Source organism: Melospiza georgiana, chromosome 21 (assembly GCF_028018845.1).
Source record: "Melospiza georgiana isolate bMelGeo1 chromosome 21, bMelGeo1.pri, whole genome shotgun sequence".
In the NCBI taxonomy this organism is placed as follows: Eukaryota; Metazoa; Chordata; class Aves; order Passeriformes; family Passerellidae; genus Melospiza; species Melospiza georgiana.
In genome coordinates this window covers 10,161,436-10,295,360 of record NC_080450.1, presented here as the reverse complement: position 1 = coordinate 10,295,360, position 133,925 = coordinate 10,161,436, and the positions used below count along the sequence as shown (strand labels likewise).

Here is a 133,925-nt window from a genome sequence, read left to right as displayed (position 1 = left end):
AACCCTGTGTTCTCTCGCTCTCGCCTAGGGAGAACAAGGAATGAGGAAGCAAATGAGACAATGAGGCTGTGAAGAAAATCCTGTCCCTGCCATCTGTTGTCACAGAGCCAGAGTGCCATCCCTCATTTGAGCTGTCAGAGACACAACTGGCATCAAAGGAAACATGAATAATTTGACCCTGTTTTCGTTACATGCACTAACAATTTCTTTAAGACCCAGATTGCTCCTGAAATATCAACAATCCCATACTCAGCAGCAATCCTGACACAAGCCAACTTGCAGACAAAGTGGTAAACAAGAATTCACCTTCTGGCTGTCAACCATAACAAAGCACTTTTAGATGTCATTTTTAATGACAGCTCATCTCTTGTCATGGCTGACATGAAAATCCAGCAGCTGCTGTGACAGGAATGCCAGGATTGCATGAGACTGTGCAAGATGGCTTTCTTAGCTATCACTGTGCAACAAGCTGCTGTCCTCCCTCATCAATGGAAAGAATCAAATGGTTCATTCTCAGGCATGTCTCTTCATTACACACTGAAGAAGAAAAGCTGGCACTCTAAGAGCTAACCCTACTCGCATTCCCTTTCCACTCCAAAAATCTGACTCAGAACAAGAGCTCTACTTGATGTCAAGGCTCCAGTGTGAGAGCTGAAGGTAGTGAGGCACCAGAATAAATTGCCCAAAGAAGCTGCAGATACTCCAGGAAGTTGTGGATGCCATCCCTGGAAGCATTCAATGTCAGGTTAGATGGAGCACTAAGCAGCCCTGTGGAATGGAAGATGTGCCTGCCCATGGCAGGGGGTTGGGTTAGATGATCTTTAAGGTCCCTTCCAACCCAAACCAGCCTGGGACTATGAAATCAGGGTTTGTCCTGACCCCTCTGTGGGCAGGACATCAATTTCAAGAACAAGTCCTTTGTTGGAGGAGCTGCAAGAGCAGATGCTCTGTCACCTGCACCTTTAGGAACCATTGTACCCTGTGTTGTACCTGCTATTCCTTCCCAGTAGCTCAAAGTGCAGCCTCTCCAAATCTCCTCTGCTTACTCACTTGTATGGTGCTTCAGCCACAGCTTTGGTGAACATAGTGGCATATTCCCCAAGCTCCTCACTGCTCTCAAAAATGCTGATTTGGACTTGTGTGCTCAGCTGCAGATCCACCAGGGCCTGTATCACCAATGGGAACAACAAATGGCACAATCAGTCTTGCTGCATCAAATTCCATATTTGTCTGAAGCAGAAAAGGGTCACAAACGTCCTGCTGTAGGACAAGAACCTGCACTCTCCATTTTGGGAACAGTTAAGACACTGAAATATTTAGAGGCAGTCTGTCTCCTGACAGTTAATATCACCTCAGTGTCCTCTAAGCTGCCTCACTCCCCTGTGGCCCTTGTTATGAACAAGCCACCACCAGTGGCATTGGCCAATGGGCCCTGAAGGGCAAGAGGTGTTGTGGCTGACATCAGTATCCAGGAGAATGAGACACATCAGCCTCTGTGGGAGCAGGCACATGACTGAGCAGTGGGGAGCTGAACCCAAAGAGCTCTGCCCATAGACTGATGGACAAATGAACAAGGAAAGCCACGTACTCCCATGTACAAAATTGTGTGACTGGGTCAAATGTTCAAATACTGGGAGACAACAGATGATGGCTGCATGTGTTTTAAAAGCACTCACTTCTTTCACATCCATTCTGGATAAGTCCAAGCTAGAATCCTTAGCTTCCTTTTTTCTCCTTTCTCCCCGTTTCTCTTGATTCCCACTTGCTGCTGTCTGTCGCAGCCTTTGTTTTGGCTGAACTTGAAGAGACCTAAAAAGAGTCAGGTAAGACTGGGGTGGCAGTCTGGATGGACCTTTGCTTCTGTTTCTGTACAAAAAGTGCTGGAGCCGTTCTGGGAATACCTCTTGTACTCCAGGCTTTGCTAGAAAGAATTAACATGAACACCTACGGCATTTTTCAAGACCAGAGCAAACACAGAAACATTTGGAGGGAAGAAGTCTGACCTGAAATAATTTTCTACTCCAACTACTGCCAGAGCCAGAATTCTCCCAGGCATTCTCTCCATCATGTGAGCCACATAGCTCTGCAGGGTCTCCTTCTGCCTTTCTGCACAGCCATCAGCATTCTACAAAGATGAATGGGAAACACAAGGAGTTAAACAATGTTGAGGTATACAGAGAAGCACAGCAAATTATTGCTCTGGTTGTAGGTCTGCAGAAAGAAGGAAAAAAAAATAAACTCACTTGATGTAACAATGTAACTCTTCAGAGGAATGTGTGAAAAATTTTAACTAGTGAAGAAAGCTTGTCAGAACTTTGCATTATACAGCCCATTAATGGCTTCTACGCCCAGATTTCTGTTTCAGTGAAACCCTGCATTCCACCCACACCAAAACCTTCCTGCCACTAAGAGGGATGGCAAAACACTGGTTTGACATCAAGGCATGTTCAGGAACACAAAAGTCATAAGCATTCTCACTTGCTTGTAGCTGTGAGCCATGGACAAAAACTCCTCCAAGCCAAGCAGAACCAGAACATTTGGTTCTTCTGTCCATTCATCTCCTCCTCCCATCTGTTCAGATATGAAAACAAACAGGCCACAGTCTGTTTAGAATTCACTCAGACTCCCACTCAGATCTCTGAGCAGGGAAATTAGAGGGTGTTCACTTGGGTTGCTAAATACAATTACTAATGACCACAAATAACACATGAGGAAAAGGAGGAGATTATAAAAATTTTGCTCACATACCTGTGATGTCACTGTCTTTCTCCTCCAGGTGATGCTGCAGGGAACAGCGTGGTTCTCAAACACACAGGAATAATTGGCAGCCTGCAAAGCACTAAGGATCTGCTCGCCACCTTCCACCTGTAAGATGACTGAAATCGATTCATGGGTCAGGCCTCCAGAGAGAGGAGACAACAGTCAGTACAAGGCAGCAGCAGGCTGTGAGGACAACTACCTGGATCCAGCACCACTGTTATGTATTTCTGGCACTCTCCTGGCCGCTGAGCTTTCAGCATCTTGGCAACGGCTCTCTTCCTCTCTTTCTCCTCCTCCTGCTTCCTCCTCTTTGCTTCTTGCTCTTTCCTTCTCTGCCATACATTCTGGCAGATTGCCTCCCGTTCCTTCTGACTATATTGTCGCTTCTTGAGAGGGAGCGATGTTTCTGGCCTTTCTCTGCTTACCGGGGGGCTGCCAGGCCCGTCAGAGTCGACTGGCAAGGAGCACAAGGGGGATCTCTCAACACTGCGTGTACCAGTCTCACTACCACAAGCTACTTCTCCAGACGGCGTCAGGTCTTGCCGAAGCCCTTCGCTCCCAGGAGCCATCAGGTCACCGCTAGCACAAATCCCAGACGCCTCTCCTTCATCATCAGCGCCCAGGCTGAAGGGCTCAGGCTCCGCTCCCACCCTCATCTTGACCCTCTCGTGCAAAGGGACGACGTCCATCCCCTCTTCGCTCCCGCTGCTCACCATCTTGACAACCTCTGCCACTTCAGGCTTAGGAGATGGCGACCGCGGGCGGCTCGGCTCGCCGAGGCATGGGGACGGCTGCAGCAGGTAGGCGAAGGAGGGCAGGTTCTCCTCCTCGCTGCTCTCAGAGCCCAAGTCGCTCTCCGCCATCTCCCCCGTCCCCTCAGGGGCACCCGAGCCCGCCTGAGGGGAAAGCCCGCGCCGGCCGCTGGTTGGCCCGGAGGCGCGTGCAGTGGGCGGCGATTGGTCCGAGAGCGCGCTCTCGCTGGCGTTCGGACCAATCGCCGCCCAGCGAGCGCGCGTGCGCGTCGCCTTGCCAGCGGGCGGAGGCGGGGAGAGCGGCGCCAGCAAGATGGCGGCGCTGGGACGGCTGTGTGAGTGCGGGCAGTGCGGGCAGTGAGGGCAGTGAGTGCGGGCCTGTGGCGGCTCGTTACCCTCTGAGGGCGGGAGCGGGAGGGATGAGCTCGGGACAAGGTGCCCCAGGGAGGTCACCCCGCGCGCCGTCGCGCCCCTGGTGGGATGTCACCACCGATAGCGTGAGGCCGAGGCTTTCGCTTTTGCTTGGAGCTGAGGCGGAGCTGTGGTGATGGCGATGGGCGGGCTTGTGTATGTGAAACTGTAGCTATGCTTCGTCTTGTCTGATTTCCTACAAATCGTCAAGTCCCGAAGGCTTTACTTAGTGGGTCATGTCCTGAAATTAATGGGGGTTTGTACCCTTTCCTCAACAGTATTTATTAGAATTATGGACAAGTTTGGGTTGGAAGGAACCTTAAAAGTCATCTTTCCCGACTCCCTGCATGGGCAGAGATGCCTTCCATTAGAGCAGGTGCCCTATCCAGCCTGTGCTTGAACACTTGCAGTGGTGGGACATTTCCAGCTCACTGAGTATCCGTGATGAATTAGTCAGGATAAACCAGTGGTTTTGATCAGGTTAAGGAAACAAGATAACCTCTGTTCTGCACTAACCTGCTGCTTAACGGGCTAAATAGAGGGATTCAGAAAAATCAGGTTTGTCTCCTACCTGCATAAGAGGTGGTACTGAAGAGATTTTGGGTTGGGGGGAAACTTAAAGATCACCGAGTTCCTACCCCCTGCCATGGGAAGGGACACCTTTCACTAGACCAGGTTGCTCCAAGCCCTGTTCAATCTTAAACACTTCCCTGAAACTGGGAGGATTAATGAAAAACACTGTGCTTCAGACTCCCTTTTAGCCACTCCCAGGGCTCTGTATTCCTTCTTAGAGCCTTTAATCATAGAATTACAGAATCATTTTGTTGGAAAAGACCTCCAACAAGTCCAACCTTTATACTCCTTCTGGGTAGTCCTCAGACTGTTTCTAGCTGGTCATAGATGTTTATATATTTTCCTCATTTGTAAGATTTCAGGGTGTAACTGTGTGAGTGAGTGCCATTTGGTCAAAGGGGAAACTGAAACAAATCACAACCCATCTTTCCTCAAAGCACTGTAGGAGCAATCCACAGCAAGCAACGACACCTGTGCTGCATTTTACAAGAATGAAACTCAATTTGTGCACATGAAATTTGTGCACATGATTTAACATGCTTGCTGAGAGTTTGATTCTTACCTGGGCAGCAGCAGCAGCATTTGAGATGTGGCCTTTTTTCAAGGAACTTAGGCCATTTTGGTCTAATTTATCTTGGAAGTACTTTTTGTTTCTCCCAGGGCTTTCCTTTGCCTTTAATTTTAAAGCCTGTCTTCCTTTACATCTGACAGAAGGAATGATGTGTGATAGTTTTTTCAGCTGACGTTCTTTCTCCTAACCTAGTTCTGACCACTCACCAGCCAAGCCTGGTTGCTGTCAGATGGGCTTCTAAGAAAAGTGGGGGCAGCTCGAAAAACCTGGGTGGCCGCAGCCCGGGGAAACGCTATGGCTTCAAAAAAGCCGAAGGTAGGTCTCAGTATCTTATTTGCATTTCACTGGGTTGTTCGCAGCTTCTCTCCCCGATATGTGTCAGTAGTTGAGTGTGTCAGGAAGAGGTGGGCAGGGCGCTTTTCCAGGAGAGAGAAGGGGAGGATCAGTGAAAGCTCCCGATCAAGGGTTGGTGGTGGGAGGGCAGGGTGAGTCAGCTCCCCCCACCACCAGCCCGCCGGCTGCCAGCCAAAATTGCCTACAGAAAATGTACTTTGGTTCTAATTGGCCTCTCCAGAGAGCCCGGGAGGAGGGAACACTGTGAGACACCTCCTAACTGCACTGCACTTTCCCCCCACACCGAGTGGAAAAACTGAGCATTTCCAGTGTTTACAAAGGAGAGAATTACAAAGCTTAGCAGAAGCCAAAGTGCAGATTCTTGCAGTTGAGTGCTTAATAATTACTAGCTTTGCTGATGGAAACATTTCAATGTAAATGTAGTAAAACAAATGCCTTCAGCAGCCAGAAAATGCCCTGTACCCTAGGAGCAATCTGTTCAGAGATTTCACTTTTTGCCACGGTCTGTCCATCGCCCTTTTATTTCCTGCTAACATCATTTTTGTTCAGATGCTTTTAACATTTCAAGTAAATTTTTCCTTAGAAAATGCCTACAAAAGGTGGGATTTGTCAGTCCCAGAATCGTTTGTGTTCTGCCAGGGCTCTGGGAGCTCTCTCTCTGCAGCCTGGCTGTGTCCCTGTGTTGCAGGTGCCTTTGTCCACGCAGGGAACATTTTGGCCACGCAGCGCTTGATCCGCTGGCACCCCGGCGCCCACGTAAGGCCTTTCTGTCTCTGTGTCTCAGGGAACAGCAGCTACCCCTGAGCCCCACACTCACTGCTCCTCTCTTTCAGTCCCATTCTCAATGCTCATCCCTGTGTTGTGTGGGGTTGGTCACAGAGCCTGCTCAGAGCCTCAGCTGTGTTGGTGGGACTCAGGGAAGGTGTGCAGTGATTGCTGTCCCAGAACACTTCTGTGACCTGACTGGGCACTTGTGCTTCAGGCTGCAATGGGTGTCTCGTGTCTCATGCTGAGCACCATTGCAAACTGGTTGCTGGAAGCAAGTTGTGTTGTGGTGTGCTGTAATGTCCCATTTTGGCCTTCCAGGTCATTCCCCCAAGTGTGCCTATACCTCTCTCCCTTCCCCCTTGCCCCCATGCTGAGTCAGTCCTGTCAATCAGGCTGAACATTCCAGCAAGGCCTCGTGTGGTTGGTCAAGTTCAAAGGATGCCCCTATGCCCAGAGGTCATTGGCCTGTCTGGGTGTCATCTTCCCCTGAGACCCTGCCCCTCTCACCTGGTTGGTGGCTCACCTGTGCCTCCCCTCCCCCTGTCCCTGAGCTTAAAAAGGTGATCAGACCATGCAGCCGGGATTCTGTTGGAGCAGGTGCTCACGTTCAGACCTCTGTAACCATGGAATAAACCTCTGGACATTAAACCCTCCAGCAGAATCCTCTCCTTTTTCTCTTCACCATCGCCTGAAGCCATTCCTCCTGAGGTAAACGGGGTTCCTAACAAGCCTGGACTTGTTCAGTGCCCAGCTGCAACCACCAGCAAGCCAAGGTATCTCTGGGGTGATACACCACAGTTGCTGCCTTTGGCCCAGCAGCGAGGGTCAGACTGGCCCAGGCACAATCCAACTGGGAATATTGGGAGCCTTTTTCCAATAAAGTTGTGTGGTTTTATTTTAAAAAATAAAGCAACAGATGCTGTTGAAGCCAGGATATCAAACAAGGCAGACCAATGATCAGATCTGCTTTAGTTGTGGATGTCCAGCCTCTCCTTTCTAATGCTCCTCATCCTCTCCCAGGTGGGGATGGGCCGGAACAAGACCCTCTATGCCCTGGAGGATGGCATTGTGAGATACACCAAGGAGGTCTACGTGCCCCCACCCCGCAGCAGCGAGAGCAGGGATGTGATCTGCCAGCTGCCCAAAGGAGCAGTCCTTTATAAAACTTTCATCAGTGTTGTCCCTACCACAGAGGTAGGAAGCTTCAAACTCGTCAACATGCTGTGAACCTGCTGTGTCACCTGGGCATGGATGGGAAGGACAGACCACTGCAGCTATACTGGCATCTGAGGACAAGAGTGGCTCTGAAGATACCAGTCTAGGACTTGGTTTTGTTCCTGAAGTGCCTGTGATCTGTGTTCAGGCACTGAGATCACCTGCTGGCATTTTTATGAGTGTTTAATAAATGCTGTGGGGCAGCTGAAGGTCTTGGCTGCTCATGGAATGTGTTACCATGGTCATGTAGTACCTGGAGAGCCTGGTCTGTTGTGCCATTGGATGAATTCCCTGTACAATCACTCTTGTCTCAGTACTTGTCCTGCTAATAATTCCCTCTATTTTTGCTCATTTTTAGTCATTACTGTTCTGTTTGTTCCTTAATTCACAATACTACAGAACAGATTTCCACATGCACCTATGCTGTGTACCTGGGAGCTGGATTTTTTTGCTCTAGCTCACTCACCTCAATGCTTACCTTTAATATCTGAGTGTGCCATTCACTGGCCATGTGAGGCAAGTTCTCAGGCCTAATTCTAACTCATTGCTGAGTTCAGGGGGCCTGGCAAGATGCCCAAATCTGGACTAGTATTTGAAGCCTCAGCAGCTGGAGGTGTATGATAAAGCATTATCCAGGATACTCATCCTTTTGAGTCATTATGTGACATTTTTGTATTGCTCAAAATAAAGGAGCCCCAATGTGTTGTGCCCAAACTGATCTCATTTTATCTACAGGTTTGTAAACAATTTTAAACATTGACTCTGCAGTAGAAAACAAGTTATCAAAATCAGTAATGTAAGGACACTGGTGTTGACATTAGACAATTCCTCTGCTCTGCAGAAGACCAGGTGAACTGGGTCAGCCACGTGTCCACCTGTGCTTCACATCTTCATGTAGATCCAGCTGTTCAGTCTGTGCATCTGTCCTTTCCCTGTCTGCAGATCCAGTCCCATGGTTCACCTTGGTGGTCTGTATTTGGGTATAACCCAGGGAACCTCTCCAGATCCACGTGTGGGCTCTGTACAGAGCTGTTGCCAGCCACAGAGGCTGCTGGTGCCAGAGCATGCAGCAGTGCTCCAAAGCACATCCCTTGTGCCATTCACAGGTGAAGATTTCCACCTGGCACGTAATCCAGACACAGTAAAGCACTTGATAACCTAAGAAACAGGTGAAGCAGCACAACACCACCAGTGCCTGAGGTCTGATCCCTTGTACAGCCAGCAGTGCTGCCTCACAGAGGTGTGAAATGCTGCTCCTGAGGAGCTCTGGCCCAGCAGACATTCCCCTTGGCTTTGCCCTGTGCAGCTCCAGCAGCTTTGCCTTTGGTGTTTGCCAGAGTGAGCAGATGTCCCTGGTTCCTCTGCTCAGTGCAGTGCCCAGCAATGGCTCTGTGGTTGTTCTTGTGCTGCAAGGAGGGTGGCTGGCTTGGTCTTGCCTGTGTTTCAGGTGGTTGTGGATCTGGGTGAAGGTTTGGCCGTTCACTGTGGAGGAAAATGGAATCCCAGGCACTTCAGCTGCTGCCAGCACGGGGAGCAGCAGGACACTGAGGCCAAGGCTTACACCGCGGTGTTCCGCTGGGTTTGGTAGCTCAGGGGGGCGTGGAAAGGCTCTGGAACACCATGTCTGTCCAAGGTCTCTGAGCTCATTCCTGTTCCTGAGAAAGCTGGAGGATGCCTCAGAGCATGCTCATAAGGAGGTGGCATCTATTGAGGAGAGAGGAAAAGAGCATTACAGCAGATCAGAAATAACCAGATTATCCCACCTCTTCTTACAGAGGAGATGAAAATGCTCACAACTGCCAGCAGCCTGAAATGAAACCCCCACAGGCCCCCAGCACAGCCAGCTGTAGGCTGGGGAACACCTGGGGATGAGAGCATCAGTCTGGAACATGGCACAAACTGCTGAGAGACACATTCTCACCTCACACTCTGCCAGGTTCCTGCTCTTCCCTGTTCCCTTTCAAGGACTTGGCAGAAAGCCAGAACAAACTTGACTTTTGTTGGGAGAGAGCTGCATTTGTTTTCCCTTGACTTAATAAAAATGACTAGGATTTACACAAGTACCTACAAACCAGGTGTTGTACCCAGGTTTGGCAGCAAGTCTCACTGCACAGAGAGAGGAACCTCCAGGCCTTGTCACATTTCTTTTGGCAGAGCTGTGCTAACTTTCTCCCCACAGGTGACAGGAAGTGGCATGATGATGATGTGGGAAGAGCTTTCAGTGCTGTTCCTAAACTACTTGTCTTTGGAGCTTTACTCTCCTGTGCCCTCAATGCCCAGGTTTCATAGAATTACAGGATGGTTTGGGGTTGCAAGGGACCTTAAAGACCATCCAGTTCCAACCCCTGCATGGGCAGGGACACCTTCCACTATATCAAGCTGGAACTTTTCAGGCATTAGAAATAGCTCCAAACACTGAGTGGCAAGGGCTACCTATGCCAGGCTTTATGGTACAGCTTTAAGAGCTCAAAATCCAGGTAAATCAGTGAACTTTTAATGCTTTACTCAGGGTTTCAAAAGTTTTTGTCCTGCTTCAGACAATGAAGTCTCTGAATGGGAGCATATCAGGATGCTGCCACAGGACCTACTTGGCAGGATGCACTCACTTTTCCCTCTTATATTGTGGGAGTGCAAATCTTAAATATCATACCAAGCAAAGCCTCCTGCTCATAAATAAGCCATAAACATTTGAAGGTAATACCAAGGCACGTCCCCAGGAGTGTCCTGCAGGGAGAAGGAAGCAAGAACCCATTAAAGCCTTAGAGATCCAAAAATAACACTCCCAGCCTGGACTTGTATGGAGCAGGTGATCTGAAGAGCCTGCCATTTCTCCGTGGGGCTCTGCCCTGCCTCCTGGCGCAGGCATTTCTGCAAATGCACTGGGGGAGGAGAGATGGATCATTAACCAGCACAGATGTACACCAAAGGAGCCTCCCGATACACTTTGTGCTCTCCCAGAGATAAAAGCTATCGGGAAGGCAATCACAGAGCACAGAGTCCTCAGCTACCACCAACTGTGAGGCGAGACACAGAAATGAACCACAGTGGTGACTGCCACGGGCTCCTGCCAGCCCCCCAGTGCAGGGAGGGGAGCTCACCTCCTGGGATGGCTCTGCCCACAGCCCAAACCTGTTGGCAATCATCTGATGGATTTCCTGCTGGCGATCTTTCTTGCGCACGCTCTCGTAGCTGGGCAGGCGGGGCTGCTCCCAGGACGGCAGCTGGTACGTGCTGGGGGCTCCCACACAGAACAGCTCGTCTCCCTAGAAATGTCCATGCCCAGAAAAGGGTCAGTGTGATGGTGCCTCTCATCACTAGAAGTTTATGTCCTGGTGCAGCCTTGAGTTAAGGGTTCAGGGTTCAAAGCTGTAGGTACTTGTCGGCTCCTCTGAACACCCAGAGAGGATATCCACCCTCCAAGGGGGCAATTACACCACAACCTGTGCTGCAGGATCCCAAGCCCCCAGGATCTACCACTGGCACTTCACGCCCAAACCCTTCAGGGCACTGTGCTATCCTCTGCAACATTCCTTCCCTCGACATGCTGCCTTACCCTGGGGTTTTTACATACTGGCAGCACTTCCCAACGTTGAGGGACAGCACCAGAAGATGCTGCCCAGCACCTTTTGTCCCAGGCAAACTCAATAAGCAGAGTCTGTCTCCAAGCCCGTGAGCAGCGTTCCCGCCCAGCTCCCAGCAGGGCCCCTGCCATCACCTGCATGCCCGGGTTCTCAGCAGGGCTCTCCAGCCGTGAGGCTCCACGCTGGGGTCCCACCAGCTGCTGGCTGCTGCTGAAGTAGGGCGGGGGGCGGTCCTGGAATGAGGAGGACGTGAGCATAGCCAGAATCCTTCCCAGCAGAGAGCAGAGCTCAACCACATCTCATGGGACAGCAAGACCCTGGCAGAGGAACAGTGGCTGCCTCCTGCAGCTCTCAGTGCTGGCAGCAGCCCCTGCCTGTTGAGTGACACCAAGAGCTCCAGGACATCTTCCCTGGCAGCACAGGGCTGGAGCCAGCTGGAGCAGGGCACAGCCCGAGGGACAGTCTGGGCCCCAGGGCACGGTTTCATTGGAAATCAGCGGAACCATCTCTTTTTGGGGTACAACATAAAACAACCCAACTGTTCCGCTGGTGTAGATAAGAGCTCCATCACATGCTCAGGGTTACTGAATTTGTTATCTCTTATCTACTGAGATTGTCATTTCAGGATAATGCAGCAAGCAAATCTACAGGGCAATAGTTGTGCTGTTCCCAAGCTGTCTTGCTCCAGTTAAACTGGATTCCCTGTCAAGGTATTGAGCAACAGTGAGCAGAAATCCTGTTCACAGAGAACAGCCCCTCGAGCCAGAGCCTGGACTTGAGCCATTGCTTTACCTTGTTCTCAGAGAACCCCATTTCTGCCAGCAGAAACCAGCCCAAAGACTCTCAGGGCAACCAGGGATGCACAGGGAGGACGATGAGGATTTACTGTTGCTCTTAACAAGCAAGGAGCTGTTTGTCTTGGCCCTACAGCACAACTACAGAAGCTGCAGGAAAACAGCACCCAACTGTGGGTTCAATAACTCATGAGCAAAACCAGTGCAACTATTCCAGCACAAAATCTGCCTCACACTACAACTGCTTCTCTTTTTCTGAAGGAAATACATTTTATGTTCCCTTTCCTTCCATAATTCTTTGCATCCATCCTTCTGCACAGTCCTTTGCTAAAGGCAAGATGTCTGCTTAAAGTTTCCACCTCAGAGCCCAGGGAGATCCCACACTGCCTCAGAGAGCAGCTCCACAGGGCCAGGGAGCAGAGCAGCAGGGCCCGCTCCCAAAGTGTGCCATGGGCAGGCAACAGGAGGGAACAGAGGGAAAGGAGCTGAGACATCGTGCAGCCTATTTCCACTGTGATTTCTGGTGGGGCTTCTCGCCTGTGCTGGACTATTAGATTTGCCCTTCATAGCACTAGTCTCTCAATCCCTTGCTAGCGAGGCTGAATGCCCACTCTTCTCCCAGGGACTGCAAAGTGGTACCTGCAGCCCTTCCCTCAAAAGCAGCTCTGGAGGCTGAGCTTTCCCCAGGCAGTCACTGCCACAAAAGCAACACTGGCTACACACGCTGCTCTTTTTCCATCAGCTTCCCTAGTTGAAAGCAGCCCTAGGAAATTACAGATGTGAGCGAAAGGGCTTTGTGTCCCACTGCTCCTTCCCCAGGAGCTGTGCACAAGAGAGCCAGTTGTCAGGGATGCGGGTGGCTTTGTCTGCCTTGGCCCTCAGCTTCCAGCTCCCTTCCTGCTGGGCCCCTTCCTATAAAGCACAGCCCGACCCCACACACGACTATGCAGGGGGAGGAGAACCTCCCTCCCGAGCTGTGTGGAGAGCAGGGAAGCCTTTTAGTGTTGGGCCCTGGAGAGAGAACCACAATGGCACAGCCGGGCAGGACTGGGTGGGTGAATGGATGGATGGATGGATGGAGTGGGAGCAAGGAGAAGGCAGAGCCCAGCTCTGCCTGGAGGACCCACACCCATCAACAATCCCAGCCAGGCTGCAGGACAGTAACCTGGCGGTGCAGCCCCACAGACTCAGCACAAGGCAACAGGAGCTTGGGGGACAGAGGGGGACTTGTGGGCAGGAGGAAGAGAGGAAGGACTCGGAGGACACTCACATACTGGCTGGGGGTCTGGAAAAGGCGGCAGGAGCAGAGGAATTGGCAGCACATGGGGTCCCGGTGGTACAAGAGCAGCAGCAGGATGAGGATCGCCACAATGAAGACGGAGGTGGACACCGCTGCCGAGAGACGGGAGAGGCGAGAGAGCCGGTGTTTCGACGGGCCCGCGGGCCTCCCGCTGCCGCCCGCTCTCGCCCCGCGGCTGACGCTCGGAGCAGCCCGAGAAGCCGATTCCACCTGCTGCCCGTCTCAAGAGCGCTAAAGCCCCTTTCTGCCCAGCATCTCTCTCCCTACCAGACGGTGAACGACCTGCAGAGCCAGGAGGGGCTCACCCCATCCTGGACCGCGGCGGCAGAGACCGCTCCGCGGGGACCCGCGCCGGCACCCACCGCCTCTGGCCCGGCGCTCTCGGCTCCCTCAGCAGCACGGCCGGTTCGCCGGTGTTGCGGTCTCCCGGGAGCCCGCGGCTCCCCCCCGGCCCAGCCGCGGATCCGCGGAGCCCACCCGCCCCGCCAGAGAGCGGGAACCCCCGGGTTAGGAGCGGCTGCTGCAGCGACCTCTCCCCCGTCCGTCCGCAGGTATCGCCTTATCGGCACAGCCCGGGAGGCACCGGCAGAGGCCGATCCCGCCCGGCGGCCGCCCCCGCCTCGCTCCCGGCACCGCCGGAGCCCCCGCCCGCCACTCACTGGCGGCGATGACGATGGCCAGGACGTTGTTGTCCATGCTGGCGCTGGCGGTCGCGGCGTGGCCCGAGGCCTCCGCGGGCTGCGCCATCCCGACCCCGCCGCCAGCCCCTGCCCGCCGCCCGCGCTCCGCAGCCCGCGAGGGGCGGGCCGGGGCGGGGCCCGAGACAGCGCGCTCGGCGCGGCGCGCCCGGGGCTCCCCCTCGGACTCGCGGCGGGGCCAGCCCGGCTCGGCCGCCGTGCCCCGGCCTCGTGGCGCGGCTCGCAGAGTGCCGGCCGAGCGGCAGCCAGGCCGCGGGTCACTGCCGGCATCGGCGCGGCCCCGCTCCTGCAGAGGGACGGCTGGCCTGTGCCGCGGGAGGCTCCTGGCCCCGCAGGCGGCAGGACGTGCCCGCTCATTAGCCGATTAACACCTTAATTAAGCGCCATGTAAACGCTAAGGATCTGGTACCTTCAGGGCAGCCGCTGCCAGGATGTAACCGGACTCAGCCCGTGGCTCCGGGCCACTCCCGAGCTCTCACTCTCCAACCACGGGTTTTGAAAATCCCAAGCTTGATTTTGGGTTACTCATCACCCATCTGAGGAAGGCGACCCTGCCCCAACACCGTCACAGCCCCTGTCCTGGTGCCTAGGGGGGATTTACACTCTCACCGGGCACGGCCGACCTTCCCCCACCCATTCCATAACACCACAAAAACCCGACACACCAAACTGTAGAGATAGAGATGTATTTGTGGTGAGGTTGCATATTTAAGACAACTTTATATAATGGTTCTGACACAGAGTTTTGGCATCTTCCAGTGTGTGGCCCTTCTCCCCCCACATTCCTCCACTGCCCCAAAGCACCCCAGGCAGAAGTGGGTGCAGGACAGGGGGGCTCAGTGCCAGCAGGTACCTGCCCTCACACACAGAGGTCTCAGTCCCCTCTGTTTTACAGTACACATCTTGCAACACCCATATCCTTAAAATTGTAGACTGGGAGCATCAGACCTGCTGGGCGGAGAGAGCTGGGACATGGGAGAAAAGTTAGGATGGCACAGATCCATGGAGACAAAAAAACCCCACCAGCTCCTGAGACCCTGCTTTGAGCAGAGTTGGGCCAGATGGGCTCCAAATTGTCCCCAGCTGTGAAGGGTCTTCGAAGATGAAACCAAACCAAGACTTCTCCAGGCAGCATCAGTCTTGGAGAGAAGAATGTTAGAGCCAGCTCCCAAGGACATCCTGGGGGCACTGCAGGGAAGGGGGATGCTTCACTGCAACCCTTCCCAAGAGGAGGTGGCGCCTATTCCCTCTGGAGCAATGGGAAGCAGAAACAGCAGAGGGAGGATGGGGCTGGCCAGATCTCCTCTCGCCACTTTGCATTTTGCCCAGGGAAGCACAGCAGGTCCCAAAAGCTTCTGCCGACATGGGAGAAAAGAAAATGTTGGGTCAAGGAGCTGTGGCACAGGGCAGCCCTCCAGGCACGGCCCATCTGCAGCAGGACATGGGCCCTGTGGATGCTATTGTGGCAGGGGGTCAGGGCGTCCTTCTGCTGAAGTGGAGACAGAAGTGGCAGGGTCTACAGCGCAGCTTGTTGGGCCTGACCCACACACTGAGCACTCCTCACTCACTGCTGCACAACGTATCAGGGCTCCAGACGTTTGGCATAGTTGGGCAGCTGCCCCACAATCTGGGGGCAACCCTGCCCCAAGGCCAACAGGTTACAGGTCCCAGCAGCCCTCGGCAGGAAATGGGCAAACAGCAAAACAACAACAATAATAATAAAATAATAAAAAAGGATGTAAACGACCCAGCACCCTGTCCTGTAGCACCAGGACACCCAAGGGAACAAGGTATGTTACAGTCTCGGGGGAAATGGAGACACAGGGACTTCCCGGCCAATGCGGGGTCTCGTCTCTATTGCACTTTTGCATCATATATATTTCTATATATATATTTATAAAAATACAAACTAAAGGGCTGGGGTGGAAAGGATGAGATGTAAACCCTAAGCCAGCAGCAGCTCCGTGCACATGGCAGGTTTTGACTCATTCTGCTTCTGCCTATCCCCAGTCCCTCATCAGCCCACCAGGGCAGCAGTCAGCAACAAGGGCCCATCCTGCCAAGTTCTAGTCTGGGGTGGGCAGGATGCTGAGCTGGTCAAGAGCCTGCCCACTCACCAGCCATCCCTCCCTCCCTCCCACATCACCCTTTCCTGAAGCTCCAAGGTCTGGAGAAACACACAGCTTTTCCCAGGTGCCTGCCATGCCCCCACAGGGATGGGCACTCCAGCACGCTCTCCCTGGCCAGCAAAGGCTCATTCCCACAGAGATGGGCAAGACGCACCTCATGCCTCTCTGCCCAAAATATCCCACAGGAGAAGGTTTTCCCCTGCCTGGATGTTCCCGTTTTCTCTTCCTTGAGTGACTACGGTGCAAATGGCACAGGGTGATGTGGTCCAGAGACACCCCCCAGATCAGAAACGGAGGATGCTCCCTGCTCCCAAGGCTGCCCTCCGGCTGCTCCTGCTACCTCAGCCGCCCGTCAGGTTTGACAGGCCCCAGTTCTGATTTGGGGTCTGGGGAGAGGGAGCTCCAGGAGGTTTTGCTGCAGGTCTCCAGGGGAGCGCAGGCAGAGGGGCTGCTGACACAGACGTTCGCTGCAGACCAGAAGGTGCCGATGGCAGCGTCCGCCCAGTCCTGCAGCTCCCTGCCCGTCAGCCGCGCCTTCTGCGCCGCATCCTCCTGCGCTGCCTCGGAGCGCGGCAGGCTGAGGATCCCGCCCAGGCCCTGGAAGTTCTGGTCCATGTACTCGTTGCGGGGGGGGCCACCATGCAGCCAGCTGCTGTCGTCTGGGAAGGAAAGGGAGAGAAAAGAGAGGGGATGAGCAGTGCAGCAACATTCTGGCACCCTGCAGGTCCCACCCCCAACTCCAGCTGGGGCACGGCACCCCATTCCTTTGCAACCCCAGCTCCCGTCCAGCACAAGGAAAAGGATGCTGCTGCAGGAAGGATCTCACTGACACGGGCCAATGGGTTTTCCACAGCTGCCAAGAGGACATCTCAGTCTAAGGATTCACATGGGCAAGGGGCACCAGTGCAAAACTGGCTCCAGCCTGGTCATCAGCTGCAGCCCAGGGGGGCCAATACAGGGGGGAAGCACTTTGGACTGCCCACAGGGACACCCTCTCATCCAGCCCCAAACTCCAGAGCATCCTCACCTTTCCTGAGAGGCTGCTTGCTGTTGAAGGTCTGAGGCACCACCAGGAACTGGTTCTCCCCCAGAGGCTCCCAGAACTGGAGGAGGCGGATGGTCCAGACACCAGGGCGCAGGGGATGGTTGAGGGGGGGCTTGTACTGGGTGAACTCTGCCTCAGCATCCACCGTGATGTCGTAGGAGGCGGCAATGACGTAGGTGGGGTCAATCCACACCACCGTGGCCGTCAAGTTGGGGCCCCGTGACCACTTCTGCATGGCCACCGGCTCATCAAAAGGCCCCATCAAGCCTCCAAAATTGCGGAAGAGTCTTTCCTTGGGGTCCCACTCTGTGCCCACCTGGAGGGACAGGAAGCACAAGCAGTGGGACACTGGGCAAGGAGACACTATCAGCTGAGGTTCTGTGTTTGACCTCCCCAAAACAGAGAACATATGAACATTGGCGTCCAAAGCAATGGACACTCCACAGATCATGCGCCAGCACTAATTCAGCTGTGCAAGGCCTCCTGCAGCTGCAGGCACTGGATCTTACCTGCCTCTGAAAGATCCCCTGAAGGCCTACTCACCAACAATCAGCTCCTCACAAATAAACCAAACTCCCAGATAAAGGTTTCTTTTCAGAAACAATAGCAGCTCAGTGTCCTTCTGTCCCCATTGCATGCAGGTGGGGCAGAGGAGGAATGGCAGCACAGTGTGGGAGAGCCAGGGAGAAAAGTGCCACATTTACCTCTAGGTTTTGCAAGCGGTTTGCCTGCCCTCCATGACCGGACAGCTTCAGAGCTCCTTGGGGCATCATCCACATCTCCAAGGATTCAGTCTGCCCAGTTGCCAAATTTTGCACTTCCTGCATCACCAGGTAACCCTGGAAACGGTCGTCATAGAAATATAAGTGCACACTGGAGGGGAATCCTTGAGGCTCAAATCTGGAGAGACAGACAGAGAGGTTGCATATCTGAGCATAAGCATACTTCCAGCACAAGATAAAGGTCTCCATTTGGAGCCTGGGTTGAGACCACAGAAAATCCCCTACCTGCAGAGCTCATCAGCCTTGGCTGCCGGCGTGGAAGAGGCTTTGCGGAGCCCCAGCCTGGAGAAGGCTGTATAGAAGGTGAGGGTGACATCGGTGAGGCCGCCCAGCCCATCCACACGGTCGTAGACGTTTTCCCAGTAGGCCTTGATGGCCGGGGTGTTGGCGGGGTAGCTGCCGTAGAGGTGCGTGTCCAGGATCTCCAGCACCTCCTGATTCACCGTCGACTCAAACTTGCGGGCAAAGAAGGTGGGTCTGGAGAGTTGCTGGAAGAGCACGGGCATTTCTAACAATGTTGGGGGCACCCACTCTGCCCTCCCACTCCAGCAGGATCCATCCTACCCACTTTGAAGGCACAGGCAAAGGAGCAGCACGGCACAGCCAGCCTGAATGTGGGATCCTCTCTGACACCAACAGTTACTGGGAATGCAGATGGGTTCCCATCTCTCCCACCACCTTCCCCTTTCTGTGCCCAGAACTAGCCATGTGTCATCCAGCTCCTTTGCTGCAATCTTTACTCTGATAAGCCCCCACCCACCAGAGCCCTGCTGAGCCCTGCATTAGCTCTGGCCAAGTGGCACAGCCTGCAGGAACAGTGTCTTGGGCTCTGCAAGCCTGGAACTGCTGGAAAATCTTGCCACAACTGCTCTCTTCAGGGCTTGCTCTATCTCCCCCAAGCCTCCCGTGTTCAGTCCACATCCCCACACACTGAGAGCATGGGAGACATTTCATCACAAGGCATTTTGACCTGCCAAAGAAACAGCACTCTGAATGGGTTTTACTATAAAGGCATTTCCCTCAAGTGATACATTTGCAGGGAAAGAGCAGGAAAACAGGAGAGAAAGTCTAGGAATAGGAGCAATGCTGCAAGCAGAACCCTGGCTGCAGGGCAGGACAAGTCAGGATAATCAGGATACCTACTGCCTGTTCACAGACACATCTACACTGAGCCCCACTGGGGAACCTGATCATGCTCCAGTCTCTTGCAGGGACATGCACAGCAGCCGGCACTGCAGCCAGGGTGCCCACAGGACAGCTCAGAGAGAAGAGGACAGGGCAGGGAAAAAGCAGGAAGAGAAAGGAGGATCTTTTTCACCTGTAGCCGAAGGAAGTCCTGGGGTTTGAAGTCATTTGGGGAGCACCCGCACCAGTCGACTATGTGTTTATATTGGCACTTACAGCCCAGCTTCCGGTTCCAGTTGGTCACTCGGAGGTTGTTATCGACCAGCGTCTCGCAGGCGTGGCTGTTCTCCAGGACCGTGTGGAAGAAGGACTGTGCAAGGCAGAAAAGGGGCAGGACACCAGGTGGGATGAAGGACAGGTGGTTAATGGAGAACCCCACTCATACAGAAGGGCAGACCTCAACTGCTACTGAACAGAAATTTCCCCGTTCCCAGTAGAGGGCAATATTTGAGGGACCAGGCTTGCACCAGTCCTCATCTGGGCCAGAGGGTGACTGGACCTAAAGCTGGCTTGTGTGTAAGCATTGACCCCTGACCTATCTGCTCCTCTCTTCCCTCTTTCATACCTAAGTCTGGAAAAGGGGAGGCACAAAACTGCCTGAACAGAACCAGCAACACCCTTTGCAGGTACCCAGAGCAGGGATGAAGTGGGAAAGATATGTGTGGGAAGAACGTGGGAAGAAAATCTGCCCTGTGGCCCACAGGCAGCACCCACCTCAGCTGGCAGGAGTGTGTAGGTGTAGAACTGGCGCAGCTGGGACACCAGCTGGTCCTCAGCATAGACCACATACTCCACAAAGCTGCGTGTCAGCGAGAACCAGTCAGAGCCCCCGTCCACCACGATGCCCTCGGGGATGCGGCGCTCGCCCAGGCGCCACATGTGGGAGTCACACTCGTGGAACAAGCGGTCCAGGCCCTGCTTCTTGATAAACCTGGGCATGGGGATGAGGAGTTAGGAGTGTCAACCACCTTGCAAAGTGCAGATGCAGAACATCCCCTCCCTGCCACAGCTGTTTCAGTTATTTTCTGAAACCCCTCATTTTCTGTTCCTCCAGTTCAGCTCTGCCTCTAGCTGAGATTACCTGGCGTTGTCTCGGCCATGTGACTTCAGGAAGTTCTTATCTCGGTATTTGGACAGGAACATCACCAGTTCATCATTGGTCCTGAGGTGGAAATCAGGAATCATTAATACTGCTGGGGTGAAGCAGCCCAGTAAACACCCATTCTGCAAGAGCCAAGGAACACAAAGCTGCTGACTCAAAACCTTGTTCCACCACTGGGCAGACACAGACACAGCCTCTCTGCTGTCTCATGCTTCACATACACGTTCTCCTACAAAACCCAGACCACAGGAAAAAAGAGCTTCGGAGGTACTTGTTGGGCTCCTCTGCCTACATGGGTCCAGCCTGGCCCCAGAGCACCATCACCAGCATGTGGGTGCAATCTCCAACCCCCTCAGCTCCCTTCTCCTTCCTGCCCCTCCCAAAACTTCTGCACCCCCAAACAGCCCCAACACTCCAGCCCCCTCCCCTGCCCCAGTAAGGCACTCACCTTGTGGGGTAATCAGTGGCACTCAGGTTGATGAAGAAGTCCCAGGGCCACTCAGACAGTTCCAGCAGGTCCTTCATGCTCCGCAGGTACATCTTCAGCAAGCTGGCACCTCCCCAGATGGTCACCATGCGCCAGGGGGTCACACGGATGTTGGGGTAGTGCCGGGCCAGCTCCACAGCCTCGCGATGGAGGTAGTTGGAGCGCTGCCAGGGAACAGGGCTCACCCTCAGCAAGGAGCACATCCTCCCTGCCACCAGCCCAGAGTCAGCCCTTGCAGCAGCCTCCACAAGGAGAGAAGCATCAAACAGGGCAGGGGGGATAGATCTTGCTTCCGTGGGGTTGCAGAAGTAGCGGCAGAGGGTTACAGCTCCACAGCAGCGAGGACTAACCCTACCCAGCCACTTTCCTCACTCACCACCACCCATGCCTCAGCTCTGCTCCCTCTCCCAGGGACCCACGGAGCACTGTTAGCACCCACTCCCTCACCCCTGCACACACCTTGTCAACGTGGATGTAGAAGAAGTGCTGCTGGTGGTACACGGCCTTGATGAGCCGCTTCAGCTGGCGGATGGCCCTGCCATGCACCACCAGCATGTAGGCAATGCGCACAGGCTTGCTGGGGGGCCCCTGCTGCAGCCGGCTTTCGTCCCACTGGATCACAGGGCTGACCTTGCCTGCATGGGGAGGGAGAGGGCTGTCAGCCACCCCCATCCTTGGTGTCTACTACCTGGAGCTCCTGAGCAAGGCAGGGGACAGCAGGGAAGCACTCAGCCTTGGGCAAACCCCAAACTGGCTGCAGTCCCAGGGCATGGTGGCACATGCAGCCCCTTGTGTTACACTGATGGGGGATTTTGGAAAAGGGGATGGCTTCCCCTGGTGCCTCAAAACAGAAAATGCAGCTGAGCCTGGCTCTGACCCCTGCAGAACTGCAGAGTAGGATGAACAATTTAAGGCAGCTGGCACAACTTTGACTGGATTACAGAGGCAGAGGTAATCTGGGAATCAGTGACAGATTGAGGCTGCTGTTTGCCAGGTGGGACAGCTTGGTGACATACAGAAGGTGGCCTACCAGCCTCACAGGGATATTCTCAATGCCCAGGGTAACCAGGAGAACTCCAGTAGGACTCACCTGAGAGCTGGCAGTGGCGAGGCACGGACTGGGGCATGAGGCTGCCAGCCCGGTGCAGACACACCACGTTGGCAATCTCCTGTTGGCACTGTTTGCTGCTGGCCCGGGCCAGCGCCGACAGGGCGTCCTTGCCCGTGATTTCGCACTTGGGGGTGAAGCTGTTGTCAGTGGGCTGAGGAGCCCCCTCCACGCTGCCCGTGTCCCCCTGCTGGAAGATGGCCAGCTGGGCCTCCCCACGCAGCTCCGACAGGTTCCTGTGGCTGGAGGAATCCAGCATGGCCGGCAGGCGCCAGCCCGGTTTGTGCCTGGCCGTGACGGCTCTCACCACCTTGGACACGGCGGCCCCGGCGCTGTCCGGCCGGCCCCGCCAGCGGCCGTGCTTGCGGCCGGCGCTGCTGCGGCGCCCGGCAGAGCTGTCCGAGTCCTTGGAGCCGTCGCTGCTCTCGGGAAAGCCAGCCTTCTTCTGCCGCTCCTGGGGTGTTCATGTGCATGCACAAGAGAGGACAGACAGCATTAACTTGGGCCTGCTGCTCCCTAGATCTGTCAGCATCCTCCTCAGAGCATCCGCTCCCAGTCCCCACAGAGCTCAATGCTGCAGCATGACAGGCTCCAGGAGCAACTGCTGAGCAGCACAGGACATTACACAGCCCCTTCATCACCCAAAACCCCAGGCTAAGACCCAACAGCAGCCCCCTGCCCACATCCCCATCATGAGGGTAGCCAGTCTCACTCTCTGGGGCTGGGCTGCAGACTAAATGGACACAGTGGGTTGTGTCTGCACCAGCCACCCTCTGAGGTGTGCCCACCTGCAGAGACATCGCTAATGCTGGAGATAAGCACTGGACTGTACTTGCTGGTGATGGTCATTTCACTGTGAGATTATTGGACCAACTCTTCCCTGCCATGACCATGCTGTGAACCCAAGCCCAGCACAGCCAGAGTCACAGGCAGCCACAGCTGTGCTCTCTGGGCTGAAAGCACTGGACAGGAATAGACCAAGGCCCTGCCCATGCACCCCTCCCTGGATCCTGGCTCCTCATGCTGGGCTGGGGCAGGCACTGCCATCACCACCTTCCCTAGAAATCCAGTCACAAACCTCCTGTGGACCCCAGCAGATGTGCAAAGGGAGCACTCAATTACGCTTTGTTACCTCTGCCAGGCTGGCTGAGCAGCAGAGACAGCCAGCCTTGGGGAGAGCAGGGAGCTGGGAGGTTTGGGTGCTGCTCTCGTGGGAAGGAACTTTCCCAGAGAGTGCACCCGTGATGGCAGGGCCATGTGCTCCAGCTCTGCAGGCACTCCTGGATGACAGACAGGCAGCTGCCTGCTCCAGCCCAGCCTCCCAGGGCTGTTCCACACAACCCCCAAACTCTGCCCAGCAGCTGTGCCAGGCACCACGGGCAGCTGTAAGGAACAACCACGGGTGTTCCTGAGCAGCAGCAGCTCACAAGGATGGACAGATGCCTCACAAGGACAGCAGAACTGAACCAGCCCCTGGCACAAGACTCCCCTGAGGGTGCAGCTGCTGGGAACGTCACAGCCAGGAGAAAGCACAGAGTGAAAAGGCTGGAAAGCATCTGGCGTGATCTGCCCATTTCAGAGTCCTCACACTACCCATGGTGTGCTGGCACAGCCATGGCCAAACCACTGCTTAAATCCCAAAGGGTTGGTTCAGCAGGGATCAGCCAAGCCTGCCTCCACCCAGACAGGTGTCACAGGCAGTGACCCTTCATTAGTCACCATGCAGGACCATCTGCTCCAGAGCTATAAACCTGTTTTCCCCACAGAGCATCACAGGAAAGGGCAGCTGGAAGGCCACAAGTGAGGAGACAGCATCTTCCATGCTCCTACAGGAAGAGACTTGCTGATCCCACTCACATCCTGCACTCCCCAACACACCTGACTGTGGGGACACCCCCTGTTCAACTCCCACCTGTGGTTACAGTCCTGCTCATCCCCCTGGAAGGAGCCCTGTTCCCAGCTCAGGACCATGCCTGGCTGCCTCTCCCAGCAGGGAAGTTGTTAGAAGCATTGCCAGCCCTTCCAGAGCTGCCAGCCAAGGAATTCCAGGGTTTCTAATTATTGCACCACAGCACTGATCCCTCCAGCCCAGCCTGGCAGGGAATGGCTCTGGCCACATTGTTCTGCTGTACTGGAGACCTGTGTGGGACAGCCAGTGAGGGTCCCCATCCCCTCCTCCTGACACACAGATGACTCCAGGTGCCAGCCAGAGCTCACTTAGAATCACAGAATCATTTAGGTTACAAAGACTCACTAAGATCACCCAACTATTAAACCCCGGTCAAAGCCACCACTAAAACATGCCCCCAGGTGCCACATCTACCCATCTTTTAGATACCTCCAGAGTCTGTGACTCCACCACTTCCTCACCCAGCCTGTGCAAGAACTTCACAGCCCTTCTGGTGACAGTTTTCACTAATATCCAACCTAAACCGCCCCGCTATAACTCGAGACCATTTCCTCTTGTCCTGCTGCCTGTTACTGGAGAGACTTGTCCTGTTCTGCTCCCTCCAATGTGACACTGCTGCCCCAGAGTGAAACAGAGCCATGGGGCATGTGTGCACCTGCACCCCATCCCCTGCACTGTGCCATGGGGCCCAGTACAGCTAACAGCCCCTGGTTTCTGCAGGATTCCCTCTCTGCGTGGCTGACAGGTTTCTGCACACACCAGCACTCATCAGACAAAAGCAGCACCAAAATGTTCCAAAGTCATCGGAGGAATCCCGAGTTAAAATGGCTGGAGTAAGTCCCCTAAAAAAAACTCTGTCAGGACAAGTAACTATCAAGGAATCTCTTCTCAAGAAGAAAAGACACTTCATAGGAAGCTTCTCCTGTGGCCACAGCACACAGAGGACACCAACACACCAGCCCCAGAGAGGTGCCACCTCCTGCCTGGACAGACAGGAGACCAAGTTGGTAAAACACTGCAGTGACAGATCCTCTTCTCCACCCACAAGGAAACTCTGTGGTTTGAGTTTTACTGCTGCCAACCCCACCACGGACTAAGAGCTTCAGGAAGCTTCTGTGCTCATCCAGGAGCTGTGGGTGTCACAATGACAGAGGCAGGATCGCTCTGGTCTCTCAGGCTGCCACTTGTGTGGGGAGACACTCATGCTGACCACAGCAGGAGTGGGAATTTCCTCTCTCATCCATCAGTTTGGATAGGAATTGTGTTGTTTGATCCTGGTGGAACAAGATTGATTTGGTTTCCAGGGGGAAACACAGTGCTGATAGGCAGATGGACACAGACCCAAATACTCCTGGTCTGCACTCCATAAAGAATCTGCTTGGTAAGCAGAGGGTGCCTTGCAGGACCCCAAAATAGGGCTTGGGAAGAGAACTGATGGATCCAAGAGGCACAGCCAGCTCCACAGCACTCCCAGGACTCAGTGTCCCTGACTGTCTCCACAGCCCATTCATGCTGGGCATGAGCTGTGCCCATTAGTGGGAAGGAGCCATTTACTGTGGCAATTAAGAAATCCCAAACTGCCATGAATCCTCTCAGGCCTGCAAGGTCAGACTCTCCTGGGACTGCTCCTCTGGCTTTACCAGAAATGCCCTTAGGGAAATGGTGTCTCCTCTAGGTCTGGCCAAAATCAGACAGCAGGCACAGAGACCAAGAGCTTTGCATTTTGTAAGAATTGAGGTTAATTGGACTTTTCCCAGCTTGCTAATGGGTTCAGGCTGTCTGTGAAGTTAAGGATGGTTCTTGTCTTCTCCAAAGAGGCTTTCAACTGCCAGGACTGCTGGTGGTGAACCAACTCCTCTCCAGGAAAGGGGACCCATGGCCAAAGCTGTTCAGCTGCCCAGCTCAGGGATGAGACATGGGGAAACCAAGCAAGGCAGAATGAGGCAGCCCAGGAGGCTGTGAAGGGCAGGAGCAGAGAACAGCAGACAAACAGTGCAGGATGGGACAGAGGGAAGGAGAAGCCAGGATGGGTGAAGTAATTTGATCAAGGTTACAGAAGAGGCAAAGGAGCAGTTGGGCACTCCTTGGTGCCAGATCAGTCTGCTCTCATGCTTCCAGTGCCTCCAGATCACGATCCTCTCCTCGGAGCCACATTCACTCCCTGGTTCTGTGCTGGTGATGGGCATATGGCAGCACATGAGGGTGCTCATGGCCATTTCCTGAGGGCCAGGAGGAGCCCTGAGCTGGGAATTCACCTGCTGAATGAGAGGTGTCACTCCAGAGACCTTCCCCACAGCACGGGGCTGCCTGCTCCCCTTCTCACCTCTGTGCTCTCAAGGAAAGCCTCCTAGACCTGCTGGCCATGGGATCACCCTCCACACGAGGGAGGCAACAGGAGGCTTCAGCCACCGGTGCACACAGACATAGCAGACCTGGACACAGTCTGGGCAGTTCCCAACAAATAAACAAAACCAAATTAACAACCCAGGGGTGGGAGCTTTGTTTGAAGGTGGCAGCAATGGTTCATCAGCCTGGGTTCTCTTTGATACCTTCTCTGTGTCTGACCTTGGGCAAACTCCTTGACCAGACCATGCCTCAGTTTCCCCACACTCACAAGAAAGAAGTGATGCATTTGGCCTTAGCAGGGTGCTCTGGTATAGAGACATCAGCAGCTCCAAAAGGTCCTTGTACTCTGCCACTTCACAGGAACACCTCTCACCAGAACAGCTACACAGGCACTGACACAAACCTGCCAGCTCTCTGAACTCCATGGTTTTTGATTTGGGTGTCCCTGACCCCAGTTCCCCACAACATCCCCCAAACCACAAGTGCAAGATCTCCATCAAGTCCCTCATACTCCTCACTTTATGCCAGACCCAAAACAAACCCCCTGGGCCACCAGCTCCCCTTCTCAGGTGCTGTGACCCTGCACCGCTGCAGCCAGAAGTGCCCAGGCAACCTCCCACTGCCCACCCCACCCCCAGCACCTTCAGCAGCCTGAGGCTGCAGGACCCCCATCCCAGGAACCCCATCCTGGCTCTGGGCATTGCCAACCCCACCCTGGGAACCCCATCCTGGCTCTGGGCATTGCCATCCCCACAGAGCCCATCCCAGGAACCCCATCCTGGCTCTGGGCCTTGCCAACCCCACAGAGCCCATCCCAGGAACCCCACAGAGCCCATCCCAGGAATCCCATCCCGGCTCTGGGCATTGCCACCCCCACAGAGCCCACCCCGGGAACCCCATCCCGGCTCTGGGCCTTGCCATCCCCACAGAGCCACCCCGGGAACCCCATCCTGGCTCTGGGCATTGCCAACCCCACAGAGCCCACCCCAGGAGCCCCATCCCGGCTCTGGGCCTTGCCAACCCCACCGAGCCCACTCTCTTTGTCCCCGCCCCAGCCCCCGAGCAAGGGCACACTCGCTATCCCCAGGGCACTGTCCCTCCCCAGGGCTCCCCCACGAAACCCCGTCACAGCACCCATCGCCCTCCCAAGATCCCCAGGCCCTCAGCCCACCTCCAGCCCCTCGGGCCTCCTCGGTCCCCGCGTGGTCCTCAGCCCCCTCACGGCCCCCCAGCCCTTTCATCGCCCTCCTTCAGCACGGCCCACACCCCCTCCACCGTGCCCCCGGCAGGCCCCGGCCGCCCCCCTCCCTCCCTCCCTCCCGCGGCACACCTCGGCCAGGCCCTCCTCATCGAGGCCGGCGGAGCTCCAGAGCACGAGTCCCTGGAGCAGGAGGATGGCGAGAGCCGTGGCGGCCGCCAGCCGGTAGCGCCGCACCAGCTTCCGCGCCCGCCCGCCGGCCACCATCGCCCCGCCGGCCACCATGGCCCGCCGCGCCGCCAACACAGCTGCGCATGCGCGGGCACGGAGGGGCGGGGCTGGGGCTGCCTGGGGCGGGGCGGGCGGAGGGGGCGGGGCCTGTGAGGGAATGTGGGCGTGTAAATGAGAGTGAATGAGTGTGAGGTAATTAGTGTGTGAACCGCTAATTAATGAGTAAATGTGAGAGTGAATGAATGTGAGTGTGAGCTAATTAGTGTGTGAGCACCTAATTAATGTGAGCAAATGTGAGAGTGAATGAATGTGAGGTAATTAGTGTGTGAACAGCTAATTAATGTGAATAAATGTGAGAGTGAATGAGTGTGAGTGTGAGCTAATTAGTGTGTGAACCACTAATTAATGTGAGTAAATGTGAGGGTGAATGAATGTGAGCTAATTAGTGTGCGAACCACTAATTAATGTGAGTAAATGTGAGAGTGAATGAATGTGAGCTAATTAGTGTGTGAGCAGCTAATTAATGAGTAAATGTGAGAGTGAATGAGTGTGAGTGAGAGCTAATTAGTGTGTGAACAGCTAATTAATGTGAGTAAATGTGAGAGTGAATGAGTGTGAGTGTGAGCTAATTAGTGTGTGACCAGCTAATTAATGTGAGTAAATGTGAGAGTGAATGAATGTGAGGTAATTAGTGTGTGAACTGCTAATTAATGTGAGTAAATGTGAGAGTGAATGAGTGTGAGTGTGAGCTAATTAGTGTGTGAACCGCTAATTAATGTGAGTAAATGTGAGGGTGAATGAATGTGAGTGTGAGCTAATTAATGTGAGTGTGAGCTAATTAATGTGAGCATGTAAGTAAATGTGAGAGTGAATGAATGTGAGTGTGAGGTAATTAGTGTGTGAACAGCTAATTAATGTGAGTAAATGTGAGAGTGAATGAATGTGTGATCTAAATAATGTGTGAGCTAATTAATGTGAATAAATGTGAGAGCTGATTAATGTGAGTGTGAGCTAATTAATGTAAGCATGTAAGTAAATGTGAGAGTGAATGAATGTGAGCTAATTAGTGTGTGAACCGCTAATTAATGTGAGTAAATGTGAGAGTGAATGAATGCGAGTGTGAGCTAAATATCGTGAGTGTGAGCTAATTCATGTGAGAGCTAATTCATGTGAGTAAATGTGAGCTAATTAGTGAGAGAGTGAGCTAATTAATGTGAGTAAAAGTGAGAGTGAATGAATGTGTTTGAGCTAATTAATGTGAGCATGTAAGCATGTAATGTGAGAGTGAATGAATGTGAGTGTGAGCTAATTAATGTGAGTAAATGTGAGAGTGAATGAATGTGAGGTAATTAGTGTGTGAGCAGCTAATTAATGTGAGTAAATGTGAGAGTGAATGAATCTGAGCTAACTAGCGTGAAAGTGAGCTAATTAATGTTAATGTGAGTGTGAGCTAATTAATGTGAGTGTGAGCTAATTAATGTAAGCATGTGAGTAAATGTGAGAGTGAATGAATGTGAGCTAATTAGTGTGTGAGCTAATTAATGTGAGTAAAAGTGAGAGTGAATGAATGCGAGTGTGAGCTAAATATCGTGAGTGTGAGCTAATTAATGTGAGAGCTAACTCATGTGAGTAAATGTGAGCTAATTAGTGTGAGAGTGAGCTAATTAATGTGAGTAAAAGTGACAGTGAATGAATGTGAGTTTGAGCTAATTAATGTGAGCATGTAAGTAAATGTGAGAGTGAATGAATGTGAGCTAGTTAGTGTGTGAGCTAATTAATGTCAGTAAAAGTGAGAGTGAATGAATGCGAGTGTGAGCTAATTTGTGTGAGTGTGAGCTAATTTGTGTGAGTGTGAGCTAATTCATGTAAATGTGAGTTAATTAGTGTGAGAGTGAGTTAATTAATGTAAATGTGTGAATGAATTAGCAAGTGTGAGCTAATTCATGTGTGATCTAATTAATGTGAGTGTGAGCTAATTAATGTGAGAGGGAATGAATGTGAGTGTGAGCTAATTTGTGTGAGTGTGAGCTAATTCATGTGAGAGCTAACTCATGTGAGTAAATGGGAGCTAACTAGTGTGAGTGAGCTAATTAATGTAAATGTGAGAATGAATGAATGCAAGTGTGAGCTAATTAATGTGAGAGTGAGCTAATTAATGCGAGAGTGAATGAATGTGAGTGTGAGCTAATTAATGTGAGGCGAATGAATGTGAGTGTGTTAGTAAATGAGTGAATCAATGTGAGTGAATGTGCGAATGTGAGTGTGCAAATGAATGTGTGAGTGTGTGAATGAACTTGAGTGTGAGCATGTAAGTGACTGTGTGACTGTGAGGGAGTGTGTGTGTGAGTGAATGGGAGGCAGTGTGAGTGTGAGTGAGTGTGAGTGAGTGTGAGCGATGTGAGTGTGCCCTGGGGTGCACACGTGGTTGTGCGTGGCCACCTGTGCCCTGCTGTGTGTGCCTGTGCCACTGGTGTCACCCCCCTGCCACGGCAGGGACACCTTCCCCACCCCAGGTTCCTCCCAGCCCTGTCCAACCTGCCCTTGGGCACTGCCAGGGATCCAGGGGCAGCCACAGATTTTCTGGGCACCGTGTGCCAGGGCCTGCCCACCCTCCCAGGGCACAATTCCTTCTCAATGGCCCATCTAACCCTGCCTCTGACACTGTGAAGCCATTGCCCTTGTCCTGGCACTCTGGGCCCTTGTTCTCAGTCACCCTCCAGCTCTCCTGGGCCCCTTGAGGCACTGAGGGGCCTTCAGGGGCTCTGAGGTCTCCTTGGAGCCCCCTCTTCCCCAGGCTGGGCACCCCCAGCTCCCTCACCTTTCCCCCGTGAAAGCCCCCGGGGGTGGAAGTGTTTCAGCAGCAGAAATAGGAAGCAGTGGCTGGGTGGCAATAGCAGCTCCTGGGAGCTCCATGACCTCCTGGGAGCTTTGTGGGCAGATTCTGCTGATAAAGGCCAGGGAACACGGCGGCCTCGGTGCCCCTGAGGGCTTTAGGAGGAAGAACTTTCGATAACAGGGGCCTGCCCAGGCTGAGGAAGGGCTCTGAGCAGCCTGCTGAGCTCTAGCAGGACTTCCCCTTTGACAGGAGCGATTTAGTCAGTGCCTCAAGAGCTGACAGCAACAAGATTGCATCAGCACCTGCACACCAGCAGGAAAAGGCTCCCTGCCTAGAATTCTTTAGGCTGCAAAGGACCCCTAAGAACATCAAGATCTTCCACTGACCCAGCACCACCAAGGCCACCAGTAAACCATGTCCCCAAATGCTACATCCACATGTCTTTTAGACTCCTCCAGGGATTGTGACTCCACCATTTCCTTCACAGCCCTGGAAGAAATTTTCACTAATACCCAATCTAAACCTCCACTGGCACAACTTGTGGAGGTGTTTCCCCTTGTGGTGTCCTGTTTCCTCTTGTCCTGTTGCTTGTTACCTGAGTGAAGAGACCAACCCACACCTGACTACCACCTCCTTTCAAGTATTTGTAGAGAGTGAGAAGCTCCCCCTTCAGCCTCCTCCTGGCTGTGGTATAAATCAGCATCCCTACCCTGAAACCAGATGGGTTGCAAAAAGCTACAGTGCCCAAATTCTCATGGCAAGGGAGAATTCACCTCTGTGCAAAACCACTTGCATGGAACCATGTGTGTGTAAGAGCTCAGGTTTTCTGCTCCCAGCCCACCACAAAGGGACACCCATCCCTATGGCCTGTTTTTTGTGGGAGTGGATGGATAAATTGCCTGGCACTGGGCTGGAGAAGAGTGAGCACTCATGGGGGAGGGCACCAGCATGCCAGGGGCAGGACTACATGGACTGTTCCAGTGGGGAGTGATGCTGCAGCAGCTGCTGGTGGGTTTGTGCTGGAGGAGCCCTTGTCCTTAAAGATGTGAGTTCTCACACTGCTGGGCACCAGGTTCCCTGCTTTCAGGGTGACACTCTGCAACAAAGCCTTTAGCAGGTGGGAACCTGCTGTACAAACACAGCCACACACCACAGGCCAACGCTATCAGATTCTTGGTGTCACTGATAAAGCAGCAACAATTCACACACAGAAAGTATTTAGTGGGTGCCAGAGAAGAGGTTATCAGCAAAGCAGAGAAGGGCAAGGTGATGGTTACAGCCCATCTGTGTGCTCCCAGGCTGGGGGTCCTCAGCGGTGCTGGGAGAGAAGGACCAGGAGCAAATTACCTGGGGGCCTGTGGCACCAGGGGGTGGGGGAGATGCCATTTCTGCACCAAGAGCCTGAAACACCTCACCCTCCACGTGAGCACCCCACCAAATGCACCTGGATATAACATTTCCCACCGTCCTGGTTCCCAGGAGCTGCCAGCTGGCATCAGCATGAAAAATGTCAGAGGTGAGCAGTGGGTTTGGGAGCCTCAGCCCCCATGAGCAACACAGCCAAAGGAGCAAGTGGGCTGAGTGGTGACAGAGGGAGCAGCTCACCCACCAGCCCAGCCCTACCTCCCCTGCCCACCTCTCCCACCCTGCCCGGTGGGTCTCTGGCCTGGCCTGCCCCACTGCAAGGGGGAGAGCTTTATTCCCAGCACCACTGCTGTATGGATGAGGACTCCAAATTGCATTTGCAAAGGCGTGACTTTATCTTCAACCCTCTCTGTGCCTCACACAACCTCATCCTCTCTGATGTTGCCTCAAAGAAACATCCAAACCTCAGAGAGCAGCAGCTCTGCTATCGAGCTGGCTCCTACCTGAGCAGAACATCAACCCCATGTCCTCTGTGCAAGTCTCACAGGTGCTGCCAGCAGCAGGAGCAGCCCATGGGGCTGGGTGCTTGCTCATCTACCCCACACTGTGCCGTAGGGCTCTTCACTGGGCCGTGGAGCTGATGGCATGTTGGCGTAGATCTGCTCCTGCTGCGGCTTGGGCTTCTGCACTCTGGCATATAATGCCTCTTTTTCCTCTTCTGAAAGCTGGGAAAGAAGGGAGATAAACAAAAACATCCTTTGTGGGGCTGCTCCAGGCAAACCCTGTCTGCTGGAACCTCTCTGTGCTGTTTTAAGCACCCAGGAGCAGCCACAGGGACCAGAGAGAGAACCCACATCAGCCAGGGTCACTTGGACCCCGGTTTGGCATTTCCCTTTGCAATCCCCTCCCTCCCCACCCAGCCCATCCTGCTGCTCATTCTGCCACCCACCCACTCCAGCTTTCCTCCCACCGCCTCCAGCTTGGCAGTGCCTGGCATTCTCCTACCTGAGCACTCTGCCTGACCTCTGTGTACTCCACTGGGAGCGTTTCCAGGCGGTGCAAATCCTCAGCATTGCTGTACGGGCTCTCAGCCGGGCCGTGGGTAAGATCTGCATAGTTCAAGGCTTCTGCTCCCTGCTGGAGAAGGATGAGCTCTCACCCTGCTGCCACTCCCTGCCTGCATCCACAGGGGTGGGAACACCTCCCATCCTGCTGCCTGTCCTGAGTGCTGGGTGCTGAGATGGCTGCAGGGGCACTGGGTGGAAATGAAAATTGAAGCAAGGGCTGGCCCAGGGGAATTCTTGTGACACCAGCCCCTCTTCAAGAGCTGGCAGCAAAATATCAGAAAATACTTTCCAAGCAGTAAGCAAGGATCAGCTACCCTGCAGCACTTCAGGTGTGATTTGCTGCAGGTTCCCAAGGCTGTTTGCCCCAGAGAAGTAGCTCCCATGCTTGGAGAGGCTTGGAGAGAAACCTCTCAGATCAATCCTAAATTTCCTTTCCCAGGAATACTCTGTGATGGTCACAGAAAGTCCCTGGTTGTGTCTTTCTGTTGGCAAGCAGAGCCCAAAGGATCTCTCCCAGCCTCCAGTGCCATGAACCTGGCTGAAGGCAGCAGCTCTGGCAGCTCGGGGTGCAAGGTTTCCCCTCTTCATGGGAACTTGGGGCACAGAATCCCAACAACTCATGAGGTTTTCCTTACTGTAGGTGACATGCTGCAAGTCCTGTCCATCTCTATGGCTGCTCCAGAAGGGGCTGGATGAAGCATGGATGTGGCTGGACATGTGTGAAAACAGAGGAAAAGAAACGTGTTGAGAAAATGCAAATATTGCCATAAAGCAGGACAGGAACCCGACACTCCATGAGCCATCTAAACTGGAGCCCCTCTTCAAATAAAGCCAGACCCCACCTGCCAGCTGGCAATGTCCTCTCCTGTCCCTCCCCAGCCCTCACACTGGCCTTAAACTTTGAATCAAGCCTAGTGTAAGCCTGGCCCATGCAAGTGATGGTGCCCAGAGAAAGTCAAGCAGATTCTGTGCCCAGCAGCACCCACCCCAAGGGCTGTCATCCCCTGCTCCCAGGGGACAACACCCATGGGACAGCACCCATGGCATGGACCCACTGCTCCCTTGAGGGAAGGAAACCTCCTGGTGGAGGTCTCAACGATGCACTGAGGAACTGGATGGATCAGGAAGGCAATGGGGGAGGAAAAAGAAACAGAGGGGAAAAATAAAGGAAGCAGAGCAGGCTCTGTTACAGAAACAGGATGTGAGTGGCACTGATAATTTCACTCACCCTTCTTCTTTCTGGAGAGTATTACTAGAACACCAGCAGCCACTGCAAGCAAAAAAAGGACCACAATGATGGCTGGAGTGAGGATGTGCTCAACCACGCTCAAGCTGCAAGAAAAAAAGAATCAAGAAGACAATTTATGTTGTCATGCTTCTCAGGATGAACCAGCACGGAGCAGGGTTGTGGGAAGCAGCTGTGGGGGACACAGAAAGGGGCTGTGGCAGTGGAGTGGCAGGGCCTGCCCATCACAGCAGGCACGGGATGGTCAGGCTGCCAGCTGGGCATGGAGCAGAGCAAACCAAAAACTGCAGAAGCAAAAGGATGCTTGGGTCTGAGAGCCACTGTGTCCTCAGGGATTTAAGGATGGGTTCCTGCATTTGCTCTGGTTTAACTCCACTCTGTGTTAACTTTGTTTGTAATGGGCAAGCAGGAAGTTGGTGAGCCGGCACACCCTTGAGTGTGCTGGTGGAGAGCCTCAGCTTTGTCTGCTGCTGACATCACCTCCCACAGGCAGGAGAGAAGAGGGGAAGATCTAACCCACTGGTTTCATGCTTTTTCAACTATCTCTACCAGGCTGTGTGTAACTACAAAGAACAGGACACTGGGCAGCGCTTGGCTTCCCACGAACAGTCTCACTGAGTTTTGGGGAAGGAAATGGGGTCGGTATTGCAGGCAGAAACCACTTCTCCCATGTGACTAGAGGCACTACAATTACTGTCATAGAATTAGAGAATTATTTGGGTCAGAGGGGGCCTTAAAGATGATCCAGTTCCAACCCTCTGTCACTGGAAGGGACGCCTTCCACTAGGCCAGGCTGCTCTGAGCCCCATCCAGCCTGGCCCTGAACAGGGATGGGGCATCCACAATGTCTCTGGGCAACCTCTGCCAGGACCTCACCACCCTCACAGAGAAGAATTTTCCCATGTGAAGTGGTCTCTGAAGGCAAAACCAGGAGGTCTGGATCCTTAAGGGAGGTGTGAAGTCTCCTGTGTTTGCAGGGCTCCAGCTGCACCAGAGAGCTCATGGAGGAAAGTGGCTGCTGTAGGCAGGAGCTGCTACTCACGGTTCAGGGGTGGAGGGGTTTGATGTTGATTGCAAAATTTCCTCCTGGGAAATTGTCTGTGTGTGGCCTGGTACAGACAGAATGAGATCAGAGGACGTGGTGGTCACGTAGTTCGATGATGGGGGGATGGAAGAAGCTGTAACAAAAAGAGGAGAGGCATGGTTGATCTCTGTGGAGAAAGATGCCGTGGGTTTTGCAGTGAGTCAGAAGTGCCATACGTGCTGTCACAGGAGGAGAAGCTGGGTCCCCTCTGCCACATCCAGGGGGCACATCTCGAGGTCAGAGTGCTGTAAGACCCTTCCTCTGCCCATGAAGCTTTTCAGAGTCTCAGTCCCCCCCAAAACATGCACAAAACAGATTGAGACTGCAGAAAGGGGTCTGGGCACCCCATGCCCAGTTTAGTACTAGCACAGACACAGCACATATATATTGTCCTGCTGTGCAGGCTGATCCCTGGCAAGGCAATGGAGAAGGATGTTTCCCAAGCCCAGGGCCTGGTGTCCAGAGGTGCTGCAGGTCCCAGGTGGCAAACGGAGCAGCACAATGCAATGAGGAACACCCAGTGTTATACAGGAAGGCAAGGACGGCACAGAAAAGGCCAGCAAGAGCAAATGAGGAAGAAAAGTGGTCACAGAGAGCTCAGTACACCTCAGTAATGGAGATGGCTGAACCGGGGGGGGGCAAAGAAGGGGGTCTGGATAGAACAAAGAAGAGGGAATGAGTGATGGTGGCACCTACAGCACTCTGGTGTCATACCCTGGGGCGGTCCCACCTGCAGGGCATCCATCAGCTCTAGGCCGCCCACACTGCAGCCCCTGCTCCAAGCAGCTGGAGGAGGACACATCCATGATAGATCTGGGGGCCCTGCAGCCCACAAGCACTGACCTGGGAGCACGATCACCTTCACATCAGCACTCTCGTCAGGCAAAAATGTTCCCCTTCGCACCCCACAGCGGAAGGTGCCCGCGTCCTCCTTGGACAGACCATCCACGGTCACCGTGAATGCCCGTCGTTCGCGGTTGTCCCGGATGGAGAACCGGCCCCGCACCACCTCGGGCTGCGACTCCGAGGTGATGACGATGTCCTCAGCACATGTATAAACCGTCCATGTACGTGTTGTGCACCAGAACTTCGGCAACTTCTCCAAGCCCCGCCGGTACGTGCAGGTGACGGACAGGGAACCGCCCATGAACCCCCTCACGGTGCCGGACCCCGTCAGTGCCCCGCAGCCTGTGGAGACACACGGAGCCGCGGCAGTGCAGCCGCCGCAGCGGCACCTCCCGCCCGACGGCGCGGGCCCGGCAGGCGGGGCTCGGGCGCGGCCTTACCTGGCAGCAGCGCCCAGGCGAGCAGAGGCAGGAGCTGCATGGCCGCTGCGGGTCCCGGGGCTCGGCCCCTGCCGCTGCCGGCTGCTCTCGGCGGAGCTCGGCCCGCCCCCGGGGCCGCCCCTGCGGCGCCATCGCCCCGTTGGGGCGGGGAAGGGGAACCGGGACTGCGGGGCGGCGGGGCCGCCGGGGATGCGAGGGTCGGGGCCGCGGGAGCGTTTGTTGGAGCCGGCGGGGGAAGCGGGGAGGGCCCGGCGGGGCCCCGGTGCGGCCTCCCCCTGCCCGCGCCGTCGGCACCGGGGCTCTCGGGGCTCGAGCGGCGCCGGCCGGGCCGTGGGGTCCCTGCGGGGCTTCAGCGGCCCCGCACGCTGACCCAGAGCACGGCCGCGCTCATGGCCAGCAGCGCCAGCAGCTGCAGCCCGGCCAGCGCTGGGAAATAGCGGAAAGAGCCGCGGGTCCCCTGAGGAGCGCCCGGAGAGAGCGTCGGGGCTGCAGACGCGGGGGAAGGATGGATGGAGCGGGTTCCGGACGGGCCCCGTGTTCCTGTCGCGCTCAGGGTGGAACCTCCTCCCGCAGTGGGGTCCCGGGCGCCGACGTGGGGGTCACTGCTGCCGTGGGGCGAAAACGAGCAAGGAGCCAGCAGGCAGAGGTGGCAGGGCTGAGGCTGCTGGGGCTGAGGGCTCCTCTCCCCATGAGGAAGCTCAGCTGGGCCATGGTGGAGCCTGCACGGCCCCTGTCACCCCATGTCCCTCCCCCAGGCACGATGCAGCATGTCCCCACACAGGTGTGTGCATCAGCTTTGGCTGCCATGGGCATCCCGGGCAGTGCTGGCAGCTGAAGGAACGAGCACACAGACAGACAAGCAGACACGGCCCTGCATGATACCCAGCCTTTATTGCATAATTGTCCTCCGTTGGCAGCTGCAGCTCACCAGCCAGCCACTCCCTGCAGCCCAAACCCTTCCCTGCGCAGCGCAGGGGCTGCCAGGAGGGGCCGAGGCTCCCCAGGGCCAGCAGTGGCCGGAGCCGAGCAGCTCCCGGCACGGGGCGGCCGTGAGGGGAGGCGCGGCCCCGGCAGGGCGGGGGCCGGGGGGGCAGGAGGGCGTCGCTGGGGCTCGGAGGGGCTCGGGCCGGGGGCGCAGCCCCGTGTGCTGGTGCTGCTGGATGCCCCCGAGAGCTGCGGCATCTCCTGCTCTCGGCTCCCGCCCCGGCTCCTCACCCGCGCTGCCCCACTGCAGCCAGCGCTGCCGGCCCTCGGTACAGGACACACCCGGGCTGCACCCGGGCGGCACAAGGGCTGACCTGGCACCGTGACCATCCTCACAGCAGCGCTGCCGTCAAACGAGGACATTCCCAAACGAGGACATTCCCAAACGAGGACATTCCCAAACGAGGACATTCCCGTTCAGAACCCCAGACGAAGGTGCAAGTGTCGTCCTGGGACAGACGCTCCACGGTCACCGTGAACGCCACGGTGTTCGCGGTTGTCCCGGATGGAGAACCGGCCCTTCTCCACCTCGAGCTCCGATCCCGCACTGTCGATGGTGTCAGCGGTACAACAGAAAGCGTTGCCGCCTTCTCCACGGTTTCGCCTTTTTTTCCCGGCCCGGGGGGCCGAGCAGGCGATGGAGAGGGACCCGGCCCGGGCTCGGCCGGCGCCGCTCCCGGCTGCTCTCGGCGGAGCTCGGCCGCCCCCGGGGCCGCCCCTGCGGCGCCATGGCCCCGTTGGGGCGGAGAAGGGGAACCGGGACTGCGGGGCAGCGGGGCCGCCGGGCAGCCGAGGCAGGGATAGGAGCGGGGTCAGGAAGGCTTGATTGGAGCGGGCGGGGGAAGCGGGGCGGGCCCGGCGGGGCCCCGGTGCCGCGGCCGCTGCCAGTCCGGGGCTCGAGCGGCGCCGGCCGGGCCGTGGGGTCCCTGCGGGGCTTCAGCGGCCCCGCACGCTGACCCAGAGCACGGCCGCAATCATGGCCAGCAGCGCCAGCAGCTGCAGCCCGGCCAGCGCTGGGAAATAGCGGAAAGAGCCGCGGGTCCCCTGCGGGGCGTCCGGGCCCCGTGTTCCTGTCACGCTCGGCGTGAAACCTCCTCCCGCAGTCTGTGCCCAGTCCCGCGACGTGGCGGTCACTGCTGCTGTGGGGGGAACGTGCAGAGTCTGACACACGAACGCGATCCCCTTCGCAGCAGCAATCTCATCAGGCAGCTCCATTCCCATTCACACCCCGCACCTGAAGGTGCCCTTGTCCTCCTCGCCCAGACCCTCCACAGTCACTGTGAGCCAGCGGTGTGTGCGCTTGGTCCGGCTGGAGGGGCTGGTTGGCACATGGGAAGGAGGGAGGGATGCAACGAGAGCCAGATGGGCACCGCCTCCCTCTCCATCTTCCCCTCTCGGAGTGGCACCTCCACCCTGGGTCTGGCCTCAGTGCCACAAACCGATTGTCGCTGTTGCCGTGGGGGATACGTGCAGGGACTGACCTGGGAGCACGATCACCTTCACATCAGCGCTATCATCCCGCAAAAATGTTCCCCTTCGCACCCCACAGCGGAAGGTGCCCGCGTCCTCCTTGGCCAGATCATCCACGGTCACCGTGAATGCCCGGTGTGCGCGGTTGTCCCGGATGGAGAAGCGGCCCTGCAGCACCTCGGGCTGCGACTCCGAGGTGATGACGATGTCCTCAGCACAGGTATAAACAATCCCTGTACTTGGTATGCACCAGAACTTCGGGTACTCCTCCCAGCCCGGCTGGTAGGTGCAGGTGACGGACAGGGAATCCCCCAGAAACCCCCACACGGTTTCGGGCCCGGTCAGTGCCCCGCAGCCTGTGGAGACACACGGAGCCGCGGCAGTGCAGCCGCCGCAGCGGCACCTCCCGCCCGACGGCGCGGGCCCGGCAGGCGGGGCTCGGGCGCGGCCTTACCTGGCAGCAGCGCCCAGGCGAGCAGAGGCAGGAGCTGCATGGCCGCTGCGGGTCCCGGGGCTCGGCCCCTGCCGCTCCCGGCTGCTCTCGGCGGAGCTCGGCCCGCCCCCGGGGCCGCCCCTGCGGCGCCATCGCCCCGTTGGGGCGGGGAAGGGGAACCGGGACTGCGGGGCGGCGGGGCCGCCGGGGATGCGAGGGTCGGGGCCGCGGGAGCGTTTGTTGGAGCGGGCGGGGGAAGCGAGGAGGGCCCGGCGGGGCCCCGGTGCGGCCTCCCCCTGCCCGCGCCGTCGGCACCGGGGCTCTCGGGGCTCGAGCGGCGCCGGCCGGGCCGTGGGGTCCCTGCACGGCTCCAGCGGCCCCGCACGCTGACCCAGAGCACGGCCGCGCTCATGGCCAGCAGCGCCAGCAGCTGCAGCCCGGCCAGCGCTGGGAAGGAGCGGAAAGAGCCGCAGGTCCCATGAGGGGCGTCCGGAGAGAGCGTCGGGGCTGCAGATGCCGGGGAAGGATGGATGGAGCGGGTTCCGGACGGGCCCCGTGTTCCTGTCGCGCTAAAGGGTGGAACCTCCTCCCGCAGTGTGTTCCTAACTTGGGGGTCACTGTTGCTGTGGGGGGGGGACACGTGCAAGGACCCACTGGGGTTATGATAACCTCCACATCAGCGCTCTCATGGAAAGGGATGAATCCCTTTGGCATTTCCCAGCGGAGCGAGCCCGCATCCTCCTTGGCCAGAGCTCCGCAGTGCCCCGGCATGCCCGGAGCTGTTCGGGATGGAGAAGCCGCCCTGCCGCACCTCGGGCTGCACTTTCGCGGTGCTGCCGGTGCCCGCGGCACAGGGAACAGCAGTTCCGTGTACTCGCTTTGCTCCGCAATTTCGGCAGCGTCTCCCGGCCAGGCTGGGGCGTGCCGGGACCGGCAGGGTTTCCCTCAGGAGTCCCCGCACGGTGCCGGCCCTGTCGGTGCCCCGGAGCCTGTGCAGACCCACGGCAGCGCTGCCGCTGCCCGGACACCTCCCGCTTCCCCTGCTGGGCGCAGCGTGGGGCTCCAGCCCCGGCGGGCGCTCAGCCCGGCCCGGCAGCAGCGCCGAGGCCAGCGCCAGCAGCAGCCACATGGACACGTCGGGGCAGCCCTGCTGCTCCTCTTCATTGTGTCCCTGGGGCTTCGCTTCCTCTTCTGCCTCTGGTACCGCCTCCGTTGCTGTCACAGGTCCAGCAAGACCATGGCGTTTCCTGTTTCCTAGAGTTTCAGCTTCTCCTGATCACTGAGATTGCTTGCTGTGCACTGCCCCTGTGCCATCCCCCGGGGTCTCTGCTTTCTTCCTCCAGCCTGGCCCCCATGTCGGGACACAGCCTGCCTCTCAGAGCCACACTGCCCAGCCCCTCTGGCCAGGCAGGGCACCCAGGGGCAGAGGTAGCCGTCGCGGTCCGTCCTAGTGGATGGGTGACATGATGACTTTTGGTGCAAAAATATCCAGCAAGGCACAGGGGATTTGCAGTAACAAATTGCAGTTTTATTGAAGTAACCACAACTGATATGCGTTGGTGAGGAGATCTGGGGAAGAAAAGGATAAGATAAGGGAAGTGGGAGGAAAGCAGGACGGGGCGGGTATAGCTACCAAGATATGGCGCTGCTTTCATCCTTCGGGGTCCAGCCGTCGAAGCTCACTGGGGCACATCCAGGGAGATCTGAAAGGCACGGCTGAATTGCACCCCTAATTATACTCTATTTCGTTGGGGAGAAGGGGAGCCGAAACAAAGGTCTCCTAGGAGGGGAAAGAACAGAAAAGGGGGGGTATACACAGAGTCGTTGTTTTTATGGCCCCATTCTCGCAGGTGCGTTTATTCTGGGCAGACTTTTCCCCCTTCGTGCACACCTTCCCCCGAGCTGGGGGGATGTTCTGTCCCAGTCTCTGGAATAAGGTGCGAGGGGGGTTTTCTTGCATTGGAATTTCTTGTCTTGGTTCCTTGATGAAGAGGCTCACATCTCTGTTTGTCTGTCACGGTGGTTGAAGGCAGGCAAGAGGGGTCTTCTCTTAAAGGGGGGGAACCACCCCAGAGCTCACACCAGCCAGGCCAGGAGGTAGGGAGAAAGTCCAGATCCATTGTTCAGAGAGGGCAGAATGCCCCCTTCGAGTTCAGCATGGCATGTTCTGCAAACACCACCTGTGAACACACTGAGCTAACAGGCATATGACTTTCCCTCCCCACTACATCAACAGATTTTAACTTTTCGGTGGTCTTCATGACAATTGTGAGGCAAAAATGAAAGATATTTTGGACAGACTCTCACAGTAGCTCAGCACAGCACAGGGACCACCTGAAGGCCAGACAACCCCCCAGGCTGGGCAGTGCTCCTGCACGGCCACCCTGTCCTTCCCAGGGCAATGAAATGGGTAACCCCAGGACCTAATGGAAGTGCAGCTGGACAGGAGCACCCACTTGTCCTGCCAGCACAGCCCCTCTGTGCCTCAGGAGCCCCATGCCCTGATCAGGTCCCTCCAGGCCTCCCCCTGTGTCCCCTGCAGCTGCTGAATGGAGGCAGAGTTGTGGAAGGACAGCCTTGCCTGGCTATTGCTAAGCTGGAGATGGGAATTGGTGCACTGGGCAGAGGTGGCAGGGCTGAGGCTGCTGGGGCTGAGGGCTCCTCTCCCCTTGAGGAAGCTCAGCTGGGCCATGGTGGAGCCTGCACGGCCCCTGTCACCCCATGTCCCTCCCCCAGGCACGATGCAGCATGTCCCCACACAGGTGTGTGCATCAGCTTTGGCTGCCATGGGCATCCTGGGCAGTGCTGGCAGCTGAAGGAACGAGCAGACATAGACAGACAGCCAGACAAGCAGAGAGGTAGACACGGCCCTGCAGGATACCCAGCCTTTATTGCAAAATTGTCTTCGGTTTGCAGCTGCAGCTCACCAGCCAGCCACTCCCTGCAGCCCAAACCCTTCCCTGCGCAGCGCAGGGGCTGCCAGGAGGGGCCGAGGCTCCCCAGGGCCAGCAGCGGCCGGAGCCGAGCAGCTCCCGGCACGGGGCGGCCGTGAGGGGAGGCGCGGCCCCGGCAGGGCGGGGGCCGGGGGGGCAGGAGGGCGTCGCTGGGGCTCGGAGGGGCTCGGGCCGGGGGCGCAGCCCCGTGTGCTGGTGCTGCTGGATGCCCCCGAGAGCTGCGGCATCTCCTGCTCTCGGCTCCCGCCCCGGCTCCTCACCCACGCTGCCCCTCCAATCACAGCCAGTGCCACGGGCACCTTGATGCTGAGCAGAAGCAGCAAGTGGATGACAGTGCGCTGGGACCTGTGTTGGGAAAAGGGGGTTTTGCTAGAGCTTTATTAGGCTCTGGGGAATGAGGATGGGGACTGGGGCACTCTCGTGCCTGCCAGCTGCCCTGCTTGCCCCCAGGATGCTCCTTGGGAACTCAAAGCTGGGTGATACACGCATGGGAAAGGAACGTTTTGCCCAGGGGATGCTTTTTTGGGTTGCTTTCCTGGATCCCCAACCCTGACTCACAGCACTGGAGGCTCCCCACAGCCCCTGGGACACAGAGGATTGGTGGTCAATGGGCTCAGGTTGCTGTTCTCAGTTGTGTTTGAAGCAGCTGCTAGAGAAAACAGAGTCAGAGCAAAGGCGATCCCCCACACCCTGTGCCCAGCACCCTGCACAGGAGCCTCTGTCCCTGAGACTTCAGCAATGCAGGTGCAGGGGGTGGGTATGGAGGTATCCGGGCAGTGCCCTGAGCACTGCAGAGGAGGAAGAGGAGCAAGGGGGGAGTTTCATGGCAGCTTTGCTTGCAGCCCTGTTTTACCTGCAGACACCATCACCTCGGTGCTGTGCCCTCGGCTGATCCCCACTCTCTTCACCCCACAGGAGTACCGGCCTGCATCCCCGGCTGTGACACGGCTCAGGGTCACCGTGAATGAATTGGCTGTGTGGTTGTCCCTGATGGACACCCTGTCCCGTGTCACCGTCACCTCTGAGCCGTCGGTTTGGATCACGGAGGTCACGAGGGAGCTTTTGCGGCTCCAGTACTTGAAGCTGAGCTTGTAGCGTGGATTGTAGCTGCAGGACAGGGCCAGTGAGCTGCCCTGCTCTACTGTCACCTGCCTGGGGCCTGTCACTGCCCAGCCACCTGCAGGGGACAGAGAGAGGAGCTGTAAACCCATTCTGGCAATGCCTGGGAGCCGTGGAGGGTCTGAGCCCCGGGGCTGCAGCCCGAGGGAGGCTGTGCCTGTGCACCCACTGTGAGCAGTGCTGAGCTGAGATGTCACCAGTCATTAATAAAACAGCCCCTATTACCGCGCCTGAGAGGGCGCTGGTGGTGAGAGAGAGACGGTGAATCTTGTTTCTTGAATCAGAAGGCTTGATTTATTAAGATATTATATATAATACATTATTACTATATGAATAGAATATAGAGAGAGGTTTGCAGAGCAGCTAGGTTAGCTAAGAATAGAAAGAAAAGAATATATAACAAAGTTGTGGCTAAGGACTCAGTCTCTTAGCTTGCACTGGTGATTGGCCCTTAATTATAAACATAGGAAATGAGCCAATCAAGGTGTCCCTGTTGCATTCCCCAGCAGCTGATAATAATTTTTTACCTTCTCTTCGGAGGCCTCTGGCCTCCAGAAGACGCAGAAATCCGAAAGAAAGGATTTCTGTGGAGAAATGTCTGCGACAAGCCCCCATCAAGAGTGTGTGTTAGTGAGAGAATGAAAAGCCTTATTCCCAGGGTTCACATGGCAGGGAACAAGAAAATCTCAGAGATCACACCCTGCAACTACCAGAGGAAAGCTTTGGGATCAGCCGGTCTTTTGCCATGACCACAGTGAGCCTCCTGGTCTGCCTCAGCCCCAGCCTCTCCACAGCTCTGCCAGAGCCCCTGACACAGATTTACTGACCTGTGCTCGTGGCTCTCATGAGGAAAAGGGTCCAAACCAAGAAAATCCTCATTTTCCAGCTTCTTGCTCCTGAGGGGGAATTTTCTCGGTGGTTTTTCACAAAAAATCCTTCAGGATGAAGCCAGGCCCACTCACACGTGGATGTCCTAACAGTTTTCCAAGCTGTGCTCTCCTGCCACTTCTTTGGGCAGTGATTACCCACAGACCCTGGATGTCTTCTTTTCAAGACAGCCACCTCCTCCCCTTTACCCACCACTCATGACTCACCCTGGGGTGTTCCATGACAGAGACTCTGCTTTTTCTCTGAAATAGTCACTGAGTTCCCAGGAAAATGCCAAAATGCAGCAGGTTCCTCCATGGTGATGCCCATCCCAGCAGGGACCAAAAACCCTTTCCCTGCACAGAGCCCACAGGATTTTGGGGAGTTTTGAGAGGGCCTGGGCAGAGCAGGATGCAGGGGCTGGGGCAGAGTGCAGGTCAAGCCCTGCTGATGGGCTGGTGGGGATGCTGGGTTTCTCCCCCAGCTCTGATGGACTGGGAGGATGGACTGGGAGGATGAGCAGCCATCCAACCCCCTGCACCGCTGCTCTCTGGCTCTGCAGTGGGCTGCCAGCTTGAGCTGGGCTGGTTTTTTTTTTGTTTTGTTTTCTTAGGCAAAAGAGTCTTCTTTTCCTCCCCAAATCACCTTTTTTTTTTTTTGGTACAGCTGTGGGATTTTGAGTGACAACACTGTTTTTCTCCAGAATTAAATTGAAAGTTTCAGAAACCCAAATACACAAAGCAAAGCTACTTCCCTGGCTTTCTTCCAATATGCCCTTTGGAAAGAGCAGAAAGCACAAACCTCAGAATCCCCTTCCCTCTCAATGCCTTGCCATGGCAAGAGGAAGCTCTGGGTGTCCCTTTGGGTCACCAAGTAACTCCTTCCTTCCCAGCTGGCTGGTTGTGAGCCAAAACGCTGCAGGTAACACCAAGATCTGAATTCAAAAAGTGCCTGGAGATGGCAAATCTGCTGTGTGCTGAAACACTTCCCACTCCAGCCACCTCATCTTCCTTGGGGATGCATCCCTGCCACTCCTGGAAAATCACAGAGCATCCTTCCCACCCTTCCCTTGGAGTGAGAGGAGGACTGGGAGAAGTGGCTCGGAGGTGGAGACTCTGGATGGAATGGGACAGGGAAGGTCCTACCAAGGTATTTGCTGCATGAGGATTTTGGGGGCAGCTCAGTTACCCGAAAGCAGACAGAAGCACTTCTTCCAAGAGCCACTTTGGTTGAGTTGCTGGGGAATTTCTCAAGCCACATCCGTGCTGTGTCATTACTATCACATCACCATCAGATGGGACGTGTCATTTCCCTATTTTCCAGGTTTGGGTCCTGGGCAGGATGAGAAGCTGCCCAGTCCAGTGCAGGGGCTGGGACCCCCAGAACAGAGTGAGGCCACTTTGTCCCCATCATGGCGGTCCCCAGGACTGTGTCATAGCCCAGAGAGCTCCTGACTGTGTCAGTGGAAGATCTCCTTCCATCCCCTGAGGACACAGCAGTCATTTACAGCAGCCCAACATCAGCACTGCGACTCCCACATGGAGTTTTGTTCTGACACTTCTCCTCTCACCTGCTGTGTGAAGGGGTCCTGGCTGAGTGGGACTCTGTCAGTGAGGGGTTTGCAAAGGGGATGGCTCCAGCTCAGAGCCTCAGCCCCCAACAAACAGCAATGTGTGAACATCCTCCAGGAGCGGAAGGTCAGGATGACAGCGGGCGGGAATGAGGAACCCCAGAGTGCTGACACAGAAATCTGTCACAGGAGGATCTGCCCAGCTAAAGTCAGTGTCAGTTGGAAGGGGAAACCAGGAAGGGAGTAGAGCAGTTCAGGGACGAATCTGTACAACAGAGTGTGGCGAGGAATCACTCTGTCCAAAGCGGGGAGAGCCCTGCAGAGCCCCCCTGACGCCCTCCAGCCATGGCACGGGTGCTGAGGTGCTCCAGAGGTGCGGGGGAATGGATGAACAGGGCAGGGCACGGCACTCTGCTCTGAACCAGCATCTCTGGGGGGCTGCGGCAGGATCCTGCCAGCCAAGACCTCTCTCCTTAGGCAGAGAGAGGCCCGGGAAGCACAAGGGAAGGCTGCTGTGTGAGAGAAGGAGCATTGCAGGAATGCTGCTCAGGAGCCTGCTAACGCCCCCTGACAGGAGCACATCCCTTTGCCGTTTGCTGTGCGCTGACGCGGGGCCGGAGCGAGAACCTTGGTGTGGCTCGGAGGCTGCAGCACGAGCAAAGTGTGCCAGAGCCCTGGCAGCGCCGTCGCCGGGCACTGTGGGCACAGGGCTGAGGAAAGCTGGTATCTGCAGTGTGCAGCCCCTGCAGCACCATCGAGATGCACTGTGGGCACAGGGGCTGAGGAGAGCTGGCACCTGCAGCCCTGCCTGCCCCATCGAGATGCACTGTGGGCACAGGGCTGGGGAGAGCTGGCACCTGCAGTGTGCATCCCTGCAGCCCCATCGAGATGCACTGTGGGCACAGGGGATGGGGTGAGCTGGCACCTGCAGTGTGCATCCCTGCAGCCCCATCGAGATGCACTGTGGGCACAGGGCTGGGGTGAGCTGGCACCTGCAGCCCTGCCTGCCCCATTGAGATGCACTGTGGGCACAGGGGATGGGGCGAGCTGGCACCTGCAGTGTGCATCCCTGCACCCCCATCGAGATGCACTGTGGGCACAGGGGATGGGGCGAGCTGGCACCTGCAGTGTGCAGCCCCTGCAGCCCCATCGAGATGCACTGTGGGCACAGGGGCTGAGGTGAGCTGGCACCTGCAGCGCTCCCAGCCCTGCCCTGCAGCTCCCAACACTGCCCCACACCACCCGACGCTGCTTTCGCTCTGGTTCTGCAGGATTTTGAATCTGGGTTTACTCTCTGGTGCTGGTCCTAAGAAAAAGCCTCAAGGCCTTTCTGGGACAGGCAGTAATTGAATCAATCAGAGCGTGCATCTCCTTGGTTCAGGGCCCTGCAAGAACAGATCTTCCCCAGTTCTCATCTCGCTGTATCACCCACACCACAGCCGAGTCTTTCCAGGGTCCTGTCTTCCCCGGACTTCAATGATATTTCCAATCCCTGATTCTGTTATTTAAGCTAGGTCCTTTGAAAAATAATCAGGTCGTTTCAGTCTGTTCTTCACGGGCAGATTTAGCAAGTTTGGGGAAATTGTCCTTAGGAGAAAAGGCTGAGTATAATACTGTAGCTCCTTAGTGCTGGCTGACTTAGCAGGCGCTGTCTGATCTCTCTTTCCGCTGCCATCTCAGATGCCCAAGATGAGTCTGGATCATTCCCAGATCCCCCGACTCAGCAAAGCCAGTAAAGGTGGCAAAACTTACTCACTGAATTTGTGGTGCTGGAGGATTTGCTCTGGGCTCCACCCGAGGCTGGACCTAGCCAGAAAGGGCCAAGGCAGGGGTTATTTAATGCCAAGAAATTAAGAATGCATACTCAGTGGGTTCAGAGGATGAAATTCTGGTTTCTGCCTAGCTCGTGGGGAAGGAATGACTTCAGCAAGGCTCCAGCTTCCTCCAGATGTGTTGTACAGGCAATCCAGGGAGATACTACAGCAGTTAATAGGGTTGGGCAGCAGAGAACAAGCAGGAGCAGGCCAGGAGGACAGTGAAGCAGAAACTCCTGAGCTGGATTTAAGTGTTCCACTGTTAGAGCTGTACTTCTCAAGGCAAACACACAAGTAATTAAGCTACCAGAGATACAGTCTGTGAGCAGACACTCTAAACAATGGATCTAAATTGCAGGTTTATTTGGAATCACTGCAATTTACAGGTCATTTCCTCTGATTTCATTGCTCTGCGTTGATTCCAGCTGGTCAGCACTTGCTTGAGGCTGTAAACTGCTCACTGGCTGCCAGAAACCTCTGCCGGGCCTGGGGGAGGCTGGTAGAGCAAGTGGTTTGCTCTGGGTGCAGGGGAAATGCATTGCCCAGTGTGTGAAGGGAGGCAGTGATGCAGCTGTTGGGCTGCTGGGCTCTGATAAAGCTGCTGTTATCACTTACCTACCATGGGTCAGCTCCTCCAGCACGACAGAGTGGGATGAAGCCCTTGGAGCAGGGCCAGGGCACGCTGGTGCCTGTGTTTTGCCAGCAATCTGTGTTGTGTCATTAGGCTGCATTATTGGAAAAAAAAGGCTCCCAATATTCCCAGTTAGATTGTGCCTGGGCCAGTCTGACCCTCGCTGCTGGGCCAAAGGCAGCAACTGCGGTGTATCACCCCAGAGATACCTTGGCTTGCTGGTGGTTGCAGCTGGGCACTGAACAAGTCCAGGCTTGTTAGGAACCCCGTTTACCTCAGGAGGAATGGCTTCAGGCGATGGTGAAGAGAAAAAGGAGAGGATTCTGCTGGAGGGTTTAATGTCCAGAGGTTTATTCCATGGTTACAGAGGTCTGAACGTGAGCAACTGCTCCAACAGAATCCAACTGCATGGTCTGATCACCTTTTCAGCTCAGGGACAGGGGGAGGGGAGGTACAGGTGAGCCACCAACCAGGTGAGAGGGGCAGGGTCTCAGGGGAAGATGACACCCAGACAGGCCAATGACCCCTGGGCATAGGGGCATCCTTTGAACTTGACCAACCACACGAGGCCTTGCTGGAATGTTCGGCCTGATTGACAGGACTCACTCAGCATGGGGGCAAGGGGGAAGGGAGAGAGGCATAGGCACACCCTGGGGGAATGACCTGGAAGGCCAAAATGGGACATTATAGCACACCACAACACTGCATTACCTTTGGAGACACCATGACAGTCAGGAGAATTGTTAACAGGAGTGAGGTTAAACCTGCAGGGCCGAGGGTGCCTCTGGAGCAGCAGCAGGGCCTGCAGAGGGAATGGACACCTCGGCCCCTGGGGCTCTTCAGTCCCTCCCTAAACGAGCCTTGCTTGGTCTCATCCTTGGGCAGGTTATTACAGCTCCAGAGCTCAGCCCCCAAGGGACTGGGTGCCAGAGGCCAGCTCGCTCAGACCAAGGCCACAGGACAGCCCTAGCAAGCAGGGAATATTCAGCTCTCAGTGATTAGGCAGCTCTTGTGATTTCAGCTTTGCTTGCTAGGTAGCTTTTCCCTTGGCCTAAGGCTCCAGCAGACGGTAGAGAGAGGAGAAGCAGAAGACACCGGCTGTTCCACGAGTATGGCTTTATTGGAGGGGTCGTGAAGAGTCTCAGCTCTTCTTCTTCCCAGTTAGTAGGGGTACAGTATGCTACTTTTATACCCTTGGCCTGGTTCCAATCCTGACCAATGGCAAAGGTGTTAGAGGGACCATTGTCGCAGACATTTTTTCACAGAAATCCTTTCTTTGGGATCTGTGCATCTTCTGGGAAGCAAGGGCCCCAGAAGAAGAATGAAAACAGTTGTTATCAGCTGCTGTGAGATGCAATAGGATGCACCTGTGATTGGTTCATGTTCCATGTGTTTATAATTGAGGGCCAATCACAGGAGCAAACTGGGCACAGAGTCCCTGGACACAGAACTTTGTTGTAGATTCTTTCTATTCTATTCCTAGCTTAGCATCTCTGCAACTTCTCTCCTTATTCCTATTAGTATAGTAATAATGTATTATATATCATATATCAATAAATCCAGCCTTCTGATCAAGAAACAAGATTCTCATCCTTCTCTCACCATGGAGACCTCCTGAGGTGGCTGTAATAGACCATAAGTGACCAACAGTAGGGTTAACAAGATATTGCCTTACATGGCTATGGGGATAAGTTATAGGGCAAATGTCCCTGGAGTCAGGAAGCTTCTTTGCTGCTGTGTCAGCATTCAGATTCTCCACGGGGCCCTGGCTAAAGCTGATGGTTTCACTACACCTCCCTGCTCTCCTTTGTCATTCAGGGTAGTTCACAAATGCTGCTTGAGCTAAAAAGTCAGAGAATGCTCTCGGAGCCCCAGAGCTTCTCCTGCAGCAGGGACCTGCCAGAAATTGCAATCCAGGGAGAAGCAGACCTGGAGCCTCAGACCTAGTGAGATGCTGGGGGTATTGCACGACTTGTGAGGGTTCCTCGGGGTGAGAGAGAAGGACGAGAATCTTGCTTCATGATCAGAAGGCTGGATTTATTATTTTATGATATATAATACATTATGACTCTGCTAATAGGAATAGAGAGAAAAGTTCAGAAGCTTGCTAAGCTAAGAGTAGAATAGGAATCTAAAAACAAGAGAGGGCTCTGAGAATCTGTCCCCAAGCTTGGTCCTGTGATTGGCCCTTAATTGTAAACATGGAACATGAGCCAATCACAGGTGCACCTATTGCATTTCACATCAGCAGATAGTTATTGTTTACATTTTTCTTCTGGGGCCTCAGCTTCCCAGAAAGGACAAATCCTAAAAGAAAGGACTTTTATGAAAAGACGTCTGTGACATTGGGGGCTCACCCTTCTCTTCACCCCCACCTTCAGGAGAGCTGTGTCTGAGTACCTGCCCAGTCTGGGTGTCCAGGGCAGAGCTGTGCAGTCCCTGCAGCACATCTGGGTCTCTGTGGGGCCCAGCACACAGCTCGGGCCAGGCAGGAGAAGGCTGAGCATGACTCAGGATGGTGGCATGACATCTCCATCCTCAATGGCCATGGCAGCACTGGGACATCTGCAGGAAGGGTTATGCAGACATCAATGGGAGTTTGGGAGTTTTGACAAGTTCTTGGTGTGTTTAAGGGTTGCCCTGGCTTTGTTGAGGATCCCCTGAGGTTTGCTGCTTTCTTCTTCTTGGCCCTGCCTGTGTGGGGTGTGTGCATTATGTTGAAGCACTTGTTTATTTTCTGATCCAGACACCAGGGCTTGTGATATCATTTGTTTTTGCATTATTGATTGTGTTACAGTGCATGAGGCCATGGTCTGGCTGCAGGATGGTCTGGGTTGGGTTGGGTTGGGCTTTTTTGGTCTCAGGCAAGCCTGAACCCCACTGTCCCGACTGGTTTTTAATTTTTTTTCTCGCTATTGTTTCTGAGTCCAATCATCTGATCCAGCAGAACCATCTCTGCAGTCAGAAGAAATAATGGGTAAATATAATTAGCAATGTCAGGCCCAGGCAGTGGAACAGCAATCAGATGGGTGCAGATGGCTCTTGGAAACCTGGTCTGTTCCTCTGGCTTGAGGCCATCTGCTGCTCTTGAAGGAGGGAATTGGAGACTGAGTCAAGTCTCTCTTAAATAAACTTCTGAGTAAAGATTAATTTATTTCCAGTGCAATGAACAACATCAGATTGCTCTAAAGGGAGTCCTAAAGAAAAGGATCTCAACAAAATACTGACTGTCACCTTCAGGTTTAGGCACAGCTTCATCCTGTCTCTAATAACAATTTTTTTTACTTTAAGCAGGGTCTTAACTGGGCTCTGTAAATGCAGTGGAATCCCAAAGTGGACCTGTTGGGATAAACCAGGCACAGCACCAGTGTGGTAAAAAAACTAAAATGGCCTGGCTAGCATGGGCTGCTGCCCCTGCTGGAGTGACACACCAGTGACCACGCAGCTCCGTGCTTCAACCTGCCCTGAGCTTCATACTGCCCTGAGCTCCATCCTGTGCTTCAACCTGCCCTGAGCATCATCCTGCCCTGAGCTTCATCCTGCCCTGACCATCATCCTGCCCTGTGCTTTATCTTCATCCTGCCCTGAGCTCCATCCTGCCCGGGCTCTGTGTGCCGATGTCTGGGGGCGTCAGCCAGAGCAGCCTCGGTGCGGGCAGGAGGCTTCTTGAGCGCCAACGAGCTGCTGTGAATGCGGGCTGGGGCAGGGCAGCGGGCCTGGCTCCGTGCTCAGCTCGCACCGATCGGAGCTGGCACCGAGAATCTCTGTGCCAGGGCTGCCCGTGCCCCGTGGGTGCCTCCCGCGGCCGAGGGGGGGCCGGCGATTCCCGGCGGGACCCCCGGGCTCTGCCCAGTCCCGGTGCACAGAGCTGGGGAGCGGAGCTGCGGAGGGACCGGCGCTGGCGCGGGGAGTCCGGCGGCTCTGCCGGGGGGGCACGGAACGGAACGGAACGGAACGGAACAGAACGGAACAGAACGGAACAGAACGGAACAGAACGATCCCGCCGCCTCCCCGCCCCCGGGCGGGACCGGCCTCTCCCGCTGCCCCCCCGCCCCCTCCGGGCGGGGAACCGTGCGAGCGGCGGCGCCGAGCGCCGAGCAGCGCTGTGTGTCCTGCGGGGCCGAACCGGGCCGGGCACTGCGGGACCAAACCGGGCCGGGCACTGCGGGGCCGAACCGGGCCGGGCACTGCGGGGCCGAACCGGGCCGGGCACTGCGGGACCGAACCGGGCCGGGCACTGCGGGACCAAACCGGGCCGGGCACTGCCGCACCGAGCAGCGCTGTCCTGCGGGGCCGCACCGGGCGGGCGCTGCCCGCGGTGCTGAGCGGGACGGGCGCTGCCCGCGGTGCTGCAGGGGCGGCCCGGCCCGGCCCGGGCACCCCCGGACCCCCCCGGCCATGGGGGCCCGCGCCGCCGGCCCGGAGGGGGACGGCTACAACGAGGCATTGCTGCACAAGGTAGGGATGGGGATGGGATGGGATGGGATGGGATGGGATGGGATGGGATGGGATGGGATGGGATGGGATGGGATGGGATGGGATGGGGGCACCCGGGAGGGGGCTGCAGAGCGGGGAGAAGGGACAGCGCTCTGCTTGAACTTCCCGACAAATGCCGTCCCTCTGCCTTCCTCGCTGCTCCTCTCCCGCCGGGGTCCGTCTCTCACCCTCGGCCCGGGCGGCGGCAGCTCTGTCCCCCTGCAGGGATCGGCCCCGGTCCCAGCGCATCCCGGCTGGCGGTGGGCAGGGGGTGGCCGGGTCCGGCGTGTTTGGGAAGCCAGGGCTGCTGGAGCGGGGCCAGCCCGGGCACAGCCCGCACCGCCCTTCAGCCGCTCCCGCTGTCCCGGCAGGCCCAGGGCGGCTCGGGGGCAGCTGGACCGCGGGGCTCTGTTTGCCAGAAGCAGATTAACGAGCTGGCACTTTCCTGCCGTGAAATAGCCGTGTCCCAGAGACGTCCATTCCTGCCCTTCTTGCTTTGAAATCCTCTTTTGCAGTATTCCTGGGACTGTGTGTTTGTACCTCCTGGGACTGTGTTTTGTAACTGCGATGGCACGGAGCGTGGCCAGGCTTGCTGGTGTCCCTGCAAGACGTGGGGAGCTCAGGCTTTGCTGCGGGGACGGCAGCAGCAGGGATTTTGCTCTCTGCAGTCAGGCGCTGCCCCTGCAACTCCTGGAGTGATGGAGGAGATGCTGATTTCTCACAGAGCCACCCATCATTCCTTCCTGCTGTCCTCACTCTGCTTTCCTGCAGTCCCCAGTGACTGTGCAGGAACTGCTTCCCTCGGGAAAATCAGGGGTGGCACAAGACAGGAGAAGGGCTGGGGTTCTGTGGATCCTGTTCACAAATCCCAGTCTGTTCTGTATCCTGCTGTATACTCAGGGCAAGGTGCCCAGCCCTTGATTAGTAGAAAAATTTCAATTACTAGCAGCTCTCGTTTCTGTTTTACATGGAATACATAGAACATGCCTCCAGGGATGACTTGAGAAACTTTGATTCTTTGCAAAGCCTTAACTCTCTCTTCTCCAGGAAGCAGCTGCAGCAGTTAAGGAATGACATTGGTGAGGCTCTGGGCAGAAAATGGTTATATTGCCCAGGCAAATAACCATCCCAGTCCCACATTCCCTGCTGTTTCCCTTGATATTTTTCTGCCTCTCCTGGCTGGGCTGCTTGTCTTGCAGAAACAGGGAAGTGAGGCTGCAAACGCCTCACTAGATCTTGTGTCTGAGCAAGCAATCACATTTCAGATGTGTTGAAAAACCTCAAGAGAGCTTTGCAGTCTGCAGCCAAGGATTAAATGGTTTCTGGTTGGTGGCTAAACCCAGACCTGGGGAGGAAATGGGCCCGGAGCTAACCAAAGCAGGAACAGCAGAGGTTTATTCTGGGCTGTTCCAGAGAAGTTTTGCTTGATACAAAATGATGAATTCTGCTCTCAGGCGGTTTGACCCGTTGCCAAATCATTCTTCCTCCTGTGTGATGCCCGGGTCCATTAGCTGGAGCAAGGCCCAAAGGCAGAGGGATGAGCTCCTTGTCTGTGGTTGATCCAAGGTGTTAACAGGGGGCTGCAAACCGGGATCTCCTGCACCATCTGAGCCAGCTTTTGTCTGATGCACAGCCCTAGAGCTCTGCAGCGCTGAGATCCAGCCTGTGCCAAGGCTGGCAGAGGGCTCCAGGCTCTCTCTCAAGCTGGTATAAGTGTCTTGGCCATGGTGAAATCGTGTCTGGGCAGGTGGGACAGCCCTGAGCTGTTCCTGTGGCACACAGCAGCTTCTGGCATCATCCAGCTCCATCCCTGGAGCACTGCCTGCAGCAGGGGAAAGGCAGCACAATTTTATATAAAGAGCAGGTTAAAAATAAGCCTCAGGACTGAGAGCCTCAGCCTGAGAGGCCACAGGAGTGGGGTGGTGAGGGGCTGGAAGCAGACATGCCTTCACCCTCAGACTCTCCCAGTGCTGCTTCCATTAGCTACGTTTAGCTCAGGCCCAGGTTCTGCATGTTTAATCTCGAAAATGAGCTGGGAAGACAACCTCAGCCCACATGCTCTGTCCCAGATCTCCTCCCATTTGGCTGGCACTGGAATTGCACCCATTGCCTCCCTGTGCTGCCCTGACAGCCCTGCAAAACCTCTCTTCCCTCGGCAGGTTAGACCAGAATGTCTCTTTGCCTTGCAAGTATGGGAAGTTTGAATTATTCTGCCTTGTCCCTGCAGCCCATGCTGAGCCAGCAACAACTCTGACTGGAAGTGATCCATCTACATTAGAATTAGCCCCAAAACTTACTCGAGGTGTAGGGAGGGATATTTGCCCTTCCCCGAAGGCAGGTCAGGGTGACAAGCCTTTTCAGGAGGGTGTCACAAGGTGCACCTGCTTTTCTCTGGGACTGTGGGGTGGTGGAGAGGTCAGGTCACCTCTGGCAAAGCGCTGTTCCATCCCCACACCACCAGGCAGAGAGGATCAGCAGCACCTAAAGGAATCTTGCAACGTTTTACTAAAGTTTCCCACGAAAAAACAAAAAAAGCAAACAAACCCACCGCCCCTAAAAATGAAAAACAAAAAAAAAAAAACAACCCAAACCAACAAAAAACAAACAAACAAACAAACAAAAAAACCCCACCAAACAGCAACAACAAAAAAAAACCACAAAAAAAACACAAACAAACAAACAAACAAACAAAAAAAAAAACTGAAACAAAAAAAAAAAAAAAAAGGAAAACCTGAGGGGAGAAAGAAGGTGTGGAGGTCTGTCTGTGGCTGAGGGTGGGGGAAGAGTCAGGACAGCTATGGAACTCTGTCTCTGGGAAATTTTTTACTATCATGACTCAGTCATGTCCAGCCTGAGATTTCAAGGGCTATTTCAAGTAACATTTTCCCTACAGTGGGCTTTTTGTTCTTGTTTTTTGTTTATTTGGTGACCAGGAAGGCCACAGTGATTTCTACTGTGCTGTCCCTCCATGGAGCCCATGAGCTTTTCCTGAAGTCATTAGCATTATGTCTTGGCTGTTCCAGGCCAAATTTTGCTGTTATTATTAAGTCATGAAGCAATTCATGAGTTGTCTCTATTATGAATCCCATTTAAATTATTAATAGAGGAATCTGCCTTTTATACATGTTCTCTGTAAACCCTGGGCTCTGGAGGCTTTCTGGTGCTCATTCCAGCCAGCTCTTCTCCCTCCATAATTAATGTTGTTCTCTGCATTAACTGCTCCCAAAGACAGCACTGCAGGGTGCACCCAGTCCTGTTGCACATCTCAGCATCACTATTTTACCTGGAAATAGGATGTAACACCAAATTACACAGCACTGAGGTGCAGGAGCCCCATGGTGAGGAATTCTCGGAGTGCTTTCCTCTCCAGCTGCTCCTGGGCATATCCTCCTCTGTGCACAGGGAAGAGTTCCCTAGGGAAGAGCCAAGGGGGGTTTGGGCAGGGACATTTCCCCCAGGAAAGGGGTGAACCAGTTCCTCTGGCCCAGAGGTTTCTGCCTGCCAGCATTCCCCCCGTGCCGGCTCCCGGCTCACGCGGCTGCTCCGGATGCGCAGCTGACCTGCAAAGAGCCCAGGCAGGGAGGAGGGAGGGAGAAATCTCTGCTGCAGATCTGGGCACGGGGCGCTGCTGCCTCTCAGCACACAGCCCTGAGCAGCAGCCTGCACTGGCAGAGGTGCAGTGTGGTAGACAGGGTCAGGCGCTCGGAAAATCTCGCAATGTCACGGAAAGCAGTAGAATTCCTCTCCCCCTAACGCCCAGTGATAAAGGATCACCCAAGAATGTAGTCCCCCCTAACATTAGTGACTTTCTACTCCTTACTAACCAATTACAGTAAGGCAAGACCCCCTGACGTAGAGAAAAAACTTTCCCAGTATAAAACCCGACGAGACGAGACAATAAAGGTCTTGAACCGTCCACCATACTGGTGTCTGCGTGTGTTCTTGGCCCGAGTGACCCTGGGCAGTGGGTTGCCGTGCTGTCTCCTCAGAACCAAGTCGCCTCGCCTTGCATCAGAAAGCCACAGTGCAGGGCTCCCTCCTGCCCACAGCTCTGCTCAGCAGCTCAGCCCTTCCCAGGACAGGATGGGCTCTCCAAGGGAAAGCGCTGGTTCATGAGGCGAGCGCCCACTGAGGTGTACCAGCACCTGTGAGCAGCTCCAGGCAGGGTGTGGGGTGGTGCTTTATGCAAGGCAGGACGCTGATGTCCTGCCAGTCCACATCCCTGCATGGTTTGGGCTCCTCAAGCTCCTTGGCTTTTGGTTTCAGCCCACTTCTTTGGGATCTGTGGGGTGCAGGAATCGTGGCACCAGGGGCTGTGGAGCCCACGTGGCCTCCCGGTGTATGGAATCAGGTCTTGTTCTGCTGGGGCTGTTCAGGCATTTGATTAAACATTCCTTCACACTCAGCCTGTGTTTCACAAGGGGAAGTGCACTGCCTGAAGTAGTGCCGGGATTGGTGTCACCCCAGGGCACTTGGGGACAGGAGAGGGACAGGACCAGGTGTGCACAGCGGCTCCCCTGCGTTTTGGGGAGTCAAAGGGCTGAGGTGCTGCAGGATGGAGCAAGGCTGCTGGAGCTGCACAAACACAAACCAGGCAGGGGTAAAACAGATGCAGCCAAGTGTAGCAGAGGTGGATGCAGAGGCTGGGGGGGTTTAGTGCCAGCACCTCACTGACTCATCCCTGCAGCCTCAGGGGTGACAGGGGACCAGTAACAGAGGGGACAATCCATGATTGCCAGAACTGCAGCTTCAGGACCACCCCTGTCCTGAAAGACAGAGCCCAAACCACTTCTAAGGTTCATAGAAGGTTCGTAGCAGAGTGTTTATTTTAGTTTGTGTCCTGCAAAAGGGTTGAAAGTGCCTCAGTTTCCTGAAAGGATGGGAATGTTTGCCAGTGGCTCTGAGAACAAAATCCAGATTCCAGCAGAGGGAAGGGAGGGGTTCTGTTTGCACTGCAGGTCTCCCTTAGGGCAGGGCTTTCGAGGAGCAGAAGGGAAGATGAGCTCCCCAGGGGTACCAAGGCTATGGACTGGCAGTGTGGGAGCTGCTCAAGAGGTGACAGCTCCGACACCAGCACAGCTCCTGTCCTGCTGCTCAGGGATGGGAGCAGTCTGGGCTTTCCCAGGGAGGCTGGAGAGGCAGAGGCACCCCATGATTTCAAAGCCATCACCTTGCCAGGAGGGAGTGCTGTGGGTCCACGGCATTAAGGCAGCACAAAGGCAGCCCAGTGACCCGGCAAGGCTGTGTGGCTGTGGCAGCAGCTGTGTGCAGCAGCTGCAGGAGCTGCTCTCTTTACTAAACAGTTTTGGACTTGATCCAGTGACTCCAAAGTCCTCCCAAAGAGGTTTTCCAGCAGGCCTGCGTGAGCCAAGGCTGCTTCTGCCCGGCAGCTCCCTGAGCTGGAGTAGGAGCTTCTCTCCTGCTCACTCTCCATGACAGCCTGAGCTTTACTTTCCCTCCCATCTTTCCTCTCTTGGACAGGGTGCAGTGGGTTTCAGGCCTGAAGCTCATCCCAGAGAACATTTCATTAATTACAGAGATGGACAAAGGGGTGGAAATTCCTCTCTGGGCAAGTGGCAGAACCAAATGTGAGAGATCCAGGGGCTGGGTGGGTCCTTCTTGATCCTGCTGCATTTGCTGCCACATTCCCCCAGCACACCCACCCAAATGTCTGGCTCCCAGCTCCCCCATCGCCTGTACCTGCACTGATGCCTCTTTCTGTGCTCCTTGCAGACAATCCTGGTTGGAGACAGTGGCGTGGGGAAGACATCACTGCTGGTCCAGTTTGACCAGGGCAAGTTCATTCCTGGCTCCTTCTCTGCCACTGTGGGCATTGGGTTTACGGTAAGAGCCCGGTCCCTGGTCCCTGGGCTGTGCACTCACCCTTGGGGAGCAGCTTTATCTGGGCAATCAGAACCCGTGAATCCGTGGTAAGCACAAAGAATTGGATACCTTGCTTTGGTGCTGCTGGATGAGGAGTTTGGTTTGGCTGTGTGCTTCTTGGCACGCTTTGGACCGCTGGGAGGGATGCAGGATGGGTAAAGCACCATATTCCAAATCCCTTGGTGGGGCCGTGTCCGAGTGCAGCCTTGTGCTTCACACACAGGAAGCTGCCCTTGGAGCTGCCCTGCTGTGCCAGGGAGATGCCAGCCTGTGTCCAGCCTGTGTCCAGCCCGGGGCCCTGGCAGATGGTGACGGTGCTGGGAAAAGCACTCGGCTGCCATCCAGAGCTATTTGCAGAGCTGCCTGGGGTCCCAAGTGGCTCAGATGTGTGTGTCCCCTCTCCTATTTGCAGAGCTGCCTGGGGTCCCAAGTGGCTCTGATGTGTGTGTCCCCTCTCCTGGGCGAGCTCAGGACAGGCACAGTGCTTGGGACCCTACTCCAGAGAGACTGTCACCCCTTCAGCATTGTGACAAAGCTGGAACTCAGCAAGGGGCTGGTACCTATGGGGGTGAGATTACCCAGGAATTACAGGAATTTTCTTTTCAGTCCAGGCCAAGGAAGCAGGAAAATGTGGCCCCAGTGGGGACGGTCTGGGGCCAAGCAGCCCAGGGACCAGCAGCCAAGGTGCCTCTGCTGAGGGGCCTGAGCCATGGGCAGACAGAGGAGGCTCAGCCTCACCACTGATCTCCTCCAGCTCCCGGCTGCCTTGTTTCTCTGGGAGCAAATGCCAGTGTGTGGAAGTGATGCTCAGCCAGGCGTTTTTCCTGCCCAGCACAGTTTCCATATCCTTCCAGCCCCCTCCCCATCTTGCTGCAGGGAAGCTCAGCCACTTCCAGGAGCTCCAAGCTACCAGCTCCAGCTGTGGGCACTTTCCTGGCCAAAGAGCACATATAAACTATAAATCCCCCGGCTGGGTCTGAGCACAGTTACAGGACTGGAAATACAGGTTCTGTTTCCCGGGGGGCAGAGGAGGGCTTGGCTGGTGCAGGAGGTGGATGCCATTCCAGAGGGCATCTCTGTCACTGGACCTCCTGCAGCCACGCGTGGCCTTCAGCTGGATTGCAGAGAGGGGCACAGCACTGGAGCCCTGCAGCCCTGGGTCCCAGTGCTGTGAGCAGGGATGGGGGCTGCCCTGAGATTAGCCCTGATGTGGGAGAGATGAGATGGAATATTCCTGGGAAAACAGACTGGGGAGGGCTCAAGGCTCCTGTACATGAAGTGATGCCTGTAAGGCTGAAGACCTTGACCAGCTGTAGTTCATGGATTTATGAGGTTTTACGGGGTGGGGTTTTGGGTAACACAACATCCCTCTCCAGGGAATTCTCCCACATTCCCATGCTTGGCCTTTTCCTAAATGAAGTGCAGTATGAGCCGGGCCCCAGTGGCTGGTGTAGGATGCAGGGGCTGTGAGCGGCCGGGGGAGCGGGAGGCCCCGGGTGAGGGGCGGGCGCCGGGGAACGGGCTCGGCTCAGCTCAGGCCCCGGAGAACGGCACCGGCACCGGCTCCGCTCGCTCCGGCTCCCGGCTGCTCACCCAGGCCCAGCTCAGCGCCGCTGGGGCTGCAGCAGAGGGGGCAAACCCTCACCCTGGGGTGGGCTGCTGTGGGATTTGGTGGCGCCGGGGTCTCCACCGCACACACCGTGAGGGACGGGGTGACTGCTCGTGTGCGGGGGGAGCGGCTCCTGCTCTGCCCTCGGCCGTGTCCGCAGGGCCGTGCCGGGGCTCTGCCGCTGTCCGGGCGGCCGAGCCGGCAGCAAACCCCAGCCCGGCGGGGTGCAGGGGCACAGGTGCCCACTCACTCTTCAGCCTCCTCCTCCTCCTCCTCCTCCTCACCCCGCGGCCGGGCTGGGCAGGGAGGCGGCCGGGGCACGGCCTCGGGGGTGGCATCGGCCGGGGAGGAGGAGGAGGAGGAAGAGGAGGAGGAAGGCGGGTGGGGCCGCAGCTCCCGCCGGGACTCGGCGGCTCCGCTCGGACGCGCCATGGGCGGCCCCGGTGGGGCGGCGGGGAGCGAGACCGCGGGGGGCGGCGGGGACCCCCCGAAGAGCAGCGGGGACCCCCCGAAGAGCAGCGGGGAGCCCCCGGCCCTGCCCCGCGATCACCAGCTGGCCGGCAAGGTGCGAGGGGAGCGGAGGGAGCGGGGATGGAGCCTCCGAGCTCCGCCACAGGGGAAGGTTTGGGTTCGCCCCCCGGCTTGCGGGAGACCAGGAGGGGTGCAGGGTTTAGGAAGGGTCCCGAGGGCCGCCCGCTTCCTCCGCTGCTGCGATCGCGCCCAGGAAGCGGCCGCGAAACGGGGAAGGGAAGGCGGCGGCAGCCGCAGCTGATCCCCCCAGCCCTCCTCTGTCCCGGAGCCCCCGGTGCCGCCGGGATTGGGGTTCTGCTCCCCGGGAGCCCCCGGGGCAGCCGGCATTGGGGTTCTGCTCCCGGGAGCCCCCGGTGCCGCCGGGATTGGGGTTCTGCTCCCCGGGAGGTGCAGATGGGGCGGCCATCTCCTCTCCATAGGAGGTAGCACAGGAGGGACCAGCGGCAGGAGCGGGACTCTGGGGGGCTCCCGGGGCAAGAGGAGCGGGGCCGAGCTCTGAACGCCCGCCAGACCTTCTCCAGGGCAAGGGGCTCCTGCCAGCCCCACACCGGTGACCCCCATGGCACAGGGCAGGGGGAGCAGGGCCCCGTCCGGGCCATTGCAGCACCCCAAGGGCTCCAAGGTGGGAACAGCATTTCAGCCCTGGATCCAGCCCAGGGCCCCCTTCACCCCCCCTTCCTGAGTGCCCCCCTCTTCCCCACCCCAGCCCAGGCAAGGGCTGCCCCAAGAAGCATCTTCCTCATCCGAGCAGCTCAGGGCAAGCACGGGACTGAGGAACCTTTTACCCCAAAATTTCATTTACAGCCTGAGGTTGAGCCCAGCACTGACGGTGTCAGCCCCGACACCCCCTGCTGCCTCACTGAGCCAGCTCCAAAGTGGCCCTGCACGCTGTCACCTTCTCTAAACTGCTTTTATTCCTTTGCTTTTATCCTCCCCTCTCTGACTCCTCTTCATGGAGGACAATTTCCATGTTTGAGGGAGAAAAGCAGTTTTCAGCGTGGTCTAGAGTGAGGTGGAGGCAGAACTGAGCAGTGTTCCCAGCTCCCCATAAGTCCTGGGGAAGATTTGACCAGCAAAGTGGTAGCAGGAGGCAGAGCATTTCCAGCCCCCAGCTTTGGCATTTGCTGTGCCATCCCTGTGGAAGGGGGCAGCAGGGCTGCAGAGGTTTACTTTGCAAGCTCCAGCATCCTGTCAGGTGGCCATGCAGGCATGGACCTTCCTGCTGAAGTCCTGCTCACTGATATTTTTCATGAGGCTGAAAAATGATGCAGTCAGGTTAATGATTGCTGGGCAGGAGCAGGTTGCTGCAGGCAGGCAGAAAGAACGCAGCATTGGGAAAGGCTGTGCTTGTGGAGCCCAGCGTTGGTCTGGGCTGCTCCCTGCCTGAGGCCAGTGGTGCTGGAGTGGCTGGAGAGCCTGGGCCGATCCTGTTTGCTTAGCAGGAGGGGAAAGGCACCGTGTTTGCTTTGGTGTCCGCAGCAGGCACCGGCGGGGAGAGAGTCCCGGACACGCGGGGTTTGCCCAGGCCGTGCATCAGCCCCAGGGCTGGGCACACCCGGGCCAGGGGCAGGGCGTGGGTGTCTGCACCATTTGGGAGCTGTGGCTGCTTCTCCAGGAGCCTCTAGGGCCTGGCGAGGAGATTTCTCTTCTCGCTGCAGTACTGGTTTTCACAGCGGCTCTCCCCCTCGTTCCTGGCCGGGCGCTGCTTGGCCGCACCCTCAGGGCTCCCCCCACAGCCGGCCCCGGGGGCTCTGCAGGCACACCGGGAGCAGCCCCGGGGAGAGGAGGAACCGGGGCGGGCTCGGCCCCAGCCAGGGCTGCTGCTCCCCCCCGTCCTGCTGACCTCTCTCCCTGCGCCCATCTTGCAGGTGATGTTGCTTGGAGACTCGGGCGTGGGGAAAACCTGCTTCCTGCTCCAGTTCAAAGACGGGGCCTTTCTCTCCGGGACGTTCATTGCCACCGTGGGCATAGATTTCCGGGTGAGACCACCGCAGAGTCCAGCCCCTCGCCCCCCTCCACCTGCACCTTGGCCAGGACAGGGTGCTGGGCAGGGAGAACGGGGGATTGCAGCCTCTGTACCTCCAGTTATCTTCCAACCAGCTGCAGGTTCTTGCCGGAACCCTTCCCTGGGAGAGCAGTAACAGACAGAAAAGCCCACTGGTACTGTTGCCTCTTACCTTTAAATCAGCAAAGGGTCGAGGTTTAGCCCATCCCAGCTGTGTTCATGGTCTGGGGGTGTGTGCTGGGCAGCCAGTACCCTCCACCATGCAGGCCAAAGCCAATAGCTGGGGGGGCACAAACACGGGTTGCTGTAACTTCATGCCTTGAAAGGGCTGAAATGGGCTGCTGAGAAGGGCTGAACTGGGCTGTTTAAACCCCCACACTGCTGTCTGCTCACCAAATTTCAGCTGCAGGATCTTTCTGAGGGCGCCCAGGGAGGCACAGCTGTTTGAGCACAGGCAGAGCAGGAAGGAAGCCACGGGGGTGTCCCCGGGCAGGGCTCTGCCCACAGCCACCGGCTCGTGTCGAGTGCGGTCAGAGCTTCCTCTGCCCCCGCAGCTGCTCCTGTTTGCTGCCCCTTCTGCTGCCCCAGCTGCCTTTGGCTTCTGCTGGAACCTGGGCCTTGGTGATCAGGGGCTGGGGGAGAGACGTGGCTGTGGGTTTGGTTGGAGGAGGCCACGAGGCCTGTCCTTATGATAAAGTCATGAAAGGAGGAAAATCTGCCGTGTCCCACTGCCGGGCTCAGTGCTGCTCTCCCAGAGGTGCTGCCAGCCCGCAGGTGCCTGCTCTGCCTCGTGCAAGCATCCCCTCCAGCAGCTCATGGCTCACTGCTCTAGGGAATCTCCAGAGTCTCCTGGGCCATGTTTTTGTTTTATCCAGCCCATTTGCTCAAATGCTGTCATCACCACATGGGCTGAATTTCCATTTCAAACAATTCCAGGCAACCAAATTATTTATAGGGGTCTTCTCTTTCCAGACTCCAAGTATGATTCTTTAAGTCTTAAAATAGCTTTTCAGTAGTTTTTGCTTTTCATTTTTCTGGCCTCTGGAGAGAAGCCCCTGTGCTTCAAAGATGAGAACAGCGATTGCTTAAGCCTCAATAGCTGCCTTCCCAACTCAATTGGAAATGCTTCTTTCCTTTCCTGGTCCCAGCCCAGCCTGGCTGCAAACCCAACCCAGGAGATTTCCTCCTGCCGTGCTGGATACAGCTGTGTGCTACATGCAGCCCCTCCAGCTCAGTGTTTTCTACCTCCTTTAAGAACCAAGCAAGGCTCCACCAGCAAGAAAACCTGAGCAGGACATCCAGCATCACCCAGTGCACATGCCCAGGCAGTTTGTAGCATCCAAACCCCTTAAATTACTGCAAACAGGCTATATTTTTAGTGCAGCAGTGGTTCCTCAGCACATGGAACTGAAGAGTCCTGTCAGAAAGATCAGGGCTTTTTGGTGAGCAAACATAAAAGCACACCAACATGTTAATAATAAACGCAAAATTATGTGTGGTTCATCCATGCTTCCCCACTTCCACAGCTCTGCCAGCTTCCCGGGGCTGCTGCAATCCCAGAGCTTCCCAGCAGGAGCCGGAGCAGGTCGGCGTTCCTGGGACCTGCTGGGCAGCCAAGGTCATTAAGTGCTCATTAGGGAGCCAAGGACAGGGGCTCTGGCTGTGGGAGATGAGCGAGGCGCTGGATCCAAGGCAGGCTGGGATCTCGCTGTCTCCTCTGCACTGATGCTGCTCTTCGCTCTGCCTCGAGGGCTTGCTGCTCTGGGATGTCCCCGTAGCTGCCAAGCAATCAGGATCACGGTCTGTGGCAATGAGGCTTCGATGTCCAGCCCCACAGGCAGCCTCGCTTCTTTGCACTGGCCCAGGCAGAGCGGCTGAGGGGCTGTGGAATGCCAGCTCAGTGCCAGGGCTGGCTGGCACATGCACCAGGACATGCTTTGGGCTGATAAACCTGCTCTCCTTGTCTTCTGCAGAACAAAGTGGTGGCCGTGGACGGTGTGAAGGTGAAGCTGCAGGTGAGCTTTGGGAGGGGGGCAGAAGCTTCCAGATGGAAACCCAGCTCAGGCTGAGCGTGGTGGTCCAGCAGGGCTGGGAGCCACGGGAGCAGACCCAGCTGGGGGAGGTTGCTCTCCCTGCTCTCACCAGGGCAGTTTCTCGGCAGATCTGGGACACAGCAGGACAGGAGCGTTTCCGCAGCGTCACCCACGCCTACTACCGGGATGCCCAAGGTGAGTTTGGGGTCCAGCAGGGATGGGGACGCCATCCAGAGCACATTCCTGCAGCGTAGCAATGCCTCTGCCTGTTCCCCTGCAGCCCTGCTCCTGCTCTACGACATCACCAGCAGGATGTCCTTCGACAACATCCGCGTGAGTGCCACCCCGGGCTGGGGGAGCTCTCCCGGGGCCTGGAGTGAGGGTGCCCTGCTTGGCTGCCCTGCTTGGCTGCCCGGCTGTGGGAGCAGCTGGGGGCCTGCTGTACCCCTGAGCACTGGCTGTTCTGGCCAGAGCCAGCAGCTGCTGGGAGCTCATCCCAGGGCACCTGGCTGGTGCTGCACGGCTGGGTGAGTTTTGTTTGAGGACACGGTGAATGCCTGAGGGAGAAAACGTGGTTTGGGAAGGATGTGAACTACGGCTTGGGCTGTAGCCAGGAGACAGGGCGTTTTCAGGACTGCTCATCTGTGATGCTGGGATAATTCCTGTGCCAAGGAAAGTCATTATCCCTGTCCTTGTGGGGGAGAGATGGGGGTGCTGAGGGGATGCGAGGGCTGAGAGGGAAGGCAGGGGGTACTGAGGGGTGGGGGGCTGAGCTGGGAGGGACAGGAGTACCCCTCACCCCGACACAGTCCTGCTGCCCCACAGGCCTGGCTGACGGAGATCCATGAGTACGCGCAGAAGGACGTGGTGATCATGTTGCTGGGCAATAAGGTGTGTGCAGGGTCCCCGTGCACCCGGGGCTTCGCTGTGCTGTGCGTGCCCATGCCGTGCCCGTGGCCGTGCCGGGATGGGGCTCTGCCCGCACCCTCTGCCGGGCTCTGCTGCTTTCTGGGCCCGGCCGAGCGCAGGGGCGGCTCCTCTGTCCCCGGGGCGGTTCCCCTGTCCCCAATGTCCCCGGGGTGGTTCCCCTGTCCCCAATGTCCCCGGGGCGGTTCCCCTGTCCCCAGTGTCCCCGGGGGCGGTTCCCCTGTCCCCAGTGTCCCCGGGGCGGTTCCCCTGTCCCCAGTGTCCCCGGGGCTCGGCCAGGGCAGTGTCCCCGGTAGCCAGCGGGTGGCAGCACGAGCCTGGGGATCCAGGGACGGGGCGCTCCTCGAACGGGATGCTTTGGTACGGGATGCCCACCCAGGCCTGGATGCACCCCTGCACCTCAGGTAACCCCAAGCCCTAAAGGCCCAACAAGGTCCCAGATTCTCTCCAGGAGTCAAAGACGCTGCTGGGTGCCCAGTGCCCGACTGGATTTCCCCTTGGGACTGGATGTCCCCTAGATCCTGGATGATGGTGGGTACTTGATGCCCAGCAGGGTACCAGAGCCTCCCTGGGTCCTGGATGCTCTCAGGTACTGTCCCAGGCCCTCAGTGTCCCCAGGGTGCCCCTGATACCCTCAATGCCACCAGGTCCCAGGTTCTCTGGGCAGTGGATACTTCTGGGTCCATGCTGCCCCTCATTCCTGTCAGCCCCCTGAACACCCCACACTGCTGGTTTGCCAGATGCCCAGGGTGCCAGCTGCTCTGGTGTGTGGGGACATTTCCCTTCCCTTGGCAGGCTGATGTGAGCAGCGAGAGAGCTGTGAGGACGGAGGATGGAGCATCACTGGCCAGGGTGAGTTGTGCTATGGTCTAACCCAACTTAAGCCCCCCCAGACAATTTCAGGTCACCCAGGGCCCCCGTGCAGCCGTGCCATCCCCTCTGAGTGCCCAGGCCTGCCTGGCTCTTGCAGGGCAGCACAGCAGTCACTTGCATGCAAAACCTGGGGCAAGGCAGGGAGGGGGTGACCCTCAAGCCTTGTCCAGGCTCCAGGGGTGATTCAGAGGGCCAGGAGGACACCTTGGGCATAGCCACTGATGGGGTGGTGCTGCTCCTGCAGGAGTACGGAGTGCCTTTCATGGAGACGAGTGCCAAGACAGGCATGAACGTGGAGCTGGCCTTCCTGGCCATTGCCAAGTGAGTACCTGGGGCCAGGGCACTGAACAAGGAAGGTGTTCCCTGCAGCCCCACCAGCTCCCACACCCCAGCACAGCTGGGAGGGGTAACACAGCCTCACCACTCCAGGGAGCTGAAGCAGCGCGCGGTGCAGCCGCTGGATGAGCCCCACTTCCAGATCCACGATTACATCGAGGCACAGAAGAAGAAATCCAGCTGCTGTGCCTTCTCCTGAGGGTGGCCCAGAGGAGCTGGCAGGCCTGGGGGCCCGGGTGTGGAGCAGAGTGGGGCCCTATCCCACTCTCAAGCACTGGAGGGAGCCAAGCTCTGACAAGCCAAGGTGGATGGCACAGTGCAGTGGAGCAGAGTGCGTGAGGAGGGCCCTTGACCTGGTGCCAGGATTCAGATCCTGCTGCCCTGCAGAGCAATGACCTCTGTGCCATCGTGGGAATCACTATGGTGTGGTGACTGCCAGCCAGGCCAGCAAGCCAGGGTGACCCATCACTTCCACCACTGGAGCAGGGTGCAGGACACAGCCACACACCTCACTGAGGGATCCTTGGAGCAGCTGGAGGAGCTGTGCCATGGATGAGCCTCCCTTGCAGCTCTTCCTGCTCACAGTGCTGCTGTTGTCCAACTGGAAGGGCCTGGTCCAGCCCCCTTGTCCCTGGTGCTGCCAGGCTCTGGCTTCCCTCCAAGGATCCTCAGCTCTGTCTCCCCAGGCTGCCCCACACCCCAGTGCCCACGCTCGCCTGTGGCTCCTCATTTCTGCAGCTGCTGCCAATGCCTTTTATCCTCCTGCCACCACAAATGCAACGATGTCCCCATTGTGTCCTGGCTCTGCTCGAGGGAAGGGCTGGGATGGGGAAGGGTCCAGCCAAACCTGCTCCCTGCCCACACAGCTGGTGTGAGAAATAAAATTCCCCTGGGAGCATCTGAGCAATGCTTGGGGCACTTCTGGTACACACAGCAATTTGGAAAAACTTTGCTTCCCCCATGTTGTAGCCACAGAAATTATAGAATTTATTTTTTTTTTAACAAGAAAAGGCTTTTTCATTTCAATGCCTCCAGACTGAACCATCTCCAGCCTCATGCAGGAGATGCCCATGATGGCATCACCTGGGGCAATGCTTCAGCCCTGCTGCCTCCCAGGCCAGGCTGGGTTTCTCTCCTGTCACTGTCCATGTAATACAACTACGCCTTCCTGCTGCTGGCAAATAGCAGCTGGAACCCACTGTCAGGCCTCTTCCAGCCAGCAAACTGCTCTGCTGGGCGCTGGTGGGGCTCAGGGACATCCCTGGTGCTCAGCCCAGCTCTGTTGCTCCCTCGAGCACACTGTCCACTCCTCTGAGCAGTCAGATGGTGAATATTTGGTTGTGTAACTGAAGCACCGATGCAGAGAGCAGCTGTGGAGGGTATGGCACTGCACATCGGAGTCAGGGACTGTCCAGCACATCTGTCCCCATCAGCATCTTCTCTGGCTCTGCACCTGACTGCCCGTGTCTCACCTGCCCCGGTGCCTCCTTCACCTCTGCTCTGCCCCTGGGTCTCTCTTTGCAAGTTTACAGATTAAAGCTGAGTATTTTTTGAGGCTTTGCATCTGCCTGCTTGTTTATCGCGTGAGAATCGCCTGCCCGGGGTGTGCGCCGTGGGAGGCTGCTGCGCACAGCGCTGCAGAGCGGCCGGCCCGGGCCTGGGGGCAGCGTGGGGACGGGGCGGCACCCACGGCCCCTTCCTGCCCGCCGGGGGGGCTCCCACTGCACATTTCACACCGACCAAAGGTGACAGGGGAAGAGTAAACACGGCCTGTTAAATTAAAACCAACCTCCTCCCCTGCTGTTCTCATGGTGCGGAGTCCAGCATTCCCCAAATAACTCTGTCTTCCCACCAATGGCATTGCTGCTGCCGCTTGGCTGATGTCTGCAAAAAAATGCTGGATGGCTTCAACACAAACAGACGTTGGCTCTTTTCTCTTTCCCCCCTCCTGCCCGAGCTCCTTTAACTTCACTCCAAGATGCAAAGGGCAGGAGGAGGCAGCTGGGGCGCGACGGTGCTGCCCGTGCCCTGCCATCCCGCAGGCACTCTTGGACCCAAAAGCAGCTTTAGCGGTTTCCTTTGCTGCTGCCTTTCTTCCTTATCTCGGTCCCGTGCTCCAACCAGCCCTGCTGGAGCTGGGTTTTGTTTCCTGGCTGAGCACAGGCTACCCAAAATGTGCTCTGCGTCTGCCCTTCCAAAGAGCTCGCTTGTGGGGCTCCCCTTACCAAGGGGACGGTAGATCCCCTGTCCTGGGGCCGTAGCACAGCACGCTTGCCCTGGTTTTCCCCTGCGAAGGCATTTGCCGCCGGCTGCCGTGGGATTCCTGTGCGCCGCTTTTCTCAGCGCCGAGCGGCCGCGGGCGAATGCTCAGCCGAGTGGAGGAAACAAATGAGCCCACCCTGCGCTCGCAGCTGCGGCCCCCCCGAGCACACGGGGCTTCTCTGGCCGCTGGGGTCCCTGAGCAGGGTTTTGGGGCAGGGTTTTGGGGCAGAGCGCCTTGTGAGAGACGTGTGCCGCGGTATGCAGCTGTGCCCTCCTTGCTTGCGGTCTGCAGCTCGGTTAAACTCGCTCCTGGCTGCCCCGAGGACCTTTGCCCAGGAACTTCAGCCAGGCCCTGCGCTGGGAGACACCTCTGTGCTGTCCTCTCTGGGACAGTCCCAGGAGCCAGCTCTGCCTGGCACCAGCAGCCCTGCGGCACGGCCGGAGCAGCCCACGCTGGTGACTGCCTTGCTCTGTCCCGGCTGAGTCCCAACCCCAGCATCTCACATGCTCATGACCCCCTGCAGCTACTTGTGCTTCTCAGTCCATGAGCGGAGAACGCGGAGCCAGGGCAGAGCAAATCCCCTGGGGTTCCCTCCGCCTTCCCCCCTTCATGCCATCAGATCCAGAGGGCTGAGCAAGGTTCAGGGGCGGCTGGGGGAACAGGGCTGGCATCTCATTTCCACTGCAAAACGAGTTACCTGCCCTCTTCCCGGGCAGTTTCGATTTGGGGATTTTATTTCACTTATTTTTGTTTTACTTCGAGCATCCTTCCACCCTCTACGTCGGAGAAGCGCTGGGAGCAACTGCAGCCTTCAAGGACTGGGTGAGGGTATGGGATGGATGTTCCCCGAGAGGCCACCCGGGACGTGCCACGGAGCAGGAACAGCTGGGAGCGTCCCGCCGATCTCCGGCCGTGGTGGGGCTGTCTCCGGGACGGCGGCAGAGCCGATCCCCGGCGCGGGGAGTTCAGCAAGAATCGGGAGTTGCCGCGGTGGGCTCGGGTGGCTGCGGGGCAGTGGAAGGGTCGGAGCCCGGCGGGAGCGGTCCGGTCCCGCTGCAGCCGCCGCGACCCCGCGGCGCCGCCGGGGCGAGAGCACATTTGCATACCCACCCGCCTAATTTGCATAACCGCACCTCTAAATTTTGCATAGCCACGCCCCGTCACTGTCCTTATTTGGCGGGCATCACCCCTTCCCGCGCTCCGATTGGCGGCCGCCGGGCCCGCGCCCCGCCCCCCTATATAAGGCTGCCGCGGGCCCGTTGCCGCGCAGTGCGCCGAGCGCGGGTGGCGGGACGGGCCCGCTGCTGCTCCGCCGCTTCCCCCGCCATGAGCAGCGGCGCGGGCCCCGCCGCCCGGCTGTGCCGCCTGGAGCGCGGCCCGGATGGCTACGGCTTCCACCTGCACGGCGAGAAGGGCAAGCCGGGCCAGTTCATCCGTCTGGTGGAGGCGGGCTCGCCGGCCGAGCGGTCGGGGCTGCGCGCTGGGGACCGGCTGCTGGAGGTGGACGGCGAGAACGTGGAGCGGGAGAGCCATCAGCAGGTGGTGGAGCGGATCCGCGCCGCCGCCGGCACCGTCAGTCTCCTCGTCGTAGACTCGACGGCCGAGGATCAGCTGCCGAAGCAGGGCGGGGCGGGCGCCGAGCCGCCGGTGGTCGGCGGGCAGGCGGCTCCGGTGCCGGCGGAGCCCGCGGCGCGGGAGCCCGGTGGTGGCGACCAGCGGGTAAATGAGCGGCCGGGGGAGCGGGGCTCGGAGGTTTTCGGGGCAGAGGGTGTTGTCCGAGGAGGAGGGGTTGCGACCGGCCGCGGTCGCCTTCCAAACGAGCGAGCGGCAGCCGCGGCCGCCCTGGGCGTTGTGTGTGGTTTCGGTCTCGAGTCTTTCTTTTTTTACTTTGCTTTAAACGCGGCTCCCCAGAAGCCCCGGGTCCTGCCGCGCCCGGCTGCTTTGCCTTTTTTATTTTAAATATTTTTTTTCCTCTAAATGGTCCTGTCTCCCAGTGACGGGCGGGGGCGGGCGGGCGCACCGGGCTGGTTGGACCCACCGCGGAACCCGTTCGGTCCTGTGCTGCGGGGCCGGTGAAACGGGGTGAGGAAAGCAACACGGGGAGGGAGTTTGAGCCCAGAACTGGGCTGAGGGGGGCCGGCACTAACCCACCCCAAAATACAACGAAAATCCCGTGGCAGAGGTTGTTCGGGGCTTAGGCTGCAGGTATTGGTAGTAGTCACTCGTGCTTTGAGTAGTCGCTCCTGCTGTGGAGTGGAGATAGCAGAGCTCCTCCCGGGCTGGGGGCTCGATCCCGGCAGTCAGTCCCCACAGACTCTTCCTAACTCAGGAATGTTGGCCTTAAGCACGCGTGGGAGTGAGCAGTTGCACAAACAAAGTGATGTAGAAAGGTGAGGAATTGAGAAACAGCTGACCTTTCATGCCCCAAGCGGTTCCTAAGAAACGCTAGGGGCTCTGGGAGAGAATACTGCTTTTTATTTACCCAGCAAAGACGTGTTTGTTGTTACAACAGACATGTGGATGGCTCCCTGGGCAGCAGCCTCTTGAGTTCCCAGTGTGAGGAACCTTCTGGGGAAATCTTATGACCTGTTCCCAGAGAGGCTGGTGTAGTGGAGCCTTCCCAGTGTTGATGCTGAGCCCCAAGAAGAGCTGGGTGCCTCGCTGAGCTGCTATCAACATAGGATTTTGCTGAGGATTAGGTGGTTTTGAGCTGTATCTCCCGTGGGACTTTGGCCTGTGCTTGTTCCCCTGGTTGGGCTGATCCACTGCAGGCAGAGCTCTCATCACTGCCTGCCTAAAACATCACTCCAGCACCTCCTTAATGGGCTTATTTGGGTGGGAACAGCCATGTTCTGTCCCCGTGCTGTCTTGCTGGCTGTCCCCTGTGTGATCCCAGGTCCCTCACGTGTGGCCCCGTGCTGGGCGCTGGAGCTGCCCCATGCAGGGAGAACGTGCCTGCTCTCCCGTGTGTCACCGTGCCAGCACTCCCTCCCAGGGGCTAGCGAGACTCTGCTCTGCCTTCTGCTCCCACACCTCTCCATGGGCTGGGAAAAATAAAGGGGATGTTCTTAATGCAGCTCAGGTGAGTCCCCTGCCCAGCTTGGGGGCTAAGGACGTGCAGTCCCCGGAGAGGATGGAGCCCTCTCATGCTGTGGGACTGCTGCCTGCTCGCTGTGTTGGCTGGAGTGATGGAAAGAGTTTAGGAAGCTGCAGATGCCCCACAGGATTTTGGGAGACAGCCCCAGCTGGAGATCCCTCATGGCTTTGGGGGACAGTCTTGGCTGAAGACTCCCCACAGTTTTGGGGAGCAGGCTCAGGGCACAGCCCATGCACGGTTACTGCCAGCGGTTTCTCTCCTCACTAGATCAGGAAGCAGGTGACATGGGGTGACATTGCCACAAGGCCCCAGACGGTTTCTCAACAGGTAGCAGCAGGAAATCTTGTGGCTGGGGGCAGGGCCCAGCGGAAAAGTGGCTCTGGAGGCATCGCCCAGGCCAGGCACCCAGCAAGCAGGGTGGGATGCTGAGCCCAGCCGGAGCAGGCAGAAAGGGATTTCTCTCCAGTGAGGCAGGAACACACTGCTGGGCTGTTTCTGGCCACTGGCAGGCACCCAGTGCTGGCTGCTCCATCCCCCTGCAGCCCCGTCCCATCACTGTGGGTTGGTAGGATTTCCTGGGATCACAGGGGAAGGAGGAGATTTGCACGTGTCAGAGTTCTGTTTGCTTTATTGGGCTGGACTTGCCTTTATTTGTTTAACAAGCCTGGAGACGCTCAGGAGCTGGGAGAGCTGCTTGTGGTGAGCAATGTTTAATGTCTCCCACCTTCCAGCAGAATCCATTCTCTCTCCAAACTGTTCTGGGTCCTGCATGACTGGGACTACCAGGGGTCTCAGATACCCCCACAGGTCCCTGAGGCAGTTGTGGGAGGCTCCTTTTCCATTCCTATCAAACCCTGAGTGTGCAAATCCCCCTGATGCTGTGGTGGAGGCTTTGAGCCTCCCTGGGAAGCCGGTCCATGCCCTCCTGTCTGCGGTGCTGAGCCAGCGTGGTGACAGTTTCACAGCCCTCGGGTCAGCCCCATTTCCTGGGGCCCTGTGCCCTGGGGGTGTCCCCCCACCAAGAGCTGTGACAGTTTGTCTGCCTCCTGCTTTATTTCCGGAGGCTTCAGCTGCTCGGGAGTGGCTTGAGAAAGTTTCATACAAGCTGCACGGTGCTCTGCTACCAGGGCAAGGCATTTGCTACCAGCCTCAGGCTGCCCTCTTGCAAATTTGGTGTTCAATTAGAGCCCTTCCTGCCAGCAAGGCTCATCCCTCCTTGTAAAACCTGGGAGAGCCTCCCAGGGCCGGGTTTCAGAGTGTAACAGGGAGCAGTTCCCCCGGCATTGGGAGCGTTGCGTTGGGGTAGCTGGAGTTTAATTAGGAAATGAATTAAATTTCCTCTCAAGGCAGCTGCATGAAAAGCAGCTCCAGTCAAACAGGACGTGACAGGGATGCTGCAAAGGAGGCTGCTTTGCATCCCCTTTGTATGAAGCCCGAATGTGTGAGCCAGATTTTGGGACCCGTGTGAATTTGCTGGCTCAGGCATCCTCAGAGCTCTTGTGTTTCTCTTTGAGTAACTGGGAAGGTTGCTGCCGCCAGCAGGCTTGATGCTGCTTGTGGGGCTGCAGGGAATTTCCTGGGACTTGAGGCTTCAAAAGCTGTCCTGGAATCGCTATGGAGTGTCTGGGAAATGGGGTGTGAGTCCTGACGTGCTGTGCAGCTGAGGTCCCCACAATCCTGGGGTTGCTGGTCCTGCCAGGTGGCTGAAGGTGCTTCGGGGGAGCAGCACACAGCTGGGTGTGCCCCAAATCCCGTTTCAGGGTAGGAGCAGCAGTGCAGTGCTCCTCAAGTCCTCATGCCGAGCGGGCATCTCTGCAGACAGAGACCTCTCTGCCGTCCCTGGGTCAGAGGGGAGGCGTGGGACGCCTCTGCAGGGCTGATTGCAGCTCCCCCCACCGCCCTCCCTGCCTGAGGGTGTAATTGCTTGTAACAAGGCTCTGCCAGCTAATCCCAGCGCGGCAGGAGAGCTGCTGGCCTTGCAGGACAGGATGCAGCAGCTTAGAGAAATTAGGGGCATTTCCACTGCCCAGCTCCCAGCTCCAGAGCCACGGGTATCCTTGGGCTGTTGGCCCCAAACCCCCGTGCCTCACATCACTCAGCGCAGAGGGGACTTTGGGGCTGAAAGGATGCACTGCCATGGGGTGCTCACCCCGTGGATGGGCAGGATACGGCTGCTGGAGGATCAGGAGAATTTGTTTTCCTCTCTGGATGGCAGAGTGGTGGCTGCCTGCAGGGTTTTGGTGGCTTGGGGAGGGTCAGGCAGCCTGGCATGCTGGGCTGGAGGGGCTGGGGGGCTGCTGGGGGCCGGGTCATGGCTTGGCCAGGCTGCCCTGCAGCGAGTGCTGCTGCCCTGGCCAGCTGCCTCTGCAGGATCAGTGCCTCCCTCGCTGCCGTGACCTGTCCCTGTGTCCTGAGACATCTGTCCACCCTGCAGGATCTCCCATCCCCCCAAAACTCATGGCACCAGCATCTCAGCGGGCTCAGGCTGCCAGGGCTTTGTTGGTATGGGTGGGAGCAGAGCCCTCCCTCCTCCTCCTCGCCCGGGAGCGCTGCCAGCCCCGCTTGCTGGGTGCTCCCTCTGGCTTTGTCCTGAGCTATCGGCGTGGAGCAGCCCCACAGAGCTGCTCCAGAGCCTGAACCCTTGCTCAGGGTTGAGCCAGGGCAGGGGTCTGGGGAGGTGCCACCTTCATCCAGCAGCTCCTGCCCTTTGTCATTATTTTGGGTATTGTCTGTCCCCAGCGTTGCCTGGGATTTCTGCTGTCACACCCTGAGAACCTGCTGCCACCTGGGCACGGCGTGGGGATGGGGAGGGCAGAAGGGGCGAAGTCGAGGGGGTCACAATGCTCCACCCAGGCAGGGAACCCACAGCTGGGCTGCTGCATGGGGCATGTGCAGCTGGCACACGTGGAGAGCAAGTCCTGCATGCCAGGGCTGAGGCATCTGGGGATCACCTTCCCTCGTGGCAGATGTGCTGGGTGCTGCCTGCACCTCCCTTCCCAGGGCGTTGTCAGGTGCTGCTGGGGTGGTGGCCAGCCTTGACCACGAAGGAAGGTGTTGTGCAAGAGGATGGGGCTTTATCAGGGCTTTATTGCAGCGCTGGGCTTAGCAATTGTAAATGTGTCACCCCAGCCCGTGTGGGACCCTGTGCCACACCAGTGTGTCAGATATGGGCTGGCAGCACCCCAGGACCCAGGTGTTCCCTGCTGTGGGCAAAGGTGATTCCGTGCCAAGATGCAAGAGAGCTGTACAGGGGGTAAAGAGCACCCTGGTGCAGGTGTGGGAGGGCAAATTCCTGCAGTGCCTGTCCTCAGTGATGCTATGGGCACCCACAGAGAAAAAATCATCTCAGATGAAAGATTAAATACACCCCCTTGGTGAGGAATATTCTGGCAGTTTGAGTGAGCCTTGGCTGCTGGGAGAGCCCAACCAGAGCCCAGGTTCTGGTGATCAAGGTGGGATCAAACCATTTAATATATAAACTGTAAAAGTGGTATTGGGTGCTAGGGTCAGAGCAGTTCTGACAGTGGGACTTGCAGGTGTCTGGTTTATGTCACCTGGTTCCTCTGATGCTTCCTGGACATCCCACTCCCTGCTGGCTGAGCAAGGGCAGTTCCTGTGTGCCAGGCTCCTGGGGATGCTCCTGCTTCTTCCTGCTGCTCACTGCGTGGGGAGCTTAGAGGGCACCAGGGGGGCCGAGTGTGGCTGCCCCAGTGGGGCTCCCTGGCTCCAGCTACTGGTGGACCCACGGGTCAAGGTGAAACCAGGTGCAGATGAGCTGGGTGTGGCCTCCTGGGGAGGGGAACGTCGCAGTCACGCCGCCCCAGTGGAGCTGGTTTCTGTTTTGCAATCCTGGGAGGTCACGCTGGGGCATGGAGGTGCCTCGGCATTACAGCTGCTCCATCTGGGCTCCAGCTGCCTTCCTGAGCCCTGTGTGCCCCTTCCTGAGCCCTGCGTGCCCCTGCCCTGCTGCCAGGGGCTGTGGGGTGCTCTGGGCTGAGCCCATGGCTGGGTTTGCCATGGGGAGGGGCACTTGGCAGGGGGGTGATGCAGGGGATCCGTGCCAGCACCTGAGACCTCTCCAGTGGCCGAAGCTTCCCAGTGGATGGGCTGGAGTGGGAGTGCTCCCCGGCCACCTGGGCTGGGTTTCCTCCTCCACCTTCATGGCAGTTGCAGCCCTGGTCCCAAAAGGAAGAGTGTGGTCTGGGAACACACCTATAATAACAAGTTTCTTCAATGTTTCACTGCAATTAGCGTGCCCTGAACCTAATTAATTAATTGGAGCCCAGCGTCATAGGGTGTTTGGCACCCTGCATGATGTCTTGAGGTGTCAGTGCCCACAGGTGGTGTCCCTGGTGCTCCAGCAGCTCTCTGGGGTTCCTGCTGCTGTCCTTGGGGGTCCGGGAGCAGTTCACCCACAGATTGTTCCCTTTGCAGGAGGAGCTGAGACCTCGGCTGTGCCACATGAAGAAGGGCCCCGATGGCTACGGCTTCAACCTGCACAGTGACAAGAGCCGCCCCGGGCAGTACGTGCGCGCCGTGGACCCCGGCTCGCCGGCCGAGGCGGCGGGGCTGGCCCCCCAGGACCGCATCATCGAGGTGTGCTGGGGCCAGGGGGGCTTGGGGGGCTCTCTGGGAGCCTTGGCACTCCCCCACAGCCTGGGAGGCAGCACACGGTGTCCCTGCTGCCGCTGGTGACTCACGGCACAGCCGCCCAACCTGCGCCAGCCTGCCGGTCCCCACCCACGGGTGCAGCGCTGGGGAGGGCTGGCACTGGGCACTAATGAGCTGTCTGCGGGTTAATGAGCAGTGGCACTGTCCCCGGGGATCCCCTGGGGTGGCACAGGCTGGGACAAGGTGCACGATGAGGGCGACTCCTGCTGTCAGGTGTGACCGGGGTGGGGATGAGCTCAGGTTTGTGCCGCGTGGGATGAGGATCCATGAGAGCAAGGACCGGCTGAGCCCCAGCCCTGCTGCTCACCGGGGTGTGGGGCTGCTGCCTCTTCTGGGGTGAAGCTTGTGGGGTTTCTGGAGACCATCACTTGGCACAAGGGTTTGAGCCAGCCCCAGGTCCATGTGCTGTTGGGAGTTCCCTGCCAGCTTTGCCCATTTGACCCCATGCCAATTACTCAGAGGAAAATCTGCTTTTAATGAGTTTTTTTTCTGGCTTCACTGCTAATCCCTGTGAGGCCATGAATGCCTGTGGGGGCTATGGGGTGGCTGTGCTGGGATTATGAGTGGTACCAAGGCTGGTACCTGACCCCTGCATGGTGCTTGTGAGGGATGGATGTCCCCCAGCTCCAGTGGTGATGTGTACCTGCAGGTGAATGGTGTGTGCATGGAGGGCAAGCAGCACAGTGACGTGGTGGCAGCCATCAAGGCCAGTGGTGACGAGACCAGGCTGCTGGTGGTGGACATCCTCACAGATGAGTTCTTCAAGAAGTGCAAGGTGGTGCCCTCAGAGCAGCACCTGACAGGTGGGCTGGGGACTGTGCCTCTGGGAGGGGTTTGTGCCCCCTCTGGCGGCTCTGTGTCACCTTCTCACCAAACCTAAGGGTGCTGAGCCCTGGGAGGTGGCCTTATCACCTTGGGGCCAAGCAGAATTACCTGGCTTTGGCGTCTCCCTGCTTAGCCAAGGGCCCCATGCAGGGCTGATGGGGCTGACGTGGGCAGGTTTATGGCCCTGGGTTGCACTTTGGCAGGGTTTATGGCCTGGGCAGCAAACAGGCATCAGCTGCCCTTTGCTCTCCAGGAGGATGGGGAGGGGGTCTCACTGGGCTCCACATCGCAGCTGCCATCACGTGGATGCCACCATTCCCCTGTGCCACGGGGCTGGCTGCAGCGGGTGGTTAAAACATTCAGGACCTGGCCAGAGCCTGGGCAGTGTTGTGTGAGCATTGGCCATGTGCAGCCTTGGCTTGCCCTCCACTGGCAAGGGGACAAAGCAAACACATCCTCACCCTGTGTCCTTATCCCACAGGTCCCTTGCCAGAACCAGTAGCCAATGGTGACATAGGGAAGGTAAGAGCCTTGTCTTCATTTTAATTCCATGTATGCCCATCTCCAGTCAGGGACCCTCCTGTTCATGTCCCCTGTGCCCATGGGCGGGGGATGCCACCAGATACCGCAGTGGTCTCAGCCTGCCACACAAGAGCTGGTGCCACTGGGAAGGGACCTGGTGTCCTCCAGGAAGGGGAAACTCAGTTTGTGGTGCTGAGTTTGATGGAGGTGGCTGTTTTCCTGCTCTCTTTTGCCTTCTGATACTCTAGGGCTGGGAGCCCTTGTGCTGCAGTAGGGGAGTAGCACCCAGCCCTGCAGCCACCCTCCTCCTCCTCCTCCTCCTCCTCCCCCTGCTAAAGCCAGGGCAGTCAGGCCGGGGTTTAATCCCTGCCCGCCCCGATGGGCAGCGCTGGAGGTATTTATGTGCCTGGAGCTTGCCGGGGATTACGCGCAGCAAGGACGGATTTCACGGCCCCCTGGGTGGGGTTTGCGGCTCTGGAGGCCGCTGTCAGGCCCCGGGGCTGGAGCTCACGCCGTGTCCCTGCTCCCCTCAGGAGAACGGGGCCGAGCCGCCGCCGGTGCCGGTGTCGCAGCGCCCGCCCAGCCCCGCGGCCCCGGCCGTGTCCCCGCCGAGCCCCAGCGAGAGCCGCGGCCAGGTAGGGCCGGGAGCGTGGGGGAGGCGGTGCCTGGGCCTGGGTTACCCCCGCCCAGCCGTGGGGCTGACGCCCCTCTGAGCCCCAGCCGGTGTCAAACACCCACAGGACGGTGACAAACGCCACTCCGCGTCCGGCTCCCTGCTGGACCTCGACATCCCGCTGGCCGTGGCCAAGGAGCGCGCGCACCAGAAGCGCACCAGCAAGAGGGCACCCCAGATGGACTGGAGCAAGAAAAACGAACTGTTCAGCAACCTGTGAAGGCCCTGAGGCAGGGTGGGTGTCTTCTAGACCCCCCCCAGCCCCATACCCACCTCTCCTGCACTCCTCTCCTCCCTGCCCGGGGCTCCTGGTACAGATGTGGGGCTGCTCCCTCCACCCTGACCCAAGAGCTGGGCTTGGTGGCCAGTGAGCATCCCTGCAGAGGCGTTCTGGCCCGGGGGTGCTGGGGGTGCCCCCTCCCGAAAGCTCATCCCCAGGGTGCTCCTCCAGCCCTGCCTTGAAGCCCTGCACACCCTGGTAAGCACAAGCAAGGGTTTGGGAGGGATCAAGGGTTTGGGGTGGCCTGATGCCCAACACTCCTGGTCCCCACCGTTCCCTGTTTCTTCCCCCACCCCAAACCTCATCTCTGTTTGAGATCCCTCCTCCCCCAAATTACCCTTTAGCTGTAAAACCTGAGGCTTTAATGTCTTCTCCCAAACCCCACCTGCCCAGCCACTGACCACAGCCAGGGCATTTCCCCCTGGCCTGGCAAGCTCCGTCCACAATGACCCTGTCCCTTTGCCTCTGCAGCTGCAAGGAGGGGTATGGGTGCCCAGCACTGGGGAGTGCCCAGCACCCTGCCCTGGGGCAAATTTTGGGAGAGGAGAGGGTGTCTGGAGCCAGCACAGCAAGCAATAATAGTCTCCTTTGCTCCTGCACACTCCCGGAGACAGAGCAAATCAGGGTTTGAATCCAACACTGTTTAATTTAAAAGCTTCTCACAGACTTTTAGGTTTTTTTCTGAAATGAGTGTTTTTCCAATCACATCTACTTTTTTTTAACCTGTATTTTGTGGAAATTCTTCCTGTGGATGTTTTGTTTCCATGTGCTGCAATCAGGTGTTGTTGTACTGTTGAGCTCAAGAGAAATTCTGTTTACTGGAATAAACCTTTCTGACTTCACAAGTCTGGTTTAAGGCTAAATCCTTCCAGAGCCTGAGAGGGTGCAGGGGGCTTGCTGTGGCCCTCTGGGGCTTGGGGGGAAAATGGGAAACTGGGGGGCACTGGGTCACATCTAGCACGTGATGGGGACAGGCTGAGGGGTTGAGGAGGCACCGGCTGGTCCCAGTGGGGGTTAATGCCTCGGGGTGATTAATGAGCTTTAATCCCTGGGGAGTGAGGGGGGGCAGGGAGGGGGGTGATGCAAAGCTCTAATCTGGGTCTGCTGGCCAGGCTGGAGGGCAGGAGCTTTGTTTGGGGCAGCCCAAATGTGCCCCCAGCCCCTATGGGGGTCTTTGGGATGAGTCTGGGTTGCACCTGGGTTGAGGGAAGGCAGGGGGATCAGTGAGGGGAGGGGTGCTTGTCCCTCTGAATGAATGGATGTAGCCTTGGCTGGCACAGTGGGACAAGGCAGGGCTGTGCCTGGCCTCTGTCTGGTATCTTTGCTTCCTCCCCTTCTGCACACTCTTGTTTTGTGCTCCAAATCTGCAAAGAAGCTTTTCCACCTGAGCACACAAACGGTCACAGATCTTTGCGCCTCAAGTGACACCTAGGTGACGAAGTGCCACCAGATTCCTGGGGATGTGCAGGCTGTCACTTCCTCCTGGAAGCAGGGGGAGCCCATTCCAACTTGTCTCATCCTCCAAAGACGTGTCCTCTGAGGGAAGGTGAGCCCCCATCCCCTGTTTTCCCATCCTCATCCCACGGGGGCAGCAGGACACCCCTACCTGGCATGGATGCCACAGGGAGCAGGGCGGGAGTGGGGGCACCCAGCGGGTCCCAGCAGCATCTTTTGCCTCCTGGCCTGCTCAGAGCAGCTGGGCACTGGTTCCCTGTGGGAGCCCTGTGTGAGCCCTGCCAGGACTCTTGTCCCCAGCCTCTGGGGTGGGCTGAGCTCCGGGCCATGCCCAGCTCTGTGAGGGTTGCCAGGGAAAGGCTGTTCCCAGCCGCCTGCCGAGCCCGGGGATGCCAAGCGGGGCCCTCGCTGCCTCCAGAGCAACCAGCCAGGCACAGCAGCGGGCACAGGAGATCACCCTGCCCCTTCCCCCGGCAGCAGAGGGGAAAAGAAATTATTTTTCCCACATTGGTCGGGTTTTAGGGGAGCAAATCCCAGCCCAGCTCCGTCTCTCCTGCTGGTTTGGCCTCGCTCCTCTGGCAGAGGGATGAGACACTTCACGGAAGGAGCACCAGAGCCAGCAGTTCACCCAGCAGGTTCTGCAAATCTGAGGGGCAGGAGGATTACCAGCCCTTGTCATGGTAATCCCAGCAGGAAGTAGAGCAGCTCTTCACTCTATTACCACACAAAGCTTTCACTACATCTAAATCCACACTAAATACTTGTTTAAAATGCCATGATACGCTGTTCCCATACTTGGCTTTAATATTAGTCACAGGAATAATGTATTTAAATTAGCTAAAATTGGAAAACTAAAGCCCCCAGGCCCTACAAACACAGGCACAGCAACAATAAAAATTCCACAGACTGCCAATCTCCAAAACATCCCTCGGCAAATCTGAAAGTTATTACCTGATCTTCTACCACTGAAACAGATAATTTGCGGTCTAGGATTTGAGCTGCTGTTACAGTATGAAAACACAAAGGAGCATCAGTTATCCTTCTTACCTTCTGTCCTCTACTCTTAGCAGCTTCCCTGCTGTGGACAGTGTGTGTAGGGCAGGACAGGTCAGGCTGAGTCACTGCACAGGGAAGTTTGTCCAGTGGGAGTCAGGCAAGTGCCTCTTTTTCATCCATGGACCTCAGATCTAGAGGCTGGATAACTCCTGCCCTAAGTACATCTGCCCCCCAGCAAGAGATCTTTCCCCCACGTTCATCTTTATCTTAGTGGAGAGCAGCAAATGGACCCTCCAGGATCAGCAGAGTGAGTCCTGAGCTGGTGGAAGAAGGGAGCTGGCTCCTTTCAGTGCATTCTCCTTTCTTTCAGCAAAGCAGCCAAGGAAAATGAAGTGCAACATCACTGCTGGCCTGAGGTTTTCAGCCCTGAAGCTGGAGGGGGTTTGTCTCAGAAGCCTCCTGTAGCTCTCAGCCCCCTCATAGTGGTGGGGCTCAGCTCCAGCCTTGATCAGCCAATATCAACAATTTCCATCATATTAGCTTGCCCTTTGTTTGTGCTCACCCCCATCTGAGCTCCTCCCTGCCAGGACCCAGCAGTGCCCCCCTGCAACCTACCACACCCCAGGAAACTGGGTTTAAAGGGTCTCTGCTGTCCTTTACAACTTCTGAGCCACTTTTTGAGCTGCCAAAGAAAGCAGCTTAGCCACACATAGTGCTCAGGCACTTCAGAATCTTTGTGATTTTTTTATTTTTTATTCAAGAGTAAAAAAGAATGAGCTGCCAGTATATGAAACCTCCTCGCTGATGAATCCTGATTTAAGAGCAGTGGGAGAAGTTTCTGCTTGTCCAGGAATCACTGCTGGTGATTTTAGGCTCTGTTGGAACAGCAAATCAAAGTCAGAGTCATTCCTAGCCAAACCTATGAGTTAGTGGCTGTTCCCCAGGTCCAAATTTCAGGCAGTAATCCTGGCTGGGGGAGCAAAGTGCAAAGTTGACAAGATGACAAAGCAGCTGAAGGAGACAGAACAGCTCCACTGTTGGCTCTCTGGTGTCCTCCACACCCAGACCTTGCAACAACGTCCAACTTCTCCCTGGAAACCCAGCTGGTGTCTGGAGGTGTCTGTCAGCTGTCCTGCACCCCAGCTGGCTGCTTCAGCTCAGCGTAACTCTTCTCCTCCACGTGCTTTGTCTGCTCCAGGAGCCACTGTCTCTCCTGGTCACTGACATCCAGCCTCAGGGTCACCTCCTGGAAAATGCTGTTCACAGCAACCTGCAGCACACACAGAGAAAGCAGCTCAAGCCCAGCCACAGGGCAAATGCTGCTCACATCCTCTGGGGACATGGGCTGTTACTGCACCTCCTTAAAGTGAAGCTTTTTGAACATGCAGATACTGGCTTCATTTTCCTGACCAATCTTAGCCTCAAACTTGGTGATCCCCAGTTTTCTCACTCCTGCAGGAGAAATCAGAGAGAGAGGCACTTCTATTACATGCCACATCTATAAAAGCACAAGACTCCTGTCCTGTGGGCCAGATGCATCCCTTGCTACCCTGTCTGTATCACTGGGAGTTATGTGCTCCCAGACCTCAGCCCCCCACACTCCTGTTCGTGCACTGAGCCACCCTCACCATAGGCCATCATCAGCAGAGTTGCCTCCTTGCCAAACCCTCTGCCACGGCAGCTGGGCTCTGAAAGAGACAGCACAGAGTCAGCATCCAGCTGGGGGAGACAAACCAGCCACAGCAGGCACTTGACAGAGGAGGCTGTGACCTGGGCATGCCATGGGCTGATCAGGGCTGAACAGCCATGGTAAAGCATGAGAATAAAAAGCTGATGCAGGAACATCAACACCTCTCTGCAGCACGCAGCCACAGTGACAGAGCCCCAAGCTGTGAAGCAGAACTTGACCTGCAATCATGATTTCGATCTCGCCCACAGTCGGGTCCTCGGTGTTGGTGAGGAAGAGATTCACATCCCCAACCATGGAGTTCTCCTCCTCCTGCCCAGGCCAGAGCTCCGAGTCCAGCACGATGAAGGTGCACTCTGGGGAAAACAAAAATGTGGCAGCATCCTCAGAGCGTGCTGATAATTATTCATAAATAACCAAAGAATGAAATTAAAGGTGCATAATGGACAGAGGAATAACAGTTTCCACATGTTAACAGCAAGGAAGAGTTAATAATTTGGCTTCCCATACCAGGTGACCAGGTGTGCCTGTTCCCACCTGCAGAAAGGAAAAAATACTTGGAAAAACCTTTTGTGAGGGTGACACAGACACCAAGACTAGAGACAGCCTGTGGAAGAAGTGTGAAAACTTCCTTCCTATGTCTGAGGTCTCCTTGCCTTGTCTTACTCAGCAGCAAGTTGGGGCAAAGAATTGTTTTGGTGCACAAGAGGCTGAGACTGAGTGATTCACCTGGTCCACATTATTGCCACTCTGAGTAAGGTCTTTTTATGCCACCTAAGACAAATGCTCCAGACTGAGCTCTTTGCCAGCTTCAGTATTTTTCAGCTCACTAAATTTCTACCAGGCTTTTATGGGCAGTGATTCATTACCTGTAGGAGAGTCAAGGAACCAATATAGTCAACACACCTCAACCAGGTGATCATAAAGTTGTACAATTTATCAAGGAGAAATACAACCTTTGTTGTATTTCCTTCTACCTGTTGTATATCCTTCTGCTTTTTTGCAATGATCAGACCTGGGGAGTGTTGGCTGTGCAGGAGTGATGCTTAATGATTTTTAGCTCAGCACAAAATGCTGTGGGGAATGAATCACTACAGTCTTTGGGAAAACTGCATAAAAAAGACACAAACAGCTCGAGGAAGTGGATATTCTCCACTTCCCTGAATATATACCAGCTGTAATGAGAAAACCTGTTCAAGCTGCTGCTGTAGAAAGTGTCACATCCCCTCTGGCTTGTGGGAACTTGCTCACAGGGCACTCACAGCTCACTGAGAGTCCTTCCCAGAATGGAAAGGACCTGCTCACCACTCCCACCCTCGGTCAGAAAGCATTCCAGATGCTCACTGTCAGTGTCGTCCCGCCAGCTGCGCTGCATCTCGTACTCCTGCTCCAGGCTCAGGGGCTCCGAGGCCGTCAGGCGCTGCAGCTCCTCCGACTGCATCCACTCGTGGTACCTGGAATGGAGCCGGCCCCACATCACTGCCCCCCTCCCAGTGCTCCAGGGGTCAGCTCTGGAAACACCAGCCCGGCTTTTGTGGCAACTTAAAATGTATCTCCAAGCCTCTGTCCTTTATGGAACACAATGCCCTCTCGAAATTTAGGAAGTTTGCCTGTCCTGTGGCTTTGTCTGGAGTGCCCAATGCACACCTGTGTCGGTTTCTCAGCTGTTTCAAAGACCTGGAAAGGCCCGGGGTGGCCTTGGGCAGCCCGCGCTTCAAAGGACGAGAAGAGGCTTCAGGGTTTTTCTCGGTCTCGGTGTTTATTAATTGTTTATCTAAAAGATTTTCCCTCGGCCCGACAGAGTCTGCACAGCAAGCAGCCATGAGCACACTGAGAGCCCCCGGGGCAGTCACCTATCTTTATACTCAAAATTACGTATACAATATTTATCAATTTTCCCCAATACCTTTTACCCTTATTGACCAGTGCACTTTTAGTAATCCAATCTTTTAGTAAAACAATCCCAAAGTGCCACCATCACCACAGAAGATGGAGGCCAAGAAGAAGAAGAAGAAGGACAGGACACGCCCCAATTCCTCCATCTTACTTCTTTAGACCCCCCTGTACAGAAATCTTAAACCCTGTGTTTCACTCTCTAATTAACTTATCCCTTCACCATTTACCCCAGTGAAATCCTCCCATCCTCATACAGGTGTCGTCTCCCGTGTAGGGTCAAAGTCCAGCCACCAGACACTTCTGGCAACATTCCAGGACTCCCGAGCCCCCCAAGGGTGGTCTCGGCCACTCTGCACATCAGTCCTGAGGTGCTGAGATCCCACACACCTGATGTTTTGGAGTTCTGATGCATTTCATCCCGAGCAACACTGACACAGCACCTCCTGGACACTGACAAAAACACTAACGCTGCTATCTTTGTGCTGATTTACTTTACAAACTGTTGGCATGCCTAATTCATCAACCATCCACCTGGCTTTACACGCCGAAGCTTTGCTCTTGCACCGTCACCGGGGAAAGGCCTCAGTGACCGCAAGAACTGCGGTGCTCCCTCAGAGCCGGGATCTCCCAGCGGCACAGGCGGGGCTCTGACAGCAGAGCTGGCACCGAGCTCAGCGGGACAGGGACGGCGCTGCCACCCCAGGGCACTGAGGGTGACTCGCTGGCTGATTCCGGGGGAAGCGGGCCCCGTCCCGACCCAGCACTGTCTGCAAAGGGAGGAGAGGAATCGCACCGTGCATGAGCGTCCGAGGAGGGCACGGGCACGGCTACGTACCGGGGCACGTGTGCAGCGGTGTAGGGCACCAGCGTCACCTTCTTGCCCCGCAGCACCGTGTCCTGGTTAATCTTCATGGCCTCTGCACTGAGGGGGAGACCCGGCACCCCGCTCCGTGTGCCCGGCGAGGCCAAGGGATGGGGCAACGCGGCCTGGCGCCTTTCTGGAGCGAGAGGCAGCTCTCAGAATACGGATGGCCCAGGTCGCACCAATGCGGCCGCATTAACAGGCCCGAATCGCAGCTCCGCCATCCCGACGGGACCCCGGGGCTGGGTAGGGGACCCGGGACCGACGGGAACCGGCACCGGGAGCTCACGCGCGCCCGCCCTACGGCCTCCCACGCATGCGCACAGACCCCGGGGCCGTCCAGCTACGGAATGTGTGGCGTCACCGCTCCGCCCCGTGTGACCCCGCCCCCCTCGTGCCGCGTCCCCGCCCCGCCTCTCCTCGACTCCACCCCCATTGCCCCGCCCATGTTCCTGCGAGGCCCCGCCTCTCGCACGGCCCCGCTCCTCCTGTGGCCCAATCACGGTCGGTGCCTTCCCCCTGTCCCCGCCCCTGCTCCATCCCCGCCCCACTTCTCCCTCCCTGGACACGCCCCTTCCTGGCACGGCCACGCCCCTTTCTGCCCCACCCCATTTTTAATGCCACGCCCCCTCCCGGGCCGCGCCCATTCGTACTCACGCCCCTTGGGCCCCACCCCGTCCCTCCCACGCCCCGCCCCCTACCGTCACCCAATCACGATCGCCGCCTTCACCCCGCCCCGCCCCGCGAGCCTGTCACGTGCGCGGAAGGCCCCGCGCTCGGGCAGCGCGTGCGCCGTGAGTGCCCCCGCGCGGCCGGGGGCGGGGCCGCCGGCACGAGCCGCTGGCGCTGGTGAGGGGCCGGGGTCCCGCGGGGCCCGGGCGGGACGCGGCCCTCGGAGGGGCTGCGGGGCGGCCCTGAGCGGGGACAGCGTGCGCCGAGCGCCGGGAAGGAAGGGGCTCGACGGGCGGGGATAGGCCTGGGGAGGGTCCTGCTGCGGGCCGGGGTGTGCACCGGAGCGGCGGGACCCGCGCCTGGGGAGAGCGCCCCGGGGTGAGGGGGCGGCTGCCGGGGTTGTCGGCGCTCTGTGGGGCCGGGGGAGTTCCCCCGCGGAGGGCAGGGGGTGCGAGCAGCGTTCCGCCTGTGGTGCAGGCCGGGGGAGGGCCGGGGAGCTCTGGTGCCCTCGGGGGTTCCGGGTGCCCTCGGGGCTCCCGGTGTCGGTTTCCCCCGCCCGGGCTGGGGCCTGCACGGGGACGCGCTGGCCCCGGCCCCGGCCCGGAGCGTCCGTTGTCTTTCTGCTGGCTCCGTGTTTACCAAGCTTGGCTTCAGTGTTTTGAGCCGAGGTTTGCTGTAAAAGGCGGTGTTTGATCTCTCCTTCTGAGGCTGGTCGGTTGTGACCTCAGTGAGTTACGCTGCCTGATTCTTTCCTGGCATTCAGCGTGGGTGTACAAGCTTCTAACTGGGCTTTGTCCTGGAGCTCAGCTTGTGCTGATGGTTTGTCCCAGCTGGTGGGGCTGAGTAGGAGCACATGTAGAAGTGTGAAGCCCTTAATGCAATTATGGCTAATTATTGACACAGAAACCTTCCAGAAGGCTTCAGTTCCTCCATACACATCTAGTTTTTTAGAAACAGTGTAAAGCTTCCCAGATACTTCTGCTTTGGAAATGTTGGTGCATGAAAAACATCTTGGTGTGTCTTTAATAGGTCCAATATTTTAATTTGTCTACTTATTTCTGTACTTGAATTTAGGAGGAGAGACTTTAGGCTGGTTTTTTGATTTGTGGGAGGAACACGTTTGCAAGGAGTAGTAGCTGCATGAGAAGCAGCAGTTTGAGATCATCTGCAGGGCAGTAATTTTTCCTCTTGAGGTTTTAGTTGTCTGGAACAGCCCCTATGGCTGTTTGGAGAAGATGAAGTTTGGTCATCACATGCTGTGAAAGGGCAGGGCCTTTTGGTTGCCTTTAAACCAGTGTTAACAGGTATGAAAACTTCTCACAGGGTACTGAACCAAGTGGGGTCTGTCTGAAGGGCAAGATCCTGCTGAAATCTGTTTAAATACCAGAAAACTGATGTGCCAAAGCTAACTTGTGAGTTCTTCCTTTTCCCAGCAAAGATAACACCGTGTTATGATGTTTCCCTAGGTTAAAGGTGGCAGAAGTTGCAAACACCCTTCCACAAACACCCTTCTGGCTCTGCTCTGGGCTTCCCCTCCCTCTCCAGGATGGCAGGTGGCATCACTGACACTGGAGAGCTTTACTCTCCCTATGTAAGTTCTGCTCCTTGTGCGTTTGGTCACGAGATTCTTTTCAAAATCCTCCTTCCTCAGCATTTTGCTTGCAAGTCCTACTTCCTCATGGACATAACCTCAGCATTTCAGGAGATTATGGGGGTCAAAGGTGCTTAGTGTTTGTAGTTATGTGGGGTTTTTTGACATCACAGGTGATTTTTCATAAGGTAAAGGGATGATGTGTGCTTGAAGTATAGATCTAAAAGTGCTAGAAAGAGCTTCATGTCCCATACCAGCTCTTCATCCTTCTGCCCACTTTCTTACATTTTGTTAATGTTTTCATCAACCCAAATTGTCATTGGAATAGACATGGGGGACTTGGACATTGAAACTATGCCACTTTCTTCCTTTTTGTTGCTTTATGTAAACATTTCCCCCTGAATTGCTCGAAGTTTACTTAGCAGCAACTGTTGCAGTAATTTGTTTTCTACCACTTCAGTGGAAGTGAGTAATTTAGAGGTTTCTTCCCTGTGATGTGGTGTCCTGTGCAACTGCAGAGCCAATTACTGCTTTCCTATATTACTGGAAATACCGGTTTTCATAGCCACAAGTCTTGACAAAATGTCAGCTTTTAAAAACACCACTTTGTAAACACTTTTTTTTTTTTTTTTTAAGTCAACTCAATAAATTTAGAACCAGCCCAGAAATCTGTGTGTTGGATTTTAAATGCTTTAAAATTTTCATCTCCCTGTTAATGATTCGATGTAGGAGAAGTGGATATTAGGCTGCAGAAATAGGTCACAGCTGAGAAAATGGAGAAGACACTAACTGGGATGTCTGGACCCTCAAGGATTAGTGTCACCTGCTCTTACATTGTTATGCTGGTGCTGCATGAGTTTCCTGGAGCAATTTCAAAGGCTGAGGCTCTCCTCTTTCCCTGAAGATGTCTAACCTGGCTGAACATTCCAGGCACCATTCTCATTTCTGCCTGACCAAAGGAGAGTCATGGCTCTGGAATGTTCAGCAAAAGATGAATTTGCTGTGCTTATGCCAGTGAGAGCTCTCAGGGTCACTGGGGAGTTGTTCTCCTGGTGTTAATTGCTCCACACCCAGAAAAGTCTGCTCATACACTTCTCTTTACTGGTTTTCCTCTGGAGGACTCTGACCTATATTAAAAAAAAGCCTCACTAAAGCACAACAACTTTGGCAGCTTTTGATCTTTAAGTGAGCTAAATTCTTAGCCTGGGGGGTCCTGTCCATGTGCAGAGTTCTCTTTTGTCTCTGGACACTGAAAAAGCTCATTGCCAGAGAAGATAAAATTCTTTCCCTTCAGGAAGTAAAATCCTTTCTTCACAATATGCTCAGCTTCTTACTGGTAAAATAGCAAGCAGGCTTTGAATTAGAGTTCTTTTTGGATATTTCCTGCTTGACTGAGAATAAAAGGTCCTGAAAGGTACATAGCCATAACTGCTTGTGTTCAGGTCAGATAAAAAGGAGAGACCCCAACCCACAGCACAGACCTTCTGGTAGAAGGTAGTGATTTGAAAACAAACAAATCTCATGCACTTTATAACTTTACAAGCTAGAGAGAAAAAATATAATTTAAAATATTTAGAAAAATAGAGGGCAATAGCTGTTTCTCCAGAAATGTGCTGACACCTACATTGTTCTCTTTGGAGTTCAGTCCCTTCCTCCAGGTATTTCTCACATGGACTTGTTCCCACCCTGCTGGCTCAGGAATTGCCCTCTCCATTTAAATCAGGGTGTTTTGGATGATTCCTGCACACTCTGATGCTGGATCATGTGGCTGATTACAGGTTGGCCTGGTGTACATGTTCAACCTCATTGTTGGAACAGGAGCCCTGACCATGCCCAAGGCCTTTGCCACAGCAGGGTGGCTCGTCAGCCTCGTCCTCCTGATGTTCCTGGGATTTATGAGGTAGGATGTGTGTGTGTTTCTGTCTGTCTGTCTGTCTGTCTGTCTCTTTAGGGGACTGGGAGGTTCAGCTGGGTGAGGACACTGCAAAGACTTTTGCTGTTTTCCTGTGTGCTCTGTCCCTCTGCTCCTTGAGTGTTGATTTCTGCAGTGGTGTTGCCTGAGTTGGAAGGATGCACTTCCTGACTCTCTGGTACATCCCATTTCCTGACTGATGGGAAGGACTTTTCCTCCAGTCTAGAGTCTTGTGGGACATTTATCCCCTCTACCTTTCTGACATTGTCCTCACTGTGGATACATTCCATGCTTGCCTCTGTCACAGATCAGTTCCACAAACACCATCCAGGTCTCAGGTGGCACAGGGTCAAGTCTTTGCTTTGTGACTTGCAGATGTGTAAGCTTTCTCTTGGCTTCTGGCAATGCTTTCACAGCTGAAAGAGTGTCAGGAACACAAATTCCTGTATAGCCAGGCCTGTCTTAGGCCCTTCAGACCTTTGCTGCTCAAGACTCTGGAGATGGTGTCCTGTTTGTCACACTGGTTCACTGTGAGCTGCTGCCCAGGTACCTCCCTGCTGGAGCAGCAGGTGGAGCTGAAGGCTGTGGATGCAGCACTGATTGCTGAGGAGTTGCTGCTACAATTGCCATCTTCTGGTGGGCTGGGAATCCCTGCTTGCTTCTTGCTTGGCTTTAAAACAAAATAAAACAAAATTCCCTCCTGCCATTTGTACAAATGGACTTTTGAAGTGCCAGCCTTTTCAGTAAGCAGTTCTGCCAGCCTGAATGTGCCTTTGATTTGGAGGCAGAGCTTTTGGCATCTGTTCTGTGCTGCTGTGCAGGGAGACTGTATGGTCAAATGCTTGTGACTGCCCCACCTCAGAGCTGGCTGCTGCAAAGGCTTGGTAAAATGATATCTGTGGGGTTTCCAGTAACTGGGAGCTTTAGGAGAAATTCCTTTTAGCTACGTTTGTTTGTTTAAAAGCATAAATTCAACATATGGAATTCAGCACCAGCAGACGATCCTTCAAGGTCAGCAGGAGAGCACAAACCTCCAAAGCTGTGTACCAGAACTGCACTGGATTAAGCTCAGAAGGCACAGCTCTAAGTGCTGCATGCCTTGGGAGCTCTTGCTTTTGTTCTGGTACTTGGGACTTCCTCATGCCCACTGGGCACCCTTGGCACAGGAAAAGCCTGGGCAGAAATTGCTACACAGGCCTCAGCACTTCCTTTTATTCTTGCAAAACTCATCTCTTACTTGAACTCAATAGGCAAGTCCAGTTCCTGAAGTAGTGAGAAACCACTTTAAAGCCTTAAATAAGATTGATTTGAGGAGGTTTTAAAATTTATTTATTAATATTACAGGACTGGTTTTAGCTGAGATAATGATATCCATTCCATCAGTGTCTCCCTGGACAGCTCTTCCACTGTCCTCCAGCATTTGCCTGCATGTGTTATGTGCTCCTTCTTATATTGTTGCTTTGCTTCTGATGCCATGTGTAAGATTCTTTAAGGGACCAGAGTATCTTTGCTGAGCTTCAGAGAAGAGCTGGGTTTGTCATAGGTTCTAAAAAGAGGAAGGAAACTTGCTTTCTAAGAAAGATCAAAATTCTCTTGCTGTCTTCAACCCACAGGAATGCCAGGAATGTGCCTTCCAAATATCTAAAATGTCTTATTATATCTGAAGGTGTGTTATATTGTGGTCTGCTTGAACACCTGAATCTCAAGAGCAGAAGGAAGCAATAAACTGAGATGAAACACTGTCAAAATAGTGTGTGGGGAACTGGCAAAAGGATTGTTTTGGTTTGTTTGTTTTCTCCTGCAAACAGATGGGATTTTTTCTCCATCTCTGTTCAGTGACAGTTCTTGACTATTACTGATGATATCAATTGAATTCTTCTCTCTGTAGCTATATGACTACAACCTTTGTGGTGGAAGCCATGGCTGCTGCAAATGCCCAGCTGAGATGGAAGAGAATGGAAAAACGCAAGGTTTGTGTGGGTTTAATTTTCCTTTTCCTCCTGTTGTTTTATCACGTAGGATTTTCCTGGCATTCCTCTGCATCTTTGCCTTGTCTTGTTACTAACTCTAAGGAAATCAATTTCTACTGTACTTAACTTTGCCAAATAAAATATAGCTGTTAGTTCCCTGTGGGGTTGCTCATTAAAGACAGGATTTTCTGCTCCTGCTTTGAAAAATCTCTTGTGCTGTTCACATTTCTTACTGATCACGCTCTCCTTGCCCAGAAATGCTGCTCAGTGAATGTGGAGAGGTGGCAGCCAATATATTGGTGCTATTTGGAGTGTGCTGAGGACTATAAATCCTTGCTGATCTCAGGTCATTTAACTGGGACAGGCTGGGATGTCCTTGCTGTTGCTTGGGCAGTATCCCAGGTTGTGGACAGTTCTGAATTATGTCCTTGCTGTGAAACTTACTTGTGGCTTTACTGAATCAGAGGGAGGCATAATTGTTTGCACTGATTTAGACCCCTGGCTTGGTGTTAGTGGGATGGAGTTAGGAACTAGACCTGCTTGTGCTAGCTAAATATGCTTGGGTTATTTTTTTCCTCCCAGTTCTGCAATGCTGCAGATCTTCCTGAAGTTTCTAACTTCCTTGTGCCACTTATCATGGCATGAACTGGGCAGTGTTGCTGTGTGTGTGACCTGGGGGTGGTACATGTCACTCACTTCAGCCTGCTCTGCTGGTGTCCTCCTCTGCCCTCCACAGCATCCTCTGGGTTCCCTGGTATTGCCTTTCCTTGCATGTCCTCCCCTCCTGCTTGGGACCTTCCTTTGAGTGTCTGGAAGTAACCATGACGTGGGGTGGCACAGCCTGTACTGTGGGTAGCAGATATCTCAGCAGCGATCTCTTCATCCAGGAGGATGATGAGGATGAGGATTCTTCCTCTGGAGTGTCTGACAGTGATGTTCTCCTCCAAGATGGCTACGAGCGAGCAGAGACACGGCCTATCCTGTCAGTTCGTGAGTACCCAGTTCATGCTTTCACTGCTGTGAGGCCTCTTCTCTGCAGACACTGTTCCAGTGGGCTCCTCTGTCCATTTCACCCTTAGTTCCACATGCTCTCATCCCAAAGTCCTCAGCACTTGTAAGATAAGAGTCATTGAGAATTCAGTTTGCCTTCTGCAGCCTGATAAAGATCTTTTCCCTCTACGTCAATGAGATGAGAACATCTTATTTTCTAAACACCTTAGACTAGCTTCAGCAGAGTAATTGGCCCAGTGACTCTGCAGCTGTGGAGTTGGACATACTGTCCTTCAAACTGCTGCTAGAGGTTCCCAAGTATCCAGGTAACCTGGCCTTAGGGCTTATTGGAGGCACTGGTTGAAACACTTCTTGCTTTTTAACTTGCAGAGAGACGTGGCTCAGCCAATATCTTTGAAATCACTGAGAGGGTGGAAATGGGCCAGATGGCTTCCATGTTCTTCAATAAAGGTAACTGATGAACATTTTCCAAAGTCCCTTTGGGTCCTCCTGCATGTTTTGTGTATAGCTGTTCTGTAAGTTTGCATGCTTCTCAGTGTGGGTTTGCATCTTAAGTTTGTGATGATTCCACCCAGATGTGCTGTTCCTTCTCACTGCGGACTATATTCATCCTCCTGTGTGGTTTTTCTGTAAGGTATTTATGGGCCAGGTGGGCCAGAACCTGCTGTGGTGGGCATGGAACCAGCCAAACATGCAGGTTAGGGGAGCAGCCTTGATAAAGGCAAGTGCCTTTTGTGACTGCAGCTCACCTACCTCTGAACTGCATGTGTCCTCTGTCATCTCCACTTTCTGAGGCAGTAGGGCCCAGCTGTAATTTTGGTTGTAGCATTTGAGAATAAAGCATTCAGGCTTCTCTGAGCCTTGTAGATAGCAGCCTGAAGGAAAGAGACTTCTGATAGGAGCTTCTAGGAATTGTCTGCCTCTAGGGAATTATTAAGAGAGCTGGGACACAAACTGCTGAAGAGGTCCCTGCTGAGGATGTGATAGGCAGCTGGCTTGTCTTTTTGCTTTTAAATGTCTTTGGTATGCCAGGGAGCAAACTTGTAACCCTGCTCTAATAAAGGCCCACCCATTGCTGCGTGTGATAGAAATGCAAACCACAGTGATGAAGTTTCTGAAACCTGGAAAGCAGGACAATGAAATGCTGTGCAGAGCCAGAACATCATCAGACACCATGGCTGTGCAGTTTTGAGCCTGTCAGGCCCCATTTTTTGTGGAAAGTGATGTTTTCCCTTGTTCACTGGCTTGCAAAGAGGTAATGGAAGGCTGGGTTTTTTCCACTACATTACATCAGTGTTGTACCAGTGTAAAGCTGTTGCCTCTGAAGGACAGCTGGGCTTAAGGAGTGAATATTCTTTGAACTTTATTTTTTGCTTTTAAAGTGAATTGAAAAAACTTTTAAAATTTCCTGCATGCCTCTTCTGGGATGTTGTAGATTTGAATCACTTAGGACTATCAAAATAATCCACCTTGGACTAGGCTGCCACATTTTTAGTCAGAGAAGTGAAGTGTGTCAGAAACATCTTGTTCCTGGTTTTGCCTGTACCACTGAGTTGTTATGACCTGAGGCAAGTTTTCTTGCTTGTTTGCTCTGCTGTGTGTAAAATATGGTGAACACATCCCTGTCTCTTGATGCTCCTCTGAGGAGTAATATTTGAGAAGTGCTTTGAGAGCAGTCATGTAACAGGGTTTAGCTGTATTGCTGAGGATGGGGATCACAGGAGTCAGAGCATTCTCATCGAGTTTCAGGAGGCCCCTTCTCTGCAAGTGCTTCATAGGGGAGCTGGAAAGGACCCCCAGGAGCCAGGCAGGTTCTGGGCCTCTCTGGTGCTCAGCCAGTAGAGGGTGCTGGGATCTGTGTCCTCTCTCCATCAGCACTGATGGAGCTTCCGAGCAAAGTGAAATAAACTGCTTAGTACTCTTAAATCTTAATCCCTCTTCTTAATGTTGCTTTAGCCAGAGTTATCTGATTTCTGTGTTAGGGATCCTCCCCAGGGTCTGCTCAGCCCATCACAAGGGATGAATCCATCTGCAAGAAGGTGGCTGGAGCAGCTGCAGGCCATGGCCTCATCCTACTTGTGACTTCCAGATGGGGTGAGGTGCCCGCAGCAAAGGACCTGGGGCAGGTGTAGTTCATGTGCTGCTTTCCCTGTGTCAGAGCTCAGCAGTGAGGCTCCATCCCTGTCACTGGTTCAGAGACACCCTCTGTGAGGCTCCATCCCTGTCACTGGTTCAGAGACACCCTCTGTGGGGCTCCATCCCTGTCACTGGTTCAGAGACACCCTCTGTGGGGCTCCATCCCTGTCACTGGTTCAGAGACACCCTCTGTGAGGCTCCATCCCTGTCACTGGTTCAGAGACACCCTCTGTGAGGCTCCATCCCTGTCACTGGTTCAGAGACACCCTCTGTGAGGCTCCATCCCTGTCACTGGTTCAGAGACACCCTCTGTGAGGCTCCATCCCTGTCACTGGTTCAGAGACACCCTCTGTGGGGCTCCATCCCTGTCACTGGTTCAGAGACACCCTCTGTGGGGCTCCATCCCTGTCACTGGTTCAGAGACACCCCAGTGGCTGCAGGGACAGACAGGTGAAGGGCCTCCCTCTGCAGGTCCCTGCTGAGGTGCTCCCTCCCCACAGCTGCACAGAAAGGCCTTCAGCAAGGGCAGCAGCTCAGTGGCCACTCAGTGCTGAGAAACTGGGCCACACTGGGGCGTTCCCAGCTCCAAGCACCAGCCTGTGAGGTTTCACAGCTGGCAAATGTCTGGGAGTTTACTGATGATATACAATGTATGGATCCAAACCCAAGGTGATGGAGGGCTTTGCAGCCTCCAGAGGGAAGGCTGATGAAAGCTGTGCAGTAGACCTCAAAACCCCTGATTTCTAGTGAGTTCTCTGCTCCTTTCCCTTGACTGATTTTTATTTTCAACAATCTGACAGGAGTTGAATCTGCAGTCCTAGGAGGTAAGCTGGGGATAAATCTCAATTTCAGATTGTCTGCTTTCTTAAAGGGAGCTGACTTAGGTTTAGGCTGTGAAGAGACTGTGTGCTCTTTTGAAAGAGCTGGCTCTGAAAAACTACTTTTTTTTCTTGATTTGATTTTTTTACTTTTTAATGTTGGGTGCTTTCTTCTGGAACTGAGCAGTCATTTATTGCAGTAATAGATTCTAGGCACATCTATCACGCTGTTTCCTCACAGGAAGTAATTGCCTTTTTTTTTTTTTTCACCTCGTTTTGTGCCAAGTAATGAAAGTATTGATCAGGGAGGGTCAGCAGCAGTTTATAAAATAACTGATGTTAAAGTCTTCCTGTCTTGGAGAGGAGTGTCACCTGTGCTTCCTGCAGACAGAGAGGTCTGCAATGGAATGGGGGTGCTGCTGAGGCTGAGCTGGTCATGTCAGCTTTATTTTGTGTGTGTGTGGGGAGGGGTAGCTGAGTCCTGAGACCAGTCACAGATCCCAAAACAGAATATCTATCTGAGTCTGTGTAGCCCTCAGCTTTGTGTCTCTGCAGCTTCTGTCCTATATTAGGTATTTTTTAAAACCTTCAACCCTTCTTAATGGGAAATTGGAAAAGACTGGTTGGTAGTTTGTGGCTGTCTCCAGAACAATGCAGAGACTCCCTAACTGTGAAGACATCTTTCACAGAGCAAGAAAACAATGGGAGAGCTATATGGAATGATCTGACAGTTTCTGTAGCAAGTCCATTTGTCTCCAGGAACAACTCTAGAGCACTGATTTAGTGTGCTACTGTACAGAAGCAGGGCAGCTGATACAGCCCCTGTCATGCTAAGCAGGCTCAGCATATAGAATAATTTATTTAAACAAAGGAGAGTGCCTAATCATGTTTTCTTACATCCAGAGATCCAGGGGCAGCATGATAGCAGAACATGGCAAAGCTTTGCAGCACCCAAGCACTGTAGGAATGAGTCTTCAGTCCTGCAGCAGCGTTGTCCTTGTTTGATAGTTGTCACAGCTGTGAGTGTGAGGTTTGCTCAAGCTGCACTGGGATTAAGCATCAGGTGGCATCACAACTTGAAACTATGGGCAGGTTTCTTGAGCTGTTTTCCTTCAATGTCAACTTCCTAAATTAAATAAATGTGAGGCTTTTATTCTGTAACTCATCTGACTCTGAAATAAATTATCTTCCAACTTGTTGGTGAGATTTATACAGACTTGCTTGCAAGAAGAGAATCCTGGAGTCTCATCAAGCATTTCTTTATCCCTTTAGATTTTAGCTCTTTAAAGTGGTGTCTTCTTGTGCCTCAGTAAGGTTGATCTGTGCAGCCAGTTAATTTGTGTAAGATTTTCTTTTAATCTCATAGGTGAAGGCAGGGCAAGCTTTAAATTAAAAATAATTTTTTAAAAAGCAGAAAAAAATTATCCCAAAAAATGAGTAGGGGCAGGAACATGTACAGTGTATATGTGGTGGTATCAGGGTAAGAGGGATGCAGAAACAGTTTTAAAGCTTTGCAGGATTGGTTCAAGTTGCCAGTGGTAGGGGATCTCCCAAAGCAGCTCCAGTTCAGCCCATTGCAATCTGAGCTCTGAAGGGCTAAATCCCTACCAGTCCATATTGTGAAGGTCCTGCAGGTTTGCAGTCAGAGGATTTGGAATCAGCAGAGCCTAGAAACATTCTCTCTGCATTTCACTGTGTCAGGCTGTGCTCACACTGAGTCTGAGAGCATCACCCAGATGTTTGCCCGTGGCTGTTCAGAGCTGACAGCTTTGTCTGGCAGGTGACTTATGTGAGACCTGTTGGTCTTGACTGCAGGGTGGGCTCGAACTAGAGGGTTTATTTAGTGTCAGTACCAGGTATTGAAGGTGGCAGAGTGGAGCTCTGAGACCCCTCATGCCCCATCAGTTCCTGTTCCATGGTAAGTTCCCTGAGCTTGGGTGGTTTGCTGCAGAAACCATGGAGGCAAATGGTGATTTAAGATCTTAACATTTTTGTATATTTGAAGTGCAGAGAACAAGAGTCTCTGTGTACTCCGCTCAATCTGGACAATATTTTCTTTTTCTGCAGTGGGTGTCAACCTCTTCTATTTCTGCATAATTATCTACCTCTATGGAGACCTGGCAATCTATGCAGCAGCGGTGCCAGTGTCCCTAATGCAGGTGACCTGGTAAGTGTGCCTACTCCTGAGGGCTGTGTGCTGCCAGGGGACAGGGCAGGCTTGGGCTTTGATGGGGTGATAAGTCTGACTAGGATCAGCTGTACTTTCCAAAGCATGGGGTGGAGAAATGACTCAAGGACAGCTCATCTCTTGTGGGTGGGTGGTGAAGTTGTTTTGTATTCCCCACCTGTGTGCCTGACTGCAAAGCAGCTGACCTGATTCCAGACAAGTGCTCAGGTGTGCAGTGTTTCCAGCACGTGCAGACATGAGACTTGTTGCTCCATAGTTTGATTGCAATACTCTGCAATATGTTGCCTTCTCTCTCCCTTTGGGTAAGAGTTGAGGGGTGTGATGCTTACTAAGCCTGAGGCCAGTGGGTGTTGTTGGTACGTGGACTTAGCTCTGCACTGGGAGTGGTGCCTTTCTCAAAGAAACAGATAATAGATTGGTTTGATCAAATCTGGGCTGGATTTGTACTTCAGTCTTAAAAATGGAAAACCTCAGCGATCCATAAAAGATCTAAGCTCGCCAGCTTGATGATTAAATGGCAAAACTTGCAAAAAACTGCAGGCAATCCAAGAATTTGCCTTTAAACCTCTGGTTTAAGGCAGTGTAACTCAGCAACTCGCTGTGTTACGCTGTCCAGAAAATGTCAGGAAGTGAATGTGACCAGGGACAGAGAAGAGGATTGGCCTCCTCTCATTCTTCTTTCTTGCAGGAGAGGGGAAGACATCTGCTAGGAGTTAATTATTCTCTTTTGTTTCTCCCTCCTTTCCCAGCAGTGTCACTGGCAACCATTCTTGCAGTGTTGGAGACAGCACAAAGTACAACGACACGGACAAGTGCTGGGGGCCAATTCGAAGGATTGATGCTTACAGGCTGTATCTGGTGAGCTCCTGCAATTGGGATGACCACTGTTGCCATTTAAACTCTGCTTCTAGTGCACAGGGAGGTTTTTTCCTTGCAGAAATTATGCAGTTCAAGTGAACAACAGAATATTAAACTTTTGGTTCTGTCTGACTTTTTTGCCGAAATACTCCCTCCCTATTCTTGGTGACATGGCTGTGTTTGAACTTGTTGGCCATCAGGATGGTTGTTATGGTTTTGAGTTTGAGTCCTGTCCATCTTGGTGTGTAGTTTTATATTGCTTAAGCAGGTGAGATATTTTTGCCAAAGTTTTTTTTTTTCAGGCTGGCTAATTAATATTTGCTTGGGGGGTAATTGTTGTCAAGATACTGAAGTATATCAAACTCACTTGAGTGCTTTAGAATATAAAATACCCAGAGTTGGAAGGGACTCACAAGGATCATTGAGTCCATTCTTTATGTGGATAAAATTGTTAATGCTGCAGGAGAATCTGCTGCTTGAAAGATGATGGAAACAACCAGCTTAGACAACATCCAGTGGTGAACACTGCCTTAGTAATAGCTTTGTCTAGTTCAGGATTGTCTATTGCATCTAAAGCTGTGCTGGGGTTCTGCTCTGACCCCAGGGTTTTTCCCAGAGGATGATGAACATGGCTTCTTTAGAGCCTGGGGAGTGCTGAGTGCTTGGATTTGGAGACAGATGTCGGTAGGGCAGAATGAGAGGAGGGAAGGATGCTAGTGCTGCACAGTGTGGCTTCTGTTAAGGGTCTCAGTGAGAATTTTAAGTAAAAGGAATGAGGGTGGCTACGTGTGTGCAGAAAAATCCAGAGGTAATTTTAGAGTCAGTACATTTTGGAGATGCAGTGGATCACATCCAGTGTCACTGCAAAAGTAAGAGCTGGGCCTCAGAAATATTAGTGAGTGTCAAAAACTAGTTAATTATTTAAGAGAAATATTATTGCTTTATTAAATTCTGTCTTGGTCTGTATCTTTAAAACTTCTAGAAGATTGAAGATTTCCTTCCTGAATTTCAATAACTCTCCCTGACCCAGCAGAAGGAGCTAGTCAGAAAAGGCAGACATGCATTAATTACTGCCTGTGTCTCTCAGATATTGTGTCTATAATTCATGAAGATAATTGTTGTTAGGACTTGCAAAATTAAAAAAATTAAGACTCTGTAAGCATTAGACTTGAAGTCTGTGTACATAACTCTCAGAGGAGCTTTTCCCTCTGCTTGTCTTGTGGATTTGGAGAATAAATATCTGCAAAGTCTTGCTAGTGGTTAATCCTTTTCTGCTCAGTAACTGGGATGAGGCTTCAGTGTTGTTCTCTACTCCCTCTTAGGTGGAGGGTGGGATTGTTTGTGGGAGAACAGACCAGTCTGTAGTGGGTTACTGGTGGAGGTCAATTCTCACAATCACTATTTTCAGGATACTTCTGGATATCAGCATTATCTCTAAGTTCTCCTTTTCTGTTAAAAGTCTCTGATGCTTCTTACTGGGTGAAGTTGGGAGTAAACTGGAACTTGTTCTGCCTCCAGCTCTTCTGGTCCCACTCCCTGTTTGACCTGTGTGATTTTATTCTCCAGAAAACAGAGAGGATGGTGACCTCTTTAGAGAGGGATAAGAGATGTAATAATTTATAAAACACTCAGATCACAGTACTGACCCTGGCTTTGAGTTTGGGCTGCCTCCAAAGTGGCTGTGCTGGTTAATATTTTCCCCACTGTCCTGTTTATAGTGTGGACTACTAGTGACCAGTTGAGCTCTCAAACTTTCTAAAAGAAACCTGGGGAGGGGAAGGCAGGGCAAGGAAGTCATTTGACTTGAAGCAAAAAAAAAAAAAAAAAATTAGTAGTAAACCATTGTAATTATCTCTACACATTTTGTCCAAGCTTCTTGTGTATAGAAGTGGAGTTTTGAACATGCCAGGAAAGCTGAAACCTGCCTGTCTGAAGGGGAAAATACAACATGAAAGTGAGGAGGGGAGAGATGCATCAAGAGCACAGCTTCTCTTGGTCCCTGGAGATCATACCCATAGAGAACTATTCTCTTTTCTTAACTTTCTATTTTGAATTCTTGCCTGATGGAATAATTCAGGTTCCACGTTTCAGTGGACAAACAAGGTCTCTTTTTGCGAACAAGTTCCCCTGTGGCAAGGGGACAGATGGACACTGTGATCCCAAAAGAAAGCAGCTGAGTTTTGGATCAGCCCTTTTGTCCTAGATGCCTGCTTCTAGTTTTCCTACCTTATCTTAGTTCTGTATTTAAGTTTAAGTGATCCAGGAGGAAGATGTGTGGATGTAACTGAAATGTCTTGCTCATTCCAGTGAAGCAGTTCTCTGGAAGCAGTGTTATATTTCATACTCTGTGCATGACCCTACAGAAAACCTATTTTGGAGGAGAATAATCTATTTGAGGTTTTCTGGACAAATGGTGCCAATGGGAGCTGCTTTGTGCCAAGTCCCACCAGTCTGCCAAAGACCCGTGCTGCCTTCCTCCTGTCAACTTTTTCTCTCCCAACACTGTGTCTTCTTTTTGACAAAAACCATTTCAAACATTGACTCTTCAAGCTGGGGATGAAGAGAGGAATAATGGCTGACGTAAAAATCCTTTTTCATGCCTTATTGTCTAAAAAGGCTTCTGGAAGCTGTCTCTGCTCTGATTACTGTGGATGGAAGCTGAAAACTATGTACATAATGAGAATATTTAGACAGATTAAATTCTTCTCTTGAGACTTTCTTGTCTGTGCAGCATCTTTATTGCTGCTCCAAGATTTCACACCTAAGTGTGTCTGCAGAGTCTTCAGAGACCGCTAGGCCCCTATTAACCTTTGTCTGAACAAATGGTTGTCTCGCTTCTTGTTTATAAATTGCTTTGGAAAATAAAAACTTGCAAAATAAATAAGTGAAGGCAAGTGCAGGAAATATGCAAATAGACTTCTGCTCCTGTCCCATCACCTGCTGCTAATACTTGCCTCCTTTTTGGGACCATAAAAGTCCTGGGAGGTTTGAAGGGTGAGCCTTGCTGTGCTGTTCCACTCCTGTGAGGGCAAGACCCTGCAGGACAAATTTTCTTCCAAGAAAGGTGTGTGTTGGGCAGCCCAGCGACCTTGTTTGAGGCAGGCAGTGATCACAGTTAAAGCAGATCGATGGCTTTCTATCTTTGCTTCAGACCCATTACCACCCTGCCACGTCCTCAACAGCTGGAGTGACTCCCAAGTCCCTTGGCTGTCTCTGGCAGTGCTGAGGAGAGGGTCACGTTCTCTCAGTGCTGAATTCACACTTCAGTGCAGCTGCTTTATCATGCTCTCTCTAGGTTCCACTGGGCTGTGCTGGGGAGGTCGTGGGGACGGTGTAGCAGATTTAAGTTTCAGATCTTTCATTGTAACATTTCCTTCTTTCTGTCGAAGTCATGTAGGAATGTGATATGATAGTCCCTGTTTCTAGAAAGCAGGTACTGAGATAAATAAGAGATTAAATCCTAGGGATCAGCAGCTATTCAGTGTGTATCCAAACTGTGTTCATGACCTGGCAAACAATGCTTCTGCTCTGCACCAGGGCAGCCGTTGAGGCTGAAACCTCTACTCTGCTCTCAGCCCTCCTCTTCTGGCAATGTGGGACACGGTGTCTTCCCATGATGGAAAGGAAATGGCTTAAATTCTCAAGGGGAGCCATGTGCCTTTCAGAAGAGGCACTGGCACAGGTACTCCTGGTAGCCTGGCTCGGTAGAGCGTCAAAGCCACCAGGTGCATCTGTTCTGTCTGAGTCTCTGTTGGTTTTTTTAGCTGCTTGGGAAAGGGACGTGGCATCCGCTTGTGCCGGTTCGCAGATGCTGCAGTATCGCAGGCAGCCCAGCGGGTGCGGGCCGGGCGAGGATGGGAGCGCAGATGGTTTAATGGAGATTATCCCAGTTGGAAACGTGCTTGTGCAGTGAATAAAATGAGCGGGCTCACAGGCGCTCACTGTCCCTCTTCAGGAGGGGACAATGTCACCCCGGCCCGATGCTCTGATCGCTGACCAGAGCGGGGCCGGGCTGCAGCTGCGGGAGGCTGTGCAGGGGGAGGGGGTGCTCTGAGGACACACGTGCTGCTGTAGCATTGCTGGGGACCGGCAGAACTTAATCAGCAACTGCAGAGGCTGAACTGATAAGGGTTGATGTGGATCCCGTCGGCCTCGGCGCGGTGCTGCCTTCCCCAGCTGCAGGCTGGGGTGCTGGGCTTTGTGTGCCTGCTCTACGTGCTCTGCTTCCCTCCACGGCATTTCTCCTTCCTGCCTCTGCCTGTGCCCTGCTCTGGGTAAAGGTGTCTCAGATTTTTATTGTCAAAATAGATCTTTCCAAATGCATTTACCTGCACTGGGGCAGTTTTAGCAGCTTGTTTGGTACACGATGCTCTTGTGGCCTCTCAGTCCATTGTTGGCTTCTGTTGGTTTCTCCTTTTTTTGGTTTTTTTTTTTTGTTTTGTTTTATATTTTGCCTCCCAGCAGTGATATTAGAGGAGCCCTCATGGCAGTACTTGAACATCCATGCTTGATCTAAGCTGTCTGTTTCCAACTGGGAGCTGGAGCAACAGAGCTGGAGCAGTGCTGCAAGCAGAGTGCTTCTTCCAAGGGCACCTGGGTTTTCTCCACCGTTCTCTTTGCAGCAAGTGCTTTTCCTCTGCCCTGCCTTCCTCAGCTGTGCCCTGCAGCAACACTCAGTAATAAATGGGTCACAGCTGCTGTCTCCTGGATATTTATTCTTACAAGTCTTAATGTCTAGAGACCTTGAGAACCTGTGGTGGGGAGGAAAGCTGCCTCAAAGTTAGGAGCTGGACCAGGGAGGGCTGATTTCACAGCACATCAATCTAAAAGGTTTGGAGTGCTTGTCCTGGGCTCCCAGAGTGAGCCAGTAAAAAGGAAGGAAAGCTGGTGGTAGTCTATCCTGATGGTGTGAAGTCATTATCTTGTTTAAAGAAATTGCTTAAACTGTAGCATTGTTGTGTTCTAGGTTACTTCAGCTTGCAGTAAGGATGCAGCAGGACTGGGGCACTATTAGCTTGTCACCCTGCATATCCTATAAGAAGTTATTCATGGTAAGACTTTCTTGCCAAAAATATTGCATTATATTCCTTACCACAAATGCTTTGATGTGGTTTACTATGATACTGATATAGAAATATAAATAAATGTACAAAAAAGGCAGCTGCTACTTCTGTGCATAAAGGCAGTTCTGAAAGCCTTCAAAATAAGAAAAAAGCTTTTCAATAGTCCACAATATTGTGCCATTTCTGTGTGTACAGGGCACCTGAGTTTTGAAGCATTGCTGTGACACGAGAGGAATTAGTACTGCATTAAGTATCAATATCAGTAGGCCAAATTGTTAAAGGTGCCCCTGAAGAACAGCTTTGCTTGGCTAAAAGCTGTGTCTCAGAGGCTGACTGGAGTCTTCTCATGCCCCTTGTCTACTCAGCCTCCAAAAAGTAAGGTCAGTTAAGTTGTTGCTTTGGTCTGAAGTGGTTGAAGAGGGATAGGAGCCAAGTTCTGCTAAAATAAATGGTGTCTGGATGTGGGATGTGAAGGCAAGTCTCAACTCTTTTTATTGTGCAACTAATAGGTTGAAATTGGCACACAGCCTTGTTAATATGGCATAAATCCTGCCTCCTTCATCCTGGTCCGTTCTTCTGTGGACTCATCAATAAATCCTTTCAATTGCTTGCTCATCATATGCCTGTGACAGATAAACTGGCTTTACTGGAGGTTGCCACACTCCTTGTGTTTCCTAATGCAAAGGGATCTTCAGATAATAACTGGACTTGTGAAACAGAGGTTCATCCTGAGCCATCAGGAGGAGGCAGATGAGTGTGGTGTTGTGGAAATGAAATATAAACTTGTTGTGCCAGTGACCTAAGAGCTGGAGTTCAGCTTCTGATGGGTGATTTTTCTTGCTTCCTTGTAATTGATGGCATTTTGAGTAAAAGAAATACCAGCCAGAAGGCAAACACTGGGTGAGAGAATCAGCCTTTGGGACCAGACTGAAGCAACTGCAAGACCACACTTTGAAGCAACTAACATTAATGGATTAGCTTGTCTCTTTTCACTGGGAAATCAATAGTGCAGGGAACTGGAATGTGTTTTCTTGTACAGAGCTGTCTGTTCACTTCACAATGAGAAGTGTGTTTTCCTAAGTGGAGCTAGGGTTGTGCTTGTCACTTGGATGCTGAGCTTTTCCAGAGGACCAGTTGTGTCTCTCTGGTACCTCCAGCAGGCTCCAAGGGCTGTCTGGAAGGGAAGGGTGCTGTGCTGCTGCAGGTGCTACCAGCCCTTCAGAGAAGCAAGGTGCAAGAGATGCAGAGATGCAATGGGCAAGAGCCATTAGTGAGCTCAGACACTCTTGGCTTCCCCAAGGAAGAATGTCCTGAACACTTTAGTGCTTGGTTTGACTTAGTGGTGTTGGATGGTGGTCACGAACCTTGGAAACAAACCAACTAAACAAACTGGGTGAAGCAGTGACTTTACATAGATCTCTGCTTTTCTGCAAATTCTGCACTTGGAAGCTCACCAGAAGTGATGTTGGGCTCAAACCACAGCCCTGCTGCACAGCACAGCCACCCTGCCAGGGCTGAGAGGCCATGCTGCTGCTTTCCCTGAGTAAAGCTGTCCTTTGGAGTCAGCTCATTTGGGCAGCAAGGCACCAAAGCTGACACTGTTCTCTCCTGATACTGGAGACCAATCTCTCCCGAATAGGGCAGGTGTCAGAACTAATCTATGTGATCACCCACTCCCTACACTGAGTGGTAAAGGTTTAAAAAGGGCCTTTTAAAATTCCTTTCTTGGCCTAGGCTGTTCCAGCAGAGCCACAAATTTTAGATTTTCAGAACATTGGTAGAAAATAAGTAATAAATAGATTTCCCCTGTGCAGTGTTACTTTCTGCAGTGATTGTGACAGCATCCTAGGAACCAGAGCTGAAGAAGATGTGTTAAGTCAGCTAAACAATCCCCTGGGAAATGCAATATAAGCCTTTTTCTCAACAGCATATTTTCCAGTATTCTGTTTGGTGCTTTAGCACCAGCATTGTTTTTAAACAGAGGTCTGACCTTGCTGCCTGCCTGATACACATCATTGTTTTCATCTAGTAAGACAGCAGCCTTGGTCTCTCATCCCCTGAAATTACACTTAATTCTTTAATATACAGGTAGAAATTATCAGGACTGCAGAACTGTGCAGTTCTGCTGCTATGAACATTATCAGAAGCTGTGGAGGAAAGCTCTGGACAGACCCATATATCTTTTTATGCCTAAATAAGTCTGCAACTTAACTCCATCCTGTATGTCTGAGTGAGATCACTGACGCTGTTGTCCAAAAATGTGGATTTTTGGACTACATCAGCAAATCCCACACGTAGCTCATGCTTCTGTAAGCAGGACTATAAATACAAATAATGCAGCTGGGATTTATCTTGTAAGTTGAAGTTGGTATAATGCTCTGGGGCAGAGCTGGTCTCCCAAGCCTGTTGCACCTGTTTGGTGTGCACTGTGCAGGGAAGAAGGCTGGAAGTGAACAGACACCCCAGTAGCCCTGGGCAACAAGGCTTTATCTCTTCCTTTGTCCTAAGTAGTTTTAAAGTGAGAGACTTTCCTTCCCTTCAGGCAACTCCTGCATCACCCAGTGGGCAGGATGATGCTGCCCCTGAAGCTACATCCTCCAGGCAGCTGGAGAATCCTGAGAAACTCAGCTGAGAAGTTTGTAGGGGAGAAAAGTAGGGAGAACAAATAACAGCTTAGTGGTGAAAGCACTGCTGGTGTTGTGGCAGACAAGGGCTTAGTGGCCGTCAGGAACATTCATCCTTGCTGAACCCAAGTACCTCCTAACCCTGGCAGCTTGGAGCTTGACATGTTTGCAGGGCCCTCTGTGCATCTGTGTCATGCTGGTCCACATCTCCCTTGCTTTGTGCTGTCTAACCCAGGGGCTTTTGTAGTCAATATAAATATTGTTGTGGTTGCCAATGCCCCGCCGGGAGAGGCTACAAATATGCAGGAATCTGGGGCTGTGTTTGTGTATAAAGATGATGCCCTCACACTTTCTTGGAGCAAACTCATTAATCTCTCATACCATGCTAATGAACTAGGGAGGCAGAGAACAACTCCTCAAGGTCACCCAGTGTCAGGAAGGAGGAAAGCTCCACTTTCATATGCTGTGGGAGATCAGAGCAAGCTGGTGGTGGGGGGTACAGCCAAATTTGGCTCTGCACCTCCTCTGCTGTCCTTCCAAGTATCACAACCCAAGCATTCAGCTCTCCTGCATCTATCCACTTTGCTGCTTCCCTCCTGCTTGTTCAGATGCAATTAGGAGATGCAGAATAAGGGGGAGCCAGGGGTCAAGGAGGCGGTAAAGTGATTACAAGATGCTGCAAACGGCTGTGCCATAAATACTCCAATGATGAAAAATTAGATGCCAGTCACCTCGGGGTTATTGCTGGTCTCTATCTCTCTCTTGTTGTGAAAAATGATAATGGAAGTGTATTTACCCCAGAGAGTGTAAGCTTGCCGCTGGCTGTGATCCTGCACACCCCAGGTATGCCAGGAACAGAATCCTTGCACCTAATGACTTTCTGAGAACACTTTGTGCCTGAATTCCTTCAAATTAAGTGGAGAAAGAACTGGTATTTCAGGGTATTCTTTCCAAAGTGGAAAGTTCCTGGTGCTCAGAGATTGACCAGCTTCAGAAACAGGCTGGGGCCCTGAGTAAGGATAGGGAGAAGAAAGGAGAGCAACACCCTCAAGTGCTGCCTTGCTGTCCATCTGCTGCTTCTGCCTTGGCCTCCCAAGGTCAAGGTGCTGCATGTGGAGGCTGCTCAGTTCACAGCTGGTTTTTGGTGTGTTGGATCGCCAGCAAGATCAGAGCTTAAGGAGCTGGGATGACTACACTTTTTGCTGGGTGGGCAGTTAGAATCAAATGCTGGTGCTGGGCTAGAGCCTTTGAAAACTTCTAGATAGTATTCAGATCCACTGAAGTTGGTATCTTTGGGGATGCAAGCTCTTCTTTTCATCCCTTGCAGGAGGTCTTCCATTTTGGAAGAGGCATTAGGATCACTGTGGCACAGGAACTGTAGAAGGCAGCATCCAGCTTAAAGGGTGCTGTGGGTGGAAGACCTCTTTGCTACACTGGCAAAAACCACCCTGGCAGCAACCAGGTCTTAATTCCTGGAGGATGCCTCCTCCCTGCCTAAAGGAACGGGAGAAGAAGGTGGGTGAGGGCTCCTCAGTGCCAGGAATGTGCCTGATGTGAGTTATGGTTGTAGAGCTCTGCCAGGTGTCCCGAGAGCAGCGCGTTAATTACCGGAGCTGCTGTGGCAGCTGCCTGCTGTACCCAAAGCATAACTGCCCTTGTTTCTTCAGCTAAAAATATTCCTTGTGGATTGGCTGCTGCCTGTGGCCTCCCTCCATTGTGACTTCCTGACTCTGCAGGGGATCTGGAGGTTAAAATCCCTCTTGCCTCTCAACTTCTTTGAGCAATCCTTGTTCTGTGGCTGGTTTATCTCTTTTCAACCAACTTTGAGCTTCATAACAGCTTGTCTGCTGATAACTTACTGCCTATCAGCACGGCCCCTGCTGCAGCCCTGCCTCCAGCCTTGAGAGGCTGTGGATTTTCAGCTTTTTTTTTTTTTTTTTTTAGCTCTCTAAAAAGCTCCTTCCTGAACAATCAGACTCTTTCCATGTATTTATATTTGTACTGTCCCCTGCAAGGGGTAAAGCTTTACCAGGGAAAGCTTGGATTGCCGCCCTTGCTGATGGGCCATCTGGCTCTGTAGCTTGAGATATGAGCTCATGTAGGACAGAAACATGGCCTTGTCACCCTAGTGAAGGGGATGAGAGAGATGGCAGAGGGGGACACCACACTCAAGATCCTTTTCCCTTAAGGTGTTTTAGCTGAAAAGCCCTGGGGCCCTGACAGGAGTAGCTGGAGCCCACCTTGGGGTAGCACTGCAGTAGCCACAGCTTGAAGTGGGTATAGAAGAGCTTGCAGAGGCTGCAGGTGTGTGCTTGGGGGAGCTGCAGGTAGGTCTGAAATGCCATGAAGCTGTTTTCTTTATCTAGGAGTTCCAAACAAGAGTGGGGAATGCACCATGTATTTAACATTTCTCTCCAAAGTCAGCCCTAAAATTCCCTGAGGATGAGGATGTGAACAGAGCACCAGTTCTTAAGGAATTACTAAAGGTGATAGGTCTGGTTCAGTCTTCCAACCAGTAATAAAAAACCTCTGACCTGTGCCCATGCCAATAAATGCAGGTTTGCTTTTTGGACTTCTTTTTCCCTGCACGTGACACACTCTAGTGGAAAGCACCTGAGGTGGGAACAGAGTATCCCAGTTCCCTGACATCTTGTTTGCTCTCTGTACTTGCGCAGTCTGGTTTTGTTGGATTGTTTCATCTGTCCCTTCTAGTGCTCATCTGAGTTGTGAAATAGCTCTGAGCTCAGGGATGTCTTGCAGAAGCAGAGCAAGTGTCAGAGTTGCCACTTCTGACAGCATGTAAGAAATGTCTGCTTTTTCCTGCCGTGCTCAAGGAGACTTTCCTTGCATCTGAGCACTGAATCAAGCAAAGCTTCCTTAGGGAAGTGCTCATCCAGTCAAGCCTGTGTCTTATTGGTGTCAGGCTTTGCTGTGGGAATGTTGTGTACCCACAGTCCAGTATCAAGCACTCAACCCTTGGCTTCCCTGCAAAAGTGTCAAAGTCTACCAAGGAGAGTGATCCATTTTATTAAACCAGTGACTTTTTTTATGAGCTCTTATCTTACCCCTCTTTAGAGTAGGGTTATTTGCTGTGCTGTCTTGTGGGGCAGCAGTACCATTGCTCAACAGCTGTGAAATCTAAACATCAGTATCTGCAGAGATGGAGCTTGATACCATCCTAAGGTGAAGTTTGTCTGAGATGTTGTCACTTCTGCCACAGGGAAGCAAGAACTCCAAGGAATTATATGGTTTGGGGTGGGTTGTAGGTTTGAATGAGGGTGTAAAAAGCAGGGAGGAGGAAAGGAAAAGGTGGGGTGGCTGGGGACCCAAAGGGAGATGGATATCTAAGGAATGAGCGCTACAACACCTCTTCTCCATCTTCACATTAAAACTGAGGCATCATTGCTCTCAAATAACATTGCTTTCAAATAACATTGCATTGTTATTTGAAACTTAGTAACTTCTCATTGGTATGATAGCCCTGTGCTGCACAAATGAGTTTATTCAAAAACTCTTGCAATTTTTGCACTGCTTCTGGCACATTTGTTGCGTTTAAAAATCACGGTCTCACTTTGCTCAGGTACATACCCTGCTTCCATGCAATCTTTCTGAAAGTTTCAAGGTTCTGAATCAATAAGAAGCAATAGCTACTGTTTTTAATTTGCTACTTGGCAAGCAACAAAAACAGATGCAGTTCTTACAGATGAGTTTGTGTAGCATGAAAACAAGCAAGTTCTGATGACAGTTATGAATGGGGCTGGTTTTTCAGATGGTCCTCTTGCAAATGTATGCAGGCACTAGCCATAATGCTGTAACCACTGTATCTAATACATGAATCAGCCACATTTTGGATGCTAATTGTGCTTCCTGAGCTATATTGGCTGCTGCTGTAAAAGCCACATGCTGAGCAGCAGATGAAAGCTATTGAACTGTACTGGTTCAGAGTGATAGATGGACCCTTCAGGTCCATAAAGACCCTCTTTGGTCAAACAGCCCTCTGACTGGCTTAAAGCATGTTTGTATGGTCTGAAAGGCTCCTGGCATTAGCTGGCCATCCCTCAGTGTTTAAGAGCTGTCTTGGTGGTCCTCTTGGCTGCAACTAAGCTGATAAAAACCAACCAGATGTCCTATTAACGCTTGATCTTACTCTTGCTTTTAGAAGATAATCCAATAAACAAGGTTACGTAACCAAGTTTTAACATAAGAGCTTTAATAAAATATACTGTTAGAAATATATAAATATATATAAAAATATATTCCAGGCAACGGTAAGCCCTAGTTAGTTCCCCTGTGGCAAGAAGACTGGAGTTGACCAGCCTGCTTTTTCATTTTGAGATACCGAGAGCTGACAGGTGCAGAGGCTGGGAAAGTGGTATCAGCTGAGTTACAGCTCAGGGAAGATCCCAAACCTTGGTGCCTGTGTTGCTGTGGCTTGGCTTGGTGGGAGGAATGGATTTGAAGACCCTCCCAGGGGTTGAGCAAGCTGGTGTGCTGCTTGTGGCTCCTACTAGCCTGCAGGGAAGAGTGTAATTCAGGGTGACAAGCTGCTGTTCTTTCTTCTACCCTCACTGGTTTCTCATTTTTGGACTGGAAATGTCAGTAAAGGCAATAAAACTGCAGTCTTTTTTAGTCCTTAGTGTGCTGGATTTTCATGCTGTTTTTTAGCAGGAGAAAGGAAGAAAAAATAAAGAGTTTTGCATTTACGCGCTGTGTGGTTTCCACATACCCTCCACTATGAGCCTGGTGATTTACCTGGCCTTTCCCATTTAATGGAGGAGCTTGGAGGGAATGAGGGAATCATTCTTAATAGCCAGCCCTGTGCCAAAGCACTGTAATGGTTTCTCTCCACCATCCTGTGAATTTAGACAGCAGTTAATAGATTCAGTTCTCCTCCTTAGCTGAAGGAAGCATTCCTTTACCTTATTTCAGTTTAGTAATGAATCACCCTCCTATGCCTGCTTTCTAATGGTTTCTAATAAAACATTTCACTAGCAGAAAAATCTTAATCAAAGTAGACTATGCCCATTCTGCCTTGGATGGGTTTATTTGCTGAATCTTAGGAAGAGAATGATAAACTCCTAGAAAATACCTCAGCTGACTCAAGAGGTGAACTGGAAAATTTGGGAGGGTTTTTTCATGTGCCAGGGCTCTGTATATTTGACTTCTGACAGGGCTGACTGGTACAGTTTTCTAGGTAGGTTTTAGGTTGTTTGAATTACATGTGTAATGAAGTACTTTGTGAATTATTTCCCTCTGGGAGAGACTGGAGCTTGGAAAACATCAGATAGAAAGTTTGGGTATATGTCTGAGGTGCTTATTTGGGCTTACTTTTTCCTTAGGGAGAAGTTATGAAACTAATTAACTTAATGGGTTGGAAGGGGATTGAGGTGTCTGGCACAGCGAGGTAGAGGAAGTAGACACTCTCCTGCTAAGCACTGTGGTCTCTTCTCATCCTTTTGGGGATGTGTTTTTAAATAGAGTTCCTGGCCTTGGGACTCCTGATGGTGGATGGTGAGATTAGCTCTAATCCAGGGACTGAGTCCTCATGTCCTGGCTGTTGGTGACAAACCGGCCCCTTTTTCCTGCCCTGTGCTCAGTCCTGTTGAGCTGCACACAGTTTCACTTCAAAATGATGTTGATCTGGATGTTTAATGTTCAGTTCTGCTCAGGGTTTCTTCTTCCAAGCAGTCCAGTGTGTTCTGTAGCTTCCCTTCCTTAAGAGAGGTTGGCACAAATTCCTGCAAAGCAGGCAAACTCATCTCATTGCAGGTCTTAGCATTGTTTGTATTGATCCATGGATATTCATCTTTGACCACTAATGGGTGTCAAATGGAGAAGGGAATAAATTTCTATTGCATTAGAATTAATCTCTGGCTTGGCTCTTTTGGACCAGGATCTGGTTGAGAACAGAAGACACTGATCATCCTAAAGGATGGGGGGGGGGACATTTGACCATTCAAGCACAACTTGTATCTCTTCCCCATGAGTTAAGCAGTAATGGCCAGAGAGGAGGAGAGTTTAAAACCTTTCTGAATGGATTTGGTTGTTTAAGGTGCTCTGCAAAAAGTGAAGAACACTCAGGTTCTTCCAGTACCTCAGGATGCTTTTCAGCAGCTGAGCCCCAAATCCACCTTGACGTGTCTCCTTTCCTTGGTGGGTGAGACAAATCTGGGTTTCAGACCCAGCTGCTTTGGTGCTTGGTGATTTTGTGTCAATTCTTGCTGTGGTTTGAGGGGTTGTTTTGCCAATTGGTTCTGGAGCATTCTCATTTGCAGCAGACACCTGTTCCTTAATTATCACATCCTCAGCCCATCTCTCTGTGTTCAGAGCTTTCTGATGCAGGAGCTATGAACTGATTTGAGGGGAGGCTGTGTTGGGCAGTGTTGGGAGAGAAAGTTGAAAGAGATTAGTCACAAACTCAATCATACTTGTCAACAAGACAGTTGGTGTCAATTTTTGTTTGCTTTGGGCCCTTGCCCTTACATCACTTTTTAGTCAAAGGTTTCTTTAGTCTGTTGTGGTTTGTGTATTGCTCCAGGATAGAGTGGCAGTCCGTAGTGGGCAGGTGTCGTGGTTTAACATAACTTGGTTTTTTATTTAAAGAGAAAAGAGTGGAATTAAGGTCCCAGTTAGAATAAAGGAACAAGAGGGAGAAGAGTAAAAAAAGGTTTGTAACTGACTGGTTTGCTTCTATGTTACAACCTCAAGTCCCATAACTGTTAAACCTGATTTGGCTCTTAGTCTTGCCAGTTATGCCTGTGGCATTGTATTCTGTGTGATTTCAGCATTTCATCCAACAGCTATCAATTGCTTCACAAATCTGAATTCTGAGCATGCTTCCTGTCCTTTCTTTTTTAATCTGAGCAGTAAAAGCAAGACTTGGTGTAGGCAATGGTCTCGGATCAGAATATATCCCCACCAAGCAACATGTCAAACCAAGAGCTCTCTCCCCTGCTCCCCGTCTGGGTTTACTTTCATCACCTGAGAATACTTCTGATGCAAGGCATTTCCAATTTGCCTTGCAGATATTCTGAAACTGTCTCAAAAAAGGTTTCTTGGGGTTGTGCTAATCTTAAAATAGCTTGGATTCTGTTCTGTCCTGACTCTGTTGGGGTCGACAGAGACCTTGAGGCTTGGCAGACCTGCCCCTCTGAGTCCCAGTTCTTCGCTTCTGATGACACCTTTTCTTGAACTGCTTTAAGAAGTCATGGAAAAGAGCAATGTGTAAATATTAATGTTGAATATTTGTCTTTAAAAATCTCTTTGGGATGCTCTACAAACCTACGCTGTGTGTGCTGTGGCTTTCTAAGCACTGCCTGCTTACAGCATTTGGACCTGTTAGTGTATTGCTAGCTGGTGCCATCCCACAGAGGACAGGCAGGGCTCTCTTCTCTTAACACCCATTTTGTCTCCCTCTTACAAGTGGCTTCTCTCAATCTCAGTGTTCCAGGGTCTGTTTCTTCTTGCAGTGAAGCCTTTTCTCTTCTCTCTGGGGTAGGTAAGGCTTGAGTGCTGCTTTGAGCAGAGGTGACAGTGCTGCACAGGCCATGTCACCTCAGGACATGGGCTGATGGCATGGTTGCCTTGTGTGCTCTGGGAGGTGCTAGAAGAAGCTCTCATGGGAAGCTGTATAGTCCAGATTCCTAGGATGGATCTTTGCTGGATGTATTTTGCAGCCCAGCTGGAAGAGATGAAATAGACTGGTGCTGCAGTGTACCCCAATTTAATTTTCCCCACCCCTGGAAGTCTTCAAGGCCAGGTTGGCCTGGGCTTTGAGCAACCTGGTCTAGAGGAAGGTCTCTCCCCATGGCAGGAAGATGGAACAAGATCATCTTCAAGGTCCCTTCCACACAAACCATTCTGTGATTCTATGAAACACTGGTCTCTTAATAGACATCCAAGAGGGGAGTGAGGAAGTTCTTCATTGAAGAACCTTTACGTTCCACACTGAATTAAATTCTCTGAGTATCTCCTTGATTACTTTTTCCCTCATTTTGCATAGGGTTTTAGCTTCCAAGAACTGAACTGTTACACTGTAGCTCCCACTATCTGTTTTTACTATTATAAAAACCCTGTATGTTTTACACAGGTGACTTAAAGCAGGGGTGGAAAAAGTTCCAGGCAGACTTGGCTCCATTGCTGTTGAGCCTGGGATACCCCGAAGCCACCCCATCAATGCTAATAGAAGTAGACTGGTGAGGGCTATTGCTATTCATACCTAAACTGAGCATGTACTTGGGCAAAGAGGCCAGAGTTTAATATTTAATGTTCTGTAAGGCTGTACTGAGTGCTTTTACTGAAATGTGTCAGTAAAGGAGGGCTGTAGCAGTGATAGCAAACAGCTGAGAGCCAGGAGGATCCTGAGCTCTACTTCTGCCCAAGGCATGTTCTCTGATACCCAGCAGCTTACTTGACCCCCTGTGTCTCAGCCAATTTAGCTGTAAAATTAAGCAACAAAGAAAGCTTCATGACAAACGGACATGTCTGGAGGTGAACTTTCAATGCAAGCTTTGCTCTTCTGATAAATTCATCTTGCTGGCAGAATTTCTGGTTTTTAATCTAATGTGTGACTTTGTTGTCCTTCCAGGCAGCGTTCACGCTCCTCCTGGGTCCTTTCACCTTCTTCAATGTGCAGAAGACCAAGTACCTTCAAATCATGACGTCCCTCATGAGATGGATAGGTGAGTCTTGGCAGAGGCTCGGCCACCTCTTTACCATTGATGGAACCAAGTCATGCCACTGATGCTTCTCTTTGGCAAGATCTTCTTGTTTGGAAGCAAGTGCTTGTCAAAACAACCTCTTTGAGGACAGTTGTGCAGGCCTAATAAATCTTTGAGGGGAAAGGTTTTAGTCCAGGATGAAATTTCCGATTAAAACAAAACAAATTGTTCTCCATCAGACATGGCTGGTAAATGAGGTTTTAGTCTGGTTTGTGTGAGGGGCAGAAGATATTTAGCAGTCTCCTGCCTAGGTGCTGGCTGTGATACCCACCAGTTGGAAGCTTCTTATTCTCACATATATGCTCAACAGACTTTGGACAACTTTGCTTTGATCTGAGAAAAAAAGGCATTTCTTTCAGACTTTCCACCCTTAGTTTTATCATCTGCTTGAATTTATTTTCCTCAGTCTTCCTTTATGGTAAGGTGTGCTGTATTGGAAACCCCCAAACCGATGTGTGCTGTCCTTGGGAAGTCCTGCTCCCATAAGCTCTTTCCAAAATATTGCCAAGAACTTCTGGGAAGACAGATCATTCCCTTAAGGGAAGTAAGACATCACTCTTGTTTTGTTTTTATTTTTTTTTTTCTCCAATGCCATTGTTATTCAAAGATGCAGCTGCCTCATGTCTGGCTTGTGTGTGTACATGCTGTTAAAGGCTGAGAGGTGTGTGTGGGTTGTGGAGGTTTATGTTCAGGTTTTTCTATTTTTGTGTCACCTAGACAGAGTGACTGATACTCAGGGCTAATAAAGAGCATTTCTGCAGGTTAATGATCAGCATTTCTGCAGGTTAACAGTCTCCTGGTGTGTAAATCCAGACCATTCAGACACAGAATTAGCTCTGTTTATACCTATCACTGGAATAAGAAGAAAAGCTGCATCTCTAACTATTTCCCATTACACACATACTCTTGGCCAGGCTGCAGCTGGGTATTGTCCCTTCTCTGTGAGTTCATCCTGTTTGGAGGTGGCTGGCAGTTGCTGCAGAGGAATGGAGATCCTCTGTTCTAGAGAAATCCTGAGATGGGGTTAAGCAGTTGACACCCAGGAAAATTAAGTTGGATTTTAAGCTCTCAAGTCTAAGATGTTGAACAGTTTGAGTTAATGAATCCTGACTTTGGATGGTGTGAAAATCCTGAATGCCTGTTTTTCTCCTTTGTTGTCTGAGCACATGAAAGGTTTGAAAGCCCCCCCATTCTTCAGAGAAAGAAGTTATCTCATTAAGGGGTACTAAAGGAAATGAGGAAGTTTTGCATGGGGATTTTTTGTTGTTTTTTTTTTCTTTATAAGAGTGATCTCTGCTCAGCTGACTGGCCTGATTCCAATCACCCTGCCTCCTCTTTTCTGGTAAAGACATCAGTCAGACCTCATCCTGTCTCTGTGACAGGCTGATGCCTGCCTCATCTGCTGTTGGTTTCCCTTTAGCCAGCTCCTTGCAGTATGAGGATTGCTAAACCTTGGTGTGATGGCACAACTGTTCCTCTCTTTCATGGCTTGATGGAGAGGGATAAAGGCAGTGTTGGGAGAAGTGTAGGGGAAATTCATGTTTTAGCCTGATTGATTCCTGCGTCAGCACGCTGGGGAACAGCTGCCCCAGATAATGATAGTTAATGACCCTGACAGCACCTCAGTGGCTACTTAGAAGAACAGATTCCATATGTGTACAGTGAGGGATAGATTTATTGGGAAAGACAATTTGTCAAAAAGCCATGTGATGCAGGGAGCAGAGGAAAAGCTCTTGCTGCAAATCCTGGGGTAAGGATCAGTCCCACACTGCTGAGATTTGTCAAACTGGCTTCTCCCATGTCCTCACATCACTGCTGCCCCCTCCTCCAAAAGCAGGGCTGTGAGTTAAACACAGCTTGGTGTTTAGAGAGCTTAGATCCTAAAGAATGGGTTTGGGTGCTGTTTTGTGGTCTTCTGGACTTTTCCTGCCTGCATGCCAATGGCCAGATGTGAACTCTTTGTCCTGGTATAAACTTGTGCCTTTGCTTCACCTTCCTTGGGCTGGTTTTAGCCATGTGGTGCTGAGGGTGGTTCTGCAAAGCACTCTGAGCAGCAGAGCAGCACTGCAGCTTCCCTCATACCTGTTTATTGTGTAGGGGAAAGAAAACCTTCCCATTCAGCTTACCTGTGCTCATTGGCTTGCTGTGGATGGGAATCTGACCCGTGCTTTGCATCATGATTTGAAAAAACAATCGAGCCTCCCTAAGCTGGGAGGTCAGTACAGACTTTGCAATGTGCCTCTCACAGGACCCACTACATACCCTTCTCCCCAGCCCAGTGGAAAGTCCCTGGATTTCTGAGCAGAAGAGGCTGATGTAAAGCAGCACTGCCCCAGGTGTACTGGTGATTCAGATGATAGCAGCTGAGAGGAGGGTTCTTGGCAGCAGAGAGAGCTAGCTGTGTGTGAAGGTCATTTCTGCTGGTGTTTGTAACAGTGTCAGCCTTGCCTTTGAAAGTTGCTTCCCCTCTTCCTCCTGATCTAAGTGATAATCAAATGTCACCAGCCTCTTCCAGAGCCTTATGCTCATCACAAGCAGCACATCAGCTATCAAAGCCTACAGCAGTCTTATTCCACACCTCACAGATAAAAAAAAATTCATTTTCTTTCTGAAAAATAGGCTTAAACGCTGGGATCTGAGCTGGAAATTAAAAATGGACCAGTTCAAAGAATGTGGAGATGTTCCAGGGATCAGCCCTTTATCTGGCATCCTCCCAGGATAAGGGACTAAGCCAGGACAGGCACCTCTGAAGCCTCTGTAAGGAGAAAGTTGAAGGAGGAGCTTGCAGGGCCGAGTGTTGTGCTGCTGGGGAGCCCAGACAGATGGGCTCTCCCTGTCTGGGCCTGTTGATCAGGGACAGCTCATCTGGAGGGAAGGCTGGCATGGCAAGGCACCTCCCTGGCAGCAGTGACAGGAGCACAGAGGGTGGGTCTGTGTCTCCAGGTGCAGTGGGGCTGGTGGCAGAGAGGGCTTCCAGAGGAATCGAGCTGTTGCCAGTGCTCTGAAGAGTAGCACTTACACACTTGGCTGCAGAACTGATTGTCACTTGGCATTGCTGAGTGCCAATGGTTAAATTCAGTGCAGCAGTTGGTGCTTGAACTGCTGGCCTTACCCTGGCTTAGAGATCTCTGTTCTCCAGGAGCTGGCAGATGAGTGAGGCTTTGCCTACCCAAGTTCTCATCCCTTTCCCAGTGCAGAAGCTCCTCAGAATGCTCTGTCAGCCTTTTGCAGGTACCTGAGCTGCCTTGGGAGATGGAGCAGAGGCGCCCTAAGGGGTGCAACAGGGAGCCTACCTGCTGTGCTTCCCTGGAGAGAGAGCCAGTCACGAAATATCATTTGGTTTAAATCATGACAATGGTTCCTACAGTGAAGCCTTGTTTTGATTTGTGGTTAGAACCTTGTTGGCTCCCCCAGCTGTGAGGCCATGTGAGTACAAATTGTTCCTGAGGGGTGAGGAGGGTCCTTCCCCAAAGTGTAATTCCTGCCTTTCTTTCAGCTCTCTTCCACCTCAGCCTCAGAAAAGTGTAGAGCTGTTATTAGGTCAATTCCTTTACCAGTTTTGGAGCCTTTTTCCAGGTCTCTTACAAAGTTATTGGAGCAGAGCTTCCTGCAGAAGGCTAAACCAACTGAGCCATCAATAAATTTAGAGCTGTTGGTATTTCCAATTCTGCTGTTTGGATTTCAGACACTTTCTTTTTTTCCTGGAGGGTTTAAATCTATGGTGGCAATGGATTGCTCTCTAAAGAAACTTGCTTATCTAGCTGGGTTTTTTTTCCTCTCATTTCTTCAATCCTGATCAAGTGGGTGCTGTTAGGGATCAGCTGCTGAAGGGCACACTGTGCTGCCAACAAGAGAGACTGATCCAGGCAAGTCCCATACACCTCTCTCAGCAGAGGGGATGCAGCTCACTGGGGCACAGCCCTACCTCTTTATTATTGGATAATATTGGATAATAACTGTCTAGCAGCATCATGGGATAGGACATGGATTAGGAAAGATAACAAAAGGACAGAGCTTGGTGGAGCTGAGCAGCAAACACTGGGCTATTGTGTATTAGCAGCTAACCCAATTAATTGCAGCCTGAGATGTCCAGCTCTATAGGTGAGGACTGCTGGCTCTAAAGACATTGGTAGTGTGATTATTGCTGCTGTTATTAAATTGTCTCTGCCAAATGTTCCTAGACAGCTCCCACGTGGGGCCTGTGCTCTGTGTGCTGCTCATGGTGCTGTATTGTAGTTATTAGAAAGTATTGTATTTTAATGAAGAGATAGTTCATAGAGTAATAAACTTCTGGGTTTGGTTGAACAGGCTCAGTTCTCTCTCCCTATTGGATCACACCACATCTATTCAAGCCCTTGAGACAGAGCCTTCACAACTCTGCCCAAACAATGATCTCACAATTACATGCACAGGAGTAAAATCTCTACCCCAGCTCTTTCCCCTGGCTGATAAGGTGGAGGGAAAGCAAACCAGAATTTCTGGGAAGTCTGTGTTAAACCCTTCTTTTCTCCATCCCATCCTTTTCCAGGATACCTGGTAGAAGGCTTCTGGGGCAGAAACTAGAAAAGGGCTGTCCAGAGTGTGCTAGTGGGGCTGACTTTCTGTATCTGGTGGTTTCTCTGGTAGTTCTGCTCTTTCCACCAGAGCTCTGCTGTTTACAGCACTGCTCTCAGACCATCTCACCTTGTGAGCAGTCTCAGGTAACTGTTCCTGCCATCCTTAGCAGCAGAGCTGTCTGTGCTTGACTTACTGCAGAAACCTGGAGTCACTGTGCTGCATCCCTTCAAGTACTGAGACTGAGTTACAGAGGAGGCTGATTTAGGAGGGGGTGACAGTTATCTGAAGTCCTGCATTGCCAGTCTCCTGCTGAGAAATTAGCCTGCTGGTGCCCACAGGCCTCAAGGTGGGTGGCCTCTTTTCAGATCAGAAATTGAGCTTTCTGCAAATAGCTTAAGGAGGATCGTTGTGATCTCTGCCCCTCTCCTTTCACACTGCAGGGCATACAGGAGGATGAGGGAATTGGACTGTAAATCAGGACACTGTTGCATGTTCATTCTGACATGCTGCTTCAACAAAGTTACTTCATGTTCTTATATCCCTTTTGGAGCAGATGAAGCTCCTGCTAGAGCCCAGGCTAAATAATTCACTAAGAGAAGTGAATATATTTATGAAGAGTTAGTTAAAATGCTGTGCTTCTGTCATGCCTGCTTTTGGGATTGTTGGCTGAGGAGCTCATTTCAGGGCTGTTTGTGGGAGGCAATGGGGTGAAGCAGTGCCTGTGTGAGAGGAAGAGCCCTGTGAGCTGCAGACACAGATGGAGAGTGATTTGCTGGTCTGGACAGGACCACTGAGATCCTGCCTGAGGAGCTGATGCTCCTGAAGAGAGCACTTTATTCAGGCAGCAACAGACACTGATGGGCCTGAGAGCTGAGGAAGGGGAGCTGGACATCTAAGGGCATATTCAACCCTGAAAAAGGGTCTGGATGATGGTGCCCACTCAGGTTTTCAGAGTGTGGGGCTGTGGCATGAAAAGCTGCTTTCTGTTCAGAGTGGACATTGGTGGAACAAGATGATAAAAAACTTTGCTGTGTAGGGCCCAAGGCAGGATGGACAAGATGTGGCTGAGTCTGCAGAGCACCTGGGTGTTATGGGACATGGGTGCTCTGCAGCCAGTACTTTCCAAAGCATGCACAGCTGTAGTTTGGGCTCACAGGGACACCAAAGTGTGTATTGGGCTCACAGGGACACCAAAGTGTGTATTGGGCTCACAGGGACACCAAAGTGTGTCTTTTTTTATTATTTACTTTTATTATTCCATTCTCTCTGAAGAATAAATTATGGCATGGACAGAGATGTGACTGTCAGAGCTAATAGGCCAAGCCAGCAGCAGAGCTGAGAGCAGAGTCCTGGTTGCAGAGGTTTTATGGTTCTTCTGCCAAAGGTGACTGACAGAGAGAGGCCCATAAACTACACGGGCAATTTTCCCCTAGAAGCAAACAAGCCTCACTGGCTCCTCTTTCCTTCCCATATGTTGAGAAAAAGCATCTGTGATAAATGCCTGAGTGCAAGGCCATTTTTCTGCCCTGAGCTGTTGCTGGTGTGCAGATGTCTGTGGGAGCAGCTGATGTGGGCTGGGATGGGGCAGCTGTGCTGGTTTCATGGCAGGCGTTGTTAGCGCTGCTGGGGAAGCTACTTGTAAATCTTGGTTATGGTAGTGCAAGCCTGATGAAGAAAAGCAGGGAAATGATGCCCTTAGAGCAGAGAAGCTCCACTGAACTGCTTTTGGTTGCCAAAAAGTCCTGGTAGTACTTTTTAAATGGAATTTGCCTTTGTGAAGAAAAGGAGGTCCACCTGGTCCAAAGGATCAGTGTCTGAGTTGGCTGCAGCAGGAGCAAGCCAGGCCTGGAGGAGTGGAGGTGCCTGAGAGGCTTTTTCTTGGTAAGCTGTGTCACACTTGTCTGTATAAGCATCAGTCCTCTGCCATGTGGATCCTCCCTCAGCCTGTGGGGCAGGGAGGGTAACACTGTCCAGACAAGTCCCTGCTCCCCATTAGAGGAAGGAGCCACAGTGATATTCCACAACTTTTGCTCATACCTTTTTTCTGGGAAGTAATTTCCCTCCTCTTTTCCTTCTGACGTTTCTCTCTGGAGAATTCCTGTCTTCTATGAACATATCCATCTTGTTTCCCCACAGTCTCTGCACTCATAAATCCTTCATCTTCCTAGAGATGGTGCTTTAGGCTCTGTCATTGTCAAATCTGATCCTTAACTTCTCCAGCTCCCCCATCTAATGGAGCAAACCTGGTTTTCATGTTACCTCTTTACTGTCACTTCATATAGAAACCCCCTCTGAAGGTTGGAGAAGTTAATCAGTTGCTGCTCTGGAGTTTGTGGAGAACTGGAGGTCATGAACAAGTGGCAGGATATAGCTTCTGCAAGAGAAACTAGCTAAATGAGTTTTAAATTTAAAAATCAATGTCTTAATTTTAGGTACTTTGTTCTGCCAGCATGTTGGACTCCAGCTGTGCTTTAATACTTCAAATGACAAAGAATCCAGAATGCCTGGTGATTCCACAGTTGTAGTGGGCTCTCCAGCTTGCCCACATCACTGCTGGAAGCCAGATGGCTCTGAGAAGGGGCTCCAACATCCTAGAAAGACATCAGCAGGGAAGTAGCACAAGTGTCAGGTGGGGATGCAGAGGGTAGGGCTGTCTTGATGTGCTCCTCGCCCGTTCAGTGTGTACAGAGCAGATCACAGAATCACAGAAGTTCAAGACTGGAAGAGACCTATAAGATCATCAAGTCCAGCCTGGTTTTGTGCCCTTTCTATGAAAAAACTGCCTAAGGTTAAACTAAATGAGATCTATTCCTCTGTTGAAGAGTGGGCTGCTGTGTTTTGACTCGATACAGGATTGAGGTGGGGAGAAATCTGGGTTTGGGAAGCTGGGTTTAGGAAGCTCCTGAAAGCGTCTTCTTCCTGGGATCCATCATTGTGCCTAATGTATGAAAGGGAGGCCAGCACTGGGCTGGGGTGATCCATTATCATTATTTCCTGGCATATTGATTCTCTGCCTGGACAGGAAAGCTCTGTCACGCCGTCAGCCGCCGCTGACGGATGGCCCTGCCACCAACGTGTCCCAGCCCCAGCTCAGACAAATGGCTGGGGTAGGGGAGCAGCCAGGCGTGGGGTGGCTGCACACCACTGATCTCTGGGCCCTGCAAGGGGGGCAGGCAGCTGGGTGATGTTCTCTTCAGGCTTTCCTTGCACAGGGAGGAATGGGAGCAGCGACAGGGCTGGCTGGAGAAGATGGGAACATCTCACAAGTACCATGTCTTGCAGGGATGCAAGGGGGGTTAAACCAGAAGCTCGTTCTGAGCATCAGTTCTTGCAGGAACCTAGCATGACAGGGGAAAAAAATGTGTTTGAGGCTTGGACTTATTTTCTTTTCTTCAGTAGCCTTTCTGCAGAGAGATGAAACTCATGTACAAACACCATTTTTCATTTACAGAGGTGTTTTCTCTGACTCTGTAAAATGATCCTTAAACTCAGAATGGCTAAATTATCTTCTCTGCTTCTCTGCAGCTCTGTTATGTTTCTATCAAAATGCACAAAAATGTATTTCTTAATATCCCCAGACTCACATATTTCCCAAACTGTACTACTTTGCACGTCTGCTCATCCATATTCATCCTTACTTCACCTGCAAGAACCAGAGCAGAACTGCCCTGTCTCTGAATCAACATCTCCTGAGTCAAGCAGGAGAAGAGCAGTGGGTGACTGCAAGGTCTGCTTTATCTGAGAACATTTGTTCCTCAGATAGTGAGGGGAGCAAAGAGAGTCTGCAGGAGAGGCAGTTGGATGGCTGGGATGAGATTCATCACAATTTTCCTTTATGGCATACCCCCTCTTTATTTTTTTCCTCAGGCTCACTTAAATCCTTCACTAAAAATGATGCTTGAACATCTAAAAGAGATAAGATGAGACAAGAAGTGGCCTCTGTGCCTTGCTGACTGCCAAGCCTGTGGTGTGGGGGCTTGGAGTGGGTTTAACACTGTGGAAAAATCAGGACAAGCAAAACCCTTGATTGCTTTTTAAGCATTTATATAAAACAAGGCTTAAAGCAAATTTTTAATGTAACCATCTAACAATCCAAGATGCCATCACTGTCAACCTTGCTTTGTGGCTCTGAGTGCTGCTGATCATGGTCTGAGAGTGTTTCATACCTGGAACACATTGCTTGTGTCCTCTGTTCTGTGTGGAGAGGAATGCATCAAGGGGGTTTTTGTGAATCCATGTCTTCACCAGGATTCTTGTGCTGAAGGAATGTTGTTGGACAGCTGATGTGACAACAGTAGGTGACATGAAATAGTGTCATGTGACTCTGCCTTCAGCCTGCTGTCCCAGGTAGGGGAAGTGAGTGGGAGCTTTGTGTGTGCCTGAGGAGCTTGTGCTGCCTCTTTTCTGCTCAAAGCTGCCTGTCCATCAGCCTGTCATCTTCCTTTCATTTTGACTTATCATCCAAACCATATCTAGGTTTCAGAGTTTCATTTTTTGGCTCGCCTCCTCTCAGGGACAGAGAGATAAATTTGACAGGCAAGTGTTTTAGCTCTCCAGTTCCAGGAGTGAGAAACTCTTCTGCCTCAGGGACTGAGAGAAAACAACCATAGGGCAGCACTTTTGTTGTCCTTTCTGAGGCTGGAGCTGTGCAGGGGGGTTTCCAGTTTACTCAGCACCTTTCCTCTCAAGGGTCTTGCATCTGCAGTGCACCAGTGCTCGGGCAGGGAAGCAGAGCTTGCCTTGTTGGAAGCAAAACTAGTTTGGATCTTAGTATTGGATCCTCACTCCTTGTAATTATAATAAATTTCTGAAATGCATATTTAATGAAAAACAAATATATTAAATTCTAGTTGCATAAGCCAAAGACCATCCATCATTTAGGGAGTCCACAAGAATTCTACTCCTTCAGTGTTCCCTGCCAGAAAAGCACATGTCAGGGCAGAGGAGCATCTGTGGGAGATGCTTCAAGGATGGGGTGCTGCCTGCCTGAAAGTTTCCCTGGTCCTGTTGGCACTGATGCAGAAAGTGGGGCTTTGAGCCAATGGTGAGAGTGGGTTTGGGGGATGGAAACAGATTGAGCAGAGCATGAGGAGATCCACTGTCCTGGCGTGCAGGGGAAGAGGTGTGAGACTTCTGAGTCACATCTTAGCCCAGGTACAGGACCAGCTCAGGATGGGGCTGCAGAGCCTGACCACCTCTGCCAGGCAAGAAGGAAAGGAACAGTCTCAGCCATTTCCAGAGCTGCCCAGCCTGCTTTGTCTTATTACTCAGGGCATCCTTTCCTCTTCCTTGTAGCCTGTGCAAGCCCAGGGAGTGCAGCCATGTCACATCACCTGGAACACAGCTCTTCTGGGTCTCTTGCTGAGCAGATATGGCTGGCAAGCATCTCCCCTCCAGGGAGCAGTGAGGGAGGCACAACAACTGTACCCCTGTTCTCAGTGCCCCTCTCCTGCTTGGCTTGAGTGAAGGCAAGGGGAATTGCACACCCCCAGAGCAATGAGCTGTTGCCTTCCATAGCTCTGTGTGACTGCCCTTGGGGGAGGAAGTAGAGCCTGGCACTCCCAAAACAACCTGGCCTTGTGGAATGGTGGAGGAATGGATCTGCTGCTGTCAGTGTGGTGCTTGGGGAGGGCTGGCAGACGTGCCCTGTCACTGGGAACAGCTGCAAGCAAGAGGTTTCCTGAGGCAGCACAGGGTGAAATGCAGCATGTGGCTTGGGAAGGGTTCAGCATGGAGCTGCTGTTTGCTGCAGGAGAATGTGAATTTCTGAGAGAGGGTTGTGGGGAGTGCTGGGGATATATGGGAGGCAATGTTCAGTGAGAATAATCTGGTATTTTCGTGCACAAGAGAGGCAGCATTCCCTAACTGGTCTGTAACTGTTTTCCCTAGTCCCATCCCTGGCAGGGTTTCCCAATCTCCCCTGTTGTGGGCAGCAGGGCTGGGCACAGAGCAAGCCTGTCATCTTGTCACCCCACGGTGAGCCTGCCCAGCTCCCAGCGCTGCTGCCAGCCTGCTATGGACTTGAACTGTGCCCTGCTCTCTTTAATTCCTCTGGATTTATATTAAGGACATTCAAAGTTGTCTGTAGTAGTTGTTTCAGCATTTTGTTGATTTTTTCATTACCTGATAATTCACAGCTCTGTTCCTGTACCTCAGACTGGTGCAAGGACAGCTCTGTGCAAGCCACAGTGGCTCACCCATTGCAGCACCAGACTGTAAACCTCACTGCTTGCTGCCCTGCCAGGCAGGTCCTTTTCTCCCCATTACTTGTTAACTCCAGCAGCTGATGATCATCTTTCCTAGGTTGATGCAATTTTTGTGACACCAGAATTCATTTTCTACTGCTTTTATATGCCATGGTAGGAATGAGAGTCTCACAGTAACTGCTCTGGCTCAAATTTCCACCTTCAGAGTAATAAGGGCATTAGCCCAATCTCCTCAATCCATGTTGTCCCTGGCATGTTGTTATTTGTAAAAAGCTTTGTAAAATGTTGTTAGGCTTTTTCCTGACATAAGTGAAGGGTAGACAAGCAGACTTTGTGTCTAGAAATGATGAATTTTAATAGCAGTCTTTCAGTGCTGCTTCAGTCCCTTCCAGACTGGCTTCTCCACCCTGGGATTAGCTACAGACAGCCTGTTCCTTCTACCCAGGAAATGGCTGGCTAGTTCTTGCTCTATCATGCTTGACAGATCCCAGGGACAGGAAAGCTTGCTAGTAGCTGCTGCTTCTGTGCATGTAGGGGAGGTCTTGAAAAGACTAGTCCAGTTAGAAATGTGTAGGACTATTACTGGGGTTGATTGGAGCCAAACATACTTCAGCCTTTTTGAAATGACAGCATTTAAGCAGTGTGTGTGGGGGGCAGAAGCATCCACAGACCAAAACCCTTGAGGGCTTAGGGTTCACCAGCCATGCCAGCCTTCTGCTTCTGAAGGGCACAGCCCTGTGCTCTTGGGGTGGGAGGGTGAGGCCCTGTGGGAAGGAGACTGGAGGGAGATGCCTGAGCCCATTCCCTTATCTACTGACTGGCACTGACAGCACACCACGATTAATTCCTGTGCACCTTGCCTTTAATGTAGCACCCTCAGATAAGGTGGTGCATCAAAGAGATAAGGAGATGCTCTGCATAGCAGGAGAAAGCCAGTGCCAAGACTGCCAGTGCTGTGGGAGGAGGTCATGAGGAGCACGGGCCTGGGCTTGACCTGAGACCTTCTCTCTCTCTCCAGCTTTCATCCTCATGATTATTCTGGCCCTCATCCGCATCAGCAGAGGCCAAGCTGAAGGTCACCCGTCCATGGCCGAGCTGTCGGGCATCCGCAATCTCTTTGGGGTGTGCGTCTATTCCTTCATGTGCCAGCACTCCCTGCCATCCCTCATCACCCCCATCTCCAAGAAGAAGCACGTCAACAAGCTCGTGCTGCTCGATTACGTCCTGATCCTGGCGTTCTACAGCCTCCTGTCCTTCACTGCCATTTACTGCTTCCGCAACGACACCCTCATGGACATGTACACGCTCAACTTCACCAACTGCGACGTCGTCAGCGCGGCCTTCATCCGCTACTTCCTGGGCCTCTTCCCGGTCTTCACCATCAGCACCAACTTCCCCATCATTGCAGTGACCCTGCGCAACAACTGGAAAACCCTTTTCCACAGAGAGGGGGGCACCTACCCGTGGCTGGTGGACAGGATTGTCTTTCCTGCCATCACGCTGGTTCCCCCAGTGCTGGTGGCGTTCTGCACCCACGACCTGGAGTCCTTGGTGGGGATCACGGGGGCCTATGCTGGCAATGGGATCCAGTACCTCATCCCAGCTTTCCTGGCCTACTGCAGTCGCAAGGACACGCAGCTGGTGTTCGGCAGCGGGACGGTGAACAAGCACCTCTCCCCTTTCCGGCACAGCTTCTGGATCGTGTTCGTGCTCATTTGGGGCTTCTCTTGCTTCATATTTGTGACTGCAAACATTGTCCTGAGTGAGTCAAAGCTCTGATGGGGGTAGCAGCACACTCCCTCTGGAGCTCCAGAGACTCCAGCATTTCAGCTCCCCCTCTGGAACTGTGCACTGAGGGGGAGAGGCAGTATGAAGGGAAGTTTCCAGGCCGTTGGCTTGGTGACACAGACTTTCTTCACTCCACTTTGGGTGTGGGTGGAGTGGACTCAGCCTTGTTACAGTTCTGGTTCTCGGACAAAGCCCTGGGGCTGAGCCCTTGGCAGCCTGCACCGTTAACCAGCGTCCAGCCATTCCTGCCTTTGGCTCTGTCAGAGCAGCACATTCTCTGTCTGTCCCTCTGTGGTTCTGTGTGTGCTGCAGGTCTCGGCACACGGGAGAGAGACAGCCTTGGCTGCATCACTAAATGTCTCTGCTCCCAAAGGCAGGAATGTGCTGTGCAGAATCCAGCAGGAGTTTGGGATAACTGAGTCTCTTCTTTCTGCTGAGACTCCTTCAGACCAACCTCCTGTGCCAGCTGAAGGAAAGCATAAGGGTGGAAATAGACCTAATTCAGAAGGAAATAATTTTGTGCTGTTACATTTTCTTTTTCTAGAAGCATTATCATGTTTGTGCACATTGCCTGGAATAGGGGATCTTTTGCTTAGAGCTGGATTTCTCCAGCCACGGGAGTTACATTCACATTTCCATCCTGTTCTCCTGTGCTGTGACAGCTCAGCTGGGCAGAGCAATGCCCCTCTGCATGCAGGGATACAGCTCTTCCCACTGGAAGGGAAATCAGCCTTGCTGCCCTCAGCACCAGCACGGAGCTTTCCACTGGCAGAGCCCTTCTCCCTTTCTCAGCTTTGCCCGGGGCTGCTACCAGCAGCCAGGCCTGAACTCCAGCGGCCGGGATCGGGATCGGTGTGGGCTGGGGAGGTGCTAATTACCCGCTCCTGACACGCCAGAGGCTTCGGCTGTGCACACTGAAGCGTTCCCGGCTCCCGTTGGGTAATTAGCCTTGAAACAAGGTGGGTGTTAACTCAGGGGAATGAGTGGTGCCAGGAGGGAGCGGCTGTGCCCTGGCTCAGCCCTGCCTGCAGCAGCAGCGCTCCCGAAACAGGGGAGCAAAACCTGAAACCCTGCTGGAACTGGGCTTGACCCTGTCGTGCCATTCTGCACAGGGCTAAGGTGGCCTTGGGGCTGCTCCTGCCTTAGGCAGCTCCAGGAGAGGCTCTGCTTTTAGGATGACTGTGGTCACTGTAAGACGCCACTTTGACACTGGGTCCTGTGTTCAGAAGCCCTGGGGCACAGATCATAAGGGGTTTCCTGACAGGAGAAAGAACTTTAAAAATTTTCACCTGAACTATTTTAAACCCCCTGTTATCAAAGCAGGTTCAAAGCCAGGTGCACATCAGATCCTCCTGCCCTCTGCACTTGCTGCAGTATTAAATGTCATCACTCACTAAAGCAAGCTTTGAACTGCAGCTCTTTCTAATCAAGCTCTGTTTTCAAGTAGGACTTTCTGGTTTCCATATGACCTGAAGTGCTCCTCCTGGGGGAATATGCAAGTACCTGGAGCTGTATAAAACCACTTCATAGCTTTTAAAGCAAAACCCTGCACCTCTCAAGCCTGAGCACCGCCACTGCGTCCTTGCTGAGCTGCCTGGAGAGAATCTGGAGAGATTGTTCATCTTGTCTCCAGCTTGATCCTAAACAGGCATTTGCAGCCCCTGCTAGTGGGTTTAAGCACCCCCAAGTGCTCCTGGAAAGCTGATGTGGTATCTTCAGTACCAAATTAAGAAGGTATTTTAGAGGTATCTGGTGCTGGTGTCTGTTTTAGGAAGCAGTAGTTTGGAGGGCAGATTCATGGGGCAGCTGAGCTGGGAGCCACCTGCGTGGCAGCTGGGAGCTAGGCAGAGCTGGAGAGAGAATTGAATGCTGATGAAATGAGCCTTTGGAAGCTGGAGAGGCTGAGGGTGCTGTTCCTCTGCGTGAGTGTGCAGATGTGGCTTCATGGAGGGGCTGAGGGCTGTCTGCAAGGCCCTTGGCTCAGCTCCTGCCCTCCACGTGCCCATTTCAGTCTCTTGCCTTCACATTTCATTGCAGCCAGGAAACAGGGCTGTTCTCTGATATTTCATCTCCTCTCACCCTCCCTTACCTTCTCAGGAAGGAGGGAGCCCAGCCTGGCACCCTCTTTCCTGCCATCTCTTACATTTAAAGATGTGCCTTCTCTTCCCTGGCCTGTGTGTCCCCCTGTACCCCTCAACAATGTGTGACGGTGACTTCTGAGGGGCTGCACCTCCAAGAGCTGCTTGGATCCAGGTATTGGATGGAATGGGATGCTGAGCACTTGTGTTCCAGCCCCAGCCTTTGCCATGGTACCTTACTGTGCTCCCCAAGGAGCATGAGTGCTTCTCAAATAAATAACCATGAATTCCCAGACACCTGCTGTCCTTGCACAGCAGCAAAACAAATATATCCGAGGAATTGGGGTGATTAACAGAAAGAAGCTCTACAGCAGAGAACATTTTTTATATAAAACATGATATAGCAATGCCTTAAAAATTACTGGAGAAAGCAAGAAGGGAATGGTTCAGTGCAGCCAGCACTGGCTGAGGGGACACTGGGTGACCCCGTGGTGCAGGGCACGAGCTCTCTCCTCTCACTCATCGTGAATAAGTCTATTTTTATTTGGCCATTATCAGCAGTAACAATTCATTATTGCAGATTCACACGTGATGCTTTGTCCTGACTGTAATTAGTTTTTTAAAAATGGGATTAAAACCAATAAAATGCACATTATACATCTGGTTTAGTCTGACTTCTTTTTCCATCCCTTTCTTCCTGATGCGTAGGCACGGAGCAGCTATTCCTGGAGGGGATGGCCGTGACGGATGGGTCTGCAGGCCAAGGAGAAATGGCAAGTGGAAAGGGTAATGGAGACCCTCACCTCTTCTCTATTAGCCTACTGCAACTCTGGGTGCAAGCTGCAAACTCAATTAAAACATCTGTACTTCCCCCTTCTCAATTACGGCTCCTTACACTTAAAGCCAAACAAATTGAATTGCTCCAACGCCTCAGGCTGCAAAGGCAGTTTCTGCCAGCAAATTTATTATCACCATAAAGCGCAGCTTGATTTATGTTAAAATATTAAAGCAGATCTTTATGATGGAAATAAACACTTTCTACTGTGATTCTCTCGAAGGACCTCACAAGCAGCAGTGGATTTTGGGGCTTGGGCTGTAAATCTGAGGCCAAACTGGCATCAGGGAGGAATTCAGTCCATTGCAGCACTTGGAGGAGCAATGGCCAGGGAAAGAAAAACTTTGAACCTAGGAAGAAGCTTTAGGCAAAGCTTCACCACCATCAAGGAGCCACGTGTCCCTGAGGGGATTCAGCCTTTTGAAGGTTTGAGGAAAGTGCCCACCAGCCTTTGCCCTGGATGGATTTGGTCAGCCCAGGAGCTGTCAGTGGGTCAGGAAAGGGCACCTGCTGCAGGGTCACAGCTGGGGAAGGTTTTGTGCCATGGCTTTGCCTTGGCAGGAACCAGGAGGTGGCTGCACCTGCTGCTCCCTCAGGCATCCTTGGGCACAGGCCTGGCAGCTGTGCCCAGCGCCCTCCTGGCCCCATATGTGTCCTGGTTTGTGATTTAAGCAGTTCCCTCTGCCCTGACCTGAGTCACCATCTCCCCCCAGCAGCAGCAGTATGTCCTTGCCATTGGAACCCCTTCCCACTGTGCTGGCCTGCTTTGTTCCCCCTCTCCTCACCAGGATGGCTCTTAGGATGCTGAGCAAAGGGGCAGTGAAAATAGGGTGTGCTGTGGAGATGTCAGAGCTGGCAGAGGCGGGGGGTGGGTTTGGGAGGACAGTGCCTGCTCCCCTCCGTGGGGCTGAGCCCCAGAGTTGGGTAGCCAGCAGTGATCCAGCCTTATTTCTCTCTGCATAGCAGCCCACAGCCTCCCAGGGTACCCTGGGTGCCAGAGCAGGCTGAATTAAAAAGTGATTGATTAGACAATTTCACCAAAAAGAAATAATATTTCTCAACGTCTGTTAAACACTAAATTACCCAGCCCCTCTTTGGAAAGCCTAGCCAGAGGGTGCTTCCAGACTGCTGCTTCCCTGAAGGCTTGTCCCTGGTTTACCCACGAGCAGGGAAATTCTGCAGCAGCAGCAGCAGCTTGGTCCTTCCTTGGTCCTTGAAGGTCACAGATCTCACCTGCACTGGACTGGTCATGCCCCAACACCTCCTTCCCCACCAGTGCCCAGCGCCTGGCACAGAAATGGGAGAAAAGCTCTGCTTTTCCATCCCAATTGGCATGTAAAGATGATTATGCAAATGCCACCGTGGTGGCCAGGGACCTGTGCATTCGCATGGGGCACCCAGAATAGCCCTGGTCCTACACCAGGTGCTGACACCCAGCCCTGGGGCCACCTCTCCTGGGAGCACCCCCTGCACCCCGTTTGTCCCTTGCTGTCCTCAGTCTCCTGCAGCAAAGCCCTTCCATAAAACATGAAGCAGCTCCATTTGGCCTCTGCTGAGTCACCAGGGACATCACTAATTAATTTAAAACGTGGGTTGGGGATTTTTGCTGGGTTTTTTTTTTTCTGCTCCCCTTTGCTGTCACAGCCCCAGCCTCAGCTCAGGTTTGACTGCAGCTGTGTATGCTGGCTTCCACAATTTGAGGGAAGGTTCCCAAGGCCACCCTGAGGCTTTCTGGGGACCAGCCTGTCACTCCAGGGGGCATCTGGGGCACTGGCTGGGAGAAGCTGCCCCGGGTGAATGGGTGCCATCACCTGTGGCAGCCTGGATGAATACCCTCCTCTCCAACCGGATTTATTTACTTATGGCTTTTATTTAAACGCTGGCATCTCCCACCCTCGCCAGGAGGCTTGGAGGGGCTGCCAAAGCCATTAAGAGACAATTGCAATGATAAATAAGAAAAGGGAATTAAAGCACCGGCACCAGTGTGTGATGGCAGCCAGGCTGGGGGATGGGGGGCTTGGCTGGATTTAACCCCAGACAGATGGGTTGAAGCACTGACGGACAGATGGATGGACAGACAGATATTGCCAATGCTTTTGAGCCTGGACCACACGTGGCCAGGCCCTTCTGGAGCTCCTCGGGGTTTTGCAGCCATCCCTGGGGCAGGGCTGGGTGTCCTGGAGCAGTCCCTGCCATCATCCCCTCACTGTTACTGCCCCCAGCAACCCCCAACAACTGTGTTTTAATAGAAAGGAAAAGAAAAAAGAAAAGATAATAAAAGAAAATAAAAACGAAAGAAAAGAAAATATAAAAGAATAAAAGAAAAGCGCTGCTCTAGAGCAGCTTCCCAGGGAGACGTTTATGGAGGAAGGTGATGCCAAAGCTGAGAAGAGGGGCTGAGGGTTGGCATCTCCCTGGGACAGCCCGCCAGCCACGCACGGGCAGCTCCGTGTAGTGCTGGTGGTGCTGCTCGGGGATGGGGCTGGAACCGCCCGGCAAAGCCCTGGCTGCAGCCCCGGAGCTTCAATTTCCTTTTCCCAAAGACGCTCTCCCCTGCCCGAGGCTCCTGTGAGTCACGGCCGCCTCTGGTCGCGCCCCAGCCCGGCAGGGAAAGGGCTGTGTCAGACGTACACGAAGAGAAGAATTAAACCCGGCTCATCTATCACACCTGATTTATGGCTCCATCAGCCTGGGAAGGTGGGAGGAATTTTTCCCTTTCTCATTCTCCACAGCACACCTTCCCCGAGCTGGAGATCCCGGCCAGGCTGCATCACTCACTGACCCGAGCCCAGGCACCCCAAAGCCTGAGCAGGGGGCTCCGGTGCTCGGCTCCAGCCTCTGCACAGGCTGATGGCTCCCAGTTAAACCCTCGGAGCAGTTGCCATTTTTCTTTTCCGTCTTTCCCTTGCCGGTGGGACGAGCCTGTGCCGCGGCTCGGCAGTAACGGGACGCGGACGGGGAGGGGGTGCACAG

General features: G+C 53.6%; 11 protein-coding genes across 14 annotated transcripts in view; 4 read left to right on the top strand and 7 right to left on the bottom strand.

Moving 5' to 3' along the window:
- Positions 1-3,623, bottom strand: part of EME1 (essential meiotic structure-specific endonuclease 1) — a 6,288-nt gene extending 2,665 nt beyond the window's left edge. The window contains exons 1-7 of the mRNA XM_058039007.1: positions 2,960-3,623; positions 2,749-2,876; positions 2,479-2,571; positions 2,004-2,125; positions 1,677-1,809; positions 1,051-1,166; positions 1-24 (exon numbers count right to left, since the gene is read on the bottom strand). The exon at positions 1-24 is cut by the window's left edge and continues 166 nt beyond it. Coding sequence (XP_057894990.1) covers positions 1-24; positions 1,051-1,166; positions 1,677-1,809; positions 2,004-2,125; positions 2,479-2,571; positions 2,749-2,876; positions 2,960-3,623 — 1,280 coding nt within the window. The remainder of the gene's footprint in view (positions 25-1,050; positions 1,167-1,676; positions 1,810-2,003; positions 2,126-2,478; positions 2,572-2,748; positions 2,877-2,959) is intronic.
- Positions 3,624-3,783: 160 nt separating this feature from the next.
- Positions 3,784-7,613, top strand: MRPL27 (mitochondrial ribosomal protein L27). Its single transcript, XM_058038930.1, has 4 exons — positions 3,784-3,847; positions 5,260-5,382; positions 6,110-6,177; positions 7,210-7,613. Exons 1-4 carry the CDS (start codon positions 3,826-3,828, stop codon positions 7,414-7,416), a joined length of 420 nt encoding a protein of 139 aa, XP_057894913.1. The 5' UTR covers positions 3,784-3,825; the 3' UTR covers positions 7,417-7,613.
- Positions 7,614-8,105: 492 nt separating this feature from the next.
- LOC131092286 (uncharacterized) lies at positions 8,106-13,843 on the bottom strand. Its single transcript, XM_058038929.1, has 5 exons — positions 13,739-13,843; positions 13,050-13,171; positions 11,120-11,218; positions 10,503-10,667; positions 8,106-9,108 (listed from the first exon to the last, which is right to left on the bottom strand). Exons 1-5 carry the CDS (start codon positions 13,824-13,826, stop codon positions 8,962-8,964), a joined length of 621 nt encoding a protein of 206 aa, XP_057894912.1. The 5' UTR covers positions 13,827-13,843; the 3' UTR covers positions 8,106-8,961.
- A 604-nt stretch (positions 13,844-14,447) lies between these two features.
- Positions 14,448-27,350, bottom strand: XYLT2 (xylosyltransferase 2). The gene is made up of 11 exons (XM_058038999.1): positions 27,201-27,350; positions 21,598-22,069; positions 20,967-21,142; positions 20,469-20,671; positions 20,000-20,080; positions 19,633-19,849; positions 19,052-19,228; positions 17,959-18,221; positions 17,656-17,851; positions 16,934-17,267; positions 14,448-16,565 (listed from the first exon to the last, which is right to left on the bottom strand). The coding sequence occupies exons 1-11, from the start codon at positions 27,333-27,335 to the stop codon at positions 16,243-16,245; spliced, it is 2,577 nt and encodes an 858-aa protein (XP_057894982.1). The 5' UTR covers positions 27,336-27,350; the 3' UTR covers positions 14,448-16,242.
- Positions 27,351-31,908: 4,558 nt separating this feature from the next.
- LOC131092330 (CMRF35-like molecule 2) lies at positions 31,909-36,240 on the bottom strand. Its single transcript, XM_058038985.1, has 7 exons — positions 36,184-36,240; positions 35,741-36,085; positions 34,856-34,991; positions 33,796-33,899; positions 33,203-33,255; positions 32,506-32,634; positions 31,909-32,225 (listed from the first exon to the last, which is right to left on the bottom strand). The coding sequence occupies exons 1-7, from the start codon at positions 36,221-36,223 to the stop codon at positions 32,091-32,093; spliced, it is 942 nt and encodes a 313-aa protein (XP_057894968.1). The 5' UTR covers positions 36,224-36,240; the 3' UTR covers positions 31,909-32,090.
- Positions 36,241-38,103: 1,863 nt separating this feature from the next.
- Positions 38,104-39,131, bottom strand: LOC131092365 (CMRF35-like molecule 5). Its single transcript, XM_058039024.1, has 3 exons — positions 39,092-39,131; positions 38,649-38,993; positions 38,104-38,306 (listed from the first exon to the last, which is right to left on the bottom strand). Exons 1-3 carry the CDS (start codon positions 39,129-39,131, stop codon positions 38,104-38,106), a joined length of 588 nt encoding a protein of 195 aa, XP_057895007.1.
- Positions 39,132-40,799: 1,668 nt separating this feature from the next.
- On the bottom strand, positions 40,800-44,022 carry LOC131092417 (protein CD300H-like). Its single transcript, XM_058039097.1, has 5 exons — positions 43,992-44,022; positions 42,878-43,204; positions 42,583-42,673; positions 42,285-42,369; positions 40,800-40,850 (listed from the first exon to the last, which is right to left on the bottom strand). The coding sequence occupies exons 1-5, from the start codon at positions 44,020-44,022 to the stop codon at positions 40,800-40,802; spliced, it is 585 nt and encodes a 194-aa protein (XP_057895080.1).
- An 8,390-nt stretch (positions 44,023-52,412) lies between these two features.
- On the top strand, positions 52,413-68,236 carry RAB37 (RAB37, member RAS oncogene family). Of its 3 annotated transcripts, XM_058039070.1 has the most exons (10): positions 52,413-52,483; positions 58,235-58,345; positions 62,393-62,503; positions 64,503-64,544; positions 64,691-64,757; positions 64,843-64,895; positions 65,388-65,453; positions 66,285-66,341; positions 66,607-66,683; positions 66,792-68,236. In XM_058039070.1, the coding sequence occupies exons 1-10, from the start codon at positions 52,424-52,426 to the stop codon at positions 66,895-66,897; spliced, it is 750 nt and encodes a 249-aa protein (XP_057895053.1). In that variant the 5' UTR covers positions 52,413-52,423; the 3' UTR covers positions 66,898-68,236. The 3 variants fall into 3 exon arrangements, with proteins under 3 accessions (XP_057895053.1, XP_057895054.1, XP_057895055.1); XM_058039071.1 differs by lacking the exon at positions 62,393-62,503; XM_058039072.1 differs by lacking the exons at positions 52,413-52,483; positions 58,235-58,345 and adding an exon at positions 60,486-60,558.
- A 2,009-nt stretch (positions 68,237-70,245) lies between these two features.
- NHERF1 (NHERF family PDZ scaffold protein 1) lies at positions 70,246-79,871 on the top strand. The gene is made up of 6 exons (XM_058038788.1): positions 70,246-70,680; positions 76,493-76,654; positions 77,379-77,532; positions 78,036-78,076; positions 78,610-78,711; positions 78,817-79,871. Exons 1-6 carry the CDS (start codon positions 70,288-70,290, stop codon positions 78,967-78,969), a joined length of 1,005 nt encoding a protein of 334 aa, XP_057894771.1. The 5' UTR covers positions 70,246-70,287; the 3' UTR covers positions 78,970-79,871.
- A 1,413-nt stretch (positions 79,872-81,284) lies between these two features.
- NAT9 (N-acetyltransferase 9 (putative)) lies at positions 81,285-86,257 on the bottom strand. The gene is made up of 6 exons (XM_058038714.1): positions 85,899-86,257; positions 84,512-84,621; positions 83,389-83,523; positions 83,109-83,168; positions 82,838-82,932; positions 81,285-82,750 (listed from the first exon to the last, which is right to left on the bottom strand). The coding sequence occupies exons 1-6, from the start codon at positions 85,973-85,975 to the stop codon at positions 82,604-82,606; spliced, it is 624 nt and encodes a 207-aa protein (XP_057894697.1). The 5' UTR covers positions 85,976-86,257; the 3' UTR covers positions 81,285-82,603.
- Positions 86,258-86,724: 467 nt separating this feature from the next.
- On the top strand, positions 86,725-130,776 carry TMEM104 (transmembrane protein 104). Of its 2 annotated transcripts, none has more exons than XM_058038685.1 (10): positions 86,725-86,774; positions 88,064-88,188; positions 89,967-90,088; positions 91,989-92,070; positions 92,958-93,060; positions 93,451-93,531; positions 98,103-98,202; positions 98,976-99,081; positions 115,356-115,449; positions 127,270-130,776. In XM_058038685.1, exons 2-10 carry the CDS (start codon positions 88,144-88,146, stop codon positions 128,028-128,030), a joined length of 1,494 nt encoding a protein of 497 aa, XP_057894668.1. In that variant the 5' UTR covers positions 86,725-86,774; positions 88,064-88,143; the 3' UTR covers positions 128,031-130,776. The 2 variants fall into 2 exon arrangements, with proteins under 2 accessions (XP_057894668.1, XP_057894667.1); XM_058038684.1 differs by having other exon boundaries at positions 98,973-99,081.
- Positions 130,777-133,925: the final 3,149 nt, after the last annotated feature.

What these genes read in the sequence shown, in the direction of transcription:
- MRPL27 (XM_058038930.1), top strand. Translation starts at nt 3,826, where the DNA reads ATGGCGGCGCTGGGACGGCTGT. An exon ending in GGCGGCGCTGGGACGGCTGT is followed by an intron (nt 3,848 to 5,259) that starts GTGAGTGCGGGC and finishes CTCCTAACCTAG; the next exon opens with TTCTGACCACTCACCAGCCA. An exon ending in TGGCTTCAAAAAAGCCGAAG is followed by an intron (nt 5,383 to 6,109) that starts GTAGGTCTCAGT and finishes CCTGTGTTGCAG; the next exon opens with GTGCCTTTGTCCACGCAGGG.
- LOC131092286 (XM_058038929.1), bottom strand. Translation starts at nt 13,826, where the DNA reads ATGGCGCAGCCCGCGGAGGCCTCGGGCCACGCCGCGACCGCCAGCGCC. An exon ending in TCCAGACCCCCAGCCAGTAT is followed by an intron (nt 11,219 to 13,049) that starts GTGAGTGTCCTC and finishes TCCTCATTCCAG; the next exon opens with GACCGCCCCCCGCCCTACTT. An exon ending in CTGAGAACCCGGGCATGCAG is followed by an intron (nt 10,668 to 11,119) that starts GTGATGGCAGGG and finishes GGACATTTCTAG; the next exon opens with GGAGACGAGCTGTTCTGTGT.
- XYLT2 (XM_058038999.1), bottom strand. Translation starts at nt 27,335, where the DNA reads ATGGTGGCCGGCGGGCGGGCGCGGAAGCTGGTGCGGCGCTACCGGCTG. An exon ending in ATGAGGAGGGCCTGGCCGAG is followed by an intron (nt 22,070 to 27,200) that starts GTGTGCCGCGGG and finishes TGAACACCCCAG; the next exon opens with GAGCGGCAGAAGAAGGCTGG. An exon ending in TCGCCACTGCCAGCTCTCAG is followed by an intron (nt 21,143 to 21,597) that starts GTGAGTCCTACT and finishes CTCCCCATGCAG; the next exon opens with GCAAGGTCAGCCCTGTGATC.
- LOC131092330 (XM_058038985.1), bottom strand. Translation starts at nt 36,223, where the DNA reads ATGCAGCTCCTGCCTCTGCTCGCCTGGGCGCTGCTGCCAG. An exon ending in ACTCTCCAGAAAGAAGAAGG is followed by an intron (nt 33,256 to 33,795) that starts GTGAGTGAAATT and finishes TGCTTCATCCAG; the next exon opens with CCCCTTCTGGAGCAGCCATA. An exon ending in CTTGCAGCATGTCACCTACA is followed by an intron (nt 32,635 to 33,202) that starts GTAAGGAAAACC and finishes CTTCTCCAGCAG; the next exon opens with GGAGCAGAAGCCTTGAACTA.
- LOC131092365 (XM_058039024.1), bottom strand. Translation starts at nt 39,131, where the DNA reads ATGCAGCTCCTGCCTCTGCTCGCCTGGGCGCTGCTGCCAG. An exon ending in CGCCTGGGCGCTGCTGCCAG is followed by an intron (nt 38,994 to 39,091) that starts GTAAGGCCGCGC and finishes GTGTCTCCACAG; the next exon opens with GCTGCGGGGCACTGACCGGG. An exon ending in GAAGGTGATCGTGCTCCCAG is followed by an intron (nt 38,307 to 38,648) that starts GTCAGTCCCTGC and finishes TTCCCCCCACAG; the next exon opens with CAGCAGTGACCGCCACGTCG.
- LOC131092417 (XM_058039097.1), bottom strand. Translation starts at nt 44,022, where the DNA reads ATGAGGATTTTCTTGGTTTGGACCCTTTTCC. An exon ending in TGTGGGGAGCCTCCAGTGCT is followed by an intron (nt 42,370 to 42,582) that starts GTGAGTCAGGGT and finishes TTCCCAACACAG; the next exon opens with GTCCCAGCGCACTGTCATCC. An exon ending in TGATTGGAGGGGCAGCGTGG is followed by an intron (nt 40,851 to 42,284) that starts GTGAGGAGCCGG and finishes TTCCCCTCCTAG; the next exon opens with GAGACCTTTGTTTCGGCTCC.
- RAB37 (XM_058039070.1), top strand. Translation starts at nt 52,424, where the DNA reads ATGGGGGCCCGCGCCGCCGGCCCGGAGGGGGACGGCTACAACGAGGCA. An exon ending in ACGAGGCATTGCTGCACAAG is followed by an intron (nt 52,484 to 58,234) that starts GTAGGGATGGGG and finishes TGCTCCTTGCAG; the next exon opens with ACAATCCTGGTTGGAGACAG. An exon ending in TGTCCTTCGACAACATCCGC is followed by an intron (nt 64,896 to 65,387) that starts GTGAGTGCCACC and finishes GCTGCCCCACAG; the next exon opens with GCCTGGCTGACGGAGATCCA.
- NHERF1 (XM_058038788.1), top strand. Translation starts at nt 70,288, where the DNA reads ATGAGCAGCGGCGCGGGCCCCGCCGCCCGGCTGTGCCGCCTGGAGCGC. An exon ending in CCCAGGACCGCATCATCGAG is followed by an intron (nt 76,655 to 77,378) that starts GTGTGCTGGGGC and finishes GTGTACCTGCAG; the next exon opens with GTGAATGGTGTGTGCATGGA. An exon ending in CTCAGAGCAGCACCTGACAG is followed by an intron (nt 77,533 to 78,035) that starts GTGGGCTGGGGA and finishes CTTATCCCACAG; the next exon opens with GTCCCTTGCCAGAACCAGTA.
- NAT9 (XM_058038714.1), bottom strand. Translation starts at nt 85,975, where the DNA reads ATGAAGATTAACCAGGACACGGTGCTGCGGGGCAAGAAGGTGACGCTG. An exon ending in ACCGCTGCACACGTGCCCCG is followed by an intron (nt 84,622 to 85,898) that starts GTACGTAGCCGT and finishes GCTCCATTCCAG; the next exon opens with GTACCACGAGTGGATGCAGT. An exon ending in TCTGCTGATGATGGCCTATG is followed by an intron (nt 82,933 to 83,108) that starts GTGAGGGTGGCT and finishes TTTCTCCTGCAG; the next exon opens with GAGTGAGAAAACTGGGGATC.
- TMEM104 (XM_058038684.1), top strand. Translation starts at nt 88,144, where the DNA reads ATGGCAGGTGGCATCACTGACACTGGAGAGCTTTACTCTCCCTAT. An exon ending in AGAGAATGGAAAAACGCAAG is followed by an intron (nt 92,071 to 92,957) that starts GTTTGTGTGGGT and finishes CTCTTCATCCAG; the next exon opens with GAGGATGATGAGGATGAGGA. An exon ending in TTCCATGTTCTTCAATAAAG is followed by an intron (nt 93,532 to 98,102) that starts GTAACTGATGAA and finishes CTTTTTCTGCAG; the next exon opens with TGGGTGTCAACCTCTTCTAT.